General features: G+C 43.7%; 6 protein-coding genes and 1 long non-coding RNA gene across 8 annotated transcripts; 4 read left to right on the forward strand and 3 right to left on the reverse strand.

The window, feature by feature from the left end:
• Positions 1-12,862: 12,862 nt before the first annotated feature.
• Positions 12,863-23,703, reverse strand: LOC146196997 (uncharacterized). Of its 2 annotated transcripts, XR_014706154.1 has the most exons (4): positions 23,457-23,703; positions 18,689-18,786; positions 14,086-14,259; positions 12,863-12,988 (listed from the first exon to the last, which is right to left on the reverse strand). It is a non-coding gene; the product is annotated as an uncharacterized LOC146196997 (long non-coding RNA). The 2 variants fall into 2 exon arrangements; XR_014706153.1 differs by lacking the exon at positions 12,863-12,988 and having other exon boundaries at positions 13,906-14,259.
• A 2,440-nt stretch (positions 23,704-26,143) lies between these two features.
• Positions 26,144-27,651, reverse strand: LOC146196998 (uncharacterized). Its single transcript, XM_084597105.1, has 4 exons — positions 27,368-27,651; positions 27,175-27,283; positions 26,264-27,095; positions 26,144-26,151 (listed from the first exon to the last, which is right to left on the reverse strand). Exons 1-4 carry the CDS (start codon positions 27,637-27,639, stop codon positions 26,144-26,146), a joined length of 1,221 nt encoding a protein of 406 aa, XP_084453231.1. The 5' UTR covers positions 27,640-27,651.
• A 7,336-nt stretch (positions 27,652-34,987) lies between these two features.
• Positions 34,988-65,359, forward strand: LOC146196999 (E3 ubiquitin-protein ligase RNFT2). Its single transcript, XM_084598720.1, has 11 exons — positions 34,988-35,430; positions 37,759-37,918; positions 38,310-38,451; positions 40,010-40,297; positions 44,927-45,003; positions 51,376-51,476; positions 55,166-55,319; positions 56,540-56,689; positions 58,461-58,526; positions 61,696-61,797; positions 64,851-65,359. Exons 2-11 carry the CDS (start codon positions 37,769-37,771, stop codon positions 64,980-64,982), a joined length of 1,362 nt encoding a protein of 453 aa, XP_084454846.1. The 5' UTR covers positions 34,988-35,430; positions 37,759-37,768; the 3' UTR covers positions 64,983-65,359.
• A 67-nt stretch (positions 65,360-65,426) lies between these two features.
• On the reverse strand, positions 65,427-71,182 carry IFT20 (intraflagellar transport 20). Its single transcript, XM_084598721.1, has 4 exons — positions 70,981-71,182; positions 70,832-70,917; positions 70,663-70,766; positions 65,427-65,561 (listed from the first exon to the last, which is right to left on the reverse strand). Exons 1-4 carry the CDS (start codon positions 71,105-71,107, stop codon positions 65,480-65,482), a joined length of 399 nt encoding a protein of 132 aa, XP_084454847.1. The 5' UTR covers positions 71,108-71,182; the 3' UTR covers positions 65,427-65,479.
• A 1,200-nt stretch (positions 71,183-72,382) lies between these two features.
• On the forward strand, positions 72,383-82,284 carry LOC146197001 (uncharacterized). The gene is made up of 3 exons (XM_084597106.1): positions 72,383-72,414; positions 74,905-74,936; positions 80,763-82,284. The coding sequence occupies exons 1-3, from the start codon at positions 72,383-72,385 to the stop codon at positions 81,530-81,532; spliced, it is 834 nt and encodes a 277-aa protein (XP_084453232.1). The 3' UTR covers positions 81,533-82,284.
• A 1,071-nt stretch (positions 82,285-83,355) lies between these two features.
• On the forward strand, positions 83,356-96,610 carry LOC146197002 (BTB/POZ domain-containing adapter for CUL3-mediated RhoA degradation protein 3). The gene is made up of 5 exons (XM_084598723.1): positions 83,356-83,749; positions 84,029-84,288; positions 84,561-84,613; positions 86,372-86,570; positions 92,767-96,610. The coding sequence occupies exons 1-5, from the start codon at positions 83,584-83,586 to the stop codon at positions 93,025-93,027; spliced, it is 939 nt and encodes a 312-aa protein (XP_084454849.1). The 5' UTR covers positions 83,356-83,583; the 3' UTR covers positions 93,028-96,610.
• Positions 96,611-102,358: 5,748 nt separating this feature from the next.
• On the forward strand, positions 102,359-103,938 carry LOC146197003 (uncharacterized). The gene is made up of 2 exons (XM_084596430.1): positions 102,359-102,569; positions 103,730-103,938. The coding sequence occupies exons 1-2, from the start codon at positions 102,359-102,361 to the stop codon at positions 103,936-103,938; spliced, it is 420 nt and encodes a 139-aa protein (XP_084452556.1).
• Positions 103,939-107,927: the final 3,989 nt, after the last annotated feature.

Consider the following 107,927-nt stretch of genomic DNA (forward strand, 5'->3'; position numbering starts at 1 on the left):
CAGAGACAAGCACATTGCCTTTAGAAATTCGGATATATCCAACGCATTTTCTGATGTTCTTGCAGAAAGTATGCTCAAAGAATCGCAAAAGGAGCCTAGCACAAATGAACTCCAAAAGAAGGTAACCGTGATAGCATATCTACATGTCGTGGCACACAAATTGAAGAAAGGTACACGAAATAAAGCAGGAGTACGTGTCTTTTCTTTTTTTTTTTTTTTTTCTGCTCAAAATAAATTGCAGCAGTTGTGTATAGGGGGGTGAATTCGACACCAAGAGTGAGCCCGACCGCGTGACGAGCTCGCATCGTCCGTGTCTCGTAGACTACGAAAACGATGTGTTCATTGAATTTCTTTGTGAAGCAAAATCTACACCGGCAAAACCGAGAAGTGTCTGAACACTATTGCTGGAACACTCAATAAATCCTAAAGGATTCAAACTCAGGGGCACCTCCCCCACCGGGGTGGCACAGTGGTTACGGCACTCGACTGCGGTGCCCAAGAATGCGGGATCGAATCCTGGCCTCGGCGGCCGCTTTTCGATGGAGGCTAAAAGCAAGGCGCCCGTGTGCTGTGCGATGTTAGTGCACGTTAATGAACCCCAGATGGTCGAAATTTCCGGAGTCTTCCACTACGGCGTCTCTCATAAACTGAGTCGTTTTGGGACGTTAAACCCCACAAACCAAACCAAACCAAACCATCAGGGGCACCTAGCCTATATTGTAGCCAATGCAGGGACAGCACCCCTACCCTCGGGAAAAAAAAAAAAAAAAAAAAAAAAAGCGGCTATTCTTAGCAAGTGCCGGGACACCACTACAAGGAGGTATAGAAGCGCTAGCGATTTCGAAATTCGCCGATAAACGTGTCGGCAACCCTGTACGCTTTGAGCAAGAGAGAACTATCATACCTAAACACCAGTGATGACATGAGTGATTGAAGGGATGGGGGACAGGGGTGAGATAATCGTGCCACGGACGCGTGAATTGTTGTTCTTTCCTTTTGTCATTTTCGAGCTGGTATCTATAGACACCGGTTCAAGGCAATAAAGATATTATTATTAGTCGGCACTTTTGTTTGCGTCCCGTCTCGTCTCGTTTATATTATTACAACGCAGTAGCCTCCAGAAACGAATTATTATTAGTAGACATACGTGTATATGAGACGAGGCTGGAACAGGTGTCATTGTTTAATTATCCAGTAGAGACATACGTGTATATGAGACGAGGCTGGAACAGGTGTCATGGTTTAATTATCTAGTAGTTGTCTTTCAAAGAGACATGCATTGAAGAAAAAAAAGAAGCAGGAACACAATGTATGTTTAATTTTTTTTTTATGTCTGTTACATATTGCGAAGAGCTCGTGAGTGCTTTGGCGTCCGTATTTGGCATATTTTTATTTTGCATTTGTTCACAGCCAGCTTGGCTGCTCTATGTATATAGTCTTGGGATAGCAGTCATAGGACATATCTAGATCCAATTGTAGGCATGCAAAAACGAGCAAGTAGAAGTGGTACGATTTCAAAGTCCACTGACGCAACATAGTCTCTATTCAAATCACTGAGATTGTTACCTTTGAACTCTGTATACATACCAAAAACTGCAGCGATAGTGCATAGTATTCTAGTATCTAATGAATCACTTCCCTTAGACCTCTCCGTGCTTTCAAGCAGAACCAAGACAGCTGCAATTCATTTCGATTTTAAACTTATATGCGAAGGCAAATGTAATAGTGCCCAAATCTTTTCTTTTCATTTCTTTTCCTTTCTTTCTTTCTTTCTTTCCTTCTTTCTTTCTTTCTTCCTTTCTTTTCTTCCTTCCTTCCTTCTTTCTTTCCTTCTTTCTTTCTTTCTTTCTTTCTTTCTTTCTTTCTTTCTTTCTTTCTTTCTTTCTTTCTTTCTTTCTTTCTTTCTTTCTTTTATTCAAGACATTTCGTAACAGAAATTATTTGTGTTAGGTTGTATACGTCTAGATTAATAATGTATTATTTCACTGGTCTGTCAAACTTTGCTTACGTGCCGAGGCCTCGTCAGGTTTTTCAACATTTTGCCTCGGCTGCCCCTTTCTGTAGAAAGAAAATAAATAAAGAAAAAAAATGCCTTGGGGACGTGACAAAAGGCAGAATCGTGCCTGACGAGGCAGCGCCCCTCCCCTTGTCTACAGCGTATACATGCAGCACAGCAAATGAATACACATTAAAAGTATTGCATTCATGTTTCATCAGAAGATTAAAGCATGAGTAGCTCATGCTGTTTTCCTAAACAGTAGGTTGATAGCAAAGTTATATATTTAAAAACAAGTCATAAGAACACAGATGAGGAGCAGGAACAAAAGATAATCAGCCCACCACAGCCTTCAGGCCACGTTTAGGAAAAGCTCCCGTAGCATGCGTCGTAGTCGAGGAATCTAAGAAGCTGTAGCCAGCTTTTCAAATAATTCAGGGCATTCGTTTAGAAAACCTGGTTTTAAAAATCTTAGGTTTTGGTCGCCATATGTCGTACGGAAACGCGGCTTTGGTATTAAACTCTGCCGTAGATAGTATGGACCAGTCTTTGCAGAATATTTTATTGGAAATGCGCTGTCTGCGTGGTATTGTCGCGATATTTCGAGGGCAAGTTTGTATTTGTACAGATGCTTGATGGGCAACATTTTACTTTATTTTGAATCCGGCACAGTATCTTCTGATAGCTCTAAATTGCAGATTGCTCGCACCGCACGCTTGAAAGTAATTCTAAATAATTTAAAAATTAAAAGTATCTTTGTACCCTCATTTAAGACATTCCTTCTTGACCAGTATAAAACCTGTGCTATTGGTTGCTGTTTTTCTTCTACTGTCATTAGTGTTGGCCAGTATAAAACCTGCGCTATTTGTTGCTGTTTTTCTTTTACTGTCATTGGTGTCTTATGAACAGTTGCTGTTTTGTTTCCGCGCCTTACTACTAATACTAAATACACTAATTTGTATTGAACCCAACACTGATCCTCTGGCTATGGGTCCAAACAATTCTTTAACGTTTTTGTACCCTGTATTCAGAATAAAGGAAAGAAAGAAAAAAGAAGACTGATGTCAGATACCCGGGACGAGATGTAGCTATACATCTCAAAATCTAATATCTCTGCACCCCAATTCTTGGCCGATCCCCCTGTGTGGGTATGTGCCATCACGTTAGAGGAGAACAACAACAACAACAACAACCCGGGACGCGGATCACAGCGAGCATAGCGGCCTGAGGGACCTTTCAGTGAAGATAACGGCACAATGCATAATGGTCCATCACGACGTCGAACGATCGGAAGTGCAAGTATAGGGCGAATTTTGTGAAGGGCCATACCATCGCCTCTTTCGGTGACGGTGTAGTTGGCCTTTACACATGTTAGAGTTCGGCTGGCGTAGGCGACGACGTGTTCATCCGCCCACCCCAGCCTTAAGCTGAGTGCCTGACGGGGTGGCGCAGTGGTTAGGGCGCTCGACTACTGTGCCCAAGGATGCGGGATCGAACCCCGTCCTCGGCGGCCGCTTTTCGATGGAGGCGAAAAGCAAGGCGCCCGTATGCTGTGCGATGTCAGTGCACGGTAAAGAACACCAGATGATCGAAATTTCCGGAGCCCCCTACTACGGCGTCTCTCATAGCCCGAGTCGCTTTGGGATGTTAAACCCCACAAACCAACCAAACCAATCTGCCTTAGCTGAGTGAGGGCCGCATTATAAGGTCTACACCGATGGCGTCTCTGCGCACCCCGATGAACGCATTGTGGTCTAAACGACGCAGTATGGTTGGAGAGGTGAGATCTTTTATGAAGGCAAACGCTTTGTCGCATTTATAATCTATACAGAGAGCCAAGGGTTAGCACTGAGGTCAAGGACATAGTGATGAACGTGAAGTTCCGAACAAATCGACAAAAATGATAACGCCTTCCAATGAAAATGCCTAGTTGTTTCGTTGCAGTATTCAGCACTGAAAAATCGGCGGCGGCATGCTATTTCGACGGGTCAGGAAGAATTCCGTCTTTTGATACCAAACGGCGCAAAACAGTCAAATGACATGCGGCAAAGCGGCAACTGTAGAACAATCTCGAGGTGAATCAGATATGTCGCAATGTCAGAGGGGGAAAGATACAATGTCATCAATGTAGCCGAGGCAAGGTTTTCATTTCAAGCGGCGTAAAATCGCGCCCAATATATGAGCTCAAACGTCACAGGGACATATATTATGGTGAGGTTACCAAAAAAAAAAAAAAATAATAATGTGCCTCTGCCCGTGCCACTAGGTATAACGGGCTAACGTCACAGGGACAATGCACATCCTGAGCGGCATGACATTGAAGCCAAATAAGCCATCCAAATTTGTCACAATAGCCATCTTCGGTTTGTCAGAGTCGGCCATTGGAACCTGCCAGTACGCGGAGCGCAAATCCAACGATGAAAAGAAGTTCGCGCCGTGGACACAGTCAAGTGCATCATCAATCTCAGGAAGCGGGTACTCACCCTTGCGGATGATCTTGTTCAGCCGGCGATAATGACGTAGAAGTGAATAGTCCTGTTTTTTTATTTTTTTCTTCACCTCTCGGCCTCTTTGCGATGATGAGATCGTAATGGCGTATACCCACGGCGAGGGATTGGCCACAGTGTGTTTCAGGTACACATGCATTCTTGGACAAGGAGTGAATTGTTTGCGTAGTTTTGTGTTTTAAACTAGATTGAACAAAACATTAAACAAAAAACGTAAGAAATCATTGATTTTTCATTCTACCCTTTGTTATTGTAAGGTCGTGAATAGAATCGCACACTGGTTTCAGGGCATATCCTTTGGCTTCTCGCCGTTTCTCACTAGTCCCACAGAGTTGTTATTGAGTCGTTTTCGTCGCAATGCAGAAAATATCGTCTTCTCATTATATTAGCATCCCAATAGGCCCCAAAAACCAATAAAAAAATTACAAGGTTCAAGCTGCTGAACCAAATATTGAGCGATAGCATTAGCTGCGGGTGACCGAGCGTTCTTCTCTTTTTCTTCTTCCTCAGGCCAAATATAAAGCCCCGCTTTAACCAAGCCGTATGAACTATAGGGGTAACGTGAATGCCAGGTTCCTAGCAGGCTGATTCTGACATAACCGTCCCATGTGAAACGAGAGACCCAAGTTGGCAACTCCTGCCAGCCGACACCCTAGTGTAACGTGGGGTGTGACGTCACAGAGTCACGTGAGTAAGACGTGGCTACCAGCCGCGCTACACTGAAGGCTCGAAACCTAGAGTATAGTATTGCTTTCGCAATAAAAAAAAAATGAAATCTTTCGTGCAGGCACCGTCGATTCGTCGTGGTCAATATTGATTCCCGATCATCCATGCCTTGGTCAGTGATCTGTTTGTTCCTCCGCTTTATTTTTGCAGTATGTCCAGTAATCATAGCAGCCGTAGTCGAATGCGTGTCCAATGTTGTTGTTGTTTTTTTTTTCTTAACACGCCCTTTGAATGGATTTCTTGCGTGGTGTATTGTGCTTCCTGTCTCGTCTTCATCGTATCTGGCAGGAAGTGGCATTGCCGTATGAGTTTGTACCGGCTTCCGCTACTCTACTAGTGTTCCCTGGGTGAAGCCCATCTATCACTTCAGACGTGTCCGCTCTCTGCCGCGTAGTCATTTTAGGTCGGACTACGCCCCTCCTCCTCTCGGTGAGTGGCTTGTCTCGTCCGGAGGTGAAGCAAAGTTTCGAACCGCTACGAGTAACTAGCAGTGCGAGATAAAAATACTGAAAGCGAACTTTATTTTCGCAGGCAGCCAGATAACCTTTAAGGACGGAGTCGTTTAAGATAAAAAAAAAACTGTTAAGGGAAGGTTGTCTCAAGAAGGAGCGTAGCGTAGAAGAACGGGGAAAAATAACGGTGTTTGTTCTGGCAGTGACAGGCACGTCCGCAAAGGCGTCTCAACTCTCCGTTCTAGATCAGGCTTAGTTTCCGTGAAATCAACTCGATTCCATTTGTCCATCCAGGTGAAGCTGCCCACATTCAGAGACAGGTTTTTACCTTCTACTGGTTCCCCCTCACGACACGTTAACACAGACGCAAAAAGGATACTTGGTACTTGCGTTTTTCTCTTTTTTTCTTTTTTTGACGCGCGGCAGCGGGAAAACAGAAACTGATAAATTGCTTTAGCAAAGTGTCAATTGCTGTAGCAAATTGACACTTGAATCTAATAAACCTTCTGCAGTCTGTGGTGCAACCGAATTGCACGGAAAGAAATGTACAGGGTTTTGTAAAAAAGACGCCCGGTGATAGTGAGTGCATGTCAGTCGGGGTGTCGCTCAGACAGCTGATATCAGAAGCACTGCTCATTGCGACACGAAAACGTCTTGTCTCCACGGATTGTCTGCATGTCAGCTTATAATAAATTACCAGCGACATTTTCTTGCATTTCTACGCCTTGCTGCAAATGCGAAATGCATGAGCAATTGTATTTGCATGAATTACCCAGTCTGAATTACCCAGTCTAAGCACCCTATGTGTGCTCTCTAGAAATCGGTAGCTTCCAGACGTGTTGAAACGTTTTCAGTAAATAACATATTGAGGTACCTTAGTAGCAATTCATACCGGATGCCACCGCTAAATTATAACCAATCCTTACAGCCCATTCAAACGACATGTGATGATTGGTGAAATTCCCTTTGCTTACTCCGCAAGGTTCTTTTTTTCCTTTCCAGGGCTACCTAATTAAAAAAAAAAAAACTTGGTATTGGGAATAAAGTGTTCGAATCGTAAAGAAAACCTTCTTATATGCTTGCACCGAGCTAGCATGTGCGTGAAGTGCTTTTTTTTTTCTTTTTTTTTACCAACCATAAAAGATAACGCGCGCAGCTTCCACGTGACAGGGATGCTGCTGTAGCGTGCGAAAATGCGTCGAACAGAACAATATCTGCTTTTCTCTGGAGCCCCCTGCATTGGGCGAGGGACGTTTGCTGACAGCTGGTCACGCGATCGCTTTCTTTTAAGGCCGGTAAATAAAGTTACGTAGATGATACTTTGGTGCAAGATATTACTGTCATGCTTTTCAAGAAGATCGACAACTTCTGAAATGACAATTTGTTCCTTAAGCCAGTAAAAGAAAGTTAGGTGATTAGTCTTGGTTAATTAATAAACTTTGGAACGTGAAAAACTGCAGACTAGACGTCACTCACAACGGCTCTTAGTTGGGTTCACGGTGATAGGACATCCCGTCTCTTGTAAAAGCTTGGATACATTGATCTGGGGCAGCACCGGTATAATGGCGAATCTGACCAAACATTTTACCGTAAGGCTACAAGTGACAGCTTATCATAGGAGGTCATAGGACAGGCTGACAGGCCTATTCAGCTTAGCATGAAAATATCGTTACGTTATCAAATTGCCAATGTAGTGGTATCTAAGTGCTAAGAAATCTCTAAGAACCGCGTTTTCTCCCGCACTGCTACAGCAAAGAATATGTTCTTGTATTTACTAACATTCCGAAACACGGCACACTGCATATGCTCCAATGTAACTAGGCTTGGTGCAACCCCATGAATGCCACTTGCTTGATAGGTTATACGCCAGAGGTGGTGAAAACTACTGCAGTCAGGGCCGCCGGAGAGATGATGGCACGCGCAGATCGCGTGCTGAGATTACTTTTCGCGGGTTGAGATTACTTTCAGCAACGAACTCCTGAGACTACTCACCTGCCTTTGTTCGATATAGCTTCAATATAGCTCGCGACCTCTGCAACTTTCGATCGAGCTCAAAACGTTCCCCAAGGCAAAAAGATCTCAACAGACCGATATAAGTTATCCTCACAGATTTTGCAATATTGCCGCAATACTGTTCTCTACTTTTCATGTTGCTCTCCGAAGCCATAATATGCTTGAAGCCGATGATGGCACAAGGATCCTTCCACTGCAATGTTCACGAGAAATTTGTGCCGACGTCATGCCGCCTCTAGGGCCTTCTACTACTTTAGTAACGTTCTTCGTACCATTGACCCAAGATGTTCTGCGTTTTCTGAGCACGTGAGGGCGCTATAGACAGCGTTTAAGAATTATTGGTAATAGCACGACTAGTACAACTGAGCTATATCTTTAGTTCTGGGACTTACCAGCAATGCATGCTAAACTTTTTTTGCTCGCGTGTTCAGTGGAAGCAGCACTTCTATAATTAAGGGTACGAAGAAGGCGGTCAAAACGGTAAAACGTCCAAGAAACATATCTTCCTATATATCATATACCTTAGAGCAAGTGGCATCAACTGCACTATGAGTGTTATAAGCACTGTAGAATTTTTTTTTTTTATTGTTTTCTGGTACGTTCTCATACGCCTATACAGGTGGTAGGGCTCGATAAATGTGATTTTTCTGTCCTTTCAGCATTTCGAAGCATTTCGAAACAATTACATGTATGCCCCTTTAACGTTTAACAAACCTCCCTCCTTCCCAAATAAAAAAGAACAAAAAAAAAAGATTTAACGCACGTTTTATATAAAAAAAAAACGTGGGAGATAACCGAGATTACCAAGAGAGATAAAAGACAGCGGGTTTCTCACTTGAATGGACACACAAAGGCTGCGAAGCGACAGATAAACAGGTAAGGAAAAGTAGGTGGGGGGGGGGGGGGGGGGAATAGCGTTTTAGCTTTACATTTCCCGCAAGTGCCGCGCATGTACAAATATGGTGAGGGAGGCAACGGATAAAAGCTGCGTCAAAGTCGCTTGATTGGCTACTTTCCGTCTCTTCATACAGCTAGGAGACTCGATCGGTAGTTATGAAGCAATGGTGGCAGATCGTTATAGTTGGTGCGAGTACGACATTTTTTCAGAGCGCTAAAGCAACACGGACGAAAAAAGAACAGACAAAGACGAGCGCTCGTTATTATCGGTCCTTTCTTCGTCCGTGTTGTTTTAGCGATTTGAAAAAGCGTCATTAGGAACCAAAGTACTTACATAATAGGAAGGAAGGAGTAGCAAAGAGCAAAAAGGTAATATTGAAAAAACGCAGATGTTGAGACGAATGACAAAAAATGAATACTTTCGTGCAGTTTCAGTCAGACAGTATACGGTGCTGCGGTAATAAGGGGAAATTACTCATTAACATCCACCGAAGCGCGGCCGGCTGCAAAGGAGAGCTACATAGCTTCCTTGGAAATATCGTTCAAATTAAAAAATTCTTCCGCATCCAAGGCTTTTCTTTAATTAATATTTTTCTCTAAGAACTCTCGGAGAAAACTGTATATAGCTTTCCTTAGTAACCATACCGCTGTGCTTAGGTGAATGTAATGAGTAATCACCCCCTGATTGTTAATCTTCTCCACCTTGGGGGATTACCTCTAAACATTAGATCATGCAGTGTGCGGTAATGTCACATAATGTTGTCTTCGTAAGAAAGCAATATCATTCTTCGATTAGACTGTTTAGTGTACTTGACAGGTCGTGTCTCGACACCTGGAAACCGTAGTTTGTACGCGGCCCTGAAATGTGCCAATGTTCACAGTGGCGGGTTCAGCTCAGTTCAGTAGTTCAGTCGTGTCCGACTCTTCGTGACCCTATGGACCATATCACGCCACGCTTTCCGGTCTCTCACTGTCTTCCTAACATCACATAACTTCATCTGCAGCGCCTCGAAAATGCCATCTAACCATCGCGTTCGCTGCCTACCCCTTCTCCGGCGACCCTCAACCTTTCCCAACATCAAATCTTTCTCCAGCGACTCCTCTCTTCTCATCGAATGACCAAAGTAGCTGAGCTTTAACTTTAGAATTTGACCCTCCAATGCGCAGTCAGGGTTTATGGTCGACAATATCGACTAATTTGATCTTCTGGCAGTCCAAGGAACTCTCCAGAGTCTCCGCCAGCACCACAATTCAAAAGCGTCAATTCTTCGGCGGTCAGCCTTCTTAACAGCCCAACTCTCGCATCCATGTGCGTATGGACTCTGGCGGGTGTGAGAGGGAAAATACAGAGGCTCCTGCAAAGGACACGCAAGGTCGGCGCCTGGGTGTGCCCGACCCGCAAGTGCACGAGCCTACGATGTCGCAACGTGCCCAACCTCCGCACTGTGAAGACGCGTCGTATGCTTTTTTTTTTTTTTTTCCTACACTGTGCCGACCAGCACCACAAATGGCGAGCGGCCTCACAAACGTCGCTAATTCGTCACGCGACATTGGCTTCCCTGCCGCTGAAGATGGAACTACTCGAACGCCGTTAGCCGAAGCGCTTATTTGCGCCACAGCGGAAACGACGCGTGACTAACTTTCATACCCTGAAAGTGACGATCCTATTCTGTCCCTTCCCCCTCTCCTTTTCTTTGCCAATAACGACGAACTCACTGCGCGTAACAGAAGAAAGGGTAAGTAGGAAGTCGTGCCAGTTTAAGTCGCCTAAAACGACGCGCTCTTCTTCGAAAGCCTCGTCTTATGCAGCCTCGGGAGTGCACAGTCCATGCCCGGCACGACTGCAGTACACATGGGACGCTTGCACAAGCGATCATCGTGGGTTATTCCCTGACAAGCGCCCGCCACTTGAGAATGACCGCGAGGCCCATTGTGGCGCCTCTTAGGCTTGCTTAGCACGTTGACGAGTCGCCATTAAGCGTGAAATGGAGCGCCACTGCATGTACATGTGCAGCTTCTTCTCTCTTACTACTTTTTTTTTTTTTTTTAGTCTCCGACACCCCACCCCCCTCTCCCCCCTTTTTTTTTATTGACGACCATATATTGCCACTCAGTTCAGTCTTCCACAGGGACCCAACATCCTCGTAATCGCATTTCCCTTCTCGCACCTGCAGTTTCTGTCTAGTTACTTCGTAGTATAGAAGGAAAAGAATGAGCGGGCGGTTTTTTTTTTTTTTTTTTTTTTTTTTTTTTTTGACGCAAACAATTTTTCTCGACACTCATGAAACAATATTTTCGGTCATACACAGGCTAGTTGTTCTGTATAGCCCTCGGGTGAGACCGTGGCCTGGTGGTATGGAGAAAAGGTTGTTTATTTCCTAATAAAATCTATTTTATAGTTCTAAAAATATGATCTTTCGGTAGATTATGTCCGCGTTCATGTTCCATGTTGCAATGTCCTTTCAGGACGACCCAGGAGGGCGGGTGGATGGATGGATGGATGGATGGATGGATGGATGGATGGATGGATGGATGGATGGATGGATGGATGGATGGATGGATGGATGGATGGATGGATGGATGGATGGATGGATGGATGGATGGACGGACGGACGGACGGACGGACGGACGGACGGACGGACGGACGGACGGACGGACGGAACGGACGGACGGATGGAACGGACGGACGGATGGAACGGACGAACGGATGGAACGGACGAACGGACGGATGGATGGATGGACGGACGGACGGACGGACGGACGGATGGATGGATGGATGGATGGACGGACGGACGGACGGATGGATGGATGGATGGATGGATGGATGGATGGATGGATGGATGGATGGATGGATGGATGGATGGATGGATGGATGGATGGATGGATGGATGGATGGATGGATGGATGGATGGATGGATGGATGGATGGATGGATGGATGGACGGATGGATGGCTGGATGGAGAAAGATGTAAGGACTTCGTTCGATTCCATTGCACTACAGAAATGAGTTCAGGCAGAGGCTTTGATTTGATTCTTTTTAAATTGCATGTCGTTGCCACGCAAACAGATAAATAAAAAGGTCAGGATTTAAACCTAAATCCCTAATACATACGAGAATGAAGAAAAACTTCAATATTTGCACATTCGCTAGCTATCTGACCGACAGTCAAAAGGCAATTGTAAAATTCGACCAGCGTCACTAAAATTTTAGAAATCAGTGTGCAGCCAATTTGCAGCGGTTTAAGCGCTTGGTTCATTTTCTGTACCTACTCCGAGTTGTTCAGAGACTGAAATTAAGAGTGACTCCTGAGAAATTAAATACATCTTATTCTACAGATGTTTGCCTATTTTCCCAGTGAGATGTAGAAGCTGAGAAGAAATGTATCGCTGTGGGTTGGCTGGATGTCGCACATACGCGCCCTTTTTTTCTTCCCGCGCCTGGCTCACAGTAACGGCTGAAATTTGACCGCGAACTGATAGCTACTGAGAGCATATTGCCATCAAATGTTGATATATGAACTCCTCCGTTTAGTAATGAGCACATGACGTGCAAATGCTGTATAGCGAATGCGCGACAGTCAACGCAGAGCCCCGACCCTACTAAACCACAGTACGTCTTTTTTTTTTTCTTCTTTTTTTTCTCGCCATTTGGTTTTCGCTCATCACGACCTCTTGTGGTTGGTGCGCTGCGCATGCCACGTTATTTCGGTTTTCTTCCGTGTCCAATAATAGCAGGGAACCGCCAGCAGTGCAAATAATAGACGCCGAGCCCTCTGCGTAAGCTCCCGAATTCCCATTCTGCAGCCAAGCATTCGCGTGGAGAAATGCAGTCATTTCCGACGTCGCACTCATGCGGAGTTGAATAACAACGTTCCGCATCTGGTGTCAGCCTCTGCATAATAATGGTTCACACACAGCCATCACGTCTATGTAGTTAAGAAACCCATATGCAATGATAGTTCGAAGTTGTGCACCATCAGTCGTCGGAACTAGCATTCTTCCCGGTCACAAGCTTGGTTGATGGTTCTCGAAAATTGTCCGGCTCATGGCATGAGCCACACGTTTTGCTTCGCAAAGCTAGCCATATCTTCCAAATGCATACATCCTTGCTTTGGAACAGTAATGTGTGTCCAGCAGAGATGTTCTAACCTAGGCCAGAGCTGTATGATCATACCATTTGCGAAAGTGCCCATTGCAGGAGAAGGATAAAAAAGCATTTAATTAATTAACATTAGATTTATTTATAGATAGTCGCCATCTACTTCGGGCGTTGTCCTTCGTCCAGGATTTCGTTCGTTGTCCTTGTCCGGCGTACCAGCTCAATCAGCCGTTGTTGGTTATGAGGATATCTAAGCTGACAGGGCAGAGCAGCTGACCAAGAGGAGATAAATGGTGGACTGGAAGAGGTAGAAAACATTTGTTGTTGCTATGCATAAGAAGCCGTAACCCTAGATTTTTTTTCGTGAAAATAAATGCGACGTAAGTCTTCGCAGTGCATGAAAATTTTTGTGTGCACAACGACAAGACCAGAAAGGAGACACGCACAGGCGCAGCGCCTGAATGTGTCTCCTTTCTTGCCCTGTCGCGTGCGCAAATATGTTCATACATTATGAAATACCAACTCTCCCAAAACAAACGATGCTTAACTTCGTATATTCTTGTTAATCTTGATGATTCTACTTTGTTAAATTTAGGTCAGGTTTATTGATTTCCCATGGTGTGCTTAACTGTCCCTTTTTTTTTTTTTTTTGTTGTCGTCGTCGTCGTTGTTGTTGTTGTTGTTATTGTTGTCGAATCTTTCCTCTCTGCCACCTACTCTCTACATAGACGAAACGGGAGATTTCTCTATATTGGCCTCGTGTGAACCGTCCCAGGTGGCTATTTCGCTAATTAACCACCTATAGATGAACCTATCGATAAAATGTTTTATCCTCAGATTAGGCTTTTTTGCGCTAGCGAGGATCTTTATACCAAAAATAAGAACTTGCGCTAAGGTTGGAAGTGAGCGGTTTATCACGCCACCAGCGGCACTCAGAACGAACGGCACGAATATATCGGAGAAACACAAGTCGCAACGAGGTACTGACGTACAGCCGACTGTCGGGATCATTGACGGCGCCCTTATTTATTAACCCCCCAAAACTGACAACTAGTCGTCTTCGCCGGATTTTATATATTTAGTAGTGAACCATGACCAATGCACCTGATGTTGTAGAATGAGATCGCTGCCGTGGATGGACTGGCTATCTTTTTCGTTGCCAGCCGTCTAGCTTTGAGTGAAATGCATCCCCAGTTCCGCTTGTGTACACATCCTCTTTGATTTATTCTTTTTATATCACGATATCGCAAGTCATTACAGATTGGAACGGCACAATATTCTACCACCTGACAAAACGTTAGATAAGGAACAGGGGACTGCTTGGAGGAGACTCCAGACGAGACTTTAACCCCGGGTGCAGGTTCTGTGGCGAAACATCCACGTATGATCACATACTATGGCAATGTAAAGAACCTCCACCGGAAGATCTAGTACAAATTCCTTCTCTTGAGCGATGGGAGGCTGTTCTGGTCAGCTCGGACCCGGGCATTCAATCATTGGCCACCGAGTGGGCCACTAAGGTCGCCGCCAGCCATGGACTGGAGGCCATCTAGAGCGGACCGTCTGCATCTGCATTTTGACAAAATGTTTTCAAATCCAATTATGTACTGCAGTTTATATGAGGTCATAGGCGAAGGATATGAAAAACAACGAATGAAAGCAATCATAGCAACAAGCAGCATTTAACATACAATGATAGCCCAAGAAAACAATATATGAAGTAAAAACGCGTCAGCTGCAAATGACCACCTGAAAATTCTTTCAGATGCAGATACCCTAGTGGAGCTAATGAGGGAGTTTCAAACGTCTATAGTATGCAGATAAAACAAAAACTATTTGAACATATATGTACGATGAGTAAAAGCGAACAACGTTAGTACATGACAAGTTAGTTATGGTGGTGGCTTAAAAAATATGAAATAAATCAACTGACCCAACACGAAGAGTGAGCAAACTTGTGCAACAACGTTCACAGTTTCGTGAATACTAAGAAAAAAGGACAATGTTCAGAAACGCTTTCCAAACATTTTCGTCAGGTTAATTTCTGTAGACTAGACCTATGTCTGATTCGGGTTACAGTTCCGTGCTGCTGAATTACCTACTGTGTACGTGATCCCAGTCAACGTTAGGATAAGTCGGCTGAAGTAAAATACGGCAGACTGATGCTTTCGCAAGTCTGTACCTCTACGAGCGATAAGCAAGAGAACACATTTATGCGGCCGTATAATTTGCTTATATCTGGATAACTTCCCGCGTGATTTCTTTCCCTTGAACTTTACACGAGAGCTAGCTCTTGCACTCTGCTTCAAAGCTTTCGTTTATTTCGAGTCTAGAGGGGTTACCTCTGAGGACGAAGGTGTGCCGTGTTCCATACTCTGCTCGTTAAGACCTTGCACTGTTTATAAAACGGCGACGTAGGTGAACGCGCAAGCGTTCTCCCTGACTGATCGAGGCTTATTGTGCCACTGGCTGTCGCGACTGCAGCGTCCTTCACAAGGCTACAATTGCTCATCCAATCACAACCTAATCTTGCATTCGACAGGCTCTGTGAGTTAAGCTTCTGCCAGCCGATGCCAAAACCAGCTTTCGCAGCGCTAAACGCTTCCACGGATTATCACCTCCTCCGCAGTGTACGATAAACGGCTTCGAATTAGATATAAAAAAATTTAAAAAATTCTAGTTAGATCGCATGTGAACGATGTCTTCTTTCAGTTATTTTTTTTTTTCAAGAGTGCAACCTCATTTCATTTTTCGCACTGCGAGCCAGTATTCCCACTTAAAGGAGTAATAAGAAATTGAGAACACGCGCGTAGGTTTAGCTAACAGGATGCGCAATGCAGCGGAAGAAAAACACGAAGTTGAGCTGACTGGGAATCCAGGACGACGAAAAAAACAACAACGCTGTACTAAAAAAGATGACGGCCGGCGGCAGGAAGGAAGCCCAAGCCAGACACTGACTTGTGTAGGAAAGTAAACAGAATCTATAATGACAACAGAGCGCTTCCTCGGACACACATATGTCAAAAGATGAACATCCGCCAGGGATTGAGGACAGTAGAGAGGCAACCAGTCGGAATTCGTTAGTCTGTAGCTTGGTCGGGTGACAAAATTTCTCTCTTTTTGAATGTGAAAGTATTCTACGGGTCTGCGGACCACGTACCTTGTCCTAATGTAAAAAAGTCACCGTTGATTTGCTAAGCACTGAAGCACAAGCTGAATCATCGACGTTGGGTGGTGTGATTAGTATGCGATCATCCGCCAAACTATGTTCCCTTGGGCGTGTGTTTTAGCTGCTTACAGTCTTCCCCACCTATTGAATCGTGGCCTGAATAATGCCTTCTTAGCACGCTTCAGCATTAGGTGCGTGGAGGAAATAGGGTTCCTTGCTGCATTTATTTTCAATCACACATGCTGCATTTACTTCTACACTGTGGGGATACACGTATATCCCCCTATCCTTTCTAACCAGAGACGACGCGCGCTCGCCAGGATAGAGTGGGGGAGAAGGCACTTAGCGTTTCCCTCGCTCCCCATACAATGCTGCGACACCACAGCATCGCGCTGGTAACCTAGGGAAAGGTAACATTCTAAACGCGAGGAGGAACGACTTGCTTCTCTCGTGTGGTCCCGGGAAGCAACCGATTACTTCTCGGTATGCAATACCGAGAGGGATAAAACCGCGGTGCCCGGGAGAGGAAAGCCTCTTGCCTCGCCTGCACCCGGAGACCCTGGTCGGATCTTTGACCTTCCCTACAAGCGGACGACTACGACGATCCGGTGAGCCCCCCCCCCCCCCCCCCCCCCCCCCCCCCGAACTCTTATGTTATCGGATAGAACATTCTTCCGCAGTGTGTGTTGTTGCCTTGCGTTAGGGTTAATAAATTGTTACCTAGCGTGCCCAGTTCGTTGCCTATTTCGTCCGGACCTGCCGTGGCTGTGACTTTGCGCCACGGGTTGGGGCGCAAAGTAACGTCTGCGTGCAGTTGGTACGGGAGCTCGCCTACCCCGCCGGCTGTGCGTAGTTGTGACCCCATAATACGTATCAAGCACAGCGCAATTTTCGCAAGGTAATCTATGAGAGGGGTTTGATCACCAACGCTTGTTGTACGCACCGTCATGTCCAGGAGTGGAGTTCCTTTTTAGGCTGGCTATCTCTGCCCTTACCTCGGATTCTGCTATGGATTGGTCTAGCTCTGGATTGTCTAGTCCTTGATATGTGGGGAGCTTTTGGTTGATGCCATATCCAACGTAGATGTCTTTGAGCTGATTAAAGAAGTCCTTATCTATGCCCTCAAAGACGTGTCTTATCTACAGCTGGTTTATGCTTGAGTTGGTTTTGGACTGCTCTGGGCATAACAGGTAGCGAAAAATGTTCCACGTTCTGGGGAGACTCATTTGTTTCTCCATGTCATCGGAAATGTTAAGCCAATTTTGCTCGCATAATTTTAGGGCGTATTTTTTTATATCTTTGTTGAGTCTTTGGATTCTTCTCAGGTTTCTATTCCAGCTCTGTCTCTTTAGTCTCTTTTCCATGCTACTTTTGGCCTCCCACATGTGTAGGAGGAGCGCATGATGATGATGATGACCTCAGACAAAATGGCATCCAGGGTGACGGGAGCGTCATCTTCTACCACAATCTTTGCATTATTTTTGACGTGCGTGAGAACCTGATCAGTTCATTTTTATATATCCTCGATTCTCCCGGACGATGTGTTCTGGGTTCTCTCTTCTCTAAATTTATCCCAGTCAGTGAGTCTCTGTGTTTCCTCTTTTTTGTTCCCAACTTCCTGTCTTGGGGGATCGTGTGTTTTAGGATAAAGTGGTCGCTTCCCCGATTGTGGGCAGTGTTTGTCAATTTCAGACCCGCTAGGTATTGGTGAAGGTGAGATCTGGCGACGTTGAAACACTTTTGCCAGTTCTCGTGGGAGAACTTGGGTCTGTGTGGAGGATGAACGCTAGTTCTTGCGCGTCTTCCCACAGCTGCCCGCCTTTCTGGTCTTGATTGTTATATCCCCATTCTCGGTGCGCGGCATTGAAGTCGCCTGTGATGATCAGGGGGGCTCTGCCGGCTGTTTTGACAGCGTTCATGAGGAGAGACCTAAATCGTATTTTCCTTTGCTTCGGTGTGCTGATACGCGTTGAGAATAAAAACTGTCGGCTCGTTCTTGCCGCCTGTGATGATTTCTACTTAGACCGCTTCAGTTTCATTGGGGGTAGTTTCATACTGGATAGTCGCGACGTTCTTTTTGACGAGAACGGCTATTCTGGATGTATTGCCTCTGCCGCTAACGTATAGTTTAGCTGATTTACGCAGTTTGTGTCTGTTTCTTGAAGCGTTATTGCTAAGTGTAGGGTTTATTAAACTATAATGTATTTCTTCAAAAGCGATTTCTTGCTCTTATAGCCTCTGCAGTTCCACTGTAATATTGTAGTGGGAGTTCGAGTGTTTTTCTTGACGCGGGTTGGTTTGTCCATATTGTTGCGGCTGTCCATTTTTGTTCATCCATGAAATATTCTACGTCGTTCACAAATCTTTCTCGGAAGTTTTTGAACTTGCTAGCTATACACTGTAGTTGTGTAAAAGTAACTTCCATGGCTTGCTTCATCTCTATAATGACGTTCTCTATACTGTCTATTCTGCTGTTTGTGCCTCTCATTGCTGCTTCAAATCTTTCCTCCATTACAAAATTGTTTTCTGGTTTCTCTGCACACCTTCGCTTGTTGGGTGGAGGTTGTTTGGAGCTTGCCTTCTCCACATTGTCATTTGGTGTTCTAGGGGGTGTTTGGGTATGGAGAGGGATTCATTTGTTTCTTTTAGAGGAGTGACAGTGGGTACTGCCGTGTTTTTAGGAGTATGAATTTCTTGTCTAGGTGTTTGCATCTTCTGCCTGAGCGACTGAATGACATCTTTGAGCTCTTTGGCTGTATCGCTAAGTTCGCGAGTTTCTCTTTCTAGTTTTTGTGTATACTATGTAGGTTCGTAGTCCCTAGAGCTCACCATTTTGTCGGTTTCTGCTTTCTTCTTGAGACCCCATGGATCGTCCGGCGCTCTCTTGGCATTGTCATCCCGGAGGTTCGCATGGTCCTCTGCCCTTCCTGTTAAACCAATGAAACGCAAATGGGAAGACGCTGATCCATGGTGGCACTAGAGGAAAGATTAAAAGCCGAAATCTAAGCTTAATTCTAATCTTTCATGACACAAATTATGGGAGCAATAAATCAAATTCAAAGCCAGATCCAAACCCTTACGGACGAAGCACAACTGTAAAGGGCAGAATTAGTTGCCATCGGAGAATGACAACAAAAAGCTGACGGAAAATTCGACCAGCTCCATAATGGCCAGAGGAGCACCAAGTGAGTCTTTAATCTGGCAGTGGAACTGTCGCGGCTTCCAACGCAAACGGGCGTTAGTGCAACAGTAGTTGACGCTATTAGATGAGAAACCGCTAGCTCTCGGGATACCAATCTTTTTCAAGTGACAGAGGTGATAAATCCCGTGTCACAACGTTGGTTAAGGGGAGAATTGTGGCAATCGTGCACGAAATCAACGAAATCAAGCAGAAAAAGGTGAGATTCAGGGCCCTCTTTCGTAAAGCGATAATGACAGCCGGAAGTAACCTCTTGCTAATAGTCGGTGACTTCAATGCGGCGCACCCGGAATGGGTTTACACTAAACAAGATCCTAAAGGCAGGCAGTTATGGGAGGACGCGCACGAGCTGGGACTCACCTTGCACATCAGGGTGGGTAACAGCGTCTGCGGACACTTCCCCTCACTTAACCTTCTCCAAAAATGTGACAGATCTGAACTGGCGAAATTCGGAACAAAATTTCGACAGCGACCATTTCATTCTGGCCTTGATCCTTAAAAAAAAAAAAAAAGTAAAGACGCGTCTTGTGTGTCAACTGAGGGTTACGTAATGGGAACTATTTAAGGAAAAGCGAGAGAAAGCTGCCGGACGGAGGATTACAAACAGAAAAATGGACGGAGGCCCTCATGCGTCACATTGGAGATGCAACAGAGACTCTTGAAGGGGACAATGCATCGGAGATAGCTGACAGCAAACTGCTTAACACGTGGGAGGCAAAACATGGTATGGAGAGCAGACTAAAGAAGCAAAAATGGAACCGTAATCTTAGAAGGAGAATAGCTAGACATAATAAATTGAAAATTAAGCGGTCAAATTATGCGAACAAAATTGGTGCAGCAGATGCGACGAGATGGAAGGGGGCATGAGCCTTTCCAGAATGTGGGGTCTGCTGAGACACCTATTAGATTCGACCAACTCAAAATCCCAATCGGGAATTAGACCGTCAAAAGCCAGGCACGCGTTTAAGGGTACAGACGCGGAGTTTATGGACGCTCTAATCAACATGTACGTTGGCGATACTCATAGTGCCCCCCTCCCAGAGTACGACTGAGCTCCCAACGAGGAACAGGACGCACCCATCACGGAGGCGGAGGTCAGGGCAGAAATATTGGGAATAAAAACAAAATCGGCCTCGGGCCGTGACGGGATAACTAATAAAATTTTAAGAAACCTGGATGATGACTCCATCAGCGCTCTTACTGAGTATATGCAAGAACTTTGGACTAAAGGCCACCTGCCTCGGCAGTGGAAGTTGGCAAAAGTAATTCTAATCCAAAAGCCGGGCAAACCCCCAAAACTAGAAAATATAAGACCTATTTCTCTAAGTTCATGCATGAAGAAATTGATGGAGCATGTAGTCCAGACACGACTGACGCGCTTTATGGAGAAAAATGACCTGTGGCCGCACAAGATGGTCGGCTTCCGACCGAGCTTGTGCACGCAGGACACGTGATGCTCCGACTCAAATACGACATACTCGACTCGCGTTCTAGAGGCGCCAAAGTGATTCTCGGTCTGGACTTGACAAAGGCTTTTGATTAAGTTAAACATGAAGCGATCCTCCGCGGTCTCCAAGAAATCGGGGTGGGTGCGCGAACGTATGCCAGTACATCAAGGACTTTTTGTCAGACAGAACTGCCTGCATGAAAGGCCTTCCAGAAGCTCTGAGGAGCATAAAGGGGCTAAATTTCAGCATATATATAGCCGTACCCTCACAGACATACTGGCCATGTATGTGTCTGACGACCATCGAGAGTGGGACGTTCATCTCCCCTTTGTCACATTCGCCTACAATTCATCTGACCATTCTACCGCTGGATACTCCCCATTTTATTTATTATTTGGCCGACACCCGTTACTACCCTTCGCCACCTCTCTACCCGCGGCAGTTCCAGTACTTACACCAGTGATGCCGTCACCCGCGCTCATGATGCCCGCCGGATAGCTCATGCCAGGCTCTCTGCATCCCAAGACTCCCAAAAGATCCGGTACGACAGCCGCCACCGTGATGTCAATTACACTCCTGGATCTCGTTTTGCTGTGGCTCCCGTGCCGTCGAGTGGGCTTGTGTGGAAAACTTTTGCCCCGTTACACCGGCCCTTACCGTGTTTTGCGCCCCGGGACCGACGTCACCTACGAAGTTGAATCTGTGGTTCCGAAGTCCCCGTCCACAGCTCCAACCTCCGAAATAGTGCATGTGTCCCGTCTAAAGCCCTATTATCAACTTTCTATTTCGCTAACATATAGACCGCACCGGGACTGTGCTTTTCCCGCGGGGGAAGGGGGGGGGGGGCGGGGGGGGGGGGGTAGTGTTACTTAGCTGTATTCGCTGTTCGTGATGAGGATGAAGAAGTGCAACAGACTCCGAGAAGACGACGACGCTGAGTGTTGTGAAATCGGTGCCCTCATCAACGTTAGTTGTGCGGACAGCTTTGGGACTGTGAATCTTCCACGTAACAATATGCTGATGACATCAATCTCTGGATTAACCAAGGTAGAGATGCGAGCATTGAGGAGCGCCTGAAGGCGGCGGCGGACACTGTCGTAGACTATGCTGCCAGTAGGGGTCTATTATGCCCGCCTCAAAAGTCGTAATTATTCATCTATAACCCAAAGTCCCTCCGATGCAAGTGTAGCTCGAAATCTGACATAAAAGTAGAAGGGAAACTAGATCCAAAGGTATGTAAAATCAGAATTTTAGGACTATTCGTTCAGGAGAATGGATATAATGATGGGACAATAAAAAAGCTAGATGGATTCATCACGCAAGCCATTGGCATATTTAGAAGGATCCCGCTGAAAGGACGAGGCCTGAAGGAAAGAAGCTTGCTTAAACTAACCCAAGCTTACGTAATAAGCCACGTCAGCTATGCCACGCCTTTCCTAAATATCAGATCGGAGGAGAAGAGGAGATTAGAGCCTCTCATTCGACGGTGCATTAAGAGGGCCTGGGGCTTACCAATTACCACATCCACAGAGAAGCTTCTTTCTATGGGAGTGCACAATAGCTGGGACTAAATAGCTTTCATTTGATACCCTTTTAAAGTTTTTTGCATATTCCCATAAGCCCTGAGGCAATAAACAACGTTATAAAAACATAGCGGAGGCTATCAGAATTTTGCAGCTGGAACGATTAAGTCGAACGACCACGCGCAGAACTATACTCGAAATGGTAGGTAGGCCTGCAGACAGATAGAGGACTACGAGAAAAATCAAGCATCCCGTAGGACTGTAGAGAAAATCTAATCATTCCAATGGACCCTCCCTCGTAACATGCATCCCATATTCAGCACAGAGAGAAGGAAGAAGAGAGTAAAAGCACTAATCAGACGCTCCGATTCGATGGACAGGAAGTCGGTTGCGTACGTGGATGCGGCAAGTGGCAAAACGGGGGCAGCGGTTGCCTCGGTGGTCGACGGTCAAGGTGCCCCGGTATCGGCTGCCACCATTAGCAGCCGCGACACGGAAACGGCTGAAGACGCAATAGCACTCGCATGCGTTGGAACGGAAGCCAAATTCATAATTAGCGATAGCAAAACGGCCATCTGGAATTTTGGAAACGGAAGGGTCTAGCCGGAAGCGGCAAGGATTCTGGCCAGTAGACGACTAAACAGGAAAATTAGCCTAATTTGGACCCCTGCACACGCGTCCATTCCTGGCAATGAAGCGGCCCACGAGTTAGCCCGAGCTCTCTAGGTCCGTGTAACTGTGGAGCCGCCCGACTGCCGGAACATAGAAGAGCGTCTGCAAAATTGTACGGAGATTTTCGAAAATTACAGGTTAAGCAGGAGAATGCTGCCACCACCGGATTAAAGCCTAAACAATAGAGAGGCAGTCGCATGGCGGCGCCTGCAAGCTGGAAACTTCGCAAACTCGGTCTGGTCATATTATGTCCAGATGGACGATAGAAAAAGCGATAAGTGCAAGCACTGTGGGGAGAGAGGGACCCTCGACCATATAATCTGGGAATGTGCTAGCTCCCCAGAGGCTAAAGAAAATATAAATTGTAGAAAAGCCTGGGAAGCCCTGCTGCGGAGCGAGGTCCCATGCTTCACAGCAACAACCCATCCGCCTGGCTGAAGAAGCTGCGGAGGTCATGGCTCCCGTCCCTTAGACCTGCGTGTTGGGGGCGGGAACTAGGAGGCCTCCTTATTTGGTGGAATAATAAAGTTTTTATGACATCACATCCCACGCCGACCAAGCAGGCCGACCCAGTTACAAAGTGACTTATCATGTGTTCTTGAATGGTGTTCTAAATGGAAAATGAAGTTAAATACTAAAAAATGTGTTCATGTTACGTTTGCACGTAAAAAACATAAGTTAGCCTCACAGTATAGCATCAGCGGTATTGTAGTGACACAAAAAGTGGCGCATAAATACTTAGGTGTGACACTTACCGCCGACTGTTCATGGAATACACATGTGGATACCGTAGTTGCAAAAGCCGCCAGGACCTTACCCTTTAGGTACTGACTACAGTGACGGGGCCCGTCACTTTAACAAGGCCGCTGCAGTGACGGGGCCCGTCACTTTAACAAAGGCGCTGCAGTGACGGGGCCCGGCACTATAATAACGCCGCTGCAGTGACGGTGGAGCGTGGTGTTGAGATAATTTATAAATTTGCCTCCTTACAAGCAAGCACAGTGCCCTAAATATCTGTTAGCGTGCATTTTTAGCAATTGATACGATAAAATTTGTTTTTATTACAGTAACTTGTGTTCATTTTTATAGCTCAGTGAGAGCGAGAGTGCTAAAGCCCGCTTTCCGAGTCTACTTGAAACCTCAAGCGCGCTTGGGGAATCGGCCTCGGGCCAAGCACGATTGGACTCAATTGCGCTTGAAAGTGGCCGTGTGACAACCTCCGATTTGCATTGAGTTCGATGAGCATTTACTCAATGAGGATTGAAAGTGCCCGTGTGACAGCAGTATAAATCCCGAACGCTTTAGATATATATTTTACACATATATTCCTTACAGCTATTGCTGAATCTCGCGCTACACAGGCTTAACCGTCCTGGGACTTTTTCCTATACACACACGTGACGTTACATGACATTAGTAAGAAATGCATAGGAACCGTTGCATATTCCAGTATTAGGTAACATAATGGCGATAGCGTAGAGGTAGGTGCAGCGTCCACCTCTCGTGAAAGATTAAGGCAGTTAGAAACTTGGTGCTGCGCAATTAAAGCAATATATGTATCACTGCACAAATTTATTTGTTTCAATTGCATAAATTTTTAACACTTGGTAGCGGCCGGCAGATTAAAACCTTTTATATTTAATTCATGTTAATGCATATCTGTATCTTACCTTGATAGAATGTTTCAACGGTACACTTCATATGCTTGGCAAATGAAGGCTTCAAGTCATGCCGAGTCGAAAGGAGAAAAAATCATTTACACCAATTTATTTAAATATGAGACGAGGGCCGAGGGGTATACAATTCAATATACAATTCTCTGTGCATGCATGTATGAAGAGAACAAAGCTGGCATTTCCCAGTTTATACACTAAGCATACGACAAAATATCAACAGGAAACATTGCATATTTTGAGACAAAAAATTCATGTATAACAATTTCGACAAAACCACACCTTACTTCTTGGCGCAGATGTGACAGATGCACATTTAAAGTGAAGCCAATGCAAGCATGCGTCACACCCAATGGCGTTGTCGTCAACCTTTTGCTGACACGCACTACATGTCCATAAGCCAAGGTTACGCTTATGAGCAACTGTTGCAGTAAGCGCTGCCCAACCATCATCAGTGAAATAGTTGCGGATTCCATCTATTTGAACTCTGTCATCCAGAACTGCTGAAGGGACTTTCTCAGGGGCGACTTCAATTTCCGCTTCACCAATCCTGTGTCCCCCATTGATAGCTTTTTCTGCTACATCGACTTCAACAAACCACTGCAGCATCATCATGGCACGTTCAAGGGGTGCCTTCATTAAAAATGGTGTCGGTCTTAGACATTTTCTCTTCTTTGGAAGGCCAACAACTGTCTGACCTCTCCCTTTTGGTCGACCACGATGTTTTATTCTGGTGGGCAGAATAACAGCTTCAAGCGCACCTGAAGAAAAAGGGACACACGAACTGTGTGGAACCTCTAACGAGGAGATGAGGATGCGTGCAAACGGCTTACCTGCAGGTGATAGATCTGCAGCAGACGTGTTGTATTGGGATGGTTGCTGTTGGTGTCCATCTGAAGGGAAATGGGCACATGTATAACTGTGTGGAACCCATAATAAGAAGAGTATGCATGTAAACGGCTTACCTGCAGGTGAAGGATCTGCAACAGGCATGCCGTATTGGGATGGCTGCTCTTGTTGTCCATCTGGAGGAAAGCGCGCAGATGTATAACTATGTGGAACCCCTAATGAGGCGGTGAGGACGCATGCAAATGGCTTACCAGCAAACGAAGGAGCTGCAGCAGGTGTGTCCCGTTGGGTACATGTAGTGGGAACTGATTTTGATGCATCTTCTTGCTCTGGGCATTCGACAATAACAACTGCTGACCCATTTTCCACAGCAGTAATGAACTCCTTTACAGCTGACATCAGAGCTTCAAACCTGGACATTGGCTGTTCAGCAATGCGTGATGCCAATTGCTGCAATGCTTCACTGCTTTTCCTGTATTTTTGAACCTCGGACAAAATTTGCGGTCTTGTACTGCTTTTGAAGCCAAAGACAGCTGTAGTCCCAGGTGAATCTTCAGACGAAGCTGCAACTCTGGAGGTCTTGGCATAGTACGCTTTTGTCCAGCGTTCAGCAATACCAGACACTGAAAATGCTGGTAGGCCTTCCAATCTTCGTGTGTAGAATATATGTTTACAGGGCATTCCAAGAGCGCTATATGTGGGGCATGTGCAATGGTCAGTACTTGCAGTCACTGAAGGGGAAACATTGTTCATGTTCTCAGATGCCCTCAGCTGTTCACGTACCCTCTTAAGGCAATATGGTGTGAGAAGTTGTGCAAACTTGCTCTCGTCTTCTGTTAAATTCATAATTGCAGGTGCTTTCAACAAAGACTCTACAGCACGCTGGTCCCTTTCAACACGAAAGCTGGTTAACAGCGCCATCAGATCACTGAAAAGCCGAGGCAGACTTTCGTACCTTGAAATAACTTGCATTACTTTCTGGTTGATAGATTCAACCCTATTGTTTGTTCTGTTACCTAAGGTTAGTGACCCTTGCATACCTGACACCCACTCGTGTCTGATTGGGTGCCAGTTTTTCATTATGTAAGCCATCACTAGAGGACATTCCATATCTTGAATGCTCTGCAGCAGTTGCGAGTACTGTTCATTTGTACTTGCATAGCACATTGACTGCAGCTTTTCTAGGATCGCAATTCGAAGAGCTGGTGTTATGGACATTTTCTGTGGCGTGATTTCCCTCTTAAAAGTACGCAGGACATGAAACAGGCAAATGTAAAAATTTGCATTCGGGAATATTTCACCAAGTATCTTCTTCTCTGTAAAATCCTTGTCAGTCATCACTGCAGATGTTCTGAGCATCTGTTCGCTTCCAGAGTGCACAACAAATCGTTGAAACAGTGACCGCACTGTGTCCTCGTCTTCAGACACACACAGGAAGAATCCGGCAACCTCTGTGTGCCCATTTGAATCCTCTACACAGATAAAGTATAGTGGCAACCTCCTGTCATTAGTCTTGTGAATAGCATCCACGAATACTATCTCAGGGTAGTTTTGAAATGCACTTCTCATGTCTTGATCTTGATAAAACAGCCCAACAAGCTGGTTGTCTTCCTCTCTCGCCAAAATGTCAAGGGTCCCTCCAGCTTGTCTGGCAATAGCTGCTATTGACTGCAGTGTTCCTGTAGCATGAATTTCTTTGCTTGCTCCTGCTGCCTGCACATTACGAAGATCTCGAAGCAGCACAATCTTGCCACTGTTCCGCAAGTTAGCTTGGATAAGCTTTTTGTTCCCACCAAGGGAGAGAACCTTCTCAGTGTCGCTGAGCTGTTGCCCAGTTAGCTTACGCTGCCGTGGCAGCTGTTCATAGCACCCCTGCAATAAAATTTTTACACTTGCGTTAGTTTATTACATGTCCTAGCAATACACGAATGAACGATCGCACGCTACTGACCTTACTAACAATGTGGTTATGCACTGTCTCGACTGCCTTAACTTGAAGGGTGCGACCGTCCTGAGATGTCAGCAACTTTATTCTGGCTTTACAGCCAATCTTCGACGTCCTGCAATAAGATAAAATGCAAATAAAAAGTATCACGCACTAAGCAAATCGTTCAAATTTACAGGTCATTAGGCAAAATGCTCACTTTTGATTTGGACGTCCACCTGTTGATCTTGATGTGAATTTCCGACCACCATTAGTACAAACGTACTCGATCTCAGCAAACTTGAGAGCCGAGTCCACATCTCTTGTCAATCCTTTCTTTTTCGCTGCTGCAATTGTTCTCGACGAATTCACCCAAAACTGCACGTAATTGTCGTCTTCATATTTGCGGATGGCAGCTTGCAGGCCTTCGTATGACGAAAACGTCGCTCCCACGTCGAACGGGCCATTCGGCAAAACAGCGAGGTTTTCCATACGATCACGGCAAGCGCCACAAAAAAAAAAAAAAGGAGTACCGCAATGCTTCGGTACAACGACTGAGTGACGAAACACGTGTAGTGAAGAGAACTGCTGATTGCCCCGTCACTGACTCAGGTGACACGTGTAGTGAAGAGGGTTTGTTGTTGCCCCGTCACTATACTGATAATGTTATAGTGCCGGGCCCCGTCACTGCAGCGACGTTGTTAAAGTGACGGGCCCCGTCACTGTAGTCAGTACCTAAACTTTATGCAGCGAAATCTGAAACACGTGCCGCCTTGTTTGAAATCAATAGCCTACTTAACGTACGTTCGACCACTGCTCGAATACGCTTGTGCCGTATGGGACCCTTGGCAAATAACACTCAGCAATAAAATTGAAAACATTCAAAATAGAGCAGCAAGGTTTGTCCTGTGTCGGTACTCGAGAACTGATAGCTGCACCGTCATGAAAAATGAATTAGGATGGGAAACCCTCTCCTCTCGAAGAAGGAAATTAAGACTTAAAATGTTGTACCAAATTTACCACAACAAAACAGGCATCCGAAAGGAAATATACTTACATCGGCCACATTATGTTTCTGCTCGCACAGATCATTGTTTTAAAGTTTTGGAATACAGTGCCAGAACTAACATGTATGCCAGTTCCTTTTTTGTTCGATCCATCAGTGAATGGAATCGGCTTTCAAGTCATCAAGTGTGCTCCATAAATGAAGATGTGTTTTTTTTTTTTCACTCTGTAACCCCCCTGCTGTAGCGCCCTCGGGCTAAGCGGGGTAATCATTGAATAAAGAAAATAAAGAGAGCGGACGTGCAATCGATGGGCTTCACCGACCACGAACGCTCGCGTTCTATCGGCCACTGGATTTCGGATTTTCTGCGGGAATCGACTCAATTCAGGAAGCGCATCGCGGATTCTCAAGTCTCCAAGGTGGGCAGATTCTTTCACTCATTTTGAGGCTTTGAAGAACTTCGCAAGCCACGGTGGCTGCTAGGCCTAGTTAGGCCTAGGCACGCAACGGCACCCCCGGCGGACAAGGCCGCTTATAAGCTTGAAGGAGATGTTGGAAACCGTAGAGGGAACGAGCATAGACCCAGCGGAGCTGAAAGAGCCGGTCAGTGGTTTATTAGTAAGAAAAGAGGAAAGGCGTTGCCACTTGAGAACGAGGAACGCAGCGTCACCGAGGATCAAGGGAGAGAGCGAGCCGCGTCCAAGCTCGCCGGAAAGAGAATGGCAGCGAAGTCGGTTGAAAAGCAATCGATCAAGATACCCGACGGAACTGACAAAATAACAAAATAATTCTCCACCCACGGGAAGGAGTCGAGCTGATCGCTCGCACCGCGAATGTAAACATCAGGGAGGCCACGGAAGACACCTTCTCAATCAACACAAAACAGCAGTCCATCCTCATCGCAACAGACAGCGAAGAGCGGAAAAGAAAATACATCGCACGGCGCGTCCTCGAATTCAAGGGCCAGAAAATCGAAATCATGGCGCACGTCGCTATGCCCGAAGACTGCGGTAAGGGGGTTGTACACGACATTCCCCTTCTCATCACCGAGGAAGAAATAGTGCAACGGCTACGCACCATCAAAGGCAACCCCCCCCCCCTTGTGTTAGGAGCCAGGCGCCTGAGCAGGAGCTCAATCACTGTGCTCATACTGTTTGAAAACCCAGAGGTCCCGAGGTGGGTGAAACTCTCACTTATACATGGCAAAGATGTGTATTATACAGAAATAAATACGAGGTTCGCAATGCATGCGGGCGCTACTGCGAATATGTCCGCCCAGATCCCAACAATGCTAAGTGCAGAGGATGCGGAGCAGAACGCCCAGATCAGGGACACACCTGCGAAATAAAATGTCAGCTGCTAAGACTATCCGCTAGGCGACAAGAAGGGCAGAGAGCCCTACAGGACTCCCTACCAGACCAAAAAAAAAAAAAAAAATCGTCAGTGGTAGTAGAAAATCGGCGAACAGCAGCAACAACAGCACAACGAGCAGCAGCAAAATCGCGACACCACACCTGAGAGCAGCCGCAGATGACGCTCGAAATTCAGAAGAGACCCCGTGACCAGCACGGAGATTCTCAAGTCAGGGGCGGAAGCTTCCAGGCGCAGAGCGGGAACTTCCCGCAGTTGGAGGAAGCCGCCAACCGACGTCGCTGTTCGAGCTCCAGCAGCAGTAGGAAGCGTTCCGGATCCAAGTCCAGGTAGGGGTCCAAATCCAGAACCGCGGCCAACTCCAGGAACCCAAGGAACCCGTGGGCCCCCCGAAAGAGAAGCCCGAGCGGGGACAGTAAAACCTTGAGTTTCAGCAGTGGGGTACCCCAGGCTAAAGATGAGGAAAACAGGATAAATAGAAAAGTTGGGAAATGGAGTCGGAGAACTGAGGGAGATAATTCATAAACTCACCCAGGACCTCCACCAATCTAAATCACAGCCAAATAACGGGTCTCTCTCACCTCCACAGTCTCCCCCTGCAAAATAAGTAGCCAAACGGACACCTCCACCTGTGACGCCAAAGGTGCTAACACCACCCTCGGCGTCAGAAATGGAGGAGAAAGCAAAGATCATTGAACATATCAGACCACCTCCCCCGCAGAAACGAAGTGGAGGAGAAACGGATCCGCTGGCGGCAATAGAACGTAGACTAGACGCCAAATATGGGGCGAGACTCGAGCAGCTCGAGACCGGCATGACCAACATCATAGGCGTCCAGAAACAATCAACATACAAATGAGGCTCTTGCTGCTATGGCAGAAAGGCAAACAGCGGGAGAAGCTAGGGATACTTGACCAGTTCCAACATGCGCAAAACGCAACCAAAATTAAGAATAATTCGACGGTATGCCAGTGGAACTGCCGAGGGTTACCGCGCAAGTGAGCGTTAGTGTAACAGCACCTCGAGCAAACAGAAAAACCTCTAGCCGTAGCCCTACAGGAAACTGGCAAAGGAGTCATTAAATTATCAGGATATCAAGCGTTTGCTAGCGTCTGGGGAGCAAAATTCCGTTTCACTATATTTATCAAAAGGAACATAACTGTGATCGAACACGAAATTATTTCTCGCGATATTGAGGCGGTTTTCATTAAAGTCATCATGGGCAGGAAGAAGGAACCCAGTGTTTTCATCCTAAACATATATAGCTCTCCTCAGCAGCACAATAGGTTCAGGGCATTATTCCGGAAAGCAATGAAGGCAGCCGGAGCCAACCCCTTGCTAAATGTAGGAGACTTCAACGCCGGCCACCAAGAGTGGGGATATATAGGCAAGATCCGAAGGGCAGGAAGTTATGGGAAGATTTTCACAAATTAAACATCACTCTGCAAACAGACCCTGGCTGCCCGACCAGGGTAAGAAACAGTGTGAGCAACGACACAGCCCCAGACTTAACAAGAGTTGTCAGGCTAGTTGGCTAGGATCATGTAAAACCATCAAGGCTATGCGCAAAAAGGACAACACAAAAAAAAATCAGAGGTAACGACAAGACGAGCGCGAACTAACAACAAGGAGATGCGTTAATGATCGTGCAGGGGAGCATGTGCGCATGTTAGGGGATAAGGAATGTATCGATTTAACGAAACCCGATTTAACAAAAATCTCGATTTAACGAAGGTATCCTAATTCCCCCTCAGACGCCCATAGGGTTCAATGCTTTGACTAACCCGAAATAACGAAACCGATTCCGTGATCTGTCCCGATTTAACGAACCTTTTTTCGAGAAATGAAGGTGAAAAAGTGTTAATTTTTGGTCTATTTTGTAGACAGCACCCCAAAATTTATTGATTGCGAGTCAGCGGTAAAAGCGCGGAGCATCTTCATCCCGTCGCTTTTTTCAAACTGCGCGGCGCTAAACGAGTTTTAATTTTGAGTCGAGCTCACGAGATGACGCCAGCAGTAGAAAAGTTCGTGCCACATTTCATAGATGGCGCTGTTGCAGTTCGCTTGTTTTTTTTTTTTTTGTTTTTTTTTTTTTGTGTGTGTGTTTGTAGCGCGGGGGGTCATGACGATGACCCATACGGACCCCCAAAGATTGCGCTAGTTGTATGATTACCAACTTTGGCGCCTATTTGTCATTAGCTGAGTGGCTTGCCGTCCCGTCGGCGGTATTTAGGGAAGATTGTTGCGCCGCTAGCCGAACCGTCCTTTGGGTCGGTGCTACCGGCGTGAATTCGTCACGCGCGAGTGCGACGGAAAGTGAAAATGGTACGTGCTAACCGATACGACCGCGATAAGCTGGTACGGTTTATTCGGATACAAAATGCATTATGTTAAATGGGTGCTCAGTCGGGGACTTGACTTTACTACTTTTAAAACGAAAGTACTGTTTAAGCGGGTACGTTTTAACGAGGTTTTACTGTATAATCGAATGTACTGAATTATGTGCCCAAGAAATGCCTAATTCAATTTAACGAAGTTCTCGATTTAACGAAACAATTCACGGCTCCCCTCAACTTCGTTAAATCGAGTTTTGACTTAGTACAAATTTGACCGAACATTGCCGAGATTGCAAGTGCAGGCCGCGACTGAATTAGGATTCTTGGCCGGGGCAGCAACGTAGTGGCAAGCAAAATATTTGAGTCTTATTTGATAAAGAAAAAGCGCACAATTGTATCAGCGATACGTCTATCGCCTTATACAGAAGCGAGTCTGCTTTGTTGAATTCTGTTTTGTAGGGTACGTATGACGGTGGTTCCCGTTTATCAGGCATGTTGTAGATCTTTCCGCTGAGCATGCGCCTATAAATATGTTTTATATTTAGAGATTAAACTTCTGAATAAACTAGTTGTTAGTTTGCGCTCGTCTTGTCATTGCCTCTGTTTTTTTTTTTTTACTGTACTTTTCGTGCATAGCCTTGATGGCTTTACATGACCTAGACTTAATATTCACCAAAAACATAGAGGAGCTTAGGTGGAAGAACACAGAGCTCAACTTTGGGAGCGATCACTACGTTCTCGAAATAACGCTTAAACGGGGAGTCAAAGTAAGACGAGGAAAGATACTCAGCGCAGTCGAATGGGAGAAATTTAGACAAATTAGGGAATTCTCAAATATAGGAGAAAATATTCAAAACATCGACGATTGGGCAGAAATCCTCATGCGCCACGTTAAATCCGCTACCATCTCGAGGGCGAGAGGCCTTCCCGCCGCTCTTAAGCTCATAAAATATCTAAAGTTCAGCATGTACGCAGACGACGTTAATCTATGGTTGAACAATATATGGCAGCGACGGCAGCATAGAGGAAAGTCTACAGGCGCCAGCGGACCCCGTTGTGTCCTATGCAGCCGAAAGGGGTCTCGCATGCTCCCCGCAAAAATCCGAACTTTTCATATATAGCCCAAAATCAATGAGGTGCAAGGGCGACTTTAACTTCGAAATTAAGGTCGACGGCAAAACCGTACCAAATGTCCAGCACATCAGAATCCTCAGACATTTTATTCAAGAGGACGGATATAACGACGGAACGATAAAAAAGCTCACTACCTACGCGACGCAAGCAACAGGGATATTTAGGAGGATTGCACTCAAAGGCAGAGGCCTCAAAGAGAGAAGCCTCTTGAGAATGATGCAGGCGTACATAATAAGTCGAATATGCTATGGCACACCTTTCCTCAACATCAGGACTAATGAAAAAGATAAGATAGACGCGCTCATCAGGCGTTGCGTCAAGAGGGCGCTGGGTCTACCCATCTCCTCCTCTACGGAACGCCTGATAGAATGGGAGTGCATAATAGCTGGACGGAACTTGCTGAATCGGTGAGAACTGCCCAACATGAGAGATTAAGTAGGACAAGCACGGGCCGAACCATCTTAGTGGGTGGGCTGAAAAACAGATAAGGGCACAGCCGACAAGGTTACCCTACCGCCACAATGTCGCGAGAACATCATTGTCCCTCCTCTCCTCTGGATCGAAAACAGATAGGGGCACAGCTGACAAGGTTGCTCTACCGCCACAATGTCGCGAAAACATAATTGTCCCTCCTCTCTCCCGCAACATGCACCCAGAATACAACAAGGAGAGAAGGGAAAAGAGAGCAGAAGCACTGGTTAAAAGAGCAAATAAGAATTCAGAGTAAAAGAAATCGCCTACGTAGACGCTGCAAGCGGCCGATCGGGGGTGGCACTCGCCGCGGTAGCCGATGGTAACTGCGCCGCCACCATCCGGGGCAGGAACATAGACATAGACTTGACTGAAGAGGTCGCAGTAGCGCTCGCTCGCGTCGGAACGAAGGCTAGAGTGATCTTTAGCGTAATAAAACTGCTATCTGGAATATCGGAAAAGGCCTTGCAAGAAACCGCCCGAATTCTGTCAACTGCTGTTAAAATCGATCGCAATAAAATCACCCTATTTGCATGTGTCCCAGCGCACACGTACGTCCGTCTCCGGCAACGAGGCGGCCCATGATTTAGCCCGAGATCTCTACTTCCGGGCAAACGCAGAACCGCCTGACTGCCAGGAGACGGACGAACGTTTGCAAACGTATAAAGAAATCATCGAAAATTATAGATTAGGAAGACATTAAGGGAAAACATTAAAAGTAGAGAAGCCCGGGAGACCCTGCTGCAAATCAAAGTCCCCTCTGACCAGCAAAGAGCCGTCCGCCTGGTGGCTGAGGCCGCGAATAACCAATCGCCAGTCCTTAGACGCGGAGGTTCCAGCTGCAGTGGTTCCAGCCCCCGTTCCTCAGGCCTGCGTGCCAGGAGCGGGGAGTAGGGGCCTCCTAAATCGGTGGAAAATAAAGTTTTAATTATCATCATCTGCGTCTTCACCTAGATTGATTCCCCGTGCTATTGGCTTGCTGGGCATTATAAAGTGTCTTATTGTTTCAAAAACTGATATGGTATCAGGTTGCCCATGGCTTAAATTTCTTTATTGGCACAAACAACCCGACTGCATTAATTAAAAGTTAAGTAGAAAGTTTTAGTTAATTAATTGCATAGTTAGAAAGGTTTGCAGAAAATTGTGTCCGCTTGTGTGTCCGATTTGTGAGAGGTTTCTGATGTGATGTGTGTGTGCGTTGATGTGATATGTGATGTGATGTGATGTGATGTGATGTGATGTGATGTGATGTGATGTGATGTGATGTGATGTGTTCGGCGCAGCTCGTCTCGCGTCGAAGCTGCCCTTGTGGGAAGCGGCATTCGCACGACGGCCGGTCGTGCGAATGCTCGATGCAGAAAAAAAAAAAGAAAACGAAGAGCATGAAAGCAAAACAACAAAAAGTAAATGTCCAAATTGTGGATGGCATTTCATAAAACTGAAACCAAAAGCAAATGATAATTACGGATAGGATTGGATTGGAATCGGATAGGCTGAGCCAATGTTGAGCGTGTGCTGGTAGCGCGGCCTAATGACGAAACCCGCACCTAACGCGGCAGCTGGTCGTGTAGGTTCCCGTGCCGACGAATTTTCCTACCACTGCAATCCGTAAATGTCGACCGAGAGCTCCTCAAAGGTGTGCGTTAGCACTTGTTCGGCGGCTTTGTGATCTCGAGAAATTCAAGTGTGGCTACTGAAGTCACAGTACTTTGTTGAAGCATTCCGGCCTTGGTACCCAATGTGGACGCTCCAAACGCGCAGTCCATTCGCTGTCGTCGCGCTACTACTATCGGTGTCGGGCGACGCTACGTAAGACGTTGCTCGCAGTGCTGATGTTTTCTAGTGTTCAGTTATAGTTTTGCCGGCAAAGACTTTGAGGATCAAGCTGGAATCGCCGCAGGACCCGCCTGCCTCTGTCCACGGAACCCTTCAGCGTAGCAGTGCTGGTCGAACTCCTGACAACAGGTTGGTTTCTGTTTGGTTTTTCATTGCATCGCTCGTACCACCAGGCGCGAAATATTGACAAGGCACGTCCTGCACCATTGTTGTCGCTCCTTTCTTGTTGCTGCTTTATCTTATTGACCCATTCCAGTTTAGGGTGGAAAGGACAAAATGCTATAGGCGTGTACTAGTACACCGGCCATCGCGTGATCGTGTGACGAGTTCGCAGTTGCTCTGTTGTAGCACAAGTTATAAGAGACAGGCGTGATCGAGGCGTTCTTGTGTATGTGTACAACGAATTATTTTGCTGTTTTGTGTACTAAGCAACGAGCATTCTAAGATTGGTGTTGATGAGCGGATCATACGCCCGTGCTGTCAGCTGACTTGCACGTCTGTTTCTTGATGTTAAATGGAGTGCTTACACGCGTTGGCTGCGCGCGTATGTACTACATCCTGGTTGGTCTCGACTCATTCGCCGCATCGCATGTTGTGCCGTGCTATTAATAGCCTTGTAATCGACACGTGTACAAGCTGGGGCCAAGTTTCGTGTTGCACACACGTATGGAACTTGACATTTTCCAATGTTGTGTCGGGAACCGTTTTTGCCGCACACTTTCGTCAAGACGTGCTGTCACACATTTAAACAGTCGTCTCCTTGGTGTGGCTCACGACGATACAGCATTAGGAGTAGTGAGAAAGCGAATATTTTATCTTTTTTTTTTTAATGCATTCTGGCTTGTTTTCAGTTTCTCATGAGCGCGATGAAAAAACGTGAACCACACTTTGAAACGTTTTGCATATTTCTCACCAAACCTGCATCGCCCCAGTTGTTTAAACTTGCCAACATAAGGTTTGGAAAATCGTACCACAAGCTTTTGTGATAACATTCGCTATGCGTTTTGCCTGTCATATATGTTGCAGCTTCATTTGACCTTTCATGCTTTTACATATTGAGATGAATAGTGACAGGCATTATTTATATCATCATTACGTGTTCCCACAATTATACACTCGATCACTCTTGAAAATAGTGCAATAGAAAGGCTGACTGGGGCTTCTCTTCACATTCAAGCCTTAAAGTGTCAGAGGAGTTTGCCATGAAGGATCCATTATACATTAAACCTCACTTTGTGTAAATGACTATAACAAACGAATCACATCCCATATTTTTTTTTGTGTTTTTTTTTGTATGTCACATCAGTTTTCTACACACGGCAGATTAGAGAACACCAGATGTGTAGCAGTAAGAATAGACAAGCAATCACAGTGAGAGCATGGCTTTTTCTGAAAAAAAGGTTCATTTGTGCAAAGCATTCAGCAAGCTGGTTCGTCACTAGGAGTTATATGAAAAAGAAAAAAAAAAAAGAAACTACAGGCAAGGGCAGCTATTGCTTCTAGACACTTTTTCAAATCCTTCCTTATAGTTACTGTAGCTTTCCTATACTAGATCATTGGTACACACACAGCTTTACTGTTGTGGAGCACGAAACAAACTTCTCAAAGTTGTGCTTGTGTAAAGGCCTGCGTGCATGATAGCCTCAGTTGTTTATGTGCCAAAAAAAAAAGCACACAACACAACAACTTGCCCCATCTACACCTTGTGCGTATTGCGTGTCGTGTGCTGCATTGAGAAATGGTCCTCTGCTTTAATTCCACTGCTGTTGTTATTAGTGAATTAAAGTCCTCAGCTTAGCACTCAAAAATAACATCAGGTGGTCAGTTTTCGAATGGAAAATGTTGAAATATTTGTCTTGTTAGCATGAGATAGGACGAGTGTCAGAACTGCGAGTATCTTATCTTTGCCAGTAGCAGGTAGGGCAGATGGCAAATATTCTGTAGCGATAACCTTATGAGAGCCTTCCGTGAGGTTTGTGCTTGGTGCTGTATGTGTTGCTGACAGAGTGGGTCATAACTGACTGCAGGGAAACCAATTGGAACCTCTGTAATTATTACAGTGTCCAACATGCTATAGAAGCACCCACTGTACTGTTGGGAGAAAACTGGTGTAGCCGATTGGATGAACCTGATTGGTGTGAGGAGCATGTGAGAGTGAGTGCTTTCAAAATCAAAGGTAGTTGAGTGGTAACAGGCTAGTGTGCACAAAAAGTGAAAGGGGACAGGAGTGCAAAACTTTGTCCCATTTTGTTTTCCACCTCTCAGAAGACATGACGAGATGCTACTAATTCGTCCTCCATGTCTAACAGGGTTCTCTGCCCTCCCCCTCCCCCTACCTCTATTTCTTTTTTTCATGTATATAGTGTAGAGATTACAGCCATCATTGTCAGTTTTCTGGTCTAAGGTAGAGTGAAGTCTCACTTTTCTGTTACTGTTATATTGTCTGCAATTTTTCAGTGAGGCAGCCATGGCTGAGGGAGGCCCCAGCGGTGAAGGGCGTGTGGGACGCAGCACCCTACACAGGGTATTTGGTTGGTCCTCGGTGGCTCGTTCCTACAGTGCTGGACGTGGGCTGAACCTAACAGGCTCAAGAAACCTGCGACGTGACATTCATCATGTAAATGCACCCAGCTTTTTCATGTCTTCAGGTGTTATTGAAAACATCAGCTATGTAATAAAGGGCTTCAAAATGGGCCCCCGATTGAAATTAAAATACATCCGAGCCTATATGAGAAGCAGTTCTTTAGTGTTTTCAAGTGAAACTGTTAAGTCACTGCGCTTCTTTTGAAGCTTTATGTAACATCACTTAACACCTGTAATTTATTCATTGCCCAGTTATTTTACAAGCCATTTATTTTCACTAATTGACGGATTACTTGTTATGAATTACTAAATCATTGCCTTGTAAGGCCTGTTTTGCCTGCTGTGCTTGTTGAAGTTGTTGCAGGCTTTTGTTTCATGAGAGCGAGACTAAAACGCTTCTATTTCGTGCCTCTTAATGATTGCAGGTTCTCATGGGACTGACACCCCTGATAGAACAGTCATCTCTGCATGCCCAACCGACATCGCCACTTTGGCACCAGGCACAGCAACTCCACGAACATGCACGCCCAGCCAGCTCTCCGAGTATACCGTCATCCTCTTCCTCGGGTGAGCACACTGCTCAATGTTGGCACTGCAAGAGGTGCTGCAGTCCTCAGCTGCTTTACTGTGTCTCTGAAACTCGTTTGGTCATACCGGCCACATACACAAACTATGGCAGCCAGAAACCTTGATGCTATATGAAATGATGTGAGGAGGCCATTCGCTTTATCCTAGATTTTTGTTTCCCACTCTTAAAAATCGCTATTCATTAGTAGTGTCCGAATATTTATAGTTTTTTGAGTATTCGTCTATTTGATTCTTTAAATGAATCAGATAAGGAACATTTAGAGTTTCTTGAAACAAATCGAGTATGATCTCAAGCTTTGGAATAGTTTCTGAATGACAGACACAAAGTTTGAATTGAGATGGCCGTAGTTTTCTCACTGGCGGATTTAAGAACAGTGTCTACTGAGGCGTCGCACAGCATACTAATGTGATTAGTTTGTGCATTCATCATACTCAAACGTGGGCCTCCAAAATTATGGGGCTACTCACAGGATTCATCTAGGTTAAGCAAACCGTGCATTTATTCCCGATATTGGAGGCCAAGGTTCGAAACCCTCTTCCTTCTCATCAACTGAGATGGTTCACTGTCTTTCTTGAGGAGTTTGAGATGACCGTCACATAGTTAATATGCTGTCTTCAAGCTGCATGCCTCTTGGTGAAGTTCATGGTTGCTTGTCTTGAGGGCTATAGCTTTAGCTCCACAAATATTTAGCATTGCCACTATCTCTTCACTATTTTGCACGCATATTTGTTTTGTGCAAGCGTTCAGAGGAGTAAGGAATAATCATACCTATTCGATTCATGCTTGACTCGGTGCCGATGCTAGACTATTTGTATATTTGTATTCAGTTTTTAGTTTCTAAGCAGTGCTGTTTGAGGTAACCTTCTATCCATGCTTTTGTAGACAAATTGTTGCAACTCTAAGAGCAGTCAAATATTTGATAGTTACTGATTTGAAGAAGTAGGGACTCCAACGCTACCTAAATGTCCTCGGAGAAACTGCGTCAGTTGTACGAGTCAGGCGATGGAGTTGATTAAACTTGATAAAGTACAGTTTTCTGAATATCTGGATATGTAAATAGTGAAGAAAAGTAAGCTGTCTAAATCGAGGAAGTCAGATTATGAAGCTCTTAGATAAAGATAAAGAGGGAAAGATATGGCTGCATTTACAAGGAGAGGGCTGCATACTATAACAGGAATGCGCCTCTTTTGCTTCTTGTACAGGAAAGTACAGAACATCACACTTTCATCCCATTTTACTTTGAAGTTCAGAGGGAATTTGAGAGGAACAGGCTTAGTGACATAGTATTTGGCCACATTTGTAGCATGTGTGGCATATGTAATTGGTTACCGTCATGTCATGGCCAGACATTGACAAGGCGTTTGCTGTAGTAACCTTTGACAGCTAGGAACAGCCTGCTTATGCAGTGTGCCTTGGGCGAAATAGAGGCAATTACATTTTCTAAGCCCAATTTTGAGGACAGATTAGACTAGGTAATGCTTTGGCTTTGGTCTTCACAAACCTTGAGCCACGTGTGTATTTTTCTCCTTCGTCCAGCTCAAATAAATGCAGGTGCGGGCTCATCCTATGTGATCAACATGGAGCCGGATGGCTCGCCAACACCGCCATTGCCAAACACACGCAGCTCGACCGAAGTGGTCAGTGGTGTTGCTTCGGGTGGTGGGGGTGCGCCACAACCTGGCCCTGCTAGTCCCGAGACAACCACGGAGACAGAGGAGCGGCTGAACACTACACCTGAGCTCCGGGCCGTGCTCATGCTAGTGGACAAGTATGTCACCTTTGTGCTCATCCTACTCCTCAAGTTGGCCTTCGACCACCGTGTGGGTGAGTTTTGCATCTGTTCTCCTTATATGACAGGCACGTAGAGGCTACAAATTCTTCCCGCAAATCTAAACCCACGAATACCAGTCGTTAAACTGTGGTCTAAAATCTTAACTTCTCCTGTAACTGTCTTTCAAGAATAGTAGGCAGAGGTATGTACCCTGCATGTATACCTGAAAAGGCAAATATTCACTGCATAATCCCTGTTTTTCTACTTTGTTTTGTTCTTCCTCATTTCCGTGTGCTTTCTTTCACGTTGCTCTTCCTCATTTTCCTGCGTTTTTTGTTGTTAGTCTTACCTCATAGTCCCGCTTCTTGTCTCTCTTCCTTTCATATGCCTATATCTTTTCTTTGGCCTCTTCTTTCTGGAAGAATAAAGGCCATTGTGCCTCTTTCGGTAGAATTTCCCTGCCTGTTTTTCTTCCTTTTATGCGTCTGTCTTCATGTTCTTAGGCCAGATTATATTTATTTCTTTAATGCTAACATTGCGCCTACTTGTTGAGATTCCTTTTTCAGCAGGGAACTTTCCTTTGTATAGCACCTTGACTAAATGTTATGTTTTGTGACAAAGCTCGCAATATATTTCTCAGACCAGTGATTGGAAACATTAGGCAGTGCGCTGAACAAGAAGGATAAAGTTTAGAGAGGACAGGACAAGTGCCTACGGCTGACCGACGGGCACACCTAGATATTGATCAACAGGGTGAAACTTCATTGACACCACGTCCATCAAGATAGAAGAGAAGAGAAAACTGGGTGCTTTAGGCAGCTATCATGCCAATGAGTGCTGGGAAAGAGATCAGTTGAAAGTTCTACCATCTGCACAGGACAGCGCTGGTTAATGTTGAAGGTGAACTACCATCCTAAGATTCTCCTGTTGTTAAAAAAAGTTACCGTTGGTCCACTGTGTACTGCTTTTCACCAGGTATTCTCTCCATTTTTGGTTGGACTACTGTGCCTTTCCGCACAGCTTCATTTCTTTTGTAGCACAGGTGAAGTAGCTTTTCGTAAATCCATGAAATTCAGAGCCATCAGTGTTCTGAATCTTGAAAGGTTCACTTCATGATAACTTTTATGACTGGCTGAATGGAAATATTGTACTGGTCGAAAATTTTAAGTGGAGGGAGTGTAAAATTACACGTGTGATAGAACAGTGCTGTGTCATTCTGGCACAGTGGGAGCCGCTGTCATCATCATACCATAAGTACACCCGGTGAGGAGCGAAGGCCTCTTTCAAAGAAACCCTCCAATTAATTCGTTCCTGTCACATCTGCCTGTTGACTTCCTACCGCCCCCCAGCTATACTACGCTCCCCTTCTCTTGTAATCTACCCCCACCACGTTGATTCGAGGGTTAAAGCACTCGACTGCTGAACTCTCGACTGCCGAATCTCAATTGTGGCAGCTACTTTTTTGCACAGCAATGCAGGATATTTTTTTTCCTTGGCTTAATGCAAAACCCACCTTTATTAGGTTCAGTTTGAAACGAACATGTGGAGTTAGGGTGCAAGATTTGAATGTGATACTCCTCGGTTTTGAGGGAAGATTGAGGTGAAGAGCAAGTTGCCCGTGTACTGTGCGATGTCAGTGCACATTAAAGAACCCCAGGAAGCCGGAATTTCCGGAGCCTTCCACTATGATGTCTCTCATAACCTAAGTCGCTTTGGGATGTTGAACCCTATAACCGAACCAATCTTGGAATGTAGCCCATTACCCTGAAAAGGGCACGTTACCCTGAAAAGGGCATTGGTTATCTTGCCTTCGCATTACATGTTCTGCCCATGCACATCTTGTCACCTAATATGACCCATTAAAGTGAAATATGGAAGACAGGATCATACAGGAGTGATAATTAACATTTGTTAGTTATTTTAGCTCATGGCTGCTATTTCATAGTTGTTTCTTTTAAGTTAGACCGCCCAGTTTATCTGTTCATCCTGCACACCACGTGTCTTCCAATTCAGCTCAAAATTTCTTCTCTTTCTTTGGTTTGTGTAAGGTTTAGTGCATGTGTGGGAGGACTTCATTTTTGGCTCTCCACATGCCTGACAGGTGGGCATAGCTAAGAGAGCAATATTTCAACATCGTATCACATACCTTTCACTTGGCCGTGGAGGGCACTGGCGTAGTTTCTCAGTTACTTACCTTTTAAGATGTTTTTAAGTGTGTGCTACTACTCCTGTTACACTTCCTCCATTCCTTCCTTCTTTCCTTCCTCTGCTCTTGCTCTGAGTCCATTGTGTCCCAGCCGTGGAGGCTGCATTTTAATGGGGCCAAAACGCAAGGCGCCTGTGAACTGTGCGATTTCAGTGCATTTTAGAGAGTCCCAGGTGTTCGAAATTTTCTGGAGCCCTCCACGGCAACATCCTTTCTTAGCATATTTATTTATTTATTTATTTATTTATCTATTTATTTATTTATTTATTTATTATACCTCAAAGGTCCCTTGCAGGGACATTACATAAGGGGTGGGCAAACATGGCAAAAGTGATTTATGAAGGAAGGCTTGAAAGATGGGCTTCGATTGAAGACTTGAAGCATGGCAGGTCAGTGATGGTGGCAATATGGTCACTTGAAGCATGGCAGGTCAGTGATAGTGGCAATATGGTCAGGGAGGTGATTCCAATCATTGTCAGTGCAAATGAAAAATGAGTTTTGGTATGTGACAGTGCGCGTGCGCAGCAGATACACAGCGTTGTGGTGGGTATTGCGGGAATAGCGGTAGGGTGGTCTGATTACATTGTTGACAGGAGGCAATGAGTGATAAAATCTATGAAAAAGAATGAGACAGGACAGGTAGTTTTACGACGAGATGACAGCGGGTTAAGGCTAAGCTGTGCTTTCAATGCTGTAATACTGCTGCTGTAAAAATAATCTGATAAAATAAACCTAGCGGCGTGGTTTTGAATGGATTAGAGGATTGTTATTAGATTACTGTGATGAGGGTCAAAAATAGCGTTAGCATATTCTAGTTTCGGACGAATTAGGGTCCTGTAGGCAAGCAATTTAAGAAAAGAAAGTGCAAGTGTCAGATTGCGACGTAAGTAGCTTAGCAACCAGTTAGCCGAGTTAGCGATGCTGTGAACATGACGTGTCCAGGTTAAATCATTAGAGATATTGATACCTAAGTATTTGCAGGAGCCTGAGAGCGCAACAGGGTTGTCGTTAATGTAGTAGGTAGGAGCGACATAGTTACGACGGCAGCAGAATGATAGCTGGAAAGTCTGTTTTACATTAAGCGTCATGAGTCAATGGTCACGCCATGCTAGCACTTTGTTAATATCTTCTTGCAGGCTTGATGTGTCTGCATGATTAGTTATTGGTTGGTATATGACACAGTCATCAGTGAATAGGTGAATTTCGGATGAGATGTTATAAGGAATGTCATTGATATATATTAGGAAGAGAAGGGGCCCAAGGACAGATCCTTAAGGTACTCCAGAGAGGACGGGAAACATCGGAGAAGAATGGAAGTGTGCGTACGCAAATTGTTATCGATTAGCCAGGAATCCTCGGATCCATTCCACCACAGGCGGATAGAGATTAAGATTAGAAAGTTTACATATTAGGCGCTTATGGGGAACATTTTCAAATGCCTTTTCAAAATCCAAGACGTCAACAGGAATGTTTTGGTCAATGGAAGAATGCAGGTCATGTAGGAAAAGAGCAAGCCGAGTGTCACATGAGCGTCCTTTGCGAAAACCATGTTGATTAGGATGGAAGAAACTAACAGATGACAAAAAGGTAGCCACGCTCGAAAAATGACTTGTTCCATGAGTTTGGAGCAGACGCAAGTGATGGAAATGGGTCGATAATTATTTGGAAATGATCTGCAGCCTTTCTTAAATACGGGAATTATTTTGCCAATCCGCCAGTCTTCTGGAACATAACCAGTGGTTAGTGAATGCTGAAACAGAAGAGACAAGATTAAACTGCAGTTAACGAGTCCCTCTGAGATGTTAAACACAATAAAACCAAAAACCTTGTTCCCTTCTGCCAGAATTGGGTAGCGAAGTAGATGCCAAGTGAATTGATATATTTTCCAATCAATTTTTTTATCTGTATTTCTCTTGTTAGCATAATAAACAACTGCAGAAAGCAAAGATTTTATTTTTTTCATGCTACTCATTATCTAGCCCTTGATTTGTTGTACTAATGTAAATGCCACTGCATCACTAAGTCTATTAGAGCAGCATTGTGTGAGTGACATTAAACGGCAATCGTTAGCCATTATTCATTAGGCTGTCAGTGAAGTTTTTTTTTCTTTTTGCTGTTTGATATGGACAACAAAAGTTCATTTGCATTTATAATTTTTCTGAGATATTCAGTGTCAATGGCAGCTATGTTTAAACGTGTTAATGTGTCACCACTTAGGATGTTTAATAGTTTACCCGCCTTAGTGTTGCACTGTGTAGTATTAGGATTAGGATTGTTTGTTTCTATTGTGAGAGTTAATAGCCTCCTTAGTGTATAAGTTACTGCAACTGAACTATACTTGAGTTTTGTACGCCCTTGTTGGAACATCTGCATTTACCTGTAATGTTCTACTTGTGCTGCCATTTTTTTATTTGTCATTTCAGTGCGAAAAAAAAACTTATCTTTTCTTTCATTACCCCCTTTTTTTTTTTTTCAGGTGTTCTAGTGATCATTGGACTTTTCATCACTTTTTGTCATGCGAACTCTGTGATCAAACGTGAGGTCGGCAAACAGGTGAGCCTTTGTGGTATGATATATATGCTGCTAAACTTTGCTCTTCGCTGGTAGTTGAGCCTCCTTTGGCCTTACCATTAAAAAGAGGCGCATTGCATTTTGTACGTCTTTTCTCATTCACTAGTATACTTCGTTGGGGTGAGATTCTGTGTTACGTTCACAGATCACTGGTGCTTTTGCATGATGCAGTTTTGAGTCTGTTTCTGGGGATGTTAGTATTTCTTTTTTTTTTTTCATATTTTTAAACGAGGTGAGCAGCATCTTGTTTAGTGAATGATCTCAAGAAGCAGGGATAATATTTGCTGCATTAATGGCGAGTAGAAGTTGCATCAGTATGTTTAGCCGTCTCGAAGAACTTTAATTCAGTATTTTATTATTTACTCACAACTCTGCACTTCTGAACTTTAGTTAATAAAATAAGAAAGGATTACAGCTTATACTTTCTTTTAATGTGAAAGCATTACTTCGCTGTGTTCACAGATTTCTATCTGCAGAACGTGTCCGCAAAATCGTGTCCGCAGCAGTTGTGAGTAATTAAAAAGTGGTAGAGGTTAATGAGTAGTGTCAATCGATAGAAGGGGACGTAATGTTGTGTCCGAAAAAATAATTAGGCCAATAAGTTAATTGGGTAATAATTCGAATAACTAGTTCACAGGAAACTAAAGGCGCAGTATCTATCACACTTGTTCTGTGGACACCAATTTGAAAGTGCCAAAGAATAAAATGGGTAAACAAATGAATTAACAAGTACGAAAGACTAAAATGAATAAACAAGAAGTGATTTAATGTGACGTAGAGGATGTAACATCAGGCAACCAGAAGTAGAGCCGGAAAATGGCATAGGAAAGGATTGGCACACAATTTGAAAGTACCAAAGACTAAAATGGGTAAACAAGAAGTAAATTAAGCAAGTGCTATAAGCAACCAGAAGCAACCAACAGTAGCATCCTTGCTTTCGCATTACTCCAATGCAGATTCTGCAGTGCTCTTTAATTTTTGCAATATGCTGCTGCATTTCATTTTTGCCAAGCTTACAAGTTGGGGCAGTGTGTCAGAAAAGTGAGAAAAGGGCTGTGCATCAGTCTTGGGTGTGACACGTGGTAGTAAAAGCAATTATTTGCATTATGACGGTGCGCATGCCAATATATCAGCTATTCATGTTACACGCAGACTCAGCTTTTCCTGTCACCCATTATACTGTTGAGTAACGTGGCCTTTTTTTTTCTATATTGCCTTTTGTTGTTGTAGGATAGTACTGAGGAAAAGGCACTTTATACCGCTGTCACACGGGCATTTCGAAGGCCTTCGAAAGCTGCCACACGGGCGTTTTGAATGGCCATTCAGTCGATAGTCTATGGAGTCAACGGAACTGCTCAAAACTCTATTGAGATCTCGAAGGCCTTGAAACGTCGTGCAAGGTTGCTAGCGGTGACCAGAGGAGCGTCACGCACACACGTGCACAGCGTGCTTGCGATACAAAAATGTGAACAAGCGTTATTTTATATCTTTAATTTACTCGGTAAAATATTATGTCCGTAATAATTTTAAAATAGCATCTCTCTTTTTTAAAGTGCGTTATTTATGTACTCTCTACCACTGCAACATGAGTCGCCGAGTAAAGCAAACACAATGAAAAGCACAGCCGTATGAACTTCAACGCGTTAAAAAAAAAAAAAAAAAACAAAGTTGTCCTTGAATAATACTAAATACCTGCAGTTACTAAAAAAAGGCAACAGTTATTTTTTATTTTGCATTTATAGAGCGATTTTAGTCCTTTAAGCAAAACTGAAAGCAACGATAGTGGCGCCACAAAAGTTTGGCGCCAAACACCAGAATTATTACAATAGCCTTCGTGTTTTGCCGTGTAGCAGCGGCACAACTCCTTCGAGTTCGATCGCGATTGAAAATCTCGAAGGCTATCAGCTCAATCGCCTTTGAAAATGACCGTCTGACTGGGGTATTAGTGTTTGTTTGCACACCTGTGGGGAAGCACATCTTGGAGCTCCCTTCTCTTCTTCCTGAATGGGTATCGAAACAAGGTTGCAAATGGTACCATTTTTTCCTTTTTTTTTTATTTGGAGGCCTAAGCTCTCATCGCTGCCAGAATCCTGATGCAACAGGCCTCATTGTAGCATGTACAATGCTCCCCATGCTTGGCCAATCAGATATCATTGTTCACTCTAATTTTTCATGCAAAGAAGCGATTGTATGGGAGCCATTGTTTCATTGTTATTGGCATGACAGAAACTGTCTCGACTCTGAAAACAGCCTGCAAAGGGTGGGGAAAAGTTGAAATTAGCGGCAGAGATTCTGGACCATTTTAGGGTCACAGTAAAAACAGCCTACCAGCAGAGTCTATTGAGACAAAAACAAGAGAGCCGCAGTGGGAACAAGAAAGCAAAAACACAGCTGAGAGGGTCTGAAATAAAGTTACGAGGGACTAAACTAGTGAAAGGCAAAAGCCCGAGTGCTGCATTCTGCTATGCAGCTGGCACTGATTAGTAATTAATGAATTATTAAGGCATTAATTATTTGTTAGGCATCAAGTATGTAATTAACTAACAAATTATGTATGTGGTCATTAATTAGTACTTAATTGATTGATTATTTAAATAGTAATTGATCATTGACAGGCATATGGCCATATAAGGCATGCATTCGCGCATACTGTGGTGGTTGTGATTGGTCGAGACCTTTATGACGTCATCCCACCTCGGCCAATCAGAGTCGCCGCAAAAGCTGGTCACATTTTGTCTACGACAGCATGAGCCATTAAAGGCTTTCGCCTTAAAACTGGCACGCTTGATAGTACTGTCACGAAGGCCACTACGGGGAAGAGTTAATTTAGCAAGTATGTACTTTACCTCCAGCAGCAGTGATTTTTAATGCAATGGCTTTAAAGGTTTCATTCTCCAATAAATTCGGCATCGGCGTTGGCGTTGTTAGCATCACTGTTATGAGCGAAAGATCACTAGCATGCCTCTTACTGTGCTGGCAGGTGACGTAGTCGAGATTGGTTGGCGGGTTGCGGGACGTCACAAGGCCACATGTCATGGCCCAGACACTGCGGTGTTATGTTGTTATGTTATGACGCCTGATTTCTCGTTTAGTATACCGGAAGTAAACTTTAAAACAGATCAAGCTAGTTGCGCCGGCTCATTCTCGCTCATATATATATTTGTGCTCTACTGATAAAAGGTGAATGAAAAATAATGAATAATAATGAATTACTTTTCTGTCATTGTTCAGTTACTTCACTTGGGCCCAACTTATTGCTGATATCACTTAAATACAGGGAAGGAAGTTTATTTGTAATCATTTGGTTGTTTACGAACAATTTACACTGGTTTGGCTAGTACGAAATTTTTTATTTAACTGCCATTTTTGTAATGCCGAAAGTTGGGCGAGTCATTTTTGTCTCTATAGCTTTATTCCAAAATTTCGTAACTTTATTTTTTTCAAAATCTTTGTTGTGCTAGCTTTACTTGTGAAAATAGGGCTTAAAATTGGCTGTGGTGGGAATTAGGTGGAAAAATATTTAGAACCTTCATTTTGCACAATTAGGGACTCTGATGTGCTTCACAGAGTGCAGCAGGCAGGTCTAAACAGCAGGTTGCTGTCAGGAGTGCTGATGCAACACTCTTCTCTTCTTTTCTCTTCCCACTTTCATCAGCAGGAATGTAAACTAGCTATAATGTATCAAGCCTAGAACTTATTGCAACTTGAGTGTACCTTCCTAAGTTTGTGTTTAGTGGCAAAATGGTACGTACAGACAGGATGCAGAATCACCATAAAATTGCTAGCTCTGTTGTTTGCTGTCTGCATATCTCATTTTGCTGGTAATAACTAATTTAGGTGGTCACGGTTAACTAGCCCAATTAAGCACTTTAAACCTGAATGTATGTAGCAGAGGTGCATCCTTACTTAGTGAACTTTCACCAGCCTTTTCGTATCCTATGCAGTTGACTGTAAAATAGAGCTGAAGAAGCAATAAATTAAACTACACCCAAAACAGTCCACACTGAGGCTCAGAATGACAAAGAAGGTTCTCATGAAAAATATATATGGCTTTTTCTTGCTATTACAATATGATTTGACTTAAGTTTGGCTTTGGGGTTTAACTCATTAAAAAAAAAAAATGCTCCCTTTATCTCATAACTAGAACTAGTTTCAGCTCTAATTTAATTATATGAGTATAACCAAAGAATTTTAATTTGAGCATTTTTGTGACTTTAGTGTATACATAAATTCACATCACAGTGCGTCTAAGAAAACATGTTAGCATGTCTGCTTTAAATGTCAGTTTTAAGCTCACCTTGAAACCTCATCGTCAGTAAAATAATCCAGGACTGGTTATTTATGTCTAAAGGTTACTTGTGCGAACATTCTTTATGAATCTAATGACGACTAGGTCTCTATTTAGATGCCGACCTACTGTTCCACTCAGCTTTGACTTTGGATATGCTTTCTAAGAAGCAGAAATATTAGCTTAGTTAACCAACTCTGTACCTCATTTGTTTCAAGCAGCCATTTGTAGCCTCGCTGCATTTGTAGAGTTAATACATTGGAGCTCTGTAACACGAAATTGCAGCATAGACAGGGTTCTGGAAAGCATATTGTATTTACGTCTGTAAATTATTTATGGGACTCTTGACAAATGTTTCATTGCACATGATAGTTTAGAAGATTTGAGAAAGTTGTCAACATACAAGGTAGCCAGCTTGCTGTGTTAATCGCTGTGTATCGAGTAAGAGTGAGCAAAGTGTCTATTTATTATGTTTTTAACCCCGTCGAAGAAATAAGCACATATTTCTCAGGTTGAAAACTTTCAGATTTTTTTACTTGTTTGCCCAGCTGTGCATTGCATGGAAGATTTTAATTTTTCGGCTGATTTTTCTTGCTTTATTATTTGTTGTGCTTTTTCATTGTCATCAGAGCGTGCATTTCAAATAGTGCACAGTAACACGGTTGCAGTATCAGTTCTGACCCAGCCTTGCTTGCTCGCTTGCTCAATGCATTATTTATCAGAGCGCACAGTTGGAATAGAAATGTGCCTGTCGTCGGGAGAGGCAACGGATTTCCTTTTCTGCTTCTTTTTTCTGCTCTCAGCCTCCTCCTCCCCCTTGTCCGACATCTGTTGCCATCCAAGAAACAGCTGTGCCTTGCAGGCAGGCGGCAGCCGTGGGCTGTAGACACTTTTTTTTTTTTTTTCTGTTTAGGGCTAGCTGGCCAATTGGAGGGGACCTAGCAGTCGGGGAAAAGGTTAGTCTGAGCAGGCTGTGTGCCAAACGTGCTGTGGCGGAGGCAAAGAAAAAAACAAGAAAAGCTTAGGACGAGAAGAAAGGATATTTTGGATAAGCTGGTGGACTATGGCAAGCAAGAGAGAAAGGGAAGGATGAGGGAAGGTGAGGAGGCCTTTCGAGCTGAGCGACACAAAAATTGTGCGTCACTTTCTCTTCTAGCTGCTTCGATTGTGTCCACTCGCTCGGCTTGCATAGTTATATTACTTTCTGGGCTGTTTCGTTCATATCGATTTCTCTCAGCGCTGTCGTCCGCACGTAACTGCTAGCATTCTCTCTTACTTTTTTGTTCTCGTTTTTTTTTTATACTCTCTTCCATCATTGTTTCAACACACTTATCGCTTTAGGTGACAAATTTTTTAGTTGTCACCTGTAGCATCCATTCTCAGATTGCTTATGTTCCCTGAAGGTGCCAACAGGTTTTCCCTTTCGGCTGATTTTGGTCTGTCAAGATTTGTCTTTCTTTTGTAGGGTAGTTTATCAAAGGGATGATTTTGAAGAGCCTAGCCTTGCTTGTTCACTAAGGCTCCAAAACCTGGGGCAACGATGAACGCCAGGCTATGGTCCAAAACACGTCTCTCCCTTGACACTTCGGAGTAAGTTCCTCACCTCTGGCTCTACTTGTGTCATGCAAGTATTCTTGAATTCTCAGAGGTTTGTTGTCATTCTCTCGTTGATTGCACTTTTGAGCAACAGTTTCAGCTCCCGCTTGCCTTCTTAGCGCTGTGAGATTTCTGTAGCGTCGGACTGTGGCCTTCAGTTGCTCCACTAGCTTTCTCATTCGCATTCTAACATCCCCTGTAGTTGTGCCGTCTCGGATTTGCTAGGCAGCTTTGCACTGACTGCAGGAGTGCGTGGTGCACTCTCTGCTGCTTCTTCTCTTTGAGGGTCGCTGTAAAAAGGAGGCAGATTGTCATCGGCATTCGTTAAGTGCATTTGCGCCGGTTTCGCTGGGCTCCGTCATTCACAAGTGTTGCCACCGCCATGGTGTGCTACCTGGCCCTGTTGGGTGTGCTGCTGTTCGTGTGCCTGTGGTGCTGTGCGGTGACCATGGGATCTCCGAACCCCGCAGGCGAAGCGCCAGCTTAGCAGCCTGATGCTGGTGGTCACCAATCTGTGCACCTGCATCTGCTTTGTCTACTTCCTGCTGGCGGAGAAAGGCCTCGCCTACGCGTGAGTTCATTTTGCCTCTACCAACATTCGCAGGAACGCTGAATTGTGCAAGTCATGCTCTTGAAATGCTTGCATAAAAATGTGAAGACGTCAGTTGCGGACGAAATTAGATGCTGGCACGATTAATCCTCATCTCTCCGTTTTTTACAAATGCTCTTTAAAAGTGGTAGCAAGCCGCATTTTGTTATTTCTTCTTGTCCAATTGTTAACTTCTGCTTTTGCGTTTGGGTTGTAATTGTTCCTTTTGTGTTTTATTGCACCAATAGTGTAGTACATTGGTAAAAAGGAAACAGTCCAGATACAGTATGAAGAAAAAAGAACAGCATGGGGGAAAGGTGCTGTATTGCGCTGTTCCCTTTTTAGCAATGTTACACCAACTAGCCCGCAAACACACCTTCGTGAATCAATAGTACAGGCAGCTGAAAGGGAAGGAAAATTAGTGCATAAGGATGATTTCTGTTTCCACTTCTAGACTGGGGTTGAAAAAGTCTGATAGGCGTCGTCCGTCTAAATGAAAACTGTTTTTAACAGAGGGAAGAAGTCTGCCTTTCATCACTCATACTTGTGCAGTAATCATGAATGCAGGTAATGCGTTCAACCTTCAGAAGTGAAAGTTGAAGGCAACTCTTTCAGGTTGGAGATATTTGCATGTGCGCATAAGTTGAATCTGGAAGCTGTAGGCATGAACAGTAATTCCCAGAGTTATAACTTCTATTGTATGCTGATTAAATTGTACGATGGAACTGAATGGAGTGCCGGAAATAAGTGACCGCTCTTAAATGTCAATGCGACAATAATTGGGGATTATTTGGGGCATTGGTGAAAAGCAGAGGATAGGGCCTGCATAGTTTTAAATCGTGCGTGGCTCTTTTGTCTTGCTGGTCAGACGTTATTTGTTGTTATTATTACGTTATTGTTTGTTATTATCGCAGCTGATATGATGTTCCGTAGGAAGTGTTCCGGTACCTCTTTCAGGGCAGACGGTGTAGTTAGAGCACATGCTTGAAGCAGAAGGAATCGGCTCTCATCTGCAGTCAGTACATTAACATATCACTTAAAACAACTGTACTGGTTCACTTTTGAAGGTGCCAAAAGCTTGTTGAATTCTACAGATCTCTGCATTATGAGATGTATCTTGCATAATTTTCACGCTTGTAAAGAAAGATTTGGTTTAGTAATGGTAATTGCTGACAAGAGAGGCTATGATTGAACTGTTTGCCGAGACAGGGCGCAATTTTCGGAATCCGATGTAATGCTTGCGAACTCGTGATTCCTGAAAGTGAACCCGTTGCTAACTGCGTTTACAGCTTGCGATGGAACATAGTGAGAACACATTTCTAGAATGTTCCAGCATCTCTGTGTTCCAAATCATTGATTGGCATTGCATCACTGAGGCCCCTCCCTTATATTATGCAAGAAAAAAATTCAAAATTATTTGTTTTTACTCTAAGCTTGAATGTGCTGAGTGGAGTTGGCGATCTCCCGACTAAATGCCCTCAAAAGAAGCCTCCTCCCGTGCTCCTCATGTGTTCGTAGCAGGTGGCTTGCAAGCGCAAGTGTCCAGCGCTCACTTAACCATTTAAACATTAACTGCACGAACTGGCATAAGCACGGATCAGCGCATTCCGGCTTTACCCTGATTCATATGTCCCTGTCACCTCGCCTACATGCCTGACAGTTTATGCATGGGGTTTGTGCAGTAAAATTATCTAAATCAGGTACAAAGCCTTGGAAAGCCAAGAGAGATTCAGCAAGGCAAACAGGCTTGCGTCACAGGCGTGCACAGCTGCTCACAGTCGTTCAAGGATGATTGAGTGTGTGTCCCATATTCTTTCTTTGTAGATTTTTCTTCTTGAGTGTGACTCGCAGCTGTTGACTCATAGCAAGCATGTGTCGGATGCATTGTGTGCGAAGCTGTGTTCTCGATAATGTAGAGGTGACATCGACATGAATATTAACTCTAAATTTTATTCATAGAGTAAAAAAGGAACAGAAATGTTCCAAGTGTGCAATATTACTGGTGCTATCAGACCTAAGTGCACCTAATGGCATTTCTAGCTTGGGGTAAGCTAATTGTCATGACATAGTGAGTTGCTAAGAGTCATGGGAACCTTAAAGGCACTGTATTAGGAGCTTTATAGTAGTAATATGCTATGAAAAAAAAAAAAGAAGTACTGCTGTTTAACTAAAATGTGCTATAACTGTGTCAATCCTTTTTTTCTGTACTGGTGAAATTTTTCGACCTATCATGGAGTGTAATGCAAAGCATTATTACTATTACTTGACCAAAATGACCTCTTTCACATAATATTAAGGACAAACTTCAAAATAGGAATACTGGTCTTGTCGTGAGACAGGTGTGTGCAATCAGTGCTGTGTATTGTGCTGCCGTTCTATTGTCCTGTGCTTCATTTTTGTTAGCCATGAAAATTTTTGTATTATGATTTATAAGAGTCGCTCGAAGTGTATTGTGTGTACTGAAAGGAACTACACAGTCACACAATGGATCCTCCAAAGTTGTAATGCATATGGCTTGCATTTTGATATGAATAGATCACAAGTATTTCTTGAAGTACCAGTGGGATGTATATAGACGTGGTTTTTGTGTTACCACTTTCATTTATGGTTGTATTCGATGTGAAAGGCACCTTGGCTGCCACCTGGGGGTTCAGTTCCTGTGCAGCTTAAAAGAGCTAGGCTTTTGCGGCAGGCTGCCAGACTGTATGGGCGATTTTCTTTCGAATGTGGCCGGGTGTATATCTTTCCAGAAGTTTCTGCTGGGTGTTGCACTGTTTGCTGGAAAATGAACGTAGAAAGAATAATACTTCAGACAGCCATGTACCTGGCCTATACTGACAATCAAAATATTAGCTACGAGATTGTTTAAAGACCACCCCACATAGACCTAAATCCCCTCTTTAACCAAGCCCTATCATCGTGCCTGTGTGGACTAGGGGCATCTGAGGGTCCTGGAAGGCTGTATTCCAATGTTGCCATCCCACATTAAAGGCGAAGCCTGAGTTGTCAGTGCCTGTCCGAGTTGGCGGGGCCTATGTCACACCGCCCGACGACCGGTCAGTGCACAGCCGTGTCATCGATCAACTAATTGCCATCCAGAGCCATGCCAATGATTTTTATCTCACAACACTGACAGTGCTGACGCCAGATTTCTTAGGGGAAATGGAGCCGTCAACTCCACCACATTAAAACAGGGCATACAGTCAAATCCATCACTCTGGCTGAACGAAACAAAGCCACCAGCATAACCCGCAACAGATAGTCCACTTTTCTGCCACGCATCAATGCAGTGAATCCTTCCACATCCTCAACTTCCTAAATCTGATCATAAGGAAGCACTGGTGCTCTTACTGAGCATGTATTTTTAATGTGTATCATTCTTTCTTACTAATGCATTAATAATGCATTGCGGTAATGGCTCAGTCACTGAACATCTAATTGCCATGCTGCATTTGCAGTCTATCTTTTTTACCAATGGTTATAAATGTTACAGTGCATGTTTCTGGCTCCTTGTACTGGATATTGTGTGAAAACAAGTGTTTGTGGCTTCCTTGCTTGTGCTGTAAGAAAGAAAGAGTGATTTCTTACTAGATTTCTTGGCACATGGTCACCGTTTGTCTTGTAGATTGGCTCTATAACCTTTGTACCCTTGCTTCACTTTGTGCCTACAGGCTCATCTTGGTGCCTCCGTACACTCAACCTATTGGCGGCCTGGAAGTGGTGTGGATTGTCGTGGTCACTGACTTTGTTCTCAAGTTGATTACCATTCTGGTGAAGGCAGCTATCCTCGCCCTGCCAGCATGCCTCTCTGCTTTCCCCAGACGAGTATGTGTTTGCCTTTTTCACCTGTAATGACCAGAGCTGCTTGCTGCATTTTGTTCCCGAAACATATATCGTAGTTACTCGGATCCAGGCCTATCACTATTCTAAGCGGTCACCCCAAAGTTTAAAGTCCCTCCACCCAAAAACTTTGCTTGAATGTAAGCGGGCCGAAAAGCAGTTGTGAACGATGGCAGGGACAGCGTGCAAACAACATTTATTTGTAGGGACTTGCTTTCGCTCGCTTGTTGTCCTCATCGCTGACCTCCTTGTTACCGTCCTTTTCGTACAGTACGCAATTTTGTATGCCATCAAGTGCATTGGAAATGCTGCACTTTCAGAATGAGCATGCCACCAAGCCTTCCGAATGTCCACCCAGTCTGCAGCAATCCAGCTAGCTACAACTCATTGCGACACGAGCTTGATAAGGCCTGCTGGAGTTCTCTAGCTTTTTACGGTTTTATGCCGTGTTTTATGATACGACGACAAAATCGTTGTCTCTGAACCGGTGTACAAGTTACACATCTCTCTCGTATTTTCAAAAAACTATCGGCCTAGATTCAAATGCACACCATACCTAAGAAGCAGATTATGACTAGCAGCTTACTGGTATCGCTCAAGAAGAAAGTACACAACAGTTGCATGCTACCTGTACTCACCTATGGGACTGAAACGTGGAGGGTAACGAAGGGGGCTCTACTTAAGCTGAGGGCAACACGGACAGCTATGAAACAAAAAATGCTGATAAGAGATAGGAAGCGTGCAGAGTGGGTCAGAGAAATAACTCAAGTTATTGACATTCTAGTGGAAATCAAGAAGAAATGGGCGTGGGCAGGACATGTGGTGCGAAGAGAAGATAATCGATGGTCGCTTAGGGTAACAAACGATTTCAAGGGAAGGAAAGCGTAGCATGGGGCGGCAGAAAGTTAGGTGGGCGGATGAGGTTAAGAAGTTTGCAGGGGTCAAGTGGATGCTGCTAGCACAGGGCGGGGTTAATGGGAGGAATATGAGAGAAGCCTTCACCCTGCAATAGGTATAGGGCTGAGGATGATGATGATGACTTAAGGAGCATCTCACCATCACAGCCCCTTTATTGCTATAGCTGGGCAGTGATAGGCAAGCTAAACACTTTGGTTTTCAATGTGCTTGATCTTGTGTAGCTGCGTTTGAAATTTAATGCCGTATTTCAGATGTGTGGTGGGCATTTCCGTTTGTTTCGACCACAGGGCCGCTACTACCTGTTTGTGGAGAACTGCTCGCAGCTGTACCGATCGGTGATGCCCATGCAACACTGGCTTTACTACTTCTCCGAGTCGTACACCGGCACGGGCAAGATGTTCAGCATGGTCTTGTCTGGGGCATACCTGCTCTGCAAGGTCTGTCTTCTCTAATTGTTCGCTGTTTCGACTGGCCATCGTGGTGCTTTAGCACGGGCCACGTAAATTCTGTCAGCATCTAAGGTTTTTGCCTGAAACCTTGTGCAAGGGCGACTTGATCCTTCGCGCACATTTTTGCTTGTGTTGTATTTCCTCGTACTTCCTCGTATATCCTGTATTTCCGAACTGTACCTAACATTGCACCAAACCTGCCCGAGTTCCCTTGAAGTTTGAATTATCGAGGTTCAATTGCGCTTTTTCATGCAAAGGTGGGTTTTCATTTCGCTCGAAATTTGCAAAATAATTCCTGGCTACATCATTGGCAGAGTATGTTAAGTTTCAAGATGACAAAAGCTCAGCTTTTGAACTCACTTTGATCTAGGTCATGAATGGGAGAATGAAATGAATAAGCAATGCAATTCCATTCTTAAATAATGTTCCAGATGGTCTGCTGATGTACATGTCGCTATCCTGATGTCCACTTGTTTGCAATAGTTCTAGATCAAAACGGAAAACGTGCCCTTTGATGCCAATGATGCAAAAATGCAAAAAGACTGAAGTGATGCCTCTCCCACGGTCTAGTTTCTTGCCTCAATTTCAAACCTCCAGTTGCTTTTGTGGCTAGCCAGTGAGTTCAAAAGTGAGAGCTTTTGAACTCACTGGCTAGCCACAAAAGCAACTGGAGATTTGAAATTGAGGCAAGAAACTAGACCGTGGGAGAGGCATCACTTCAGTATTTTTGCATTTTTGCATTTTTGCATCATTGGCATCGTGGGGCATGTTTTCCATTTTGATCTAGGTCATGAATGGGAGAATTAAATGAATAAGCAATGCAATTCCATTCTTAAATAATGCTCCAGATGGTCTGCTGATGTACAGTCGACGTCACCCTTGCGTAGAGCGCTCAGGAGACACACGTCACTGCAAATAAGGTTAGATATTGCCCCAGTTGATAGGTTCTTGCGGCAACACTCGAGTGAAAGTGGTTCCTCAGATAGCCGCAACCAAGGTAGACACTAGCACCTAGCCCAGATGTCTGGAGCTGGAGTCTCTTTTCGGCTTTTGTATCCCGATATGTCTTGCTCGAGCGCTCTACACAAGGGTGACGTCGACTGTACATGTCACTATCCTGATGTCCACTTGTTTGCAATAGTTATATTCAGTTGTCGTACTTATCAGTCATTTAATAGTCATAGCCTAATGGAATGGACATCATGCCACCTCTTCCTATCGTGGAAAAAAAAATCACTTTAGGTTTATGTGTTACGCACTAAAGCTTGAAAGAAAAAATATGTCGGTATGTCATGTCATCGGATTTTTTTTTCTCCTGCTTTTCTTCCTTTCCCAACATACGTTGCACCGTGAGCGATTCACTTCTTATGTAAATCAGTGGCCTTTTTGTCCTTTCACTGTGTGTCATTACATCACTGTCTTTTGTTGCTGTTAAGACTAAAGGAATCACAGAGTGCACAACTCTGTTTTAGGAAATTAGTCAACTTAGTGACAGCGCTTCTTATACTAACCACATGGTGGAGTGTACATCTAAGCCTAGCAGATGTGAGTGCTGTACTTAAGAAAGGGCGTAAGGTAGAGATAGAAGCTGGCGGTAGTCCATGTGGAAGACTTGCGGTGTTTTTAATTGCAACTCACTGTGGTTGGTGTGCTTTCCTTCAGAATCTGACCGAAACATAATTATTTACTTGCTGAAGTATTTGGACAACGTTCAGTGCTTTCCTCCAGTTACTCATAGAAAGCATTATTTGTTTTTCAGTGTACAGATGTTGTCTCCAAGACCAGAGCCTGGAAGAGGGGCCTTGTCCAAGTTATGTCGAATGTGGTATGTTTTATTTGTTTTCGGACTTTCGGAAAATGGTGTGTACTTGGCAAATGGCGGAATAAACAGATGGCATATAATTATGCGGGAGGAGAAGAAAGTCGTGCTGATTCCTTAACGAAATGAGATTTCATGCAGTGAAATCTCCTCTCAACCTCCATTAATTTAGGAATGTGGATAATTTCTACTTCCACAGCACTTCCACTCAATGCAAGTGAAGGTGTAAGAAATGCGTGTTAGGTCAAGCACTGCTGGACTAGCAATGGTTAATTTGGACATGTTCCCAAATGGGGACCATGTTAGGTGTGTCTGACTCGGCTAGTAAATAGCATTTTGTGAAAAAATGAGGGGGTAGCCCTTTGTCCACTATTCTTTGAAAGACAATTTGCCACAACTAGTAACAGCAATTTTCTTTATCGTAATTTCAAATGTAATGCGCACTGAATATAAATAATTTTCATAGCCGCTTGTATATTTATTTCATAAGTCACGGCATTTCAGTGTCTTTATTTTTATCAGTTATGAAATTTTGTGCAAAATTAAAAAAAAATAAATCTTTTAGTAGTTTGCGCTGGAAAGCTTAATAGTTGTCTTTTTGAAGGTCTAAATATACTAAGCTAGGCAGAACAATATTTTTTTTAATGAAAACAAAAAAAGATGGCGTGTAGAAGGGTTAAATTGTCGCCGGTATTTTCCTTTGTGAAAACATCATGCCGCCGCTGCACCATTTTGTGGTTTCCTCACTTCCACCTACCGTCCTTCCTATGTACCAAACATATGCACCCATCATGTGCCGTTCACTGATGATGCATTGAAACCTCCTCAGCGCAATGCCACCACTTTATGAGGATGCTTCACTGTACCACATCGCACTGTGAGAGAGGCTGCTGAAAATCATCATTCCCATATAGCTATGACTAGGGGTGTGTGAATCTTTGAAATTTCAAAACCAGATTCAATATGTTTGTTTTCAATTCGTATTCGTTTCGAAAAACTGATGTTCGGAATTGCTGAATATTCAAAAATGACCAAGTACACCATAATTTCACCGCAGTTCCCCTGCACTGCACACTTCACTGCAAAACTTCGCCATGGGGTTCGTGCAGTGATGCATCCTCAAAATTTTTTTAATTTTTTTTGTTTCGTATTTAAAAATTTCAATATTCACACCCCCTAGTTATGACTCAACAGTGCTGAAAGGCCCCTTTCTCCAGAAAATTCAATAGTGGTGCTGTCTGCATTGGCATTGTAAGTGAGAATTCATAGACATTAAGGTCAAGAAATTAGAGATTAACCCCTTTTAGGGGATTTGTGTAAGCAATTGTGTACATGGTGAATTTGGAGCTTTTCGTTTGAGAGCGTGCTCAAGCTAGTACTTATTCCTTTGCTTGGGGCGAATTTGGAATCCTTCACCTTTTATATACAGTGCTTTTTAATGCCAATTACTGAACGCTGCATAAAATATTTTACAGAAAAGTGAGCGTGGTAGCATATCATCTTGTTCTTCTTGTTGACATGCTTAGATATCTATATGCTAATATCTTTTTTCAAATTATTTTTTTTTTCATGTGCACCTTCGAGGCACAAAATGATTTGACAATCCCTAGACTGTTGATTTTATAAAATTGGTGTTTTAATACTACGATTCCCAGTTATTTCTTAAGCGCATGTAAAATATTAACCATTGGTATTTTATATTGTGAAACTAATAAGTGACTTTTTTAAGGCTTGGATTTGATATTTAGGCTAAAAAAATATTCATTTTAATCGAGATGATAAAAGACGCCTTAAAGGGCGTCTTTTATCATCATTATCATTAGCCGGACTCTACCCACTACAGGGAAATGGCTTCTCTTTGTATTGCCCCATTTAACCTGGTCCTTTGCTAGCTGCGTCCACTTGACTCCTGCAGACTTTATACTCGTAGTGTCATTTGCCCACCTGATTTTCTGCTGGCTTGGGCTATACTTGACTTTTCTTGGAATCCAATTTGTTACCCTTAACGACCATCGGTAATCCTCCCTTCACATTACATGTCCTTCTCATGCCCAATTCTTCATGACTTCGACTGGAGTGTCATTAACTCGAGTTTGTTCCCTGACCCACTGTTGATTTCCCGTCTCTTAAAAGATTAAGCTAAGCGAACAGGAATATGCGAATATAGCAATAAGAATATAGCACTTATACGAACAAGAATCCGCAAGGGTGGCTGCAGACAACAGTTGTGCGAATAGAGTTCGACAGTATACTGAGGGCTATTCTATATTTCTACCTTAGGATGGTTTCTTTACATTCTTCTTTCCCCCGAAATGTGCAGTAAGCGCAGTGATTACGTTTGACTGTAGTTGAACGGAAATGGAACAGAATGGCTTGATCTGGTCCGGAGCATTAAAAACAAAGGGGTTCGATGAATTGCCAATGTCTTGGGCAGTCATTTCTGTACAGTTATCATAATTTTCAGTATGACAATGCAACGGCATAAATTAATATCGGCATCAACTTTACATCAGTCAGTTTACATCACTGCTTCACATTTAGCGGTAAATGTTTAAGGTGGTCAGTCAGCGCAATTACCTTAGTATCCACTTCCCAACTGAAAGCAGCCTAACTGAATGGCTAGTTTTGCATAAATTGCCATCACTTGAGAGTATACTGGGTGTTATGTTCAACTCTCTGACTTTTGGTTGCATTGATTTTCTTTTTGCTTTCTTGTTTACTGTGGGCTTCATGTCTAGCTCACTTGTACAACCATGCAGTTTCATGCATATAGCATCTGAACCTACTTCTGGCCCAGACTGAATAGGAAACAAGAAAAAATAACTAAATAAATAAATATGTAGTAAACAAAAGTAAATAGTAAAGAAACAGACAAGATAGTAAAGCATAAAACTTGCTTTCCTTATGCGAGATGGGCATGCTTCGATTGCCCGATCAGAATTTCCTCCTTTTCCCTGAAACGCTCTCCATTCCTTCAAATAATTCTAATATCCCTCCCTTTGTTTGTGCCTTTGTGATTGTAAGCAATTTTCTTTCTTTTTCTCATTCACTTGTTTGCTGGGTGTAAATGTCACCATTCATACTCCATTTTCTTCTTGGAACATCCCCGCATTATTTAGCGTTTTGTTTTTGCAAAGCGCAGCAATTATAACCCTGCTACAATGCATACTTTCAGAATTACGGGCACCCACCGACAGCAGAACAGACAAAGGCAGTGGGGGACTCCTGCCCCATTTGTCAAGATGACTTCAAGCGACCAACCATGCTTGCATGCAACGTAAGTAGCTGTGTCGTTGGCTGCTAAAAATATTCAAGGTGTCTTATAATATAGCTTGTTCTGTACTGCTGAGCACAAGTTTCCTTTAACAAGTAATGCCATGGTCATCCAATATGTTAATTTTGTAGTCTGGAAAGTAATAATGGACCTTATTATTTTATTTACTAAATTTGAGCTCCCTAGACTCATTCTTTATTTCGAAATACGGGGCTGAAGACTACGAAGCTGCTCCCACTGGCAGTGATTGCCGTGTTGAAATGCTTTGCTGACATCACAGGCCAGCATCGGCTACTGCGTCGTCTGCTGGCGTTCTGGCTCCAATAAACTGCCGATACACTGTGCTTGTTCGCGCTTGCCCAAAGACTAGCAAGACTCCCAGTTACCCTACTGAGCATGTTTCTGAAAACAGAACACACACTGTAGTGAAGCTCGATTTAGTTTGTGCCCGTAGATCCACTTTTGGCGCGACGATGGCAGCGTTGCCCCCATCACCGTAAGCATCGCCACGACAGCCGTGCCTTCCGTAAACCGCCCCTGTCAGTGCACCACGGTGTCAGAAAAGAATGATAAATTTGTTTTTCTCATGATAATAATAGGGTAAGAATTTTTGCTCACAGCCACATGGCAGCTTCTGTTGAAGTGGTGCCTGTGTTCTTGTACGCTAGCTCTGGTGCTAAGGTGTCACCGAAAATAATTTATTTTACTACAAAACAGTGGAGTTGAGAGCAAGTAGTTCTCATGATCGAGTAACTCGTTTACTACAACGCGTCGCTGGTCACTTACAAAGTGCCATCTGCTGGTCTTTGATGTGAAGCAATCTAAGCCCAGCGACGATTAGGAAGAAGCAAACGGGCATAGCGCCGTCATCTGCCGTGCTTGTGGGCGGCACCATTATGGTAAGCTTGTGGCACCCGATGCTGTAAGCCTTAGGAGCCTGTCGTCTGCTTTCATTATGCAGCTGTGGCCAGACTTGGGCCCAACAACGAGCAGCGCAAACGGCGCCGCTAGGACGGGACAGGGTATTGGGTGCCTTGATGTAGCGCTCTGCACCCTATACACTACCGTGCTGTGCCATCAGATTGTACTCAAAGATTGTACAAAAGCGCTGTTGGATGGCAGAGACGCGTTTGATTGTACAATGTGTACGTTGTTGGAGTGGGCCGGCCTGTGCGCCTTTCGTACTCGGATGCCAGCATACATCTGAATCCCGCTCACAGGTGCCGCTATTTCCTAGGGATCGAAAAGCTCAGTTTGCTTTAAACGCGATTAGCGGCATGACTGCTGTTTGGTCCGTCACATCGACTTACCGCATCTTCAAGTAACGGCCGCGTCGCGGTTGACACTGCTCGTGCACAGAAGATGCAGCGGGCGACGTGGCGTCAGTCTATGTCATCACCGTGTGGGCCGGTTGTCAGATCAGCAGGCTGTTCACAAAGAAACGAAAAATGCTGCAGCTGTCATATTTATGACTGAGCATTTTTTTTTTTGTTGCATATTAGAAAACCTTAACTTCGTATTGTGAGCCTCATAGCCAACAATGCGGCATTGGTGCATAAAATTGTAATTATTTCATATCCCTGCATAAAGTTTTATGGTCACCCCAGGAATTAGGAATTTTTTAATGTCCTAAATAGTCACTTAGGCCTTAGAGGTACATTATGGAAAAAGGAAAAGTGAGATAACAAAAATGCCACAGAATATGAACTCTTGAGAAGCAAATCTTCTGGCTAAACTTCAATGTGATGCACTGGTCTCAGGCACTTATTCAAGTTGCAATTTATTTGCTTGTAACTTCTTTGCCCCTTCGTCTCGGACATTGCCTACATACTAGAAGATAAAATGATGGCCTCATGCTGCTTGCCTCACAACACATCATGAGGCATGCATCTTTTTCTCCATCCCTTCGTGCTCAGCTCTTTCTTTGAGAACAAAAGCAAGAAAGCCTACTATGAAAATTTATTGTCAGTGTCAGAGGCCGCGCTACACAACAAGCCATCGGGGATGGGAATGGATTGAAATAAACATAGCCAGAGTGGCATCAGGAGTGTTTGGCATTCTACTTGATGCAGGTTTCTTCAACTCTCCTCAACGCTTGGATTGTGCAGACATATACAGTTGAAAGTGTATTTACTTACAGTATTGTATTTGTAGCTTTTGCGTTCTATTTTGCTTATGGAGGGTTTCTTGTGGGCTAGTTAAGGCTAAAGAAATGAAATTATGGTGACACTTAGGCTCAACTAACTATTAAGGGCATGACGCGATAGCTTGGGCTACTACCCCACATATAAAGTCTCGCTTTAACCAGGCCGTTTGAACGTGCCTGTGTGGTCTAGGGGTAACATGAATGCAAGGGTCCTGGCAGGCTGATTCTGATATCACCCTTTCATATGAAAGGAGAGCCCCGAGTTGTCAGCGTAACGCCAGGCAACCCTGCGTCCAGTGAGTGAGCGGCCACCTCGGCTGCCAGGTAATGCCTGCCAGCGCCATGCTGTGATTTTTTGCTCGCAACGCTGACGCCGAATTTTCGGTGAAAGAGACCCTCAATGCTGTTGCGTTAATATAGAACACCTGTGTTGTGGCAAAGTGTAGCACAGGATTAGTTGCAAAAGCTGTTTAAAATGTAGGAATGGTTTCGAAAAAGCAACTAGTACTACATATACTAGTGTCAGCACCGTGCAAACTGGGCATGCTTTCCCAGCCTGATAGTTGTTGTGCTGAATATATAATATGCAAGTACATGGCAGATAAAAGACGCTACTGCTACAGAAGCTAGGTTTTGTCTTTGCGCGTTGTTTTGCGTTTATGACTAACCCAGAGGCTCATGTTTGCTTTCTCTATAATGTTTTCACTTCTTTGTTTATTGTTATAGCTCCTCTATTGTTATATTGTTATAGGTATTAGCATGTACACTGTGATGCTTAATGCTGCTCAGTAAAGTAAACCTGTTACAGCAAGGACGTGGCTGCATGAACACAGACGTTCTCTTTTGCAAATGACACGCTTCTTGATACAATGGGTGATTCTCATTCTCCTCTGTTTTCTTCTTCTTCCAGCACATCTTCTGTGAAGAGTGTGTGTCAGTGTGGTTCGACAGGGAACGAACTTGCCCCATGTGCCGAGCACAAATCGCAGACGACCCGACGTGGCGTGATGGGTCAACAACATTCCTTATCCAAGTCTTCTAAGTCTTCTGAGCTGGGACCAAACTGATGTGCTGCTTTCTGTTGGAAGCTAAGGGAAAAAGAAGCAAAAAAATGGAACTGAGCCTGCGTCTAAAATGCCTTACTCTTTGAAGAAGCCTCATCGTGTGTGACCGTATCCAACTCTAACACGGCTGCTGCACGTTTGTTTTCTGTGCTTCTCTGCAGCACCAAGCCTCACTGAGTGACTGAGAAATTCTGCTGAATTGCACGCCACAAGAAAAAATTTTTTTTTTCTTTGGAGGACATGCCGTGCTAAAAGCTTCTTCACTTGTGTGCACGTGTGTGTTTGTGTGTGTGCAATAGTCAAAATGGTGACAGGGCAAATGAAATTTAATCAATAAAGAAAATTATTACAACTGTATTATGGGTATGTACAGTCCTTCCTGGTACCTTGTGACACAGAAAAAGTGTCCTGTTTTATTAAATTTCTAGTATGTTTTTGACAGTGACAGTGCTAGAATGAAGCTTTTGAATGGGATCTATGACTGCATTGAAAACTGCTCAATCAGATCATTTTGCTCGGCTTCTTCTCTCTTCAGTGCATTCAGCTGTATTCTCAACCTGAAACAAATGGAGAAAGAAAGCAAAAAAAAATCAACAGCATAATAATGTTTCACATTTGTAGAAGACAGAGAATCGCCACCACTCTACAATATCTGGCTTCAATTCACTAGTCACATTTTGGAATTTGGTTGCCACTACAATGTAAGGTAAGATTGTGCCAAGGAAGTTGTAACAACCTCCTCAGTCGCTCATTATATCAGTTGTAAGTTAGTTGCAACAATCCCCTTGGTCACTCAGCATTATTTACTAAGTTTGGTAACAGTTTGGTAGTAGCAGGTGCTTAAATCAGTCTGATCTGTTAATACTTACATAAAATATATATATTGTGAATAAACCCCCATTCTTACAATATATTCTTCTGTTTAGTGTATTTCTGCATCATTTTGTCACTTGTTTGAGAACGTTCCTTCCACTACATTGCTACACATTGGAAGAAACTGCAAGCAGCGTAAAGACAGTAAAATTGTGCAAGAAGAGAATTGAACGATAAATTCACGGTGATCCTCGCTGAACTCGATCTGCATTCAACTCAATGCAGATAGTTGTTACACGGCAACTTTCAAGCGCTTTTGAGTTTTAAAGCAAATCCGAGAGCTGGTGTCGCCACTCTCGACGTCACCTAATGCACACAAAGGAAACTTCTCAATGATCATTCAAAATGGCCATGTAGCACCGGATGCTTCAATCCTTCTTAAAACCCTGAATGCAAATAGAGTTCAATGAGGATCGAAAGTGTTCCTGTGAAGGAGGTGTGAATTGCCACAGAACTGCATAATAGCTAAAGAAACAACAACACACAAGACAAATCTGAAGAAGATATGATGCAGCATCTTCCATCTTGTCTTGCAATGCACTGTTTCTTCAATTATGGGTCTGTAGAGACTAGCACAGCTTACTATCCTCCGACGTAACAGCAGAGTTCACCCTTCACTATTACAACTGCAGCCAGCCATCACCCTTTTCTTGTGCCCTATTCCTTCTGCTGGTTTTGTTTACGTCAAAGCTAGATTTCCATACAAAACCTGATTTGACAAATTGTGACTGTGCTTTGTGTCCCTTTTCTCTTCCCGTCTTCAATCCCCTTGTCCCTTTTCCCTTGTGAAGGGTCACCAACTAGAAGCCTTACTGGTTAGCATCCCTGTCTTCCATCCTTCTCCTCCCTATCACCTAATCTATGATCAGTGCAATTTTTACTGTCGATGTGACTAAATAGGCTCATACTGGACATTTGGCCACAGGATTATAACATCCAGGTGGCTTGGGGGCTTCTTTGCTTCCTGTGCAGTGTGGGTATCAACTCGCAACTGTCATCTGGCTCACTGGCTATCAAAGATGTACCGTGAGCATCAGCAACTGAGCTCAGGCTTTCGCATTTCTGCACTGAGACGTGACCGGAAACTGGGAACTGCAACCGATAGTTGGCTGGTGACTCCCAATTTCACACTTAATTGGCTGTAATTAATTACCTAATTAACCCACATCAACCATCTTGTCACTTGCACACCTTTCCTTGACACTCTATCCGATGGTACCATAAATTCTTTTTCTAGCATACCAACCAGTTCCTCTTTTACAGCTCTAACTGGTCATGCCCATGCAAAACCCGCCTGCATAGTCATACAATGCTTACTCATAAATAAATGGTGCTGGCTCTTAATTTTCACCTGACCATGCCTAACTTGAGTGATGTATCCAAGTTTTCTCTCTTTCCAGGAGAAAAAAAAAAAAAGGAGGGAACAGGATTGAATTAGAGACGGGAAATATGGTGATTAGACCACCCGCCCATCCATATAAGCACCTTCTAAGCTCGTTGTGGGCAAGGACCACACAGTGACCATATCAAAAAAAAAAGGTCACCCTTATTCACGACAAGCTAAAAGTGGATAAAGATATGTTTTTCTGGGATAAATCACAAAATAAACGCGTTAAGATAGTGTACCAGGATAAGAGAGTAGATCAGCAGGACAAAGCATGACGAGAAGTGCAAGATCAGAACAAACGTTTGCGCATAATAAACATCAATGCGCGTAGTTTAGTTAATAAGACAGACATGTTCGAATTAGAGCTATTACACCATGATCCGCACGTTGCAGTAATTACTGAGACATGGCTTCACAGTGATGTGAATGATGAGGACGTTTTCCCTCCCTCTTATACTGTATTTCGAAAAGACAGGGAATCTAGGGGTGGTGGAGTGGCTGTCCTAATTAAGAAACAAATTGAAGCTGTTTTGCAAGATGACGTACATGATATTGAATGCCTGTGTGTGAAACTCTCCTGTTGGGGACAAAACTTTGTTTTATATGCTGTTTATAGACCCCCTAGTTCTGGAACTGACTACCTAACTAAACTAGAAAATCATCTCTTACAGTACCAAAACAGTAAAATTTTATTGATGGGTGACTTCAACTTGCCAGGTGTGGATTGGGAACTCCTTGAGTGTATCGGTGCTTGCACAAAGCAAGCCAGCATATTGTTTAAAATAATGCTTACCCACAACCTGACGCAAATAGTTCATGAACCAACCCGTATTGTCGGTCCCACGAATTCATTGTTAGATTTGCTGTTCGTCCCTCGCGACATCGTGAATTTTACGGTTTCTGTGGAACAAGGCCTGTCTGACCACCAGTTGGTTAGTGCTTCCTTTCCCCTAGTACGGCAAACAAAAAAGAAACACTTATCTTCACGTTACTTTAAAGATTATTCGCGTGCCAATGACGCGTCTATCATTGAACATCTCGAAACTTCCCTTGTTGATTTCGATGACGCCGATGTCTGCGCACTCTGGGACAGTTTCAAAAAAATCTGTTCGTATTGTATCAATACTTTTGTACCTAACAGGCACAAAAAAGAAAGAAAGGAAACGCCATGGATGACACGCAGTATAATTCAAATGAGGCGAAGGGTAAAACGGTACAAGAAAAAACGCGCAGATCCTGATGTGCTAAAGGAATTACTGGACAATCTAGCACGTGCCTTACGTGATTTAAAAGATTATTTCTTCAACACATCCCTTCAAAACTTTATAAAAACCGAGCCAAGTAAGTTTTGGAATTACATTAGTGAAAAAAAGAAAGCAGTCACACAAATATTGGTGGACAACACTACGGTATGTGATCCAAAGGCTATTACTGAACATTTTAATAGTTATTTTCAAAGTGTATTTTCTGCCCCGAGCACAGGTACCGACAATAGCCGAGTGTATTACCCCGCCGAAGTGAATTTTATTACTTATCCTGGTGTCCTTTCAATGTTGCTGAACTTGAAAACCAAAACGTCATGTGGCCCTGACAACATTCCAAACGCATTTCTGCGACGCTATGCCGAAACTCTGGCTCAATTCCTCGTAATAATTTTTCGCGCTTCAATGTCATTGGGTAAAATACCCGATGACTGGAAGACAGCCCGAATTGTTCCCGTTTATAAAAAAGGAGACCGTCTTCTCTTGCAGAACTACCGTCCAATATCATTGACGTCCCCATGCTGTAAACTATTAGAACATATAGTTGCACATTGTATGAACAAATTTTTAGAAAAAAATCGCGTGCTATCTAGCTTCCAGCACGGGTTCAGAAAAGGGCTCTCGACGGTAACACAGCTAATTACAGTAATTAATTCATTTGCTTCCTCTATAGATAATAAAGGCCAAATCGATGCAATATTTTTGGATTTTAGCAAGGCATTTGACAAAGTTCCTCATGATAAACTAATTTTTAAAATGAAAGAAATTGGCATTCCTGATATTTTAGTAACATGGATTAATGCATACATAAAAGACCGCAAACAGTTTGTTGAAGTGGGGGGACAACGTTCGGGCTCTCTCCCAGTTTCATCCGGTGTTCCCCAAGGAAGCGTTCTGGGCCCTCTGCTTTTCCTTTTGTATGACAATGATATTGTTGAAGTTGTTAACCCACCAGTGCAAATTCGATTGTTTGCCGACGATTGTATTCTATACAGAGAAGTTACAAATAGGGAAGATCAATGTGACCTGGACAGTGCCTTGAACAACGTTTCCGAATGGTGCGACCGATGGGACATGATTCTGAATGCTGATAAAAGTGTTTATATGCCGATAACTCGAAAAACCATACGTCATAGCTACACATATAAATTAGGCTCTCTCCCTCTTCAACAAGTATCCAACTACAAATACCTAGGAGTAACCATAAGCAGCAATCTATCGTGGAACTTGCACATAAACAATATCTGCTCTGCTGCATTTAGAAAATTGTGCTGCTTAAGACATAAACTAAAAAATGCTCCTTCTAACATTAAGCTACTTTGTTATTCTTCATTAATTAGACCTAAACTCGAATATGCATGCATAGTATGGGACCCGTATACTAAATCTAACGTAAAAAATCTGGAAAGAATACAGAGAAGAGGTGTCAGGTTTATTTTTAATAAATATGCAAGGTCTGACTCCCCAACCACTTTAATGGAGACAAATAAAATTGAACTACTTGAACATCGAAGAAGAAAGCTTAGATTAAAGTTTATTTTTGAGTTATTACATAACAAACTCGGTTTGGATCCATCATCATACTTAACGCCGGCGACAACCAGACAAACTCGTCAACACCATCCCAGACCCCTAACCCCTATATTCGCTAGAACAGACACATACAAATTTTCGTTCTTTCCACGCACAATAACAGATTGGAATCAGCTAGTTAATCCACTGTCCCTTGAGTTTTAACCAATTGCTGCTATACTGTGTTGTCTTTTTTTTTTTTTTTTTTTTTGAAGTGTTGCGTTTTCTTTTGTACCTTGATTGACTTGTTCACCCACCCTGCTGGGACTCAGTGTCCGCAGTATTTTGTAAATAAATAAATAAATAAATAAATAAATAAAAATATTCTAGCACGCCATGCAGCTTCGTCAATGGTAGTAGGCTTCAAGCTTTCCCACGCGTATCAAACACATGCCTGGTTTGCTGGACCAACTTTAGCATTCCCAAACTCTACAGAAAAAAAAAAAAAAAAAAAAAAATCGCCGCCAGCGATTATGTCATGAATTTTGAAAGGAATGTGTTTGTTCGAGGGGGGAGCATTTCGGTCAGAAATGAAAACGGAAACGGCAGTATTTCATGCCGAACCTTTCCAGCTCTATCTTCTTCTCAAGAACAAGGGCTTGGAGCTGCTGCTGTTGCATTTCACGATCTTTCGCCACAGACTTCAGCAGGTTCCTTGATCCTATGGCCTGCGATAGGAATCAGCGCGATAACTGCATTGGTCCTTTCTGAAACATTTAAAATGACCAGTTACCTTTAGTTTTTCTTGTTCTACTTCTGCGGCCAGTTTATCGGATATTGCGATGTATTTGTCCACCACGGACTGGAACTCCGTCATCCCTAGTGAAATGAATTCGCTCGGTTACGTTCAAACAAAAAATTCCGAACGATTAAACTTCTTACTTTCAATAAATTTGTGACAGTCATCCTTCAGCTCCTGCGTTTGTCTTGTGGCATCTGGATCTGCAATGCGAATTTTGTTCAACTCGTCGACGTAAATTCCAGCTCGCAAGAACACCTCGTTAGCCATCTGTAAACAAACTCGTTGCTACGGCAACAGGGCGAGTTGCTTTTGTTTGCGTTTTGTGCTTGGGCCACTTGGGCGACATGCTATGGAGATCTACCAAGGTCAATGATCTACCATGTGGAGATGCTCTCCGGTACAGCTTTTTCTTTCTGGGGTTGTTTGTGACGTGTTTGGGCTATATTTCTGTCTGCTTTTTACATTTTGTCATTCTCGTGCTTTTCGGACGTTTCAGCAAACAGCATTGTTGGCGTTATTGCAGGCTCGCTACATTTTAGTTGAGGACGCGGCAACGCCGGCAACCGTGACCGTGCGGAATTTCTTTAAATTATTTATTTCTTCGCATTTTTCAGAGTTTTCCGATTATTACATCATTGTATTGTTGCATCATGACAAAAGTTTATGCTATTTAAATTGCAACTCTTAGACCAGCTGGAAATGAAAAATAATACCTCTAGGAGCGCTTTACACCTTCACCACTGCCAATGATTTGCTTCCGATTGTGCGCTTCTTGAGAATCGAATCTTCGCAGTGTGAGTGGGAGAAGTAAGAAAGGAGTAGGCAGGCTGGAAATGCGTAAGCTGAAAAAGGTAAGGTGTTTCGTCGATTTTCTGCAGCAATTAACATGTGGCCTTGTGTAGTTTTTGCCTTCTACCTTTCCTTGCTATCCTGCCTCTTCACTGCACATTTATTTCCGCCAGACGGGGCTCAGAAGATTGGGTGCTTAAGGTAGCGCTTGCCGCGGCCGATGCCCTTTTTCCCGTCCGTTTTGTTTCACTTTTGTTTTAATAAACGGAGCATATATTGGTGCGTTCAAACAGAACATGACTGCTGGAGTTCAATCCGAATTCATCGCTTTAATAATTCGTTGAACTTCGAGCCTGTTTTGTGAGTAGAACTCTTGTTTGGGCTAGTTGGTACATTCTGAATCAAAAATAATTCGGCGCGACGGATGAATACAAAGAAGTCACACAAAAGGCGGTAATCCTGTCGTTTGTATGACTGCTTTGTCTTCGTCCGTCGCGCCGTATTTTTTTTTTTTTTTCTGTTTGGTGAACGCGTTCAAAACTAATAAAGAATAATAAGCTTCAAAGGATGCCTTGAATCTGGCGATCAGTGGTCATTTACTGTGCCTGTTTTGTGTGGTGCTTGTGTTTTCCTTGCAGGTACCAACTATAGCCAACTAGGGCAAGCAATCGAGGTGCATACACATGTGGGCTGCTTTTAGTGGACCAGCACAAGATAGGTTGCTAGCAAAAAAAAAAAAAAAAAAAAACGGTTATGTTGTTTGCCACTGGAAACGTGGCACATAGGTGTGGTGGCATATTCGTATTCAAGAGAATTTGCATAGGTGATTGCAAGCAAATAATGGGTGTGAGGTGCTGATGTCCAACAGTGTAATGGTAAAAATAGAGAAACGAATAAGTTAGAATATACAGCCTAAACTTTTTGAAGAGTTGTGAAAGGGGTTAGCAAGGCATGCAGAATTCCACAAACTACACCTTGGTGCCCACATAGAAAGATAGCAAAGCTGGCAATGAGTGGGGGAGTCCTAATCTAAGACTTGCATACCTTCTGGTAATCTTTTTCTGAAGTGCAAACCGCTGGAAATTGAAGAAAAGAAATTGCTGCATGTGTTAGGATGTCCACCGAACAACAGCTCTGGATACACTAGCAGCAACAGTGATACACTAGCAGTATAACAGGCTTGATACCAAAAATTAAAATTCATTATTTGCACTATGCAGTGTAATGCACTGCACTTGGCGAGAGCTGTGGCTGCACTTTATAGAAGAGTTGGAGCAACATTAATCACTATGCCTAGTTATCTTGTTACCATAGTAACCACCCAGTTTACAACGAGCTTAGATTTAGTCTTTGAAGTCAGGAATTGAAAGCGTGTTGTGCTTGTTAAATTGCATCACCAACCACAAGATAGTGTTCACAACGTTCAAAGAGCGAATGGCATGTGGCATGCAACTATACGAATAGCAATGACTCAATTGTTTTGAAGTTCGATGTAAAATAAACATTTTTAACCAGCACCTGCATTGTATGGCTACATTTGCCAGCAGTCACAATTAAAGGTCGTAACTGCCATGAATTAAGGTACACGATATTAATCAGGTTAGTGAAATAAAATTAAAGAAGCCAAGCTAGCAAGGATAATTGAGCCAAGCAAAGATAAGCACAACTAAGCTATAGACAAACATACTAGCACAGCTAAGCTGCATTTGGCCTAGCGTGTTTTGTTTTGTGAGTACGCTTTTGCAGGCTAGTTGGTGCCTAAGCATTCTGTTTTTTTTTGCGCAAAAAAGAGTGTTTTGTTTATTTTATCCTTGGTAGGTTGAGGTGTACTAGAGAGGCCAGCTCCCCATACAAGGAGGCCTAATGCTGTGAACTAAAAATAAAAAAGTTCAAAAGCATATACCAACTAGCCAGCCAGCTGTATTCACTCATCTGTCCATTGTTATTACTGAGTAAAGCAGTGACAGTTAGCAGGCAGTGATATTCACGTTTCTTTTCTTTCTTTTTTTTTAAACATTTTCTCGACAGTTTTCCTCAAATAATTTTACACTGATTTTCATGTTCTCAAGACCATTCGATGGTATATCACTCATTCCTTCACTGCTAAACATAAAAAGTAGGCAGGAACTATTCTCTGATTTGTTACATAGTTCACCATGTCTAAATTCACTTTTATTTTAATTAAGAGCCCAAACGAAACCTGCAGTTGTGAACCTTTTGTTAACATGCATTTAAAATTGACCATCAATTTCATGCAGCTCTGCCAGACACCATGCATCTGCAAAGGAGTCCATGTCCTCGGTCTGCCTCCACTGGCCGAGCTCCTCTAGCTGCAATGCCACAAGCTTCTTTCACCGAGTCTTCTCCTGACACTGAAGGGTTCTTGTTGGTCGCAGGGCATGAAGCAACCATGAATCGAAAAAACTCATACGAAAATCTCCTTTCCAAGACCAATTTCCATAAAATAACCCTTCCTGGACTATGTACTGTAAACCCTTCAGTGCAGTCTTGAGGAGCAATATCTATGCTCTCTTGCTACCTGTGTATTTCTTCAGTCTTCTTCTAAAGACGCCACTGGGGTTCTCATATCCAAATCCGGCAAACATTTGTCCCTTGACAACCTAAGGCTTATATCACTGACTATAAAATCCCCTGAAGAAATTCTTCGCCTGCACCTTCTTAAATTCCTCTCACGTCCAGTGTTTTCCCAAGCACCTTGTACGGACACAGATCTGGCGTTCTATTCAGGATATTCTCGTTGAGCTCAAAGAGGCTGCGTTGACATTTCCAGTGCTAAGTTCTATGTAGCTCTTGCTGTCGATTTGGAAGAAGCTTTTGATGTCTGCAGCTGCGGTCAGGTTTGATCCTGGCCACAGCTAATGGAGGCGGAATGTAAGGCACCTGTGTACTGTGCGATCTCTGTACACATTTAAGAAACTCAGGAGGCCAAAATTATCCGGAGCCAACTAGTACAGCATCCCTCCATAACATGAGTTGCTATGCTGGATGTTAAAACCCATAAGCTTGATTATAAAATATGAATTTTGTTTTTCAGTGTTGTGTAATTGCCCTCCAGTGCCTCTGTACTAGGAATTAGGAAATTCAATTGTCTGTAACAAACAAAAAGTAAAAAAGAAAAGGTCCACAAAAATGTTTCGTTAGAAGCTCAACTTTTAAACTGCTCATTCCAGACTTGCACAATAGTCCTGGTAAACTGCTTGAAATTGTTATTATTCGTCAAATTTGCCTGCTTTCTGTTTTGTACTTTTGTGCAGGAACAGGAGCCAAGCAGAGAAGGAAAACAGAGGTGGATATCAAAACTGGCAAGCATTTGCATTTGTTGGGCGTAGAAAAAAAAGTCTTCTAAGTATTGATAATTCGTAAGCGGTAATTGAAAGGTCGTCATGAAATGTTTGATGTATAAAGCATGAAGCATGAAATGGAATGTTGATTGTCAGTGCCATCCTTGCTCTGAACATTGCCTTTATATGCCTAGATATGAAAAGTGCATTATCTGGTGCCGAACAGTTTGTCATTGCCTGATACTTTTCATGTCCATTTATTGTCTTCAGCATTTCGAAGTTTTCCTTTTTACAAATCATTCATAATGTATGGCGCCTTATTCTTCTGAGCCCCTAGCATATAAACAGCGTATATATTCATGTGCAACTTCCGCACAGAATAACCCCGCCGGGGTGGCGCAGTGGTTACGGCGCTCGACTACTGTTCCCAAGGACGCGGGATCGAATCCCGGCCTCGGCGGCAGCTTTTCGATGGAGGCGAGAAGCAAGGCGCCCGTGTGCTGTGCGATGTCAGTGCACGTTAAAGAACCCCAGGTGGTCGAAATTTCCGGAGTCCTCCACTACGGCGTCTCTCATAGCCTGAGCTGCCTTGGGACGTTAAACCCCGCAAACCAACCAACCAACCATCCGCACAGAATACCACGTAGGGCATAATTTTCTTTCTATTTACTTGCCTATGCTTGGACTGATTTTATTGGCATAAGAGACTGTGCTGCATTTCTGCTTAAAGGAGTAGAGACAGCAAATATTTCTGGAATGATGTGCAGCACATTACTTAACATGAATATTCATATGGATTGTGTGAAAAACTGCCAGGCAATGGCTGTGACGTCATTGATGCACTGAAGTAACATAAGTGTACAAAAACTGCAGTATGGTCACTGCTTTTTTTTTTGTTCATTTTAATTCACGCCAATTCTTATGCAAGTTCGCCTAAAACGTAGAATTGTAAAGAAATGAATAACCAGTGATTATATTGCGGTTCTTGCATGTCTCACTTGGCCTCAGCACCTCCATGACATCACAAATGTCGTTCAGAGGCTGAAATCGAAGCTACGGGGAAAAAAAAATCTCATTATTTAGTTGGTATGTGTGAATTCCATGTCGGGATTCATGGACACTGCTGTTTTGTGCACTGTTCCAAAGAAAAATTTTGCATAAAAAATTTTATACTTCTTTATAGGTGGCCACTTCAAATTTGGATACATTTTATGTTATCCGAATCTAGGCTGGCCGCATAATAACGACTTCACGCGTGGTCACTGATGCCCTCCGAGGTTATTATCAAAACAGTGTTGTTTTTTCTTTAATAGCCTCTTGGAGCCAAGGTCATCGAAGCCAGGAATTTGACTTCAGGTGCAATACGAGGAGCCAGTGCCATGCTTCTTCTTTGCACGTGCGGTGCTAGCTTCTTCTGCTGTTTCGCTTGTACCTCACACACCTGCTGCTTCTTCACACACCTGGCAAACTTTATTTGCGCCATAAATATGTCCACAGATGTAGGTACATCTTTGGCTGACACAATGTCTGTGTCTATGCCTATAAGGCGGTGTCTGCGCTTGGAGTGCCGGTTTTGAACGATTAATAATAATAATAGTAATAATGAAGCTTTATTCTCCACAATATTTACACAATTTTTTTCTGCCGCACCTAAGCACCTTGGTGCTTGTGAGTGGACCAGCAGAAGCAGTGCATACCATGCATGCAGCGGACAATGCAGTTTAAACGGATAATATAAATTTGATAAATTCTGTTGCGTAAAAAACGAAAGAAAAAAATGTTGATATGATCGTAAAAATCGCTAGCATATTCATGCTAATGAGCTAGAACTTAAGTATAGATACACAAGGATACAACATGAGCATGGTACAAATTTTCACACACATTTCTCGCGAGTAAAAAAGAGACAAAAGAAAAGCAATGAACTTTCAAAGCAACAAGCCACGAACTGCACTTTCGATTTGCTTCTTAACTGAAGTCGCAATAATGGTTATCGGGCTGAGTGAAAATGTAGCAGAGCATTAAAATAGGACATCGCAAAAATTACAGTACATTTCGCATTCCACAATGTTTTTTCTTGTGTTTGTTTTTAGAGCTCTCTAGCCCTCCAGGAAAGGTGCTCAATCAGAACATGTAGGTAGGCGCTTCATAAGGCGGCCGAGTTAAAAACAAGCTTTATTTTACCGGGCATATAATTTGCGGACGTAGCCTATAGTATGTATCGCATCGTTGATGACTCCCACTTTTGCATTTTGCCAATGTTTGCCTGTCAGGCCCTTGGTTTCAGTCAGATGGTTGTTGGCAGGCAATAGTTAAGGTTAAAATAAACTAACCGTGAGCATGTTTTGATCCCCCGGCGGTGTGAGCAGATGAGCTTTGCTGGCCACCTCTTTAGACCATCGTAGCAGTCAAACATCACATGTGTTTGTCAGTCTGTCATGCTGTGCATTGCATGTTGTCATCTTCATTAACTTCCACTCGTGCACAGTGAACCCAGAAAACACCACTACCACATTGCTCTCTTGAGGTGCATCAAGGAGCCCAAAATTTTAAACTGCGCTTATCACCAAGGTTCCCGGTCATTACCTATTTCGCAAGTTGAACCTCGAAACCCGATGCGCTATCTCACCAGATTTGCATTTGGCCTAACTGCACTAAATCTCCCACCTTTGTTATTTTTTTCCAGGTTGTGTAATCTTGAGCAAGAACAAAAGGTTAAGGCTCGCGATTGTTTGCTGGGTGAAATCATCTTCCATGGAATCGTCTCTAGTGTCTACGAGAATGAATAATCTACGCTTTCTAAAAGTTGCTTTATATGTGGTTATTGTGTGAAAATGCTGCGCTTTTGAAAGAACTGCAGTTGATAGCAGTATGATAGCAGTGCTTGTTTGAAGAGCAGCAAGTTTTAGGTGTCCTGATTGTAGCAGTGGCTGAATATTGGATTGTTCTGACAAAGAAGGTTAGCAAATTTGATACAGTCAGTGTAAACTTCATACTTGTCAAAGGTCGCACTTTTGCCTACCTTGTAAAGAAATATATTTCTACCACAAAACAATATCAGTCAAATATGGCAGAATTAGATGAAATGCATTAGCTTAACTTATTTTTTCAGCATTAATTAATAGAAATTTGGGAATTGTATTTGTCATGCAGAGCGATATTATTAGCAACGAATGGTCTAAACCAGAATTCTGCTTCTGCCAGCTACTATAACTTGTTCCTCTTAGTTTCACACATTTTGATACATTTCTGCTATTTTCTCCTCACCAGAGTTTTTTTTTAGACACAGACCTTTACGGACAAATTTTGGGCTGTCATTCTGATCAGGGAGAGATATAAAGGCTGTTCTTGGCTTTGTAGTGTACTTGAGTTACCACTGTTCATAATGTTACCTTGCGTTTTTGTTGCACGTAGAATCGGGCAGCTTATTAGCATGATGCCAAGGAATCAAGTTAGTCGCAAGCATGCGCAGGTTATTCTCACTGATTTCTGCTTTTCAGGTGGCAAAGAAGAAGTCAGTGTAAGTTATTGAAAACACAGACGGAGGAAGGAAACAGAGGAGAAGGGCATCGGGAGATTTTTAAAAAATCTTTCCAGAGCATCAGAAAGGCCTCTACGAAAACAGCTTGTCACAAATAGGACAAGGAACAGAAGACACGCATAAAAGAACCGAGAAGAAAAATGAGAAAGCCAAGAAAACTTCGTGCTGTGACATCTTGTTGTCATGATTTTCCGGATATTCAATTTCTTTCCTCGTCAGCACTATCGACCGACTGCTTGCGCATGTTGTGCCTTTCTTTTCTGTATGGTGCTTGTGCCCCTTCATAAATTTTAGAAGCCTGGGTGCTTCTTTGTGACATTGCTAATTTGTTAATTGCTTCTGTATGGACCTTGCACATTTTCTGCTAGTGGTGCTAGCTGATGCAGCCTTGTGTATTTCTATAGTTCTGCCTGGTTTTTTGCTTGGAATTAATATGCAGGAGAAAGCTTTGTTTTTGAAATCGTAGTAGTTTAATTTCTTTTGGAGCCAACTTCCTCACCGGAACGTTTTGCATATTTGTTCATAAATCCATCTCTTGCTTACTAATTATTAGTTAAATGAAACGCAGCATTTATGAATATTTGAGCTGGTTGGAAAAAATTTGCATAAAACAAAGCAGATGCTACATTGCTCAGGTTCAAGTTATGAGACAATATGATAGATAATCTGACAAGCTTTGTATTTGTGCAATGTGACAAGTGGAAGTTCTTTTCTGTGATCATAGCAGGAAAATCTGCCAAACTTGTGGCTGAAATATTATATTTGCTTGCATTATGAATGCACCTTTTTCCCATAGGAGGTATGATCCTATTCAGTGAGAATGCAACTAGAGCTAACTCTAGCTCGTCTTGCAGTATTCAGCAGGAAGCCCAACCATAAGTTTCTGCCGTCCTTAATATTGCAATACGAACAGATAAACCTTTTGTGGCCAGCTGATTATGTCGGTTTTTATTTTATTACATTCTTATTGGTGGCTTGTCTTGTAGGATGAAGTATTTGTGTTTTCATCTTTGAGGGGGGCGTAGTTGATGTGGGTTTAAAAAAAAGGGGGTATCTGTTAGCATTCTCTCTGGTTATAGCAGACTGCATGTCAAAAGAAAGCAGTGCATCTGTTACACAAGGAACAAAAAGGTAGTTTTTGAGAGCCAAAAGGGGGCTGCATTCATTGAGTAAATAGGGTACATGAACAGAGTTTGCAATGCTTCATAGAGAAGTCTAAACAGCTCAAAGGTACACGTTTATAATTGGTCAAGAGGAGCTGGCTAAAAAAATCCTGGATGAATCTTGCAGCTTCTGTTTTGATATGTGGTTTGCATTTGTGATAATGGCTTTGTTGTTTTGTATCTTACCCGGATTCATTAATCTGTTATCTCCCTTTTCAGTGTATCTAGTTTGTTTCCCTCCTTGTTCCGATGTGGTCTAATGGCTTGAGCAGTATCGTGCGGCGCGCAGCATTCTCTTGTAAATTGTTCATTATTGTTCCCTCTCATTTCTCTATCATTGGGTCCCCTCTCCTTTTTTAAACATGTAGGCATTGTGACTTCGGCATTGGCTTTATTGATGTGCTTCATCCCTGCTCTGTTTTTGTGCATTTTACAATGTTTACTTGTGAAGCCATAGAAATTATGGCATGAAGTCAGAAGTGCCTTCCTGCTGTATTGGTCTAGTGCACATTCTAGCTTTTATTTCCTTCCAAATGATATGGGGTATTAGCACACTACCCTCCACATGGGTAAAAATCCTGTGCAATGATATCTTCTTGCATTAACATCTTATGTGCCACATCTCTGCTGCCATGTATTAAAGAAATTATTAGCAGACCCAGTGACGTATGCTAAAGTACTGTTCTAAAAAATGTGCAGGAGTTTCTGTTCTGTGCAGTAATGCCAATGATCGATCTTTTAACATAGAAGCGGCGATTGAAGCGGAATCACTCGCAGGCTTTTCTTTTCATGTGTAGCTTCAGCGCTTTGTCGACATGTGGCACACCGATGCGTATAGCTATTAAAATGGTTGTTACAAACACAATCCAGATCTTGACAGAAACCGTATTTTCTTTGCATTTCATTTTATGTAGTTTTCAATTGTAGCTGAATATGAAGGATTCGTCTATATCGCTGATCCCTGAGGGCACGAATGCCCAGTGGAGTGAGCATTTTATCCGTGCCACAGAAGTTGATGCATCATTTGCTTTGCTCAGTCATTTGTGTTTTACTGAAAGAGAAAGAGATTATGCAAAGAAGTAATATCAAACAGTGTTGAATAACTGCTTTCAATTGTTTCTTTGCAGTATGCAACCGTCACCAGGAGTTGTTGCCAGCTCGGGTGGTTAAGATAGTCGGCACTGAAGGGTCATATGTCGTGGCAGTGGAAGGTATTGACATCAAATCGGAGCCTGCGTTGCCATCAGGTACTGAAGATGGGGTATTGCTAGACTTGGGAGAATCTCAGCCAATGTCGCCGTCGGTTACTGACCAAAACCGTACGTCTTCTGCTTACAAGTCTGTTGAATCCTCCGACCCTGTGGGTGTGTTGACTGTGCACAGAAAGCCCTCAGGCTTATCGGACGAGGACGCTGGTCACCTGGTTTTGCTCAATTCCTATTCACTGGCAAGCTGCCGAGCTACATCCCCGCAACCTTCAACTTCAAAGGCAGCCTCTACCAATGCGTCGTTGTGTGGAGCCTCGGAATATGGAGTGGATGGGTACAACAGTGAATCGACCGATGGTAGTTTCGCTTCAAAAGCCAACGTGCTGGAACCAGAGTCTGGACTTGACTCAGCTTCGGAAAGCCAGGACCATCCTTCGAGAGCCAAGCGTAGCCAAAGAGATGGGAAGTTGCCCAGTTGCAGAAAAGAAAGGCGTACTGAAAGCAATCTTAATGCAGCAAGACGGTATCGGCAGAAGGAAAGTCAGGAGCGCAGAAAATTGAATAAAGAGCTCGCAGCACTTGCAGAAACAAACGCCACTTTAAAAGCGGAGGTTAAGGAAATAGAACATCAAATTTCCTGTCAGAGAAATCTCTTCATGCAGATTCTTGGGGCCAACCAGACAAAGTAACAAACATCCAATTTCATCTAAGGGTCATAAGTACTTCAGTTATATTCGTAGCTTTGTTTAACGGCTTCAGTAACACAGATGTCAAAAATACTTGGAATGTACAAAATTGTAAATCTTAAATATGCCATTTTGAGTGCAACAAAAGACGTGTTCCAAAACAATGTTCAGAGTACTAAGATATTGTGACATTTTGTTGATAAAGCGAGATTTGTCGACCCATATTTGTGCCATTATGCATAGCTTGCAGAGAAATTGTAGTGTGAATTATAGTTTTCCACAGCTGTGCCTGTAATGTTTTAGCTAATGTATGTTCCAGGGCATGACCTCTTGTCACAACTTAGACAAAACTTATCTAGTATTTAGTATGTACTGTACCACAGCAGTTAGGGTGCTCGACTGCTGTACCCAAGGATGCAGGGGCCACTTTTCGGCAGAGGTGAAAAGCAAGACGCCTGTGTGCTGTGCGATGTCGATGCACATCAAAGAACCCCAGGTGTAGGTGTTCAAAATTTTCGGAGCCCTCCATTACGGAGTGTGTCATGGCCCGACTTGCTTTGAGACATTAAACTCTATAAACTAAACCAAACCTGTACCAGTATGTCATTTTCATAATCACCCTTTTCAAGTTACTTGTCAATCTTTTGTGCACATTATATTTCTGGCGGTTTACTTCAGCATCATTTTGTTTGCTTGCATGTCTGTCATACCAACATTATGTAAAAGCATGAACTTGAAGTAAATAAAAGCCTGTTTCCTTGATTGTATCTTAGTGTGGCTGATGTGTTGCTCTTTCATACATGTGTCGTCATGGGTACACATATTTTCAGTACTCTTCAAATCTGAATTATTAAGTTTACTGTATATGGCAACACCAGTTTTCAGCACATTCTTTGTCCTGATTTGCTATCTCAATGCATGCTGAATGAACACTCAAAATTCTATTGTTATCAAGGAAGAATAATTGTGTTTAGTGTTTAATGTTATGTTGGTAAACATAATTTGCTCTCTGATTCCGTGATATAGAAGGATGATGCAAATTAATTTTTTTTTTTGTGATGTCAAAGACAGCTGTGTCGGCAAACTAACTACTATTAACTAATTGCAGACTAATTAACTGCTATCACCGATCATGTTCCCCACATATGAGCCGAACTCCGTGGTATATTTTCTTAAAGGTGAGTGCATGAGTTGTATATGTTGTGCTCTATTGTGGAGTTCAGGTAAAAAAAAAAAAAAAAATGTTCGAAAGACATATAATTAACATTTGACGAAGACAAGAACGTACGTAACATATACATTTTGGGTCTGCATAGGAGGTTTCGGGAGCAGAGCAAATTAGCTTTGCCATCTTCTATTTTTTGTAAACAAGTATACAAATGGTGAGGTAAGATTCGGTCGTGCCGCCCTTGTCCTAGGTTAAATATATATAAATGAAGCAATTTTTCCAGACTCGCGTATGTGCGTAATGTATATCCTGATTTACTAGGGAGAAGTTGGCAAATGTAACTCAATTCGTTTTGGTGATACAACAGCGCTGAGACCTTCATCAGCGCATCGATCAGAGCAAAGTACGAGGTTATTTGGGAGCGCTTTTCTCCTTGGCATGTTCCGAACCATGCAACAGGAAGGGCACCAAATGGTTGTCCGCTGCACATTCACGTAATGGGGTGAGGGCAGGTTCAGAGGGTCTGGCCTAAAATTATTTATAATTCTGTAATATTTGCAAGAAGCTAAGTGCACACAGCGCACCGCGTGTTTCAGTTTCGGTTTCTGGTTGCACCGCACTATTTTATGTAGCGGATGCGGGTCACTCAACTTCTGGGTCACGTGAGCTCTGCACGAGCGATTGTGGCTGAATGTAGCGCGCGTTGTCAGAAATCGGAGCTTTGGGGAGTGCTTTGAGTGCGATCGTGAGTGCTATTTCCTCGCGGTTCCCATCTTGGGCTGGCGTACTGACGCATTTGACCAACGGCTAGTACGAAGCAACCATAGACGACGTGTGCTCTTCGACGCTGCCGTCGGCAGAGTCGACCGCCGAGGAGCTCAAGACCATGTCTGGCGATCACCGGACTGTCATCAATGGGAGCCCGAGCCAGTATGTGAAGCTCAACGTAGGCGGGTCCCTCCATTACACTACTATTGGGACCCTCACCAAGCACGACAGCATGCTCAGAGCGATGTTCAGCGGACGAATGGAGGTTCTTACAGACTCTGAAGGTGAGTAGTCGTCGTGTTGATCTCTCGACCGTGTCGCTGCATATTATGCCACTCCCATCGCGAGTCATCGCGCCGACGAGTAGTGCATGCTCCGGTCCACTTTCCGAGCTTCGCTCGGGTAGTGTTTGTGAACTCTGGTTGCACTGGGTGGGGTTGCTTGCTATCCTACGGTGGCCGATTATTTGTGAATCGGACGCCCACTTACCTATGGGTGACGGCTGTGTCGTTCTTAATAGAAGTCTGCTCTGCACTCCTTAACTCTCTTTCGCTATTCCGTAGGCTGGATCCTTATAGACCGATGTGGAAAACACTTCGGCACTATCCTGAACTTTCTGAGGGATGGCTCAGTGCCTCTGCCGGAGTCGTCGAGGGAGATCGCCGAGCTGCTGGCCGAAGCCAAATACTACCTCATTCAGGCACTCGTCGAGAGTTGCGAAGCTACCCTGCAGAAAAAGGAAAGCTGGCAGGAGCCAACTTGCAGAGTTCCGCTTATAACTAACGAGAAAGAAGGGAACTTGCTAATAAGCACGTCAACGAAGGTGAGCTTTACAAGTTCAGCCTCGATTTCCGAACGATTATAGTGTAAATCGCAAACGTCGGAAAACAAGTTTCAGAAGACGTGCTTTTGACAGCATATCTCAGTGCAGTACATGACTCATTATTTTTCATCCCAACATGAATATTTATGAACCTGCTTACTTTACTGACAGCAGTGTGCGCATATTTGTGCACTTCTGTGTTGCAGGTTTGAAACCTGTTGCAGCCGGTGAAAGTACATGCTTCTGAACATCTTATCTTTATGCTGTTTCAGCCCCTGGTCAAGCTGCTTATCAATAGACATAACAACAAGTATTCATACACCAGGTATGCTTTCTTTCTTTTTTTTACACCTGTTTGCCTGGATAAGATGTATTACTCATGCTATTTCCTGTGTTGCTCAAGATTGGTGAGCAGTCCGAGTAAACAATGCATCTACCTAGCAGGGTGCTGTAGCATGTGTTCATTTTTGGATGATTTGTGTCTTACATGTGTAACGATTGTTCGCAATTCAGAGCTAAAGCATGTCTTTTATCTTAGTTGAGGCCACTCTATAGGATAGTCTGTTTGTATAGTCTTGGAAAACTGTAGAGTACCATTGATTGCTCTCACCTAGGATATCCCAAGCGTAGCCATAAACAGTATTCTCCATTTTTTGTTTTGTTTAGGTGACTGGTGTGTTTGGAACCGTAAGTAAGGTGTGCTGCTCTTGAACACCGAATAGTTTATTGTTTAGTTATTACGTTTAATTCATTTTATTTCCAGTTAGATCATGACATTGTATTTGTAAGAACTATCTGTGGAGTGAATAGTTCCCCAATGCAATATGTTGGACGAGTTAGTTTCGGACATCCATAATAATAGCCCACTTGAGAGCACAAACGAGAAGAGGAGGGGATACAACAGCGCTCTTCTTCTCTTTTGCGCCGTTATGGGCACTATTGTTATGAATATTTCCCATAGGTGGTGGTTGCTTCATCACCAGAAATATTGTTTGTTCCAATATGCTGATGCCTTTTGTGGAAATGCTGAGTGATTAGAGCATTCCCATGGGATCATGTGCCAGTTATTTACTGCATATTTTATATGACAAACATGACAAACATTATTTGCCCGCTGCATTTGTGCTTTATATTCCCCCCATACAGGAACTCTTTTGATCTTAATTAATTTTGATACTTAAAGACGTTTGACCGTAGATACCATGCACTCTTGCTCTGCACATTGTGGTTCTGGGCTTATTGAGATTTACATGAGATTTACATTTTTGACAAAAGTGTGCACATAGTCACTTGCTACAGGATCAAAACCAAGCACAGCAAAGAAACTGCTCTGGTGATTTTTTCTTTTTTTTTTTTCCACTGAAAAGATTAAAGTGAGATGCTACAATAGGCAGTACAGTTTGCAGTGTTGAGAAAAGCAGCACCATGTGGTTTGGTGGTGGCACAACAAAAATGCTATGTTCGTGTTGCATTGAAAGTGAGAATTGTGTGACTGAGGTGCTGACTCTCAACTTACTGTTGACGCTTTGTTAATATGCGCACTTGTGCCTTCGGTTCCTCTTCTTGGTATTAAAAAAATAATCTTTTTGGGTTCTCAGTGCTTAGGAACTTCATGGTCTCCTGTACTTGTCCCACATGTGTAATGCTTATACGAAGTGTCTGAATCGAATGAACTTGTAGATTTTTACATGGACAAGTGCTACGTCCATATCGCGTTGCTACTGCAACGAAGAGTTGCTAAATGGGCAGATCTTAATTTGTTTTGCTATGCAAATTTGTTTTCATGGCCCCTGACTTTGTCGGCAATTTTCCTTGCAATGTTTTTGTGCAGTGAAGAGAAGATTTACCCCACGACTAGGCAAAAGGATAGCCTGAAGCTACTAACACCAAAGTTACCTGTAGCTTCTATGCCTGGAAAGGGCAACAAATAACATTCAGGTCATACTTAGTTACTTAGTGTTGCAGTAAAGTATAGCACAATATACAACTTCTTTGCGAGTCTTGTTTTAATTACAAATGACTTGAAGCCCTCACTGAGAAAAAAATAATTGCTGAGAAAACTGTTTTCTTCTGGTTTTTCCAGCACATCGGATGACAATCTTCTGAAAAATGTAGAGATGTTTGACCGGCTGTCGCTGCGGTTCTGCAGCCGTGTCTTGTTCATAAAGGACGTTATTGGTAGCAATGAAATCTGTTGCTGGACCTTCTATGGCCATGGCAAGAAAGTGGCTGAGGTTTGCTGCACCTCCATTGTCTACGCAACGGACAAAAAGCACACTAAAGTAAGTTGCTCGTACTCTTTTTTTACACGTGTGCAGCAAGAGCCTGCACAACTGTCTGGGAATAGGAGCATGGCATAGCAGGAAAGAGTTGAGCTTGTTTGTTTGTGAAGGTTTCATGCTTACATTTTTAGCTTCGCTAACTTGGAGACTGCTTTTTCAGTTTCCTTTCTTTCTAGCAGTTTTGATATTTAATTGCTTTTATTTGCTCTTTTTGCAGGTTCACAATTTTTAAAATGTGAACCTAGTTTATGCTCCACTGCTGTTAGAGCATTTGATGCTAATTTGTAGGAAAGCATGATCGCAGTTGTGCCCAGTCATTTTATTTTGCTGTTTATTCTGTGGAGGCAATAGAGCTATAGAAAAAAGCAGCTTTATTGTGAAGTCAGTGTTATGGTGGCAGTGGATTTAATTATTTAATTTAATTAATTTAATTAGTTCTTACTTTATCTTACAAGCCCAGTAGATTGTTGACTTGGAAGGTTTATATTATAAGCATAAAATGCTCGACTGTCTAAACAAACTGTAAAAAAAAGGCCAGTTCACAAGATGCATTCTGATAAAGGTACTATAGAAGAAATGTAGTTTACCACTTATATCTAGGCAAAACTGCAATAAAAACACGGAACAAATACTATACACTAATCTGCACAGGTATGTATCACTAGGCTGTGAACCATAGTATATTCACTTCTGGGTATATATATTTTGTCTGGTATAGAGTACTGTATGGGGCCCGCCGGGGTGGCGCAGTGGTTACGGCGCTCGACTACTGTTCCCAAGGACGCGGGATCGAATCCCGGCCTCGGCGGCCGCTTTTCGATGGAGGCGAAAAGCAAGGCGCCCGTGTGCTGTGCAATGTCAGTGCACGTTAAAGAACCCCAGGTGGTCGAAATTTCCGGAGTCCTCCACTACGGCGTCTCTCATAGCCTGAGTCGCTTTGGGACGTTAAACCCCACAAACCAACCAACCAACCAGTACTGTATGGGCTTGGGCCAGCCCAAAAGCTCGGGCTCGAGCTATATTTGCGCTGGCCCAAGTATAGTTGTGCTTGCTTCAGCGGCAGCTGAAGCTCAACAATCAATGCAAGCATCGCTTCCAGTAGCACGTATGCTAGTTGGCGGCAGTACATTTGTGTGCTGATCAGTGAGTGGATGAACTGCAGGACATCTCCAGAATTGATGTTGAAATTGTTGAGTGCAAACTTTCAAATCCTGCCGGAAATCCCGATGAATCTGCTGCTTCATCTGGAAAGCTATCGCCGTCCTCCTGGTTTCACTATCTTCTACAGTTGGGCAATGGTGATGCGGCCGTGAGACTGAACACAATGACACCCCCCTCTCCCCTGTGGATTTAGTCGAGCTGGTCCACTTGCGGCAGCTATGCCGTTTTCGCGTCATTCTCAGTATTTTACCATTATGAAAAAACTTAGATAATCGTGGTAAACATCTTCTGGTTGGCCAGGACAGGAAGATGTCATTGTATCCGATATTCCATCGATAATTGGTCGTTATATATGGTATAATTTTAAATAGAGGCAATGCGGGGAAACGGATAAATCCCAAGAATTTGATCATTATAAGCATTATATCAACATACCTAGCATCATTATAAGTGGATTAAACTGTATGCACAAGTAGAAAGGAAAGTCTCTCTTTTCCGCACACTCTCTTCAAAGAGTAATTAACCATGGCTTGTGTAACCGGTTGCTGAAAGGCTTGCAGTGAGTGCAAATTCTCTGTAATGCAGTTTTTTTCATTCTGCTGTAGACTTGCTGTCTGTGTAATTCTGGTGTCTCGAAGCCAGGCCATGTTGGGGCAGCTTACTAAGTTTAACAATGAAATGAAATTCAAATCGAATTTTTATTCTGTCACCCTCTTCCTGCTCTTCTTGGATGCCAGTCTGCCATATCACTATACACGCATGCCTTAGTAAAACCCGCAGTCACAGCAATGCTCATGCACAGGATTTGTTCGCTTAAAATTTTCCCTTCGGTTGTGTATATTCAGTGGTGCTTAAAGCGAAATGTTTACTAGTCCCGTTACCTACTCTAAAATCCAGGGTGTGGACTCAATGGTATTTAAAAGACTTCAGGTGTCCACGGAAACAAGCGTGACAAATATTGCACCTTTCCCTTCCCGTGAAGCAATTATTGAAGAGCCTTTCTAGACTCGGGGTAAAAATCTCGCATTGGTGAGGTTTGTCCCTAAGGCTCCATAAGTGACAGATACTGCACCTTTCCTTTCCTGTAAACCAATTACAGAACACCGTGTGACTTTGATGCGTTCAACGAAAGCTTGTTGTGTTCGACAAGCGGCGCGCGATGTACTGTATGCAGCATCAGGGCTCAGGCTTTCACATTTCTCCACTGCAGATTCTGCAGTGGAGCGCACTGCATTTTTTCATAGGTCTTTCTAGCCCAGGCAAATAACGCTTTTATAATTATAGGTTGGTTGTCTGGCAAAAACTGTTCTCTTATGATCTTCTGAGTGTTCAACTTTAGCATTATAGCATCCTGGTCTCATGCTCTCTCTCTTTCTCTATTGTTGCCAGCAAAAAACTTGCAGTTGATTCAGAGTGCCTCTTATATACATTTTCTTGAAAACGCCTTATCAATGGCACTTTTAAGATATATTTTACAGCGAAACTCTAAATGTGCTGGCAGAGTCACTCGGGAAAACTGCTTGAAAAGTTTAGGCAAAAAATAAAGGCTATTTGCTTGATTGTACTATATACTGTACTAAATAAATTTTTAATGATTTGGGAACATCTAAAGTGAGTGTTTCTTAGATTCTCTTGGCTTCATTCAGGAACACATATCACTTCCTGTGTAGCAACGTAACACTTATTAACACCAAAGCACTACTTCGCTATGTTCACAGATTTCTGTCCGCAGACCGTGTCCGCAAACCATGTCCGCAAAATCGTGTCCACAGCAGTTGCGGGTAATTGAGCAGTGGTAGAGGTTATTGAGTGGTGTCAATCAACAGAGGCTGATGTAATGTTGCTGCAGAAAAAATAATTAGGCCAATAAGTTAATTAGGAATTAATTAGAATAACTGGTTCACAGGAAAGGAAAGGCGCAGTATCTGTCACACTTGTTCTGTGGACACCTGAGCCAGTTATTTACTGTGGACACCTGAGTAAGGGAAGGGAGGAAGGTGAGAGTGAAACGGGAAAGAGAGAAACGGGTGCCATAGTGGATATGATGTCAAGGATGTCACGCAACCTGAAGTAGAGCCGAAAAAAGGGCATAGAAAAGAATTTGGAAGTACCAAAGACTAAAAGGGGTAAACAAGAAGTGAATTAATGTGAGGTAGAAGATGTGACGTCATGCAAACGGAAGTAGGGCCGAAAAAGGTCATAGAAAGGAATTGGCGCGCAATTTGAAAGTACCAAGGACTAAAATGGGCAAACAAGACGTGAATTAATCTATTAGAAGCAACCAACAGCAGCATCCGTGCTTTCGCATTACTCCAATGTAGATTCTGCAGTACTCTTTTTAATTCTTTTGTTCCCTTGTCATATATGCATATTACATTAAAGATTAGTAGACTTCGTGGTGTAAAACTGCACAGAAGACTTCCTCTCTAACCGTTCATACCATGTGCATCTGGGCTCAACTCATTCAGATAGCTTTATTCAGTAAAATGATTTACATTGAGGATGTATATTAAGCACGGCACTCTTTTTCGTAAAAATCAATTGTATTACAAAAATTATCCCACAGTCCGTTATGTATTCAGTCTACGTTGACGATCTTCAGATAGCTTGTATGTCTTCAAACTTATCAACCTGTGAAAGACAAGTACAGTTAACAATACCGAAACTGTAAACATGGGCAGACAGAAATGGTTTCTGGATCTCTCCTCAAAAAACAGTGCCTGTTTTTTTTAATCATTCAAATGAGGCTTATAGGCAGATCCTACGTTATACCTGAATTAAACGCAATTACCAGTAAAAGACGAGCACAAATTTCTAGGCTTAACATTGGATAAAAAGCTCTTTTTCCTGCCTCATATAAATGCTCTGAAAGAAAACTACATGGTCTCTAAATGCAAGTTTAAATGTATTTAAAACGACTAGACCCAGTACACAAGTTAAACCTTCGTCTTTCAATGGGTGCATACAGAACATCATCTATAAACAGTCTCTATGTAGGAGCAAGTGAACCACCCCTTGCAGATAGGAGAACTATGCTCACATGCGCATAAATTGTGACAATCCATTCTCTCCCTAAACATATCTATTACCCACTAGTCACAAAGTCCCCATCTCTAATACTGTTTACCAACAAGCCAGTATCAATCGGGACTACTCCTCCTCCGCTTCGAAGATAAATGTCATGAATTAGACACCTAACATATATAACAGATGCCTTGCCTAATATCGCCTTGAGATCTGATCCACTACCACCTTGATACAGCTTACTCCCTCTATACAACCTCACACTGACACAGTTTCAAAGAAGACAAATATCACACGAACACGTACCAAGAAAAAAAACTACAAAGATCACGAAGCATTTTATACAGAAGTTCCAAAATAGTTTCATATGTAGGTATTAGTGTTAGTAGAAGAGAAATGCAAAAGAACAGGTTGCCTCAGCCTGCATCAATCTTTTTACTACCAAATGCTATGCCATCTGCTTACCTGTAGAAATATACTAAATAGCAACTTTGAAAGGAGTAATCTACTCTGATTTCCTCAGCGTAATCACAGCACTACACTCTAAATATGCAACACATCCCTTAGTAGGAAACATAATTCATTGCATGAAAACAGGTGAAACACAAGGTCGCGAAATTAAATTGTGTTGGGTACCTAGCTATGTTGGAATCAGCGGTAACGAGACAGCTGATGTATGCGCTGCAGCTGCCCACAGTGCTAAAATAGAGCAAAAATGCCGCATGAAGATATAATAAAATTTGTACAAAGAAAACTGAGAGCAAGATCGCAAAGTGTTCGGGACAATGAAATATAAACAACAAACTCCACCTTGTTAAACCAGTCATTGAAAAACGGATATCATGCAGTCGTCAAAAATGCTTCATTGAAGTAGTTTATCTTGCATTTGCATCGGACACTCACATCTGACACGCAACTTTGTTCTCAAAAGTGTAGTTAAGCCATTTTGTGAAGACTGGACATGAGCTCACAACTAAGGAAAAAATACTTTACAGTTTTACGTCGAACATTCCATCCTACATTGCTTCTGCTCCTGGGGGGAATGCACTTGTCAGTATGTCCTCTGTTTTCAGCTTTTTATAAGAATCAGTGCTTCTAAGCAAGCTGTGATAATTTAACAATGTCTTAATCTTTCACCAAAAGCATAATAAATACACCTCGTGCTTCGCGCATGATAGCCTTAGTTGCTTATGCGTCGTAAAACACAACAACTTTGCGGTGTCTTGCTTAATGCACCTCTGAATGAAGGCCACTTGTGTATTGCAGGTTTATCAAGTTTGTGTTTCATGAAAAATCAATGAATACCATTTAGATAGCAGTCAGATCCAACCACAACCCTTGACTTTTGCCCACTATTAGACAACCCACATCACACACAGTAATCATTAGTTGCAAGTTGGGAAAATAACCAGAGCACTGTTGTTCTGATGGGAAAGAGTTTTAGGGCATCCTATGTAGTTGCCAAAATAATGGAAATGATGCTGTCAGTTTCCACTAAAATGAATTGGTAAACAGTAGTTATAGCTTTCAAATTACTACTGCTTATGATGGCAGCCTGTTTCAGTTGCATTCATAATCTGTCTTATCACTGGGTGAATCAAGCTTTTGAAAATGAAATTGAGGGCAATGCTATGTTTGCTTATAGTTTGAAGCTTTTTGTAGAATAACTTCTGTTTTTGTGTACCGGTTTGTGTGGTTAGTTCTTAATCTGGATCCGCGCTACAAGAGTTTGACTAATGCGTAACCAGCATCCCTTCAAAATGTGTTCCAGTCTCCTTTCAATCAATATGAATCGGTGAACTAACATATTAATCTGTAGCCTATCTTTATTTTGAGTGTTGTGAAATTTCACATCTGTTGTTGGCCATAATTAAATGGGTGTCTGGTAATGAATACCTCAGGTAAGTAAACTCAGTACTCTGCATTTCTGCTTTATTGTAAATGATGCATAGTTTTCTTTAGTCTCTACTCTAGAATGAAGTCATATTCAGTGCCATTTTTTTACCGCTAGGTTGAGTTCCCTGAAGCTCGCATATACGAGGAAACACTGAACATCCTGCTCTATGAAAATCGCAATGGCCCGGACCCAGAATTGATGCAAGCAACCAGTACGCGGGGTGCTGTTGCCCGCGGTGCCACTACCTGTTACACGAGCGATGACGAAGACGAACGACGTGCCCCGGTGGGCGCGTGTAGTGGCTGCGCAAGTGCGCGCGACTCGCGAGAGTCATGTCACTTGGGCCGCATACGGAGCACGAAGCAGAGTAGCTGAGGCAGCCTGTATGTCGCTGCCTTGCTTCTTCGCGGAATCTCACCGGTGGGGGCAAGGTACAGGCAGCTATCATTTGGTCGCTGCAAGCCAAGCTTGGCGTCTTTCTGCTGTCCTTACATGGATCTCGCCTGATATGGAATGTGACGCGCACTGCAGCACTTGTCCATGGGCGGCAGCCACATATTCTCACAAGGTGGCAAGAGTGGGATGTAGGCATCTTTGTGTGAGAAGATCTTTCCTTGCTGGTACATTTCCGCCAGACAGTTATCACTTGATCTGAGAAGTGGCGCACACGGCCCTGTTGTGAGCTTTTAAAATAGGTGAGCCACGCGGTTTCTACGCCACGTGATTGTATGTTAATGGGGAACCTTTTCCGCTGGGGACAGTTTTTGTTCTCACCAGTATTGGAAGTCTTTGGAAGAGTTGAAAGATTTATCGAGCATACCAGACAACTTGGCCTGTGACATTTTCATAACGCTTGCTACATACTGTTTATCAGCTACGACCAAAGGCAGGTTCTGATAACGCACTGTGGCGTTCACCTGCCAGTTTTCGGAGAAAATGTTTTTTGTTTCCTCTCACTGTCACAATTTGGAGATGCAGTGTTCTGTTAGCGGCTTCAGAGCACACAAAAACAAATAGCGATTTGTGGCTGTAACAAGACTTCCGCCTTTTGGAGTATTTACAGATGAGCTGTTTTTGATGTCACATGTTTAAATGACCTAGCAATATATTTGTGACAGCTACACAAACAATACTGCGCGAGTGAGGCCAGACAGGTTGAAACGCAATTCGAGTCGATGCTCGTTCTTAGAGGTTGTGGAGCTGTGCTCATCTAGTGGAAAGTGACTCGTAAAACAAACAGCTTTGACAGTACCAGTAGTACCAGTTAACTGTGCCGTCTCTAAGTTGCCATGGACGATGTCAATGCCCAACCGCTTCTGTATGCCGGTGAACGAGGGCACATTTGCTGGAAGTGTAGCTGCAGAGCTGCTTTTGTGAGAATGGATTATGGGTTGACTGATATAGCTGTTGCATCAATTATCATTTTCTATACTATTATAAGAGTGGACTGAAGTTATTCCTTGATGTTGGCTCCTTTAATCCTTCTTTTGTCAGGAAGAATGAATTATGTAACTACATACGCTAACACGCATTTATGGATCTTGTGTGGGTTTCGCACGCATTGCTGGCTTAGCTGAAATTCTACCTGTTACTGCCTCCTGAGGCTCTAATGGGACATATATTGCACTTTGCTGTTTTGGTTACATTGTGTTGCCTAAACAGTGCCTTTTTTATTTTCCTGTTTTATTGGGCCTTATAACAGTGTCATTACGCTACACCGCTTGCTGAGGCATCATATGATCAGTAGCAATGTTGAGTAATTCGCCTCTTCACTTGTTTTAAAAGCATGAAGATCTCTATTTTGCAAGTTCTCTGTGGGACCCTCAGTCTAATGTTAACTTATGTGTGCGAGTGCCTTATGGCTATTGCATGCAAAATATTGAGTGTAGTACAGTTTTCTTTAACAAAGTACTGTCACATTTAGTTCTGGTGCTATGCAGTGATGGCAACTGCGGAAAATGTTCGAGCTGTGGTCATGGCCTAGTTTTGTAGTGTGCTAAATTGCTTCCTCTCGGTACTTTTAGTTTAAGTAATTGTTGGGGTTGTATGGTGTGATCTGTGCTCTAGAACTCATTTATCGCATTCCTGTTATGGGAGGATGTTCAACGAAGCCATGTCGATGCAAAGGTAATGCTCAACTTAGTTTCTGGAAGTGTAATATAGTGGTTTGAATTGTATTGCACCCATTGCGTTAGTTGCATTTGTGTTTTTTTCCTCTTGCACTGGTATTTCTTTGTTCAAACATATAGTTGCTTTTAGTATGTATAGAAGAATGCTGTTAGTCTCACAGCATTTGTCTTTTATGTTTCTTCGAGTTTGAAAATGATGACAAGTTTGGAGTTGTTGCTTCAAGTGTTTGAAAACATGGTTTTTCTTGATGAAGAGAGCTTGTGCTGTGCTGCAGTTGGGAGAGCTGTTTGAATAGTTTTGTTGCATTTTTACTCCTACATGATTGTCTCAAGGGTGTCTCAAGCACTAGCTTTCTGTTAAGAATAAGACTTTTACTTACTTAGTTCTGCTTTCACCCTCAAGTGCATTAATCTAGCACTACGGTTCTTAAGGAACCACAGAGGCTTCGAAAAAGTGCCGAGGAACTGTATGTGTGTTGGCTTCCATTTCTACCTGCCTAACGGGTAGGCAAAAAAAGCCTGCAGATGCACAGCGCCTTGGAAAGGTGGCTAAGTTTAGTAGTAACAACAGACTATAAGGTGGCACATTCCACACTGTTGGCAGTTAGTCTGTGTTTCGTACCAAATTAACTTTGGTAGGCACGCAAAGATTTAGGTGCTTGCAGACCCCCTCCCCCCAAAAATTCTGAAGGGAAGTTTGAGAGCCCTTTGACCTAGCCAAAGGCAAATTGAAAAAAAAAAAAGAAAAAAGAAAGAAAAAAAAAAAGACATTGCTACCCTAAGCAAAGCCTACCTGTATTTCGGGGTCTCGGCTTGGCTGCTTTTCTTTAAGACAGCTATATGCTGGTGAGTTACGTACACATGCGTTCATACAGAGCGTTTAGGTTTTGAACAGTATTCTCCTGGTGTGTCGTGTCAAGCCAAATTGTGCACTGTTTGAGTGATGTCTGTGTCTAAGCATAATCATTATGCTGATAGTTGTAAGGAGCATCTAGTCCTATCAACGTAAGACTATTTGTCCACTATCTGAAATGCTGTTGAGCCTGTAATGACTTGCAGAGCTACTATTGTATGTCGTTACCGGCAGTTAAGCAGGAATGTTTCCTGCCAAAAAGTAGTTAGGTGGTTGCCATATGTGGATGTTGTAAATTGTCTGTACCAATTGTTGTGATGCAACGATACACACTCAGTATTTAGAGAAATGTTTTTTTTTTTTTTCTTTGTGAGAAGTGTGTGTATTGAAATGTTTGTTATAACAGAGTTCTAGGGAGTCTGCTGAAATTAACCTACACAGTTGGAAAGAGTGATGCTATGGCATTGGCTTTAAATTTTTTTTTTTTGCATTTGCTGGGCTCCTGAGTATGGAGGCTGAGACGGAACTGATGGTACCTAAAGTACATTTTAATGATCGTCTCTTTGTTATGGTACCGAAGGTCAAGAACTATCTGACTGTGTGTGCTAAAGAATAACATTATTTTTACAATCATACCTGGAATGGCTGTTCCATTGGGACTGATGATTGTTTACACTGATTGTTTACACTGATGGCTATATGCTCTGTAAGGCCATTTATTGCAGCAACATTTATGTTTGCCTTTTGTGTTTATCTCACCTCCAAGTGACAGCAGGTGGAAGTTGAGGCCTGGGAACTGCTCTAAAGGCCTTCCTAATGCATTAGCAAACTTGCTCACTTCACGTTCCTCTTTTACTCGTGAATCAAACCGAGTGATCTGTCCGTGCTGTACGTATTTGTACATTTCAATTGTGGCATATTCCATATGCGTGCTTGCCGAGTTTAACTCGGTGAAATAAAAGCATTATGATGTCTATCTTGTCTGCCATCAGTCACACACATATTTGAGCACTTCATCGCACTACTGACTCATGTAGGACACAGTGGTAAGATGTGCACTAGGAGTGTGTGTCCTCCCTTCGCCCTTTTTCAATTGTGGTATTCAGGAAAGAAACATTCAAATGCAAGCATCCTCACCTTCCAATCATCCCCAGCATCCTTAAGCAACTTGTGAAACTTTTTTTTTTTTTTACCATATACTTTTTTGCCTACAAATTACTGTAAAAAGTTGGATGTTGTGATAACTAATAATTATTAAACTACTTTGAGAATGTTAGATCCATGGGATGCATGCCACTGACATTTCTCCTCCCGATGCTGTCTTAAGGGGTTAGTTCAAAACTTCACATTCTAATGCAGAGTATGTGATAGGTCGCAGAGAAGTGACCTGCTTCTATGCTCTGCATAAAATTGCCCACTAGAACCTGCGATATCAAACTCTCGTACATGATATGTAGTTATATAAAGGGTGCACAGCGTGATGGCTTGGTTTGGTTTAACCGATTTAACGTCCCAAAGCAACTCAGGCTATAGGAGATGCCATAGGAGCGGAGCTGGTTGCGAGGCACGGCGGCGACGCCAAACGCAGGAACTGGCGCCAAAGAGCTGTGCTCTAAAACGCGTGCTCTAGGCGACGACAAGCGCCATCAATAAATGGCGTCTTTCTCGCTTGTGGTGTAGTGTGTACGCGGAGAAGTTCCCTTCACACTGCTACCCTGGATTGACAATGTTCAGGTTGTCGCTTAGACTGCGTGTTTGTCAAAAGCATGCGGCTTTTGTCGCGAGATCGCTGAATTTTGCTAAGCCGCAGTGCCGAGAAAAAATCGCTTCTAAATTCTAAAACTCGTATTGTTATTGCTAAAGGCCAACTACAAATCTTTGATTGCGACCACGCATCTAACTGTTGCAGTTAAAAGTTAATTTTGAAAAATTAGTTAAACAAATAACTTGCTAGTTAAGTGTGTTGCCGTTTTTACTTTTTCATGTCCACCAACATTGCTAGCCCTCTTCGTACTTCAAAAAGACTATTTTTAAATACCAGTAGCTGGCTTCCCTGAAACACCCTGTATGCTGGATGCTTCGAAATGGCGTAGCAGCGCAACTGAAACCAGAAACCGGGGAAGGGAAATGCTCACAAGAGCCTTTACTTACAAGACACAACGTCCTTTCGAAATGCAATACCAACTCGCCCACCACGCTATATGTTACTGCTTACCCAGCAGAACGTTGATATGGCGTCTTACATTGTCTTGGAATAAATTGGTACTCTGTGAACTTTCAAACCTCTAGTGTTGCAAATGTGTAAGTCCAGTGCGGGAAAGTCTTCAGCTTTGCAAGATTAAGCGCGAGCCATGACCAAAATCCTAGCAGCAGCTTTTGGACATAAGGCTGTAATCGGAATGGAAGGCGCACTGGATGCTGGGCTGGCGCGCTACTCGCGCCGCCGCATCGTGTCCTTCCGTGATCCTAGATTCTTTTCTGTGCCCGCCAGAACGCATCTCTACTGTTGTCACAATAGAGGCTTTACAAAAGTTAGCGCCATCTTGTGACAGAAACAAACTGTGGGCGGCGGTCATGTTTTGTTCAGTCCGCCCGCGCCTCCCACTGAGTACGCTGTCAACGTGCGCCTTCGTGGAACTCGTGCATGCACCGGTGGTGCATTGGAATGCTCACAAGCGATTGTTTCATTTTTTAACATCACAGCAGTCGCTGCTAGCAACAAGCTCCATTCGGAATGATGCCAGCATGTTGCTGCGTGCCCTTCTGCAGCCAGCGCACCGTCGAGACGCGCACGGAATCAAGGCATACGCGTGTATGCGACCGCTCGTTCGCAAATCTAATCGGCTTTACAAGTGTTACTTGCATCATGTCAAGGATTACTGCACCTTCCTCTGACTGGGAGCTAGCTCACAGAACGTGATATCACCTAAAACAGCAATGCTGTTTTGAGTGCTATATGGAGCCTTGTGAACTTGAAGGATAAACTTATGCTGCGATGGAGGACGCGGGAGAAGGGTACAAATAAGTTCGTTGAAAACTTTTGCACGTAGATTGCATTCGCCATTGTGTATTTGACTTAAGACGATGGCACGATTACCGAAACTACTTTTCACAGTCCTATGAAATGGTAGTGCTTGGAGCAGAGAGCAATACGGTTGCGCCCGAGGTGTGCGTTTCACGCTGAAAAAGCGGCTGCCAATCCCGCGGCGTCTAGCAAAGCGGAAAAAATGACATCCCACTAGTGTGTTGTAATATGCTCACGTCCGGCCCGTTCCGAAAGATGTTATCACGTGATGATGCACGCGAAGTCCGGTCCGTGTCTAGAGCGCTCAGCTCAGGTTTGGATTCTATGCCTTTATACCTGCCAGCGTGGCGATAAAATAACGAAACGTGCGTTTCACTTTTGTGTGCTTTGTCGAGTCACCCGATGGTTTGCTAATTGACAGCCAATTCAGTTGATTTTGTAAATATGCCGATTTCTTATTGTTTATTTCCTCTGTCAGATAGTAGACATTTGAAGCCTTAACTTCATATGAAAGCGCTGACATGGAAAGCTTCGGTAAAGAGGAACTCGGCTGAAACGAAAAAAAAATTGAGAAGCCAACTCACATTAGGGCGAAGTGTTTGCGCTTGGTGCAACTGGCTGCGTTCATAAAGTCATGTTTATATTATATCATATTGCTATAAAAATTTAGGGGGACAATTTAGATCCGCCGTTAAGGGTATGACGCGATATTGCTATAAAAATTTAGGGGGACAATTTAGATCCGCCGTTAAGGGTATGACGCGATAGCGTCACACACACAAACACACACACACACACACACACACACACACACACACACACACACACACACACACACACACACACACACACACACACACACACACACACACACACACACACACACACACACACACACACGCGCGCGCGCGCGCGCGATGTTTTCTTCATGTTTTAAATTTTTTGTTCTCTTATTTATCTATTTCTTCCATCACTTCTTTTTTTCTCTTTATTTTTATTTTATTTAATGTTTTATATTTTTATGCACCATTACCCAGCGCCAAAAACTATCGACTTTCCATTCTGAGCAATCTGACACCTTTGAACACATTCTTCAATTATTTCAAATAATCAAATACACATTCTAAATTTTTTTCATTAGCATAACCAAGCACTGGTTTTTCGTTCTGAGCACATTGACACCTTTAAACCCCCAATTTCTAATTTTCTTTTTTTTTCTGGTTTCTTTATTTCATCAATTGATCAATTAATTATAAAGATTTCATTAACTCGTCATCGTCTATCGCACACCAATCAATCTTCACTCACTTGAAGCACAAATTGTTATGGTACATTTTTTTTTACGCAGCCCTCGATAATTTTAGAGACCCGTGCCAACAACTGCATCGACGGCATGGGCAGGAAAGTGCTAAGCGCTATTCCAACTTACGTCAAATTACGCATGATTCTTACATCACAAAATAAAATGCATCCCCGCTCATTTCACCAACCAAGTTCTACCAGTGGGATGAGCGACGGTGATGCGCAAACCAAGCAAACAAATTCGCGATCGTCTCTTTAGGCGTTCAAGTAAACAGCAAAGGCACACAGACAAAAAAAAAAATTATCCACATTACAAAACTTTGGATACTGTGCCTCGTAGTGCCTGGATAGGGACGACGCTACGCGGATTGGCGAGGGGCCCACGCACCACACATAGAGCAGTTTGTAACTGCGCTCGGCGGCGCGGCCCGTGGGCCCCTCCACGTCTCGGCTGTCAAAATACGCAACTAGGCATCGCTGACAGAAACCGCCAGGAACAGAAGAAAGGTCCAAGCACAGCCCACTACGAGACAAGCGCGGACAGAACGGCGGGCGCTGACGGACGGACACGGAGCCATAACGGAGCGAACGGATGGAGCGAACAAAATATGGCCGCCAGAGCGGAATCGGCGTGCCGCTCATAGTTGCCAGACCTACTTTTGTAAACCCTCTATTCCCATCGCTCTCACCGCTGACAGCGGTTATACGACGAGCGCGCACTATCGTGTGGTTTGAATACAGTCTGAAATTTCTGAACATAGCTCACCCAAAGACACTGAGGGGACATACCAGCAGACAGACGGACACACGTTCGTGATTTTCCCTCTGTGTTAGCTTTTTTTTTTTTTTTTTTTGACGGGAAACATACTGAGGTGTGCTGCAACAAGAAGGCCAACCAGGGACGTCATCCTGGATATCTTTGCCTCCGGTTAGTGCGGGGTAGCAGGTAGACCTTGCGTGCTCTGTTGGTGTCGCCATTTAGGGCACCGCTGTAATAAAATGTGCGGGACCGCCTTTTTAGCAATGCCTTTTAGAACAGCCTGAAAAAGCTTAACTTGTGAATAAAAACTAAATAAACAAAAATCGTGGATAATTGCGCCGTACAAGACGTGAAATCAAGTATGCTTCACGTAGGCGACGATTGACCTTTGCTACAGTACTTTATTGGGGGTGGTACAGCAAGATACTGTTATTTATCCCTGTATGGTACATTCAAATCATCACCGTTATTTGTTTGCCTGCGGTTTTAACGCTGAGCTAAAATGGCGATACGTGCTCGGAATGAGAGGTGAAGGTTCGGTAAATGTCACAACTTCGGTGATGTGCCATGGTAAAAATTTGTGGCCTAGCTAATACAGTGAAGAACAGGTTACGAATGTATACCGATGAGTCCAAGATAAGACAAAATATACGTCATGTCATTACCTCTGCGCAGATTTAATTATTTGGTGCAATCTGTAATCACTCGGTAAAAGGAATAGGGAGGAGACACGAAAACACGACGAGCACAAAAGCGCTGACTATAAACTGATTTCGAGATACGAGATAATGTATAAGTTTCCTCAAAGAAGGGAGAGGCCTTCGCCCTGCAGTGGGTATAGTCAGGCTGATGATGATGATGATGATGAAAGGAAGGAGAGTGAAAACGTGTCACCTTTGTCTGTAGAGGAACCAAGCATATATGTTAGTAATGGAAAAAGACAGTAGCTAGAGTACTTAATTTCTCGATGTCTTTCATGGGAGAATTACTTGAAAGATCTGTCGATAAAGCCTGGTGGCCCGAAACTTGGGCAGTAAGTAAAATACATGTAATTAAGTTAGTATGGCGGTGCAAGGAGTGCAATGGTAAATTATAATGGCAAGTTTAAAGCAACACAAAATGGAGTACGAATAGCAACACTACTTCAAACTGAGGACAAGAAATGGACTTGCGGGATATGCAAATCGAATAACTTCCTGAAGTTCCGGTCTTATGAGCGGATGTCATTAAGACTGGCACTTGTCCTATGCGATGAGACTTGCCGCTATCCGCACTGAGAGACCTATATGCATCGATTTATAGACACTCTTGTCACTCCGAGGCGTATTTTATGTCGGCAGGCTGATTGATTATCAGCCCACACTAGCCGCCTCTGCATTGATGTGTAAAAAAGGTTTTGGTCCTTCCACTTCAGCCTGCACCATGCTTTTTTTTATATAGACGTTCAATAAATTTGCTGTCATCACCTTACATCGTGCTTTAGACGACGAAGAAGCTGCACGCGACCACGGAGTCGCGGTTACAGCTCGAGACAGCTGCGTCGTGAAGAACAGAGCAAGCGAACGGCAGCGGGCGATCCAAGTCCACCCCGGCGCCTTTCTGCTGTCCAGCGACTGATCCCACACCGTGCGACTACCATGACCTGCTACTGCGAGTACGTGCTGACGGCCAGCGGCATACTGAAGCTGTTCCAGATGGTCGTCGGCGCCGGCATTGTGTTCCTGCTGAGCGAGGGCCGCCTGGACGGCGATTGCAACCTGACCATGCGCCTCGACGCCCTCATCCTGTTCATCGCCTCCATCGTCTTCTTCTTCAACGCGCTGCTCATACTGGTCTGCGTGCTGGTCGGTAAGTGGCGCTCTTCTCTTTTTACTCCAGAGTGCTTGCCACATCATGAGCACAGCGGCGCATCTATGGGGAAGACTTCCAGGGGTGGTTATCTTTTCGGTGTTTTCTGCACGCCACTTCCGTACGCAAGGCTGCCTAGATAGGGTGCCTAGACAAGTTTACCGCTCGTTTCCTGGTTTATGAAAGCTAGTGCATTTAAAGGATGAGCGGAGAGAGCGTGAGGAAAACGCCTGTGTCTGGATATAACGGTGTACATTTAATAACTAAAGAAATCTGAGTAGCTCTGGCGTTCCAGCATTCCTTGGGGGAGGATGTCAGGTTGCTTCTGAAGGCAGAACCCAAGAGCTGGGGCTCTGGTCAAATCGTGCATGGTTATGGTTTCGGTGTGATTTCAGGAGGCCATCTCACACGGAAGTGCACGATCTTCCCTAAATATGTCCGTGTGATCCGACGTAAGGCACGGACTAAACCCATGTATACAAAGGTCACTCGCTCACCTCCCCTTTCGTCAAAAGTCAAGGCACAGCCTTCATTTGTAGTGGAAGGAATATATGAAGTTTATTGCCAAACCACGCGTTTTTAAGGCGAGAGCCTTTAATGGCTCATGACTTGCCTGCGTGTCTGTCCGGACGTGCGCCCGTGAGAGGTGTCTCACTTCTTTGCGGGATTCCGCGAGGCTGTGGCGGAGGACACCTCTTACGGGCGCACGCGCGGGCGACTTCATGACGTCATCACGACGTCACATCCGGTCATATCTAATAACTGGAGCTGACGTCATAATGATGTCAGATTCGGTCATACCGGAGGCAACCTAGTATCGCACGGACTGCATAAGAACACGGTGCTTTGCAAAGGTAATTGAGAATCTGGTGTCAGTTTTGTGTTTTCTGTATAGTAGAGAGCTCTGAATTTATATCATTTGATGTTATTTAAGCCTCGCTGGCATCACACAACATACAAGGGCATGCAAAAATCGAAATGCGGCCGCCGCGGCCGGAATTCGGTCCCGCAACCTTTATTGTTCTCAGCCTAAAAGTCCCCGAGTCACTACGGGGACTGTGGTGTGTGTATTTTGTACCACTCGCCTTTTTTGCGCTAGAGCTAACCGATGAGCATGTACCAACTTGCCATATAACCACAGCAATAACTGCGCAACGCAGGTGCCCTGGAGATCCCCGGCTCCACGGTGTACCGGATGAACTACTTCATGGCCACCTTCATCCACGTGCCGGCCAGCATCGCGTACCTGTGCATCGAGACCCGTATGGGTATCTACGTGCAGGGCTCCATCGCCGGCGCCCTAGCAATCCTCAACAGCCTCATGTTCCTCGCGAATGCAGTCATGGCCTACCACCCACGCGTCGTCTGAGCGCAATAAAGGCCCGCACTGTTATATAGTCTTCCGCGCGCGCGTACAGTGCAGTGCCATCGTGCAGTCGTGAGACGGATCACCTTCTCTCTGAAACAGTCGTAGCGCTCAGTTGGATGTGCATTAAACATTATACACGTTACATTCGTGCGTTTCTGCATGCTTGTGGCGAATCACGGACTGCTGCATGACCTGCCTGCGCTGAAGAATTTCTACGGATCTCGAAGTACCATTATTGGCAGCGGACATGGCTATCAGGCGTGCGCTGTGCTGACGTCGCATGTTTTCAGCGCGCCTGTATTTTGAAGTCACCGAGTGTTCAGCTTCACTGCTGATGAAAAACGGCCAAGATACCGCTTTGGCTTTCCTTGGGAGCATACTGTTCCGCAGCCATTATTTACAGGCCGTGCAGTGATTGCGACAGAATAAGAATTTCGGTAGATATTTGCCGATTAGGGAGCTTTGCAATGTAGCACGGCGGAGAACAGTAGCCTGACTAAGTATCACGATATGCTCTTCACGATACGTGAACTACCTGCAACAGCAAGAGCATCGGCACAGGAGGAGGGCGAGAGACGTTTCTTTTCACTCATATTTTATAGTAACACGCCATCTTCTTCGGGCGGCTGCCTATGTCTCGGACGTATTGGCACGCAATCCGATGCGCCCATTCGGTCAGTCATTCGTGGGAGGGGTTTAAGCACCGACCATGTCGTTTTAAAAATAACGTTTTGGCCCCGCTATGGATACCTTGTTCACAATGAAAGAAAGGAAGTGATAGAAGGTTATATAATTTCATGGACATAAGCAGCGGGAGGATATCGGCCATTACGTTCTGAGCTGGACATACCAGCCTTCAGACGATAATGATGTGCGGAGGATGGGTGGTTGGTTGGTTCCCAGTGGCTCGCATAAACGAAGTGGAAGACAGCGGGTCTAGGGCTGCTGCACGTTGGCCAGCACCCGGGACATTTTGTGGAGGAAAGGGGAAGAATGAGCGTTTCAAGCTAGCCGAAGGAAGCAGCGTCCGCATTGTTCGATTTTTGTATGTGTGTTTGCGTGTTGTGCCGTAAGGGTGTTTCCCGTACCTCACGTCAGCCGTTTCGTGATTGAGAGCTCCCTTGGCAGTAGCGATGAAACCGAGTCAGCGTCGATGCTATGAACTATTTACAGGGCATTATTTACAGCAAATAGGCACGAGGTCTACAGGATATAGACACAACTATAGCCGCACAGCGACGTCCGCGGAGACTTGAAGCGTCCCCTCCTTGAGAGCGGCACTGCTCTCGACGAACGGTCGTGATGGTCTCGGTCTGTTGTTGCAGCTGTAGGAAGAAGGAAAAGAAAATCCACGGGGCTGCTACTGGCTCTCTCCGCTGCTCCGTGCGGACAGAAGAGAAAATAGAGAAGAAAGAAAAAGAAGAGAGAGCGAGAAATAGGCGCCTCGCAACAGCCGTCGCACGACACCAAAGCGGTGGCGGGTGCAATGACGGCTTGCAACAGGTACAACCACCGGTGGCAGGCAAACGGCGGGGACATACCAGTCCCGGCGCGCGTATCGTATATTCCATTGAAATGTGCGACTTGAGTAAGTGGTATCTGTCAGCGATTTTGTTTAACAATCCTTGCCCTGCCGCCCGCGGTAACAAACTCGAGGAAACAATGTAATATTTAGCGCGTCGCATAAACTTAGTGCTATCGGCTCCCAGTAAAATGTCCCTGAAAAAGCTGGCCCCGAAGTAAACGTCCCCAGAAGAAGTATCCATTTACGATGTAAGAAATAATGTCCGCGAATGGTGCAGCCAACCATATTCTAGCGTCACGCCTCGCCTCGTCTGGAGCCTGGTTTATCAGTGATGATATATTTTTACCATGACCGGCTTCTACTGATTTCCCTTTGCATCTTTTATGGTTTCAGCTTTAGCCTGGCTTTTATGAGGAAAAATTAACGGCACTAACCAATGCTTTGGTCAGTGCCGTTCATTTTTCTTAATTACCCAACCCGACCAGATGGGTTTCCGTTAAACTCTTGACTTCAACATAGTTTGAGTTTTGAGTTTGACAATTATTCATCGTGCTATAAGGCGCAGATTGCGTTTCCCCGTGAAGTGCTGCAATATTATATCGTATGCTTAGACCTTTCACCCCTCGGATTTCAAATGGACCAATGGCCAAGCATCGTAGTGATGCGAGCGTTCAGAACAAAAATAATGATCAGAAAATATTTGGCCAAAGGCAAGTGCCTCCATGGATCATTCTGTGCTTCATCGACATCGCTGGTCGAATGTTTTGTAGTGTTATATTTTATGACAAGACCTGCGTTGCACTAACGTGATGTGATCCGGTATTCCAGCAGCGGCCCCATGGACAGCATCCTCATTCTCTCTTTTTAGTTGTAGCGAGAAAAGGATCCGTCGGGCATCGCGTTCGGTGGGCCAGACGCTGCGAATAGGGCCTCAGGTTGCCATGGTCAGCGACTGGTTAAGACTGAGCCTGTTGTCCTTGCAGTACAGCATCTCCATCACCACCGAAAGTGTGGCAAGAATTCTACATTGTTGCCATCGGAAGGGTTGACTCCCGTCACCAGAACATCTTCGAGGGAGTTCCAGGGACCCCTTCTGCCGTTTGCTTTTCCCAAGAGTTACCAGTTCTACCAGCCGGTTCGTTCTTTAATGAGTAATATTACACAGTGAATGAGATCTGTCTTAGTACTTAAAGAGCTGAGGAACTGGGGGCCAGAAATATTGCTGGGGCTATACAATTTTTTTCCAAGTGTGTTCCCGAACGAATAATTCTTATGGCTAATGTTCGGCTTGGGGAGGATTTTTCTTAGGGGCCGCTTCTCCCGGGGCCTTTATTCCGGCACCTTCTGCGAAACTTTCTTCTGGAGACATTTTTACCTAAACCCCCGCTATCATAGTGCGCTGGAAACTGATCACGCAAAACACCAAACATCGCCACTACCTGTTTAAGAAACAGACCTATAGTCCTCAATTTCGTAGCGAATGAAACAAGTTTATGTGGCTTGTGTGCTTTCATTGATAACCCTACATGAAGACTGCGAAAATAATATGCAGCTTTTACACATATATTCTGGTAACGGGCGTCGTCGCTTGCAACATATGAAAACTTCAGAGACAAGGAACAAGTTACACACTGTCGATCGCGCAAGTACTGAACAATATCGCCTTCTTCGTTTTCTTATCTGCATTCCGTTATGCTATGTTTCAGATGCCCCCTGTTCCCTTGCCTCAGTATAGTCCTCTAGCAAGACGACTGATTAATTATTAGGTAACTCAGTGAATTTGATGCCCTCAGTCTTCTCCGGTTTATTTTCGAACTTGCGTTTAAAACAATACCGCCAGAACCACCATCACCATATGTGAGCGTGTACAAAAGGTGAGAAAGAAGCTGGAACCCGAGCGGGAAGCACGTGCGGCGACTGCCCGAGTAGTGCGTCTACTCAAGGCACTCCTAGATGGCCACAAATTATGTGGCCGTGGCGATCATCTTCTGTTACTACACCATCGTCTTGCTCCTGGCCTTCTGGTCGCGCAGCAGACAGCGCTTTCACTCCGAGAGTCTGCTCGCATCGCTAAACAGCACGGAGGGCCACCACAGACCCCTGTTCCGCCGATGCCTGCCGCTGATTCTGGGTGCCGGGTCTATGACTGGTAAGCAGACTGCTGAATGATGTAACCCACCTTTGGAACGTTGCTAAAAAAACATCTAAAGAACATTAGCCTATACGGCTCAATAGAGACGTCCATAATACTATAGCATTACAAGCAGGATTGGGAAAAAGTGATGTCGGTCACATAATCAATAGGACCACACGTGATGTCTCCAGGAAAGTAGAACGAACTATATGATTCGATATCTATTTCATTGGTTTTGTGTGGGCACCTCGCGACGCATTTGGGGGAGCGTCTGTCCACTAGCTGCCACATCCGAAGAGGTATCTGGTCATGTGCAGACAAACATTTGCC

This window comes from Amblyomma maculatum, chromosome 3 (assembly GCF_055883805.1).
Source record: "Amblyomma maculatum isolate TAMU_Amacu chromosome 3, ASM5588380v1, whole genome shotgun sequence".
Lineage (NCBI taxonomy): Eukaryota > Metazoa > Arthropoda > Arachnida > Ixodida > Ixodidae > Amblyomma > Amblyomma maculatum.

Coding starts and splice junctions, on each gene's coding strand:
- LOC146197003 (XM_084596430.1), top strand. CDS start 102,359: ATGACCTGCTACTGCGAGTACGTGCTGACGGCCAGCGGCATACTGAAG. Junction 102,570..103,729: donor ACTGGTCTGCGTGCTGGTCG/GTAAGTGGCGCT, acceptor TGCGCAACGCAG/GTGCCCTGGAGATCCCCGGC.
- LOC146196999 (XM_084598720.1), top strand. CDS start 37,769: ATGGCTGAGGGAGGCCCCAGCGGTGAAGGGCGTGTGGGACGCAGCACC. Junction 38,452..40,009: donor ACCGTCATCCTCTTCCTCGG/GTGAGCACACTG, acceptor TCCTTCGTCCAG/CTCAAATAAATGCAGGTGCG. Junction 56,690..58,460: donor GGGCATACCTGCTCTGCAAG/GTCTGTCTTCTC, acceptor TTTGTTTTTCAG/TGTACAGATGTTGTCTCCAA.
- LOC146197001 (XM_084597106.1), top strand. CDS start 72,383: ATGTTGTTTGCCACTGGAAACGTGGCACATAG. Junction 72,415..74,904: donor ACTGGAAACGTGGCACATAG/GTGTGGTGGCAT, acceptor ACTTTTGTGCAG/GAACAGGAGCCAAGCAGAGA. Junction 74,937..80,762: donor AGCAGAGAAGGAAAACAGAG/GTGGATATCAAA, acceptor GTTTCTTTGCAG/TATGCAACCGTCACCAGGAG.
- IFT20 (XM_084598721.1), bottom strand. CDS start 71,107: ATGGCTAACGAGGTGTTCTTGCGAGCTGGAATTTACGTCGACGAGTTG. Junction 70,767..70,831: donor TAGAACAAGAAAAACTAAAG/GTAACTGGTCAT, acceptor TTCCTATCGCAG/GCCATAGGATCAAGGAACCT. Junction 65,562..70,662: donor AAGAAGATAGAGCTGGAAAG/GTTCGGCATGAA, acceptor CATTTGTTTCAG/GTTGAGAATACAGCTGAATG.
- LOC146197002 (XM_084598723.1), top strand. CDS start 83,584: ATGTCTGGCGATCACCGGACTGTCATCAATGGGAGCCCGAGCCAGTAT. Junction 83,750..84,028: donor GGTTCTTACAGACTCTGAAG/GTGAGTAGTCGT, acceptor GCTATTCCGTAG/GCTGGATCCTTATAGACCGA. Junction 84,614..86,371: donor AACAAGTATTCATACACCAG/GTATGCTTTCTT, acceptor TGGTTTTTCCAG/CACATCGGATGACAATCTTC.
- LOC146196998 (XM_084597105.1), bottom strand. CDS start 27,639: ATGGAAAACCTCGCTGTTTTGCCGAATGGCCCGTTCGACGTGGGAGCG. Junction 27,284..27,367: donor GGTGGACGTCCAAATCAAAA/GTGAGCATTTTG, acceptor ATCTTATTGCAG/GACGTCGAAGATTGGCTGTA. Junction 27,096..27,174: donor ATAACCACATTGTTAGTAAG/GTCAGTAGCGTG, acceptor ATTTTATTGCAG/GGGTGCTATGAACAGCTGCC.